Genomic DNA, 144,179 nt, shown 5'->3' on the forward strand with positions numbered 1-144,179 from the left:
TTTATCATTACTTCTTGTAAATGGTAACTGCTGTGAAGGTCACAAGTGGTTTAGTGCCTTTAAATTTCATCCAAATGTACTTTCCGGCTGAAAAATTCCATGATTCCAAGTGTGTATCAGTTTCATGTCAAGCAGGATCAGAGGTTTGGTCAATATTGTTTTTTCCACAGTGAAACCGTGTAAGGCAGGAGATCTTACTTAAGCTAACAAATGTGTATCCTTCAAATGGAAGAATAAATAAAAGTATAATTTGTGAATCTGTGAAGGGCTCTTTCCTGCTAGAAAATGTTAACCTTTTCTATTCCTTAACAAGAACTTGATCCATATGCATAGTTTTAAATCAAAATGTTGGAGAATTTTGATGTCTTGCAGTGATGTTCTACATATTTCTTTCCTATCTCCAAATTCACTCTTCCTTCTCTAAATGTTATTTTTTAAAAGAATTTATTTATTTATTTGACAGACAGAGATCACAAGTAGGCAGAGAGAGAGGAGGAAGCAGGATCCCCACAAAGCAGAGAGCCCGACGTGGGGCTCGATCCCAGGACCCTGAGATCATGACCTGAGCTGAAGGCAGAGGCTTTAACCCACTGAGCCACCCAGGCACCCCTCTCCAAGTGTTCTTGAGGCTCTATTTGCATGTATTCATCATCACTGAGATGTCAGTCTTCTTTTATGCTCTGCTCTGACTTCACCAGTATTTCTGTATTTCCTAAGTCATTATCTTCTACAAAGAAACCTCCACCAGACATGTCAATAATTGGAAGCATCTGACACCTATAGAAAATTTGCTGTTTACTTGATAAAAAGACCTACCCCAAAGTAAGGCCTGGCATCTTTGTATCTACTTATTTGCTGGGGGCAGGAGAGATCAAATTGTAATTCAGCTGTGGTAATGCCACATATTGTATCTCAGTTGCCATAATCAAATTGTTTCTAAATATTAACAAGAAACATTTTCGTACAAGTAGCTTTTGGAACACCCAAGTAATCCAAAGGGGAATGAATTTTCAAAAAATAGAGGGCACCGTGCTCACTTCGGCAGCATGTATACAAAAAAATAAAGGGCACAACACTGCACATTTTAGTCTTCAGGCTGAGCAGGGAAACACTCAGAAATTACCTCTTCCAATTCCACTATTAACGTGGATAGATGGAAAACTACCCGCTGTGGGTGAAACAGTCAGCCTCTGCAAATGGTCTCATTCTGAAACTACAGGTGTCACGGAAATCGTGTTTTCCTTCTACAGCTCATTGAAATGGAGATGGGATGGAATGGAGTAAAGGGATCTGCTTTCTAATGAGGCAAGATGAGATGTATTTGAATTGGGGCATGGATGGAAATGAAGGAAAATCCAATCAGTACCTCATTTTTACATCCTTAGAAAGCCTTTCAGCAGCTGGGCAGAGCAAAACTACACTCATGCTCAAAATGTCCCAAGTAGGATACAAAATTCATGAGCAAATTATTTTCAACTTTCATGGTATCACTCTATTGCTTCTATGATCAGTGTAGAGGGAAAAAATGACTAACCTCAGAGACACATTTTCATATTTTCCATCAACTTAGTTTCTTTGACACATACATAAGCAACCACTCCAATCATCATGGAGTCCATTTGCAATCTTCGCGACCCATAGGATTGATCTGATGGAAGCAAAAATATCAAAGCAAACACACACAACAAATGAAAACAGCTACAACAAAACCTTTCAAATATCTCAACTAGTGAAAAACACATATTCTAAACAATTGTGATACAGGATACTATAGAGCTAGACTATATTTCCATTTCTACCATGGGTGTTTATAAATTAACATACCATTGGGAGAGAAGTAAGTGAAATTTTACACAATGGATAATGGGAAACAAACTAATAAAATCAGCCAAATGTTCTGAGTTCTTAATTTACATAGAATTCCTCTTAATTTTTGTCTATTTAATCCTCTTATATTTCAAAATGAGAGCATTCTTAGGTTAGTGGTTCCCAGACTTAAATTTTTTTAGGACAGTAAAACTTGCAAAGCAATTGAGAGAGATAACTAATGTGGAGTTGCCAAACTATTCATTTTGCCAACAACAACAGTAACAAAAAGCTATCATTTCCAACATTTCAGAAAGGAAAGGATATTTCAACACCAAAAATGTAGGAAGTTCATAATTTCAGAACAAAAGAAAGCTTTTCCCAAGAAACACTATTTGTTAATCAGAGATAATTTTAAAGCAACAGTTAAAAAAATACATGGCACCATTTACAACACTGAATTTTATTTTATGATACAATGTATGTTATGTTTCCTTGTACAAGTTTTCTTTTAATCTGGTAACATTGTATATATGTGATACATTAGTATGTGATTGAACCCATGAGGATGGGCTGTAAAATGCAGCTTGATTTGCTGTTTCATTTTTATCACTGTCCCTATCAAAAAATTCTCCTTCACTTTGAAATGAACAAAAATGAGAATGATTTGCGATTGATTTGAAATAGTTTAGGCATACTGTGATACTAAGGAACAAGAGCCCCTAAATTCCCAAGCCTTTTCTTCTACTTTGCCCACAATGAGCAGGTAGGCAAGCTAGAGGGCCCATAGGAAGTAAGCTGTGGGCTTACTAATAGCCTATGGGCTAGGCCCATAGCCCCATGAGGGCTCCCCACTCATTGCTCCTCATTTTAGGACAGAACCATTATGCCCCTCCCTGCTTTATGGAGGGAAAATAGACATTTCTACAGTAGGGGTTCTAAGGTCAAGTAAAAGTTTTGTCCCTGACCAGTGTTGGGAAGTGCTGCTATGGGCCTGCTGTAGGCCATTTTGTCTTTGAATCTCCAAATGCCACCTGGTCCAAAACAGCCCATGGGGCAGTGTGGTTGTAGGTTGAATTCACATCCATCAGAAAGCACCTCTGCATGAATAAATTATACATAGTAGAAAAACCTCTGTCTCTAGTCAACATCTACTTGATTTCTTGATGTTTTCTGATGTTTTTTCTCATGCTGGGACTGGGGTTAGGGAGTTTCGGTAGGAAGGGTACACAGGCAAAGGGCTCTTCTCATCACATCCTTTCAAGGATACATACTATCATCACAACTCTATCACTGTTGATGTTAACCTTGATCATCAGGCTGAACTTACGTTTGTTAGATTTCTCCATTGTAAAGTTATTCTTTTTTCTTTTTTTCCCACACTGTGCTCTTTGGGAGGAAGGCACTCTCTGTAGCTGATGCTTAGGTGGAGAGAAATGCACCCAGACAGTGTAGTACCAAATATAAATGATTTGGAATTCTGCATGAAAGATTTGTCTTTTCACTTCCATTTATAAATATATTTATCCATTTATTTATATCAGTATGGTATCACTATTTTAACTGTTCTAATGAGTACATAGTGATAATCTTAATTTTCATTTCCCTTAATGGCTAATGATATTGATCATATTTTCAAGGGCTTATCTGTCTTCCATAAATTCTCTCTGGTGAGAAGTCTCTGCACATTTTTTGTCAGTTTTCAAGTTAGAACTTCTTTTGAAGTTAAATTTGAGAGTTCTTTATATATTCTAGATACTGATCCTTTGTCAGAAATGTGATTTGCCAATATTTCTCCCAGTCTTTTGCTTGTCTTTTCGTCAACAGTGTCTTTTGCAGAGTAAACCTTTTACGTTTTGATGAAGTCCCATTTTTCAGTTTTTTTTCTTTTATGGATCACATTTTTGGTGTCATATCTAAGAACTCTTCACCAAGACCTATGTCCTGAAGACTTTCTTCTAGATCATCTTCTGAAAGGTTTGTAGTTTTACATTTTACATTTAAATCTATGAGCCATTTTGAGTTTTTTTTTTTTTTTTTATTAAATGTGAGATTTAGGTAATGGTTTATTTTTTACCAACAAAATCCACTGAGCCAAGAGTATTATTAAGGAAGCAATATCAATGGGTATGGACTCTAAGCTAGATAACAAAGAAAATGAAGACGAGAGGAGGCTTACAGATCATTCTTTTTAAAAGGTAGTATAGATTCTTCTTCTTCTTCCTTTTTTTTTTAAAAGATTTTATTTATTTGACAGAGATCACAAGTAGGCAGAGCCTTTTTTTTTTTTTTCCAAGATTGCTTTATTTCAGTGAGAAAGAGAGGGAGTGTGTGCAGTGGGGAGGGGCAGAGGAAGTGGGAGAAACTCAAACATACTCGGCACTGAGCATGGAGTCGAACGAGGAGGTGGATCTCAAGACCCTGAAATCAGACCTGAGCTGAAACCAAGAGTCAGACGCTAAACCAACTACACCACCCAGGTGCCCCTTAAAAGGTAGATTCTAACCATAATGTAAACTAAGTGTAGCTACAGAGCAAGTCAGCTGATCACTAGGAAGAAGGTAGGGATTGGCGATTTCAGAAAGGAAGCAGTTACTGGTGATGTCAATAAAGGTCCAGGGTCCACCAAGAGGGTAGATAGCTGAGCTGGAGTGGGGGGGCGTGGCAGCGTTAAGGAAGTGGGAGGCCAGGGTCTAGAATGGGTCACCTGTGAAAGCCACAGCTGCAGAGTGATGGGGAGGGATAGTGTGGAGAGGAAATGCATAGGTCCAGGGCCCAAGTATTCCCTGAATGAGCAGGAGTAAAAACAGGTCAAGGAAATGACTGAGGCAAGGTGAAGGAAAGGGGCGAGAGAGAGAGCAGTTTCAGAACAGAGCGAGGAGATGAGGAGACCAGAGGTTGCTTTTTCTACTTCTCAATTGTAAGGTTCAAGGGGCATGGGAGGAAGAAAGAAAGGAAGGAAGAAAATTTTTTCCGACCCCTCAGGGACCTGTGGGGGAAGAAATGTCCTCAGGAGATTTCTGTTAAGGAAAACAGGTGAAGGGACTATTCGGAGAACTTATTCCATTAGCTGATCACCCAGTGAGGGGTGGAGGCGGGGGACAGCTTCCAGGTTCCACAAGTGCCGGTGGCGGGGAGAGGCTTTGGATCGATCGGACTGAAGAGCTGAGCCCAAGAGACAGACGGACCTGAATGTCATGAAATTCTGGAGGACACACCACTGTTGGACAAGGTCTGGAAGTCAAGGGAGGAAGCTCCGGGGGGTTCTCAGAGAAGAGGGTGAGCGAACGTTTGGGTCACTGAGAGAGACAACTCCGTGAAAGCACTTTGTTTATAAAATTGTATCTTAAAAAGCTGGAAATTACTAGCTACAGTGGCGAAAGGCACTGTACAAAGCAACTTAATATGTCTGATTCTCGTTGTCTAGAAATCACTTATTTATTATTGATTTGCATGCACGGTAGTGTTTTAGAATATTCATTGTCCTGCCCGTGATAATCCTTTAGTCACAGAAGATAAATATATGAACCCCCACACATACACGAACACAATTAAGTCCCCAACAGTAAATTTAGCAGTTATAAAATGATCTGCCAGACATTCCACAGACTGTGTTTTAAGGCCCTGGCTGGTTCACTCCATCTTCTCACTGGTTCCTGCCTCTTCCTCCTTTGTTCCGTTTCCATTTTTCATCATGTTTTGACAGGTGAGGTTGTTCATGCAAAGGGATCCAACAAAAACACGGGAATGCCACCTTTGCCTTCTTATCAGGACAGAGCAACCCTCCCTTTCCTCCTTGCAAACAAAGCAGGCTAAACACAAAGTCTGTCAGCACCCCTCACTCGAGTGGGATGACGGATGACAGGGGCAGAATTGTTTTGCTTGCAGGGAGGGAATGTGTGTTTGGTCAACAGGTCACCGGCCCTCTCGGCTTGGGATCAGCTCTCCGCCCAAATCCCCCTGTGTTTCGGTCTCAAAATGCTTCGGGCTTCAGCCAGCACAAACATGTCACAGCGAGAGGGACAGTGATGGTATCTCCATGTGCGATTGGTTTAAGCGCAGGCTTTGTTTGATCCTTATATACAGAAAACAACTTTATTATTACATTATAGCCAAAGGAATTTAGCCTTTAACCTGTAGTTTCCCTCTGCTCAGGAATATTAAACCTTCTCTTCTGATAAGAAGTGAGGTCTGATGGGATTTTCTTCCTTCTCTTCATTCCTGGGGGTGAGGGAAGAAACAACTCCTGTTTTAAATCAACTAAAAATAACAGAAAGAGGTCTTTGGCAACAGGGAGGAAAGAAAGAGACTCTCCTGGCATTGTAATGCAGACAAATACACAGCAGAAGTGACTGATAGCTGTAAGAGAAAGACGTTTATCTTGTAGCTGCTTCACCCTGAGGCCATATCAGGTGAACCCCTTTCCTTTTCAACCGTCCAGTGGATAAAAGAGCAGGGACTTGAGCCCCCCTCCATGGCCCAGCTCCACTGAGGGCTCCAGGGCTTGGGAGCTACAGGTCCACAGACCACTGAAAGGGACAGGACCTACTGGAGAACAAAGGGAGGGAGAAAAGAGAGAAAGTCGCCCCCCACTCCCATCCCCCACTGCTCACTGCGGAGGACGATTCTTCCGGATTGATTTTCACCAATGGAAAAAGCCCCAAAATGGTTTTGCACCATCTTCTGGACCCTATCTACATGTCTGCCTAATCATCAGATAGCAGGTTGGTTTTTTTTTTTCCCTCTCTTCAAGCAATGATCTCTGTATTAATTTTCTATGTTATGTATCAAATTACCACAAGCTTAAAACAACACATTATCTCACAGTTCCTGTGGGTTAGGGTCTTACAACATTGCTGTCTAGGTGTTGGCCAGAGCTGGGGTTTCATTGGAGGATTAAATGGGGAAAGATCTGTCTCCAAACTCCCTTGAGCTGTTGAATTGACTTCCTTGCCACTGTAGGAACCATAGCAACTTGCTCCTTCAAAGTCACCAACAGAGAGAGAGAGAAGGAGAGAGACTCTAGTGGGAGTCTACTGGCAAGATGGTGTCTTATATAATCTAACATCATCATGGGAGTGACACTCCATCATCTTGGCTATATTCCCTCAGTTAGTTCCAAGTCACAGGCCCTGCCTACATTCAAGAAATGGGTTTTTATGAGGGTGTGAACCCCAGGAGGATCATGGGGGCCACCTTAAAGCTTGTCTGCCTCAGTCCCCCAGCCTTAGAACTTTAAGGGTATGGCTAGGGAGTAATGAAAGCAACATTGGTAGGGGAACCATGGAATGAAGGAACTTTTTTTTTTTTTTTTTTAAGATTTTTATTTATTTATTTGACACACAGAGAGAGATCACAGGTAGGCAGAGAGAGAAGGGGAAGCAGGCTCCTTGCTGAGCAGAGAGCCCGATGTGGGGCTCCATCCCAGGACCCTGAGACCATGACCTGGCGGCAGAGGCTTTAACCCTCTGAGCCACCCAGGCGCCCCGAGGGAACATATTTTATGTGTACACATATACTCACCCATTCTCACCTAAAAAGCAAATGAACTTAGGCCATTTCTAGATGGTTGATGGGATGAGACTTTGCAGCCATACAGCCATGGATTTGAATCCTTGACCTATGGGGGAGTAGCCTCAGTCCCCATCTTTAAAAATGGGAATAACAGTACAAACCTTCAGGTTATTCTGAGACTTAGGTAAAGTAGATCAAACACTTGGACCAAGAGAAGTGCTCAGAGACTGTTCACTACCATATCCAGGTGAGAACCTTGGGGAACTTTAACAAGGTAGAGTTTGCACAACATGTTCCAAACACAGAGAACTTAATCCCTCATGGGGGGCAGGGGATGACCTTTTGAGGCCTGAAAGGGTTTGGTACCAGTTTGTCTCCATGCTTCCCATAAGGCTGTGGGTGTCCTCTAACCCCTGGGGAGACTGTGCCCGGTGTCTCTAGCCCCTCTCCTGCGATTTCATCAATGGACCCAGTAAACTTTTGCAAAACTGGATACAAGGTCCCTAGAGACGTCCAGACTTCACAACTGGAGTATCTCGGAGGGGGGTGGACACACTCCGGATGCCTCCATCTACACTGTACCCAGGCAGAAACTCTGGTCACAGTCAACTGTTCTATCACGAGCTTCCTATCCGCTTCCTGCTTAGTCCTTGCAACCGGGTTCACTAGATGGGTTCACTTACCTACGACCTCACGGAGCACTTACTCAACTCTTATCTTGTGCCAGGCACAAGGCTAGTTCTGGAGAGGGAAGACCAATGAATACTGAACCCTTGGTCTACTGGTCAATGCAGAGGCAGATGCAAGCCAAAAAACTAAAGCTGACTGTTAGCCTTTGGGCAGGAATGTACCTTTTCTCTCATACCGGTCCTTTGGTCTGTGAATATGAGCTGTTCAGACCAGCCCCTCCCTTCCCTGGTATTGTAGGTCCACCAAGACCTGCACTTTTGGAATACCCTCTCACGCCGCTTTTGACTTCCAACTTTCACTACAGTTTTATGTTTTACCTGATCAGCAATTTCCACACTAACTAGAATACCTTCTTTCTTTCTTCCTTCTTTTTTTTTTTTTTAAGTGGGCTTCACACCCAACATGGAGCCTAAAACACACCCTGAGACCAAGACCCGGCTGAGATCAAGAGTGGGATGCTTCACAGCCTGATCCACCCAGACTTCCCACTGGAGTCCCTTCTAGAACAGTTTCTTTCACAAACCATGTTATCCATGGAACATGTTTGGTGGATCATTCACTTTACCAGTCTTGGGCACTCCCTGGCTGAAAGATCCCCTTCTATTTCTCCCACATTTCTGATGACTTTCTGGCTAAGGACTATCACTTTCTCAGAACTCATAACTTTTCTTGGCTTATGGGCACCAGCTGATATCCTTATTTATTTACTTAAAAAAATTTATCAGAGAGAAAGAGAGCACAAGCGGAGGGAAACAGCTGTGGGAGAGGGAGAGGCAGGCTCCCTGCCGAGCAGAGAGCCCAGTGTAGGACTCTATCCCAGGACGCTGGGCAGGGAGCCTGCCTCTCCCTCAACAGCTACAAAGTCCAATGATTAGCCAGTCACCGATACTTCAAGGGTATTTGTCACAGCCCAGCTTGGCATACGAGCAAATAAAGGACAGCGGGGGGTATCTGTGCAAGAAACTAATGTGGGATAATCAAGAACAAAAGACAGGCAAGGGATATGGGGTGACCTAGCTAGGAAGGACTAGGGAGCAGAGACGGTCCTCAGATAAATCTCTGGATTGAGGAATAAATGCCTTTCTTTGAGCAAAACTTGTAATACTGGGTGTCTAGGTCCCCAACAATGACAGGGACTGATGGGTGGGAAGGGCACTAATCAAAGACATAGTGGACTTATGTTTACACTGGAAAGGATGCTGGCCCAGCAGAGGCCTTTGAAGACACTCTTGCTCACGCAGATCATAGTGCACTATGAGGGAATGTCTTCAAAGAAAAGGGGGGGCATTGAAATATACATGTCTAGCCAGTTATTTCACTAAGACACTTCAAAGAAGCATTTCCTTTGATCATTCTGACTTCTCGTTAATAATAAATGTGTATATATTACTCATAGAAATTACTCAGAGACATCAGGCTAATGGAGGCTTCAGTTTGACCCACCCCCGGGGGTTAGGGGGGAAGATGAAGTAGGAAATAGCACACTGGCTGTAAGGCTTCCGCAGGAAGTGACACATATCCCCCTTCTCGTACTTCAGTGGCCAGAGTGGGTCACACTGCCCACCTCGCTTCAAGGGGGAGGGGGAAGTACAACCTTGCCTGTGCTGGTAAGGGAGGGCGGGACACGGACAAGACCTGGTCAATAGCACTGATGACTCACACAAAGGCCAAGTGGAAAGTAGGTATTTTTAGGAGGTCAAATGAAGAAGTATGTTCAAGAGTGTATGGCCCCTGTGAATTTTGTTCCATTTCCATAATAGTTCCTCAGATGGAATATCCCCATAACAGTTCAACATGAACAACAGAATTATTTAGGGAAACAAGGTGTCCCGCGCTGACAAAATCATCAAGAAAAAGTAATATTCCCCACCTCTCCCCCCCAAAATGGGGAATTTATATAAGTGGGAGGAGAGAAATTTCTCCTGGGTAAGAGGTGGAGGAAACAATCCACCTGCCATTCTCGATCACTGGTAGGAATGCTAAGAAAAATCACTGTAGGACTCTGCAGTGTTAACAAGTTACCAAGGTTCAAATAACCATTGACCTTCTGTCCTTGAACTTGCCTATTGTCTTGCTCTTCTCTGAGCAATTTCAAAGTAAGCTTCCAAGCATTTTATTGTATATCATCATATCTGGAGCTTCAAACATCCTGACAAGGACCATTTTGTTTCATTCCCTTATTGCTTCATTCAACAAACTTTTGTTCTGAGGACCTCCTACATGCAGTATACTTCCCTAGACCCTAGGGATACAAAGATGAGATAGAGTGCTTACCCTCAAGGCACTCACTAATAAGTCTAAAGTGGGAGAAAGACCAGGGATTAGGAAATTATACAATATTGTGTAAGTGCACTTATAGGAACGTGCACCATGTATAATGGGAAAGCTGTTAGTATTGGGATTTATTGAGACCACTTCCTGCCTCGGAAGGGAGGAGATAACTGTGTGATCCCATCCAATATACAGGGCCACCTCTTAAGAGTTGTGCAAGGTGTTCATTGCAAAGTTCCAGGCTGCATGACCCCCTTGCAGGCTTCTTAGATCTATATGGATGCCAGTACATTTTCCCAAGCCAGAGATAGGTCTGTTTCCCTCCAAAGTCATCCTGTGGCCTAGCTACAGAACTGCCAGCATCTAACCAACATTTAATACTCTGTGGTATTTTCATTATATGCTTACTTTTATTTTTTAAATTATTTTATTATTATATTTTACTTAAGCTCTACACCCAGCATGGAACCTAATGTGGGCCTCTAACTCATGACCATGAGATCAAGACCTGAGCTGAGATCAAGACATGAGCCAAGGTCAAGAGTTGGACACTTAACTGATTGAACCCCCAGGCGCCCCTTCTTATTTTTGTTAATACTGATGTAATTAATGGTAATCCCTAACTCGTTAATTATTTTTCCCCCAGATCATCGATTATACAGCTAGTCTTACTAAGACTCTTCTAGCCATGTTGGAAGTCCTAGATTAATATAAGTAACTATCCTTGACCTCTAAAAATCTTTTACACTGACTGAAGGAAGACAAAAACACATAAATCAATTAAAGGTTAATCATCTCTAATCTGTGTAACACCGAGTCTAAAAACAACCTGAGCTGTGAAAACCAAGAGATCAGCCTTAGATGAGATTTCATTTTGAGCTGGTAGGATGTGAAATATTTGGGGAGACTCGGAGGAAGAGACTGATTGAGAATCATCAAGAATCATGTAATTCTATCAGCCTCTGTCCATTCCTTCCAGGGAAAACACCTCCAAGCTTTGTCCTTGCTGTAGAGATTAGCAGCTGCCCCTGTGTTATAACAAAGAGGGCAGCCCAGCTGAGAAAGTCCGTGAACTCTGCTCATCTCCCACTGTGCACCCCCTCCCCACGCACCTGCTGTAGCTTCTTTCAATGCATCTATGCACCTTGTGTCATTCCCCCCGGGCTCCTCTTAGAGCACATCCTACTACTTTTAAAAGGGTAAAAATTTTAAAGGGAAAACAGTACTACCAGACCCGTGGGGTCACTGTGAAGAATACATGAATTAAGTAAGGCACGTAAAGCCATTGGTGCAATCTTTGGCTGTTAGGAAGCACTCAGTAAAATAGTACATGATCACCAGGCAGGTTTTCCCTTTCCTTTTAGTAACGGGCTGCTTTTAAATAATTCTCACACAGTACTATGGGTGCAAAATCTTAGAGCTGTGTTTCTTCACTCCTTCTCATCCGCTCCACCCCCAACCCCAGCATTCTCTCTCTCTGTATACATTTTCATAGCATAAACTTACCATTTTAAGCATATAATTCAGTGACATGAAGTACATTTACATTTTAAAAGTACATGTACTTTTCTGCGCTATCATGCCATCCTCCAGTTCCAGAGCCTTTTTCATCCTCCCACACTGAAAGCCCAGACCAATCAGACATGACCTCCCCACTCCCTCTCCTCCTCCACCCCCACCCCTGGCAACCACTGTGTTACTTTCTGCCCCTATGAATGTGACTACTCTAAGTATCTCAGATGAGTGGAATCACACAATCTTTGTCCTTTTGTGAGTGGCTTATTTCCCTCAGCACAATGTCCTCAAGTCTCAGTCACATTGTTGCAGGAGTAGGGATTTCCTTCCTTTATAAGGCTGCATAGTATTCCATTCTATGTATATGGCTTATTTTGCTTATTTGTTCATCTGTCAGTATACACATCCACTGTTCCCATGTTTGGCTCCTGTGAACAGTTCTGCTGTGAACATGGGTGTGCAAATATCTCTTTGAGTTCCAGCTTGGAATTCTCATGGATGTGGACACAGATGTGGAATTGCTGGTGGTCTACTAATCTGGACAGTCCTCCATCTAATAAAGGAAAGCCTTACTCTCCCTCTGTCTCCTCTGTCAAGCTGGTGAGGCCGTGGCCAGTGAGAGCAGCACCCCAGCCACCTTCTGGCTCCAGGAGGACGTGGCAGGATTGCCTTGTTGTCTTTAAAAGTTGAAACGGCAGGGGTTAAAGAGCTCATCTTGCTCTAAAGCAGACCTCCTTGCATCCTAAACTCCGTTCATCATAGTGAAGGGCTTTCCTGCCTTATCTACACAGCATTTAAAGAGAAAACTTTATTTTCTCCCATCCGGCTGGTGACCAAGGATCAGAGAATAAAGAGGGGATTATAGGGTGAACAGTCTGCAATGATAACTTATTTTTCCTCCAGTTGTTTCCAACCCAGCACACTGTGTCATTAACTTTGACTGTGGTCATCACTTTGGCTTCGGGTTTAATTTATTTTGACTAGGAATATTGTCCTGGGAAACACTACAATTTCCTGAAGAGACTGCAAATCAGCAGTCTTGCTTAAAATCATACATGGCCATTATCTTTCCTCTGCTTGAAAGATGTACAAAGGCAGTATGTTATTGTGAGGCGGAAGGTTTTCTTTATTTAGTGTCTGCCTTTTGCCTAAGCTATAAGGTAAGGCAATTAGATACCCAACACTTATAACAGATATGTTTAACTTCCCTGATATGTCCTGCAGAGGTTAAGCGAACACAAAGATAATAGACTTTAACTGGTAGTTAGGCGGTTCAGACTTCAAACCTTTTAGACTGTGTAAATGATGACGGCGAGACAAGAGACAATGTGCTCACTTACTGCTCGAAACTACCTTGAGCCAGAATATTTAAGGTAGCATCATTCCCACCTGTGAGGTCCACAAGAAACATGTACGAAACAGCTTTTCATGCAAGACTTTTCGGTTTTTTGGTCAAGAAGAAGCTGATTCCATGCGACCCCCTCTAGGAGGCAGTGTTGTGTAGTGGAGAGGTGGTCTGAGTCCCCTTGCTTAGGTTTCTAGCAGCCTCTCTACCAGCTCTGTGACCTTAAATGCTTCACATCTCAGTTTCTTCACCTGAAAAGTATAGACACTACTAGCATCTACCGGGTATTTCTTGCCATTCCAGGGTAAGTGGCATCCAGAAAAGTTCACTTAAAATGAATGCACCAAAAAAAAATTTTTTTTAAATAATAAAATAAAGTAAAATGAATGCACCAAAATGTCATTGAGAAAAATTGGTGTTAAAACAAAAGAATTTTTCTAAAAAAAAAAAGGATGCCTGGGTGACTCAGTTGGTTAAGCAACTGCCTTCAACTCAGGTCATGATCCTGGAGTCCCAAGACCCAGTCCCGCATCCGGCTTCCTGTTCAGCAGGAAGTCTGCTTCTCCCTCTGACCTCTCCCCTCTCAAGCTCGCTCTCTGAAATAAATAAATAAAACCTTTTTTTTTTTTTTTTTTAATAGGTGTTTGGGAGCATTATCTTGGAAAATGAGCTAAAAGTTATAAAAATAAAACTAACATTTAATGTAATTTAAAGTTTTAACTGCACAGTTATTCTCAGGGGGGAAAACCCAGCACATAAATCACTTAGGAGGTTTTTGCTAAATTTTTCAAACGAAACTGTAGGTAGCACAATATCCTTCATTTCATATTTGTCCCCAAAGGAACATTATCCAGATATACACTTTGCAAAACCCCTCTGACTAGAATTGGTTTGCAGTGGCATCTCCCGCTCCCCCAGGAGGCACTTATCATTCCAGTCCCTGTTTTCTTCAGCCCTCAGCAGATCACCTCATCTGAATCTGCATTTGCCCACAACTTCAGGACTCATTCTAGTAACTTCTGTATCACTTTCCTCAACTTCATGAAATCTTAAACATTTGGCAGATTGTGCTTTGGCCTTTTGCAATGTGTCTGCTTTACACTTTCAATCTATAGTTTCACCATTAATATCTAACAAGTCACGAAGTTAAGAGCCACAGAGGGGACTGACCCACGGCCAGACAGATGCCAGGGTCAAACAGGAAGGGGTATTTGAATGGAGACTGATTTTAATAAAGGGCAGCTCATTATGACCATTTCTGTCTTCCTGATATCTTTTTTTTTTTTTTTAAGATTTTATTTATTTATTTGACACAGATTGAGAGAGAGAGCGAGCATGAGAGGGGAGAAGGTCAGAGGGAGACACAGACTCCCCTTGGAACTGGGAGACCAATGTGGGACTCGATCCCAGGACTCTGAGATCATGACCTGAACGGAAGGCAGTCGCTTAACCCACTGAACCACCCAGGCGCCCCTGACATCTTTTAACTACAGAGATTTGGAAGATGAATGCTAAGGGAGGAGAGACCCTTGGTTTCTCATTAAATTGCTAAACCCACGCCATGAACCTGGTGAATAGCATGTACTTTAGTTGCTAAGAAATTTCTTCAGTATTGGAACGCCTGGGTGGCTCAGTTGGTTAAGTGACTGCCTTTGGCTCAGGTCATCCCAAAGTCCTGGGATCGAGTCCCGCATCGTGTGTTCCTTGCTCAGCGGGGAGCCTGGCTTCTCCTTCTTCCTCCGCCTGCTTGTGCACAGACTGTCTCTCTCTCTCTCTCTGTCTCTGACAAATAAATACAATCTTTTTTTTTTTTTAAAAAAAGAGAAATTTTCTCAGTATTTACTTAAGAGGCTCTCCATGTTCACAAAGGTGTTAAAGCCATTTAAACACACATTAATAATTTAGACTAGGAATTTATTTTCCCTAAATCAATTTCCCCTTTCCATCAATAAGCACCACACTTAGAGAATAAAAGAATCCTTCACTTCCCACTTACCTCCATTCCTCACTCCCCTTTCTCCTTATTTGTTTTATCTTTTCTTAGTAACACTTATTCCCATCTGACATGCCATATATTTACATATCTGTTTTGTCTGTCTTCTGCCCCTAGAATCTGAACTCCAGAGGCCAAGAAGATGGTGTGTTCTTTGGTGAATCCCCAGCACTGGTACATAGTAGGTGTTCAGTAAGTATTTGTTGACTGAACGATGAATGGAAGATTCCTTTCATCCTCCTCAATTCCAGTGGCCAGGAGCCATCACAGCAATCCTACAGTAAGAGATCCTAGCACACAATGGCCTGAAAGAGCCCCTGGTGTGAATAAAAAAGGGACACTGTGCAAATCCTAGGAAGCAGAGACAGTATGGAGATCCCAAGAAGTACACAGTAGAATGAAAGATGGTGGATAGTTATGGAAACGCAGGCGCTCTTTGCCACTAGACAAAGACCAATCCTAATTCAATTCAGAGGGAACAGAAGTGAGTTCTCCTGACGGGCAAAACAGGGAACTTGGAATTCTCCCTCCTAAAAGGAAAAGATTTATTTTTGAGTCATGGTGTTGTGGAAAGAATTTTCCTTTGAGGGTTAGGAAACCCACGAGCTGGTCTCACTTTTAACACTAATTGGGTCTGTAACTCAGGAAAGTCACCTCAAACTTCCAGGACTTTACAACTTCATTGATTAACGTTGAAATAATAATAGTTTTCTACATTGGAGTAAATAAAATACTAAAATTAGGAGAGGATGGGAGGCTGTGGGTGTTGTAGGTGGAGGGGCATATGGGAATTCTCAATACTTTGCCCTCAGTTTTGCTGTGAATCTGAAACATCTCTAAACAATAATAGACACATTAAAACTTTATATCAAAAATTAGGCCTACATATTTCTTTTTACTTAAAAAAAAAACACTACCAGAACACTTAAAATTATATATATAATTACAGATATGGCTCATGAGCTATTTTGATTTGACAGTGCTGCTTTATAACCTGAGAGAAGCAAATGTTTCTCTGATCAAATGCTGCTTATTGCAACTCCCTGTCCCATGTCATGAGGCTCCTGATCCAAGTGGCCATATTGAGACTTCTCGTAGTATATGGTATATAAAAACCCATTTAATTGGTATTTCCTACATGTATTTGATCATGGAATCCATTTTCCACTGAGTGCCTATTAACACTTCTCAGTTCTGAGGAAGACATTTTGGAAAACAGTGCTCTGGACTTGCTGTAATTCTTTCTGACAATGTGTGAAATTATGGATCTATGTATTTATGAAATATTTTTATATAATAATTTGTGAAATTTGTGAATAATTTGTGAAATTTGTGGATCTATTTATGTGGAAGGAAGCAACAGCCAAGTTACCAAGATGCGTATTCAAACAGAGAGAGTTTTCAGGAGAGTTCACGTTCCTCACCAACTGTCCCTGGGAGGGAGGACGGCAGCTGGTTACATGCAGAAGGGGAAGAGAAAGGTCCTGGAGCCCGGAACTGGGTTGAAGGATTGAGGAGGAAGAAAGCTCAAGTTCAGAGGATCTTCTCAGAGAAGCCTTGGGTTAACTATATTCTAAAACCTCAGCTCTCTACTGCCCACTCAACTTGATGCCCTCAAGAAATCAGCACCACAGGTAACACCAAATCCCAAGGAGAGCATGTGCAGTGAGGGAGCCCTCAGAGGAGTCTAGAAATAGGATGTTCCAAGAGGAAACATTAGGAGTGGCTAGAGAGCAACAGAAGTTCCACAGTGGAGCAGACACATCCTGTGTCAGGGAGTCAAACCCAGACCAGGAAGGCTTAGGGGCCCCACACTTCCCACCCTCTCACTTCCAGGCCTCCAGGGAGCGGCTGAGGAGAAGCCCTCAAGGGCTTATCTAGGCAGATAAAGCAGCGAAGCCACAGCCTGTAGCCTCTGACAGATACTGCTGAGGAGGTGATAAGAAACCTATTTCTGGTGCCTGACATTTCGGCCTGGGTTCCTTGCAGTGTCCCAGGCTGGGCGCTCTATTGCCTAGGATTGCTGGGGTTCCATGGTGAGTAGAGGTTTTTCCTGGATGAACCTCAAAAATTTTCCCATTGCTTACCACGTTCTCCCTTGTCCTCTGTAACTGCCAAAATATGCCTTATTAAAATGTGCTGCTTTTTCTATGCTCCAAGCATTTATTCTGAAATAACAGTTTTTCCAGCTTTATTTAAATATAACTTATGTATAGTAAATTTCACCAATTTTAACTGTGAATGAATTTTAGTAAACATGCAGTCATCCAACCACCACAAGGATTGCACTTCGGAAGACTTCCATAACCCCCAGTTTTCTTCAGGTCTCTTTGCACTCAATTCCCTTCTTTACCCTCTGCCCCAGAAGACAACTGGTGTGCTTGTTGCCACTACAGTTTTGCCTTTTCTAGACTTTAATGTGGATGGAATCATATAGAACAGTGTATGTTATTTTATTTTTGGCTTTTGTCACTTAGAAGAATGCTTTTGAGATTCATCTGTGTTACTGTATCAGTTCTTGATTCCTTTCAGTTGTCACTATTCCATTGCATATCACCATTTTCTTTTTCTTTCTCTCTCTCTCTCTTTTTCTTTTTAAATGGTTATTTGGATTGTTTCCAGTTTGGGACTCTTATGAAGTAATAATACTATGAGCCTTCATGAATATGTTTTTATTTCTCTGAGGCAAATATCTAAGAGTGGAAGGGCAGGGGTCATATGATAAGTGAATTTTAACATTTTAAAGAAACTTCCTTCTGTGAAATGGTTTTGCCGCTTTTACATTCCCACCAGCTGTGTATGAGACTTCCAGTTGCTCCATATCCTCACCAACACTTGTTAATGTTACTTTTTTTAATCTTCGCTATTCTGGCATGGGCGTAGTGGTCTCTCATTGTGATTTTAAGCTGCATTGCTCTAATCACCAAAGCTGTTGAGACTCTCTTTGTGTGATTTCTTACCACCTGTATATTTTCCTTGTGCAGTGTCTATTCAAATATTTTTTTTTCTGTTTTTATCATTGGATTGTTTTATTATTATTGGGTTATAAGAGAACTTTATGTTATCTGGATACAGGTCCTTTTTCAAATACATCCCTTACAGATATTTCTATTAATGGCTTTCCTTTTCATTTCCTTATGTATTTCAGCAAGCTAATGTTTTTAGTCTTTTTCAAGTCCAATTTATAATTTTTCTTCATGGTTCAAGCTCTTTGTGTTCCATGTAAGAAATTTTATCTAATCCAAGATCACAAAAATTTTCTCCTATGCTTTCTTCTAGAAAGTTTACAGTGTTAGCTCTTAGATTTAGTTCCTTAATCTGTTTGTACCTAAATTCTGCATATGCTTTCTTAATCTAGAAATCCAGTTATTCCAGCATAATTTATTGAAAACCATCTCCATCTTCTTATCTTATCAACTTTATCAAAACTCAGTTGACCATGAAAGTGTGGGTCTAAATTTCTGAACTCTCAACTCTGTTACATTAATCAATGCCTATCCTTAAACCACCACTACACTATTGTGATTATTGTAGCTTTTACAGTAAGTCCTCAAACCAGATTGAATTAACTCCTCGAACTTCATTTTTTTTAAAATTGATTTGGCCATTCTACATCCTTTGTAGTGCTGCTTTTTTTTTTTTTTTTTTAAATCTCTACACTCCTCACAGGGCTAAGATCAAGAGTTGCATGCCCCACCAACAGAGCCGGCCAGCCTCCCTGGTAGTGTTACATTTTTAATAATATTATGTCTGGGACATAGAGCATGGATAATGCCATACAATTTTATAGACAAAGGAGCCACAGACATAAAAATGTGGGTGAACTGTCTGACTTGCCATGATGTGGTTGGATTCCTGTCTCTTTGTGGTCACATTCCAAAAGAGTAGGGACTGTATATGTTTTCTTCACCTCCAAATCCCCAGTAAAATGGTGCTCATGGTAGGTTCCAACAAATATCTGTTGAATAGAAAAAGGAATCGGGTCCCAGAGAAGTCAAGTGATTTGTTTCTGGTACCAAAGACAATAACAGAACTGCATGCAGAACTTCAGTTCCCAAACTGTCGACTTCATCTTTTATATTTAATATGTAAAAATATTAAATATTTTTCCATTGTACAATATGCATGTGGGAGACAGGGAAAGGAAGGAAAAAAGTGAATGAGAGGGGAGGTAGATAAGAGCATTATCGGAAGGATTTTTTAAAAAGTCCTTTGTTTTGATACCATCTCTGTCTGCACCCTGCAGCTCCCAGCCACGAAACATTTACAAATTTATTCTTTGTTTGAGACCCTTTTTAACATGCAGAGGAATGCCCAGATGCTTCATAGATCTAAAACCACAGCCTAAGCAGGACACAACATTTCCTTCCCGAGCATGGTGCTAAGAAAGCAGAAAACAGATACGCAAACCCAGAATGGATCCCTGAGGTCAGCAGCAGACAGACCCTGCTGGACCATCCTGGACCAACAGTCGTATTTGGAAAGATCTTAAGGGAGCAGCATTTGGCAGTTTCCAAACTCACCCCCTATCAACCAATTTAATTCAGAAAGGGCTTCCGTATTAAAAAAAAAAAATGCTTTAAACTATAATTTTTGTTTTTAAACCCGGGAAACTAGGTGTAAAGAAAAATAGTAACAACATGGTGTTAGTCTGAAAAGGAAAGGAGTGGAGATCAGGATAAGGAATGGACATCGACTGGAATGCCGAGGTAGTTCCAACTTCCCAACCTCTAATTCATGTGGCTTGTAATCTTCTTAAACAATGATTACAGATACTAAATGTACATTTGAAGAGGCTGGAGTTGTCATTAATTACTCTGCAATATCCCATGGACCAAATCCTCCCCTCAAGTAAATACATGTGGCTTCCACTGAAATTAGTGGGTGTCACTTAAAGGTAACTGAAAGAATTTGGTTCTGTGACCTCACCAGGCCCTGTGAAGACTAGGATTTACAAACGACGGTTAAAGAAGACGTCTACCAGAAGCAGTGAGCAATAGGGAAGAAATTAAACGTCTTTATTTCAACCCAATCAAAAAAAAGAAAACACACACACACACACAAACAATCTGTGTCTAGACTTTGTTCAGGGCAAGATACTAGGTACTTAGGTACTGCCGGGGGAGTCCAAGCTAAGTCATGGACAGATACCCTGCCTTGACCTCAGGCAGATCTGCAGGTGAAAGGCCTGACCAACATCTCTTGCACCTGGTTCATTTCCTCAGTTCTCAGCTTAAATGTCACTTTCTCCAGGTGAGATCAGGTCTCACTTGGAAGACGCATGTTTGTAATTACTTGTTTTATGCCTGTTTTCTTCTCCAGCTCCAAGAAGAGAACCATCATTTATCTTATCATGGAGGCTGTGGATATCTTGTAAATATCTTATCATGGAGGCTGTGGATATCTTGGTAAAAACAAAGGTTCTGAAGTCAGTAGCCTGTGTTCAAATCTCAGTTCTGATACTCACTCTTTGTGTGACTTTGGGCAGAAGAAGAATATTTTAGGTCTATAAAATATCAGAACTAGATATAAAAGGCATATGAGTGGTGATCTAGATTCTAGACAGAACTATTACTTTCTTTGGAGCATAATTTTGAAGATTCTTTTTTTTCTTTTTAAGATTATTTATTTTTTTTATTTGACAGAGAGATCACAAGTAGGCAGAGAGGCAGGCTGAGATAGAGGGGGAAGCAGGCTCTTTGCTCAGCAGAGAGCCCAGCATGGGGCTCAATCCCAGGACTTTGAGACCATGACCTGAACCGAAGGCACTGGCTTAACCCACTGAGCCACCCAGGCACCCCATGAAGATTCTTAATAGAAATTTGAAAGTTGAGAGGCAACTCAAATCTTTCTTTTTCCTCTTGAGAAACACCAGATTCAGAGGTGTATGGCTTGGTTCAGTCTGTTAAATGTCTGTCTTTGGCTCAGGTCATGATCCCAGGGTCCTGGGATCAAGACCCACTTCGGGCTCCCTGCTCAGAGGGGAGTCTGCTTCTCCCTCTCCCTCTGCCTGCTGGTCCCCCTGCTTGGGCTCTTTCTCTCTCTCTTTCTGTCAATAAATGAAATATGAAAGAGAGAAAGAAAGAAAGAAAGAGAGGGAGGGGAGGAGGAAAGAGTGAAAGAAAGAGAGGAAGGAAGGAAGGAAGGAAGGAAGAAATGAAGGAAGGAAGGAAAAGAAAAGAAAAGAAATGAAGAAAGGGAAATGCCAAGATCAAATATTATTCCTCATACCTCCACATCACTTAACATTTGTCCTCCAGGCAGTCAGCTTGGTAGCATGTTCCTACCTCAGGGTCTTTGCACTTTTGTTCCCTCCACCTAGAACACTCTTTCTCCAGAGAGCTGTACGGCTCACTCCTCTACTTCATCCAGCCCTCCTAAGTTATTACCTCCTCATAGGAGCTTCTCCAAGTACCCTAGCTAAAATAGCCTCTCTCCATCCCATCACTCTGTCCACCTTTTTCCAAAATACTCATCCCTACCTGGCATCTATGTCCCCTACTAGAATGTAAAGACTCTGAGGGCAGAGGTACTGCTTTGGTTACTGCTCTATCTCCAGCACGTAGAGCACTGTCTGGTACAAAGTAAGTGCTCAATGAAGGTCAGTATAGAATAAACAAATCGCACTCTTCTTTCTCACGGCGAGATACTTGACAGTGTTGTTCTCTGGCAGGGCACACTCCCGTTGGGGGTATACAGATCATGGCAAATCTTAAAATTAATTTTCTGACAAGTAAAATAAATGGTGCCATTTTGCTTTAGATGGGAATGGGGGCATGGAATTCAGAAGCATTTGACAAAGGTGTGAGTGAGGAAATCCACCACTTAAAGATCCCAATGCTCTTCTAAGAGAAAACATATCTGGATCTTACAAGAACACAGAGCAAATCAAATTTTAAATTTTAAAATTTTATTTTGTACAAAGAACCTTGATTTTTTCCTAGACTTCTACTCTTGTAGGTAATATCATGCCTTTCATTCTTTGCATCTCAACTTAGATAAAACTTCCCTCTTTAAAACTTCTCCATGGGGGCACCTGGGTGGCTCAGTGGATTAAGCTGCTGCCTTCAGCTCAGGTCATGATCTCAGTGTCCTGGGATCGAGCCCCACATTGGGCTCTTTGCTCGGCGGGGAGCCTGCTTCTCTCTCTCTCTCTGCCTGCCTCTCTGCCTACTTGTGATCTCTCTCTCTCTGTCAAATAAATAAATAAAATCTTTAAAAAAAAAAAAACAAAAAACTTCTCCATGGGGCACCTGGGTGGCTCAGAGGGTTGGGCCTCTGCCTTCGGCTCAGGTCATGATCTCAGGGTTCTGGGATTGCACCCCGCATCTGGCTCTCTGCTTGGCAGGGAGCCTGCTTCTCTCTCTCTCTCTCTGCCTACTTGTGATCTGTTAGGTAAATAAATGAAAATCTTTTAAAAAATTTTTTTAAATTAAAAATTAAAAAAAAAAAACTTCTCCATGACTGCCTCAGATTGTGCTTATGTGCCCCAAATATGTTCCCATGGAACCTCAAGCTTACCCTAGCAAGGCTCTTAACACCAAGTATTGTCATTGCCTGTTTAACCTTTATATCCCTCATCCCATCCCTCACTGCCCCCACCATTATTGCATCTTCACCTCCCACCCCTAGGTCACAAGCTTTAGGAGAGATAAGCACAATATACAGACCTTGATAAATAATAAAAATGGTGGTGTGATTTTTCAGGCACAACTTTATTCTGGGTGCCTGTGGTTTGGAAGTAGAAGTAATGAGTGACCAAGTCTAGGAGATCAGCATCATTTCCTTGCCTTCCTCTGTATTACACATTGGCCCACAGATAAAATTAGAAAAGGGGGTGCTATATCAGTGAGCACACATGCCACAACAAAATTTATAGTGTTGATAAGGAAGAAGAGAACATTCTGGAAGCCCTCAATAGCTCACAGTTCATACTCAGGGAGGAAGAATGTTTTCAACAATGGAAGAAGCCGTGAAGTCTCAGCGCCTAGGCTCTGCAGTCCTTGGGAATGGCCATTGCTCAGAGCATAGGCTATCCCTCGCTGAAGTTAGAAGCTCTGATGAGGGGGTTTCAGGTTGGATACTATTTCTAGCTGTGTAATTCTCTCCCCATCAAAGGCAGCAAGAGGAAGATGGCAAGCAAGCAAGAGGAGCATTATTACAGGAGTAACCTGAGTCCTCATCAACTTATACAGAAACAAATCATTTGTGTCCTTGGTACCTCCCAGTCTATTACGTCAATCATGGCAAGAGAAAGTCGGGTCTAGAGCCGTAGCTCCCCCAATATCTTGACTGGGGACGGTTTAGGCAGAGCAAGTTTCTGGGGCCCATATATTTCACTCAATTCCACTTTCTAATAAGAAAAACAAAAACAAAAACAAAAAATACTCCGTAATGACAAAGACTACAAAAGCAAAAATTCAAAAAAAAAAATTTAGTTAAATCAAGGATAACAGCACTTGAAAAGCCCTAGTGACTCAAGGCAGAATGTGTGGTGCACTAATGACAAAGACCCTTCATGAATACAATGGGTAGTCCAACCATCTGCCTGTGTGTATGCACCTGCAGGGAGAGTTTCCAACGTTGACAAGCATTGCATATGAGCGAGCTATCTTAGTGGAATAGTCCACAAACTCAACAAAAAATCTGAATACCTAATTTTAGAAACCTTTAATAAACTCATTTATTCACTAGTAAGTGAGCTGTAGTATATAATAGTGAACACCCATGGACTCTAGAATAGGAAGGTCTTCTATTGTCTTCCATTCAATGCCCAACAGATGGATCCTTTCAGACCTTATGTGGACCATGGGGTGTGCCTTGAGAAACATTGCAATAGGACAATTACCCAATCAATTATAAATTTTAGCTTCCAATATAGTTAACTGCTTGTGAGAAGGATAAAAAATATGAACAGGCCCCAGGGAGCTTATAAGCTAGTAGGCGCTCAATAAATATTTAGAGAAATCATGTATTAGAGATCAAAGGAAGGTAAATGACTATTATTGTTCGAAAGAATGAAAATGTTTCTGTTATGTGCAGTATTTCATGTGCAATACTGAGAATAAATGCAATCTTTTCAACACTCTGGTCTCAAGATTTATTTTACTGTATCTAAAACCCAGTGACCTATATCAGGAAGTCATCCATTAACACGTGCAAGACAAATGGCAATGGGAATAGCATCTTGGAGACCAGGTGTGAGTCTGCAGTGATAAAACAGACCCGAAGTCTGGGTTTCTAGTTAATTCAGCAACACATGTGGATAAGCATGAACCATAATTCTAGAATATGCTCAAGGCTCAGGAATATATGCATCAGTTAATATGTGGAAGTAGCTGTAAAACACTGAGGCTTGATCCAGCCCTTCACATCTTGTACACCTGCTCTGAAAATACCTGCAGTACAAGAAAATCAAATCCAGGGAATAATTCACAACATGAATTCTTTTGAGTGGGTGGGAGGTAATCAGCTGTAACACAGACTCCTTTCCAAAATGGCAAACTAAAGATTCTAAGCTAGCCACAGGCCGCTGCATAGCTGATGTAAATTGGCCGGTTGCCTGCAGTACTACCGAAATGTACAGTGGGCTGTAGGAAACTCTTTTCTTTGTCATCACCTTTCTTTTTCTTTTCTCCTTGCAGGCTGTAAACAGATGGCAAATCATGTGACAACATGGAGGCTGAGAAATAATGCAAGGCTACTTTTAGCATAACCTATCAGAGCATGCAAACTTTGCTTTTTTACCCAAAACTGCTCAACTTGTATCCTTGACCTTGATGCCTATGACCTCATCTATCCCCCCCCCCCCACCTCAGGGAACCTGAAGGTCAGAGGACCGCAAAATGAGAGTAGGAGCCAATGAATGGGTGTCTTAATCACGTTTTTAGACTTTCTGTACCTTGTGATGTTTTGACATTTGGGGGGACCTTAAGGACCTGGGGAGAGTGCCCCTGTCAGGGCTAGCTAATTCCTAAAGAGAATATCAGACTTCTGATCACAACTTTCCTGTACAAACCGGTCAATCCTGAATCCATATCCCCTAAGCATCTCCTTCGTCTAACTCTTATACTCCAAGCCAATATTCCTCTTCCCTAAATCATCTCATGGCCCGGTACCAGGAAACCAGAGACTTCCCTTATAATCCAAATGCCACGGGAATCATTCAAGCTAGTCAATCTTAGCTGTTGACTCTCCCTTAGCTTACCTTTTCTTCAGAAACTCCAACAAAGTCATTGGCCTTGGCTTTCCTCTTGCTCCTTTCTGCCTCCTGAACAAACCTGGTGGTCCTCTTGTGGCCCCATGTGATATGGCATGTCCCCTCTTAGGAAATGTGAGGATTAAATTCCTCTTTCAATGGTAATGGCTTCTCCATGTTGTCCCTCAGTCACCTCCACAAATTAGAATCCCATGGGTACAAATGAGACCATGGCCTTTTGTAGTCATTTTTAAGGACATGCTTGCTTGTTCTCAAATCTGGCTTAGAAATAATCTACTTTCATCAAGACATCACAAGGGACTATAACACAGAGCCCAGGAGGGGAGCCAGGCACTCTCATCTCTGCATGAGGAAGCACACTCTTATTGACTTTCTATCATGGCACCCAAGTCCAGAAAGTTTGTGTGACCTACTGGAAAAAGTAGGAATGCAGGTCTGTAGAGGAAGGGAAAAAGTAGAGCCCTGCTCTCCTGATTCTTCATATGAAACCACCAGAATAACATCACCAATGACAATGATAGCTGTGAACATTTATTCTCTGAGTACCTGGCTCTGTGCCCAGTGTTTTTCATGAACCATTTCACTGAACCCTCACAACAAGGGTATGAAGGTGAGTGCTATCATTATCCCATTTTAGAGATGAGAATATAGGGATGAAGATCACTGGTCCAAGGGCACGTATCTGGTAACTGGTGACCTGGGACCAGACAAACCAACTCTAAGCCATAGCCCAGGCTCTAAACCCTTACTCTATACTACATCTGTCAAGACTGAATGAGGTTCCATCTCCCCCATGACACCGAATTTAAGAGCACAATGAAACCTCAGTCTGAAAGCCTCAACCCCTGGTTGACTGGTGGATGGTGCCATATTGCCTTCCAAACAAAACATACTTTTGATAGATATTCACAAGCAGGGCAAGCTCCAGCAACATTGTGAAATAGGCAACCCTCTTGATTTGTGGTGATTGCTTTTCCTAGAATTCAGTGTTCTCACTGTCATTGCAGATAAACCAGATGACTCCACTCCCAACATTGTTTTCCGTGGTCTGTGCCTTGGGCTCCAAATTATTTCCTTGTATCTCTAAACCCATCAGAACTCCCATTCCCTCTTTTTTTTGAAATCCATCAAGGGCTCAAGGTTCAAATGGATTCTAATTCTAGCTGTACAGCTTTTAGCTGTGTGACCTCATCTCCACTTTCCTCATCTATAAACCTGCGATGGCAGCATGCAGCTTTTTTTATAAGGGTAAAAATGTTACATCATGTGTGCTGTGCCAAGATCAATTATTATCATATCATTGATGCTTGATAGTGGTAGTTCAGTCATGAGGAATAGTTCCCCAATTTTCATTGTATTATTTCAAGATAAAGTAATAACATTGGTTTCTTTCTTTCTTTCTTTTTTTTTTTTTTTTTAAGGATTTTACTTGTTTATTTGTCAGAGAGAGAATGGGAGAAAGCACAAGCAGGGAGAGTGGCAGGCAGAGGGAGAAGCAGGCTCCCACTGAGCAAGGAGTCCAACGTGGGACTTGATCCCAGGACCCTGGGATCATGACCCAAGGCAAAGGCAGACACTTGACCGACTGAGCCACTCAGGCATCCCATAACTTTGGTTTCTACAGCCATAAAAGCTCAGCCTCTTTATAGGGTAGACAAATTTCACAAAGATGGCTTAATAAGCCAGCCATGAAAGTAAGCACTGAATTAGCATATCTGTTTGAATTCAAAAGAAATACAGTAAGTTCTGAGGAAAGCAGACAGTAGAATAAATGAAAATTAAGCAGTGGATCTAAGAAGAGAATGAAGTCTATTTTATAATTTTGCCAAACATCCACAGCTCTAATGTTATAAAATTCTAGAAAGAATGTTTTTAAATACAGTCAGCAGAACAGATACAGGGGAAAAGCAGGAAAGCAAGCATCATAAGACAGAAGGCTTCATCTCTGCTCTACCACTTGTTGGATGTATCACTTGATCTCTATGGATGTCAATTTCCTTCTCCGTAAAATGAGAGTGTTGGATCAGATGGTCCTGGAGATTTCTTACAGTTGTACCATTCTATGAGGTGATGAATCTGACTCTACCATTGTCCCTCCCCTTGTTCTCTGGAGATACTGTTACCATAATAATTGCTGTTGCTCCCAAATAACATCACGTAGCAAAGTCCAGTCACGCACAGGAATTCCAGGCACTGTGACTGTGAATTCTAATCCCTCTTGGGTTACACCATCATTGAATGACCTTGGGCAGGGCACATAACTTCAACTAACTGCCTCAGATGCCTCACCAGACAAAAACCTCCAGGCATATACAGGATAAATTTCCTTGCACTCCACAAGTTGCCTTCCAAATGCCTTTACAATACTTACCTTGGGACTACCCATGACAAATCATGAAATTAGGCTGTTTCCCTGAATAATTTTCAATCGTGGTATATCCCTACTTCCAACACAGGAGCCTATTTCTCCCTATTCAAACCATAACTATCTTTCAAAGAAGGCTAAATTTAGATAAAAGCTTAAAAGACTGAAAAATTGGTCAATTTGTGACAAACTCAAGGCTAGGAATGAGAGCTAATATACATTGTACAAAATAACCACCATGATTTCAATAGGCAGAAATAGAGGAAAGCAAGGAGATTTAATGCCAACTTTCAGCAAACATTTTTGAGCAGATGTGTCTTATAATAGGATTGGTGCTATAACCCCTGCCCTAAATGTAATGGACAAAAAGTTTATATGTTTAAATAATAATAAAATAATGATAGCCATTTATTGTGCAAATACTGTTTTAGGGGTTATGCCAAGTCATTACACAGCAGGTCCATGAGAATGTTTTTAGCCATAAGTTAGAGTACCCAACTGAAATACCTTAAGCAGTAGGAGTTTCTGTCTTATAGTCATTGTTAGTGAAGCAGCTGGTTCCAGGGTTAGTTGACTAAATAGCACAATGTCATGGAAGATCCAGCCTCCAACTCTACCATTCTTGGAAGAGTGGGCAACATCTCTTCTTGTGGTTGCACAATGGCTGCAATGATTCCAGGGGCCCCACAGATATCTCAACATATAGAAAAGTGTACCTCCTACATCTTTCTATTATTTAGGAAAACCTACCCAGAAGGTCCGTACAATTTCCCTCACATCTTATTGTCTAGCATGAAATCACTTACCCATACCCGAATCAAAGGCAAGGGGAATGAGACTGCCAATACCATGTTAGACCAATCATGATTAACCCCTGGCTCACCATCTTTGAACCCATGGAATAGTGACCACCTTCCCAAACAAACATTTCCACAAGCAGAGAAGAGAAGGATGGGCTGGGAAATGGCACTTGTGTAGATAATCAACTGAGTTTGCTATGCATCCATTATCATTTTAATAAATCACCTTCTACTGAGTTATTATGCTTATTTTATAGATGAGTATTTTATAGACTGAGACTCAGAGAATTCAAGTAAACTCACCTTCTACTGAGTTATTATGCTTATTTTATAGATGAGTATTTTATAGACTGAGACTCAGAGAATTCAAGTAAAGTTCCCGTAGTCACATAGCTAGAAATTGGGAAATCCTGTGTTTTAAATCACCATACTGATGGTTCTGAAATTTCAATGTATGGGAAACATCAAGAGAGTTAGTGAAAATGAAGATTTCTGGACTCCACACCCAAAGATTCTGATCCAATAGTCAGAATCTTGTAGGAGCCTTCATTCTTCATTTTGAATAATCTCAGTTAATTTGATGCAGAGGATCTACGAGTCACATTTTGAGAAAGAGAGAGAGAGAGAATGCGATTAGCTATTAGTTAGGCAGAAATCTAATTTTTTAAAAAGGCCCTAATTTTCTGGAAGCCCCAGGCCCACCATCAAACAAAAGCTATTGTCTTCACAGATCAGGCTCTATATAATGCCTATGTCTGACTCACTAATTTAAAAAAGTTATAGATAAAACATGAGAGGAACAAGGTTCAAGAGGAACCTCTAAAATTAGGTATTCTAAGTAGCCATTGAAGAATCTGGGAAGGTTTAGAGTGGAGAATAGTTGATACTTTGGCTTAGAGGAAAGAGGGGACCATCATAAACCTCCAAGTACCAGCTAGGCTGTCACATGTAAAGAATGCTCAGAGGTAGAATCAATGATCAGAAATCATGAAAGAGGCTTATTTTATTTTATTACAAGAAAGAACAGTCTTTTTTAAAAAAAATTAATTTATTTTTTTAAATAAACATGTCATGCATTTTTATCCCCAGGGGTACAGGTCTGTGAATCACCAGGTTTACACATTTCACAGCACTCATCATAGCACATACGCTCCCCAATGTCCATATCCCCACCCCCATCTCCCGTCCCCCCTCCCTGCAGCAACCCTCAGTCTGTTTTTTGAGATTGAGTCTTTCATGGTTTGTCTCCCTCCCAAACCCACCTTCTTTCATTTTTTTTCTTTTCCTACCGCCCAACCCCCTCACATTGCATTTCCACTTCCTCATATCAGGGAGATCATATGATAGTTCTCTAAGAAAGAACAGTCCTAATAACATTGTACAACAATGCAAAGGACTTTGCCTCATTGAAGCAGAGGTTGGCTGATCCGTGTCTGACACGGATACTGTAGAAGAGAGTTCCCAACTGAAAGGAAGGCTAAGCAGATGATGTTTAAGATAGACTTGTCTTTCAATCTCATTCTCTACTAATTGACTTGGTTTGATTTTTACTATGGTCATTTTGGTTCATTTTGTTTTCTTTTTAATTTTTATTTATTTGAGAGAGAGAGAAAGCAGGAGAGGGGGGAGGGTCCGAGGGAGAAGTAGACTCCCCACTGAGCAGGAATTCCTATGTGGGGCTTGATCCTGGGACTCCAAGATCATGATCTAAGCCAAAGACAGACCCTTAGCCAACTGAGCCACCCAGGTGTCCACTATGGTCATTTCCACTGAACACTTTGGAGTGCAATTTAACCTCTATTTTACTTTTGTTAATATTAGTTTTATGAATATTATTAACAAAATTATTTTATTAACACAACATATTAATAGTAGTATATTAATTCATATATATTAATATAATTTCTATTTCAAATTAAATTTCTGTTTTAATTTCTAAATGTGTAATTCATTTAAAAATTTAATTGTTTAAGATTTAAAATTTTTAAATTTATACATGTCCTGTTTTCCTGAGTTGATGGAACATTTCTGGCCCTTCCTTGTGTCTTTGTGGCATCTAACTCATAACCAGGCTTATCATACGTACTTAACACAGAGTTGGCAAATAAAAAAGGATGGCCTAGAATGGCAGGTGAGAACATCCAGATATAACACTGCACAAGATGAGTAGTGAGTAACTTTTAATATTTCTGCCCTTCTTACTACCATTCTTCCCTCTTTGGGCACTGAGCATTGAGGTTATAGTTGCAACCTGTGTCCTCTTCTCTAACCCTCATTGACTGGGCCAGAAGTTAATACATGCTGATAATTTCTTAAAAGGTGGTTATACTTATAAAATGCAGCCTCAGAAGCATGTTCTACTGAAAAAGAATGAAGCCAGTGAGAGACAAAGAGTGAGCTCCTTGGCTTCCCAATTCTTAGATCCCAAGTTCTTCTTGACGGTCAAGTGTCCATGTGCCCTTGTCTCTGTGATTAACTTCTGTGTCCTTATAACTTTCCTCCTCCTTTTCCTTTTTTCCTCCCCTCCCTCTCTCTTTTCCCTCCTTTTTTCTTTTGAATTCTATGGCCTGACAACTCCAGGAAAGCTGAGAATTTAGAGAGCTCCGACAAAGAGAGAGCAGCTGCACGCAGCCAGTTTGCAGAGTTTGAGATCAGAACTACCTCAGGCATTTCCTTACCACTCCAGCCTTGAATCTGTGGGGACACCAAAGCTCCTATGAAGACCTCACTGCCAGACCACAAGCATCCTTAGAGTAAAAATTCCACCCCCCTACCCCAAACAGGAATGATGAGATAGGAAACAACCTCTAGTACAATGAGGCAAGACCACTCAAATGAGAGATGGGACTATTTGGGGGGTCTCAATAACCCCCTTGTGCCACAAAGAGTTTCTCCATGCAACATTTCAGGTCTTCCTATGCAATGCATCCGTAAGGCACAAACAGCTTTTAAAAATCACCTTTATCAGTGAGGACTCACATGAACTTCATACTTTAGTTTTGTGGCAAAATTGTTTCCCAATATGCATGTGTTTTCCTCACTCTGTACCCCATGGCAATCAGGCAGAATATGTTGATGTCATGTTGACATACTCACTAAAAAACAGTGCCTGAATGAATCCAGATGACACTCTTCCAGAACCCCCAGTTTCAGGGTAAATGGAAAAGCGGGACTGAGGGCAGTGTGAGATGGGCAGGGGCAGAGTAGGCAGGGAGATCATTGAGAATTTTGTTTTTCTATCCTTCAATGAAGATCTCTCTTTTGTTGGCCAAAGTTAGCCAGTCATGAACACATAGGCACTAAGGAAGACCTGCTGCTTTCTAGCTCTCCTATTCCTTGGCCTTGTTAAAGCCCAAGACACTTGGATCCCCCATGGATCCTTCTCATCCTACTGCTTATTGATTTTTCCCCCACAGGTGTACTCCCACCTGTGTTGAGTCTTCTCAGGTTCTCTTAGGAAAGGAATCACAGCTCAATGATTTTCACATTGTAGACTGAAATCTCCCTGTTGCCTATGTCCTAAGTAACAAAATTTTCAGCATGTCTTACAATGATTGTCCCTGTTCCTAGGAACTGATTCCTCGTTACTGCCTTGTGGATGCTGAACAGGTTGCAAGTGTGAGTAGGTGGTTTTACCATGCAACACTTCTCATCAGATGTGGCCCAAGAAGTTGAGTTGGCTTCCCCTGATCTACATTTTTAGTTAAGAGAATTCAGGTTTTATCACTGACCTGGTCTTAATAAAATATATTTTTTAAAGATTTTATTTATTTACTTGATAGACAGAGATCACAAGTAGGCAGAGAGGCAGGCAGAGAGAGAGGAGGAAGCAGGCTCCCCACTGAGCAGAGAGCCTGATGCAGGACTCAATCCCAGGACCCAGATATCATAACCTGACCTGAGGCAGAGGCTTAACCCACTGAGCCACCCAGATGCTCCAATAAAATATTTTTTAAACCCTAGAATCCTGTTAAGGTAGATGCATCACAGTGATGTTTGAAAATTTTTTTGAAAATTTTCTATTTCTATTATTCTTTCTACAGTTATCACCTGGCATTTTGTTTTCTTTCCCCCCATACCATCATTATTCTTTCAGATGCTCCAACTGACCCAACTTTGTCCAAAGAGAGCCAGTATAATCTGGTTTCCATATCATTTAATATTGTCCTATTGGTCTTTGAACATTTACTTTCTAGCACAAGTTAATCTAGGCTCACTTTGTACTTTCTTCTATCTCAGACCCTAGAATCAGTTATCTTTCCAAGGAGCACTGTTCTTGTCAATAAAGAATGGTATTTAGAAACCAAGATCTAGCTTCTAGGTGTGCTCATTGCTAATGGGATATAACTGTATATAGACCTTTCAGTACACAGAACTAAGGAATATATTTGTTCAGGAAATCATGAGTTCTTACCGATATCTTCAATTCAAATCCAACACCATGCAAATCTCCCTCTTTTTCTCCTATATTTTCATCTTCTCCTGCATTGAGAACCTTAGTTTGCAAAGAGTTTAAGATATTTTCTCATTTGCTATCATGCTTCAATACACTCAAAATAATTTTAGTATTACCAATTCCACCACAAACAAATCTAAGTAAAATGAAATATTTTTAGAAGTTCTTCCTGTTCAAAGAATATATTCCACAAAAGCATATTAACAATGTACCTGAATTAACTCCATTTTTTTTTTCTGTAGTTAAACTGGAGATACCATTTGATTATGAAGCTGAGTTCATTTGTTTCTGTTTATATTCAGTTTCAATGCTTTCCCTTTTTATTCTTTGGATTTTATTTTTTAAAATATGTATAGTTTTTACATGGTTCAAAAGTCAAAACTGTATAAAAAGATAAACTCAGGGAAATCTTATTCCCACTCCTATCCTTTCTACCCCAATTGCCTCCAACCCTCTTAGGTGGCTATTTTTATGAATTTATAGATTACCTTAATATTTTTATATGAATATATTTTTATATTTTATATGAATTTATAGATTACCTTAATATTTTTCTTTTTGCAAATCTCTCTTTTTTATTATTACTTTTTATTTTTATATTTAAGAAGGTTTCTATTTTTACTGTAGTAGTTACCTTTATAGTACAATTTTGTATTTTTTGAAGCTCATAACTCCCCCTTTTCCTTACATGGGCTTCTAAAATTGGTTTAGATCTTTAAGTAATATCTTTTGACTCCCACTTATTGCCTACATGCCAATCGATGGTTTTATGCTACTTCCTCTTCTTCCCTTCTCCTCTCCAATATTTTCAGTTGTGCTTTTTCTAATTTAGACAATGTATAATATTTATAGGCTATTCTTCCAAGTTTGTCCCTAACTTCGTTCCAGTCTTAGACCTCAAGTTAAATAGTTAGTGCTCATCAGCAGCACTTCTGTTGCTATTTCCTCAATCATCTCCTAGCGGGATACAGTTCATCATCTAGCAGACTACCCAGGATGAGATTATGATTACATATACTCTGATTTCTTACTTGTTTAAAACAATTTGCCTAGAATCTGGATATTTAATGGACAGTGGGGCTAGATAACACAGCCTTGTTTTTAAAAGTGGGAATGGAAACATTTCAAGTAATCAGCAACCAAAGGTAGATTAAATAAATAAATTATGCTCAGTTAAGTAACAGACAGTCTCATACATGCTACAACTGCTGGGGTAAAGTAGGAAATGATATGTAAACCTGGAACAGCCAAATCTGTTTTTAAAGTACAAGGGTGCTGCAAATGTGTGTATGTATGCTCAGCACAAAGCAGGTCAAAGATACATTTAAAAATTAGCAGGGATTTTTCTCTGATTGATAGAATTAATGATGATTTTTAGATTCTTATCTGTGCTTTTGTTTAAAAAAAATTTCCAATTGTACCACTTACGGGATTGGAAAGAATACAGCATTTTTTTCTAAAAGCAAGGCAAAGTTCTGAGATTTCCAAGGTTTATTTTTAATGTGTTGGTTTTAATCAATACCACAAGACACGGTGTACCAAAGAAAGAGCAGCATGAGCTAATTAACAAGCTCAGGACAGTCTAGATGGGTCTCGGTGCTCTGCCTGTGCTAGGTGCTCAATCAATGAATGCTGGTGATTAAGAAAACTCAAATCAGTCAGTACTGAGCAGAGCCATTTTGGGCACTAGTGTTCATGTGTCAGAGGCAAGCCCCTGCCTCCCAGGATTGAGGAGAGGATGAAAAGAAGTAGGAAAAATGTGAACACTCTCAGTCTGGTATCTGGCACACTGTTCTCCTATCACTTCATCTAGGAGGGAAATATAGATTATTAGCGCCTTGTTCTCAGTACCTAATGGGGATGTATTCAGATTTACTTACTCTGAATAATAGCACAACAAAATGGACAGATAGCCAGTATTAAAAAAAAAAAAAAAAAAAAGCCCAAAGCAGCAATAAGAGTGTTACAGAAAAATCAGGAAGCATTCATAAAGCAAAAAGCAAGACAGAAACTATTTAGAAATCATTAGAAATTGCAGTAGTCAGGGCTTCTAAGTCAGAGTGGAGGAAACCTGTGTCCCTAAATCATAACTGTATTGCTATAATGAAAGTAGTAAAAGTAGTAAAAGGAGGGTACACCTGCTTTAGGTAATCATTACAGGATAGTGAACTCATCACGGGTCTTCCAACAACTTCCCTCTGTGGAGCTGACCAAGAACAGCACCCCAGAGCAACTGAATTAGAATCTGAACATGACATACAAGGCCTAAAAGTTTTTTTAAAACATCTCATCAAGTGATTATGATGATTATTAGCTGGTTTTAGGAGTCACTGGTGTATAAACATGGGAAACCATCCATTCCATCTACCAGGACAGTCCCAAAGCAAATATTACAAAAGAGCCCCCTCTTGGTACAAAAATCTCTCAAGAGTGAACATTATGTGCTCTCCTACCTGGACCTTGGCCTCTTGAAGGCACTATTGGTGAAGGCAGATTCACTCCTGTGGTGATGGCCTTGATCTGTAAAACACTGGAAGCACACAAGAAAGTAAGACTTAAAGAAAAAAAAAAAAACACTTTTTGAACTTAAATTCACATTACAATGTTGACCAACAGCAGATTCTCTCTGAGAGTGGAAACTGATGAGTGGAGAAGACAAAGGCATACAGTTTAGTGGAGAAGGAGAATGGAAAATTTGAGCATCTCAACGATAATTCCTACTGCTACTTCATCATTTGGTCCAAGTCAACTGAGAAAGTCAGAAATAAATATGGATTTGACTTTATCTGATGGTTGTTTAAGAGCTTTTACTCATTTCTTCTTTACCTATGTTTGGTCCCCAGTTTCTGTAAGAGTCAAAATAATAAAATCACCTGACAGTGATGTAATATTGCATTTCAGCTTCTGAAAAAAACAATCAATACTTCCCACTGTGTTAATGTGTCATCCAGTTCTCGGGGGGTTGTTACCTTGTTCTGGTTTAATCCTGATTTGTTCCTTATAAATAAGGACATGCAAAGATAAAGGAAGAAACCTGAGTGTTCCTAAAAGCATCCACATTATAAAAATGTAAGAGAAAATATTGTAGGACACAATCCTCAGGACATTGAGCACACTCCGTGCTCTCCAGTATCCTCCAGTATCTTTGCCATCACTGCCCTGGGAGAGCCACCTCCCTTCAGCCCCAGGCAGCCCCCCTTGCCCATACACTGTGAGCAACCTCATCCTCCTGTCTTGGCTTCTGCTATTTCTAATGGGGACCTTTTCCACAGGAAGGATTTTCAGTTACTTGACTCCTCAATTAATATTCAAGTTACCCAAGTTACAAACTTAAAAAGCGGGGTTTTGTTGTTCTCAGTTCAAACAAACTACAACTCTATTTATAAAACTAGTAAAATAAGAAAATCACTTTCAAGCGTTTTTCTAAGTTTCCAGAAGCGCCAGTTGACAGATGAAATGGCTCAAATAATCAGTTTCATTTACACATTTAATAAAATAGTCTTAATTTTAAACTGCATTTATAAAAGTAATATAGTCAAATTTATTTTCACGTGCTTCCAATGTCTTACAGGACCAAGTGACAATCATAACAAACAAAAACTTCCCTAGCTACACTGTGATGAGTCCAATATAATGTATAGAGATTTTGACTCACTACATTTTACCTCTGAAACTAATGTTACATTTGAAACTATACTCAAATTAAAAAATTAAAAATAAAGAAAAAAAATCCCTAGCATTTAAACTCTCTTATTGCAACCGTAATCAAATAAATGTAAAAAAAAAAAAAATCCTAGAGTCCTCTTAAGCATTCCAGTTGTTTATAAATTTAATCAACATCTTGTATACCTTTCACCTTAAAATCTCAAGATCACAATGTTACTCATTTTATATTGAAATCACAAAGGCATTATTTTAGGGTCAGAATTTGCTACATTCTCTTGAAATAGCCAACATACTGGTCCTTTTTTTTAGAGAAGCTTAATTTGGGTAGATGGAATTCAGCAACCCCCTTGCCTAGGCTGCATTCAACTAATCTCTTTACTGCGTGATTGAACTCTGCATTCTTTTCATATTCTTTTTGTCCAGCTCTGTCCCCAAAAGCTCCCATCTGTCTAAAAACCATCAGCCTTTCTTTATTTAGTCCAAAATTTGACCAAATCATAGTTTCCCCTTAAGGTTGACATGCCAAGCCTAAAAATCCCTTTGAAAGGCACATATACTAACTTGGATGGAAATTACACCACTGCTTTCATCCTTTCCAACACACACACACACACACACACACACACACACGGTGGTTCAGATTTCTCAGGAAGAGGCACAGTGAGGTAAGAGGCTATTATGCAATGTGTTTCAATGTCTCCTAAAACCATTTTTTGTTGATATTTGTCTAGAATGCCCCGTGGAAAGAACACAGGCCTTTTTGTAAGCACTTTTTGAAAAGCTTGTCTCCAAGGCAGTTACAAACTCAAGACATTGCTAGGAGAAGGTCTATTGTATGCAGACGGTTAGAGCTGGAAGGGGTCTGATGGGTCACAGGGTCCAACCCCATGCTTTACGAAAAAAGAAAACTGAGCTCTGAAAAGAGGGGACAAAGGAGGGAGAAATGTCATTACTAAATATCTCCTATGTTCCAGGCACTGTGTGAGTTAACCTTCAATTAAGATGCTTTGAGTGGCCCTTAACAATCCTTTCCCACTCACTCCACCGCCCCCCCATACAAGCAGCACTGCCATTCTCCTCAAGTTCACCCATCTCCAGGCCATGCAACCTGAGCACACAGCTTGACCTTCCCTTCCATGCAGTCAGGGGAAGTAATCTGGCATCTGCAATTTTGAATTTCAAACCTAGCCTCACAGGCACCCAAATAACTTGTGATCAGAAGCCCAGTTTTGATGGACTGAGAGGTAGAAAAGAGATGAATAACTAGGGACTTTTGGAGAAGAAGGGAAGGAGTAAGACAGGACAGAGCTGTGGTAGGGGGCAGGGTCAAGGGGAGACTGGAAAATGGAGACAGCAGAGCACATTCCCAGGGAGACAGGAAGAGGGCGAGCACGTAGGGCGTACAGGAAATGATGGACAGAGCAGGAGCCCAGAGAAGGGGGATGTGGGCACAGGTTGAATTATTAATTGGAAGGCAGGAGGGATACTTCGTTCTCCGAAGCAGGAGGAAATGATGAGGGATGGCCATACTTACTGCTAAGGATGTTCATGTGAAATCAGTTCAGGCAATCGCCCTAGGGTATGGGTTAAGTGGGGATGAAGGCTGAGCGAGGCCAGGGGTACAGACTGGGGGGACATGGAAGAATCTAAGCTCTGGACATCTCCATGAACTAACAGATGGGAGTGAGTACATGAATGAATGAACTGGAAGGACACTGGAGTTTGAGATTTGGGGTTGGGCTGTTCTGAGTGATGACACAGCAGGGCAGGGCTATTGAAGGGCCAGCATGCCAAAGTGGAGGCCAACTAAATAAGTGGGCTTGAAGCCAAGGAGGAGGGAAGCAGTGGGTCAAAGGGGTCATCCTCCTGGACAATGGCATCCCCCAGGCTGACAGGGGGCAGAATTGGGGGGGGGGCAGAGAGAAACATCATGAGTCTGCTACCCAAATCTCATGTGACTGCAGACGCTGACGGGCAGGTCGACATGATAGGGGTGACATAGAGATAAGATGGTGGCCTCAAAGCCAAAGGGGATTTTATACGGGAGGGGTGGCATGGTAGCCAGGCAACAGCTTTGGAGAGCAACGGAGACACTGATTCCCAACTCCAGCTGGGGGTGCAGAACAGAGGGCAGGAGAGAGTGCCCACTGCCCTTGAGCAGGATAAAAGGGAAGCGGGGAGCTCAGGAGAGACTAAGTCTCAGCTGATGGCAGAAAACAAAAGCCTTTAGTGGAAATGTTAAGAATATAGGAATTCTGTTTTTCACGGAACAGCCTTTCAGAGGGCACAGTAGAAAGGTAAAGAGGGAGGCAGGGGAGAGAGAAAAAAAAGCATTCTGGCATGATCTAAATAACAGGATACAGACTAAGTAGGTCTGTGTCCAAGGCCACAGCCAGCCAAGGGTGACAGGAACAGGGGGCAGAGAGACTTCTGGCCTCAGCTTATTCGCCAGGTCACCTGAGGTGAGGGACTTGCTCTCTCTGTGCCTCAGTTTCATCCTTGTGAGGATAACGCTAGCACATACGTCAGAAAATTGATCGGTGTATAGTTACAGAAGAAGCACTAGCTTTCGAAGGGAAAAAGATTCCTACTCCACACTTTCCCTCAAGTGACAGACCTCTGGGTATACCAAACCCCAAATAACACATTTTAGTTTCCTACCACTTACAGGAAGCAAAAAACCCAGCATGCAAAAATAAAATAAAATGTCAGAGTCACTGATAAGATATAAGTTCTTGCAAACCTATCTGTAGTAATTAACCATTATCTGTCTTTTTTGTTGTTGTTGTTTATACAGATTAAAATTTTTTTTTAATTTTTAATTTTTTATAAACATATATTTTTATCCCCAGGGGTACAGGTCTGTGAATCACCAGGTTTACACACTTCACAGCACTCACCAAATCACATACCCTCCCCAATGTCCATAATCCCACCCCCTTCTCCCAAACCCCCTCCCCCCAGCAACCCTCAGTTTGTTTTGTGAGATTAAGAGTCACTTATGGTTTGTCTCCCTCCCAATTCCATCTTGTTTCATTTATTCTTCTCCTACCCACTTAAGCCCCCATGTTGCATCACCACTTCCTCATATCAGGGAGATCATATGATAGTTGTCTTTCTCTGCTTGACTTATTTCGCTAAGCATGATACGCTCTAGTTCCATCCATGTTGTCGCAAATGGTAAGATTTCATTTCTTTTGATGGCTGCATAGTATTCCATTGAGTATATACACCACATCTTTTTGATCCATTCATCTGTTGATGGACATCTAGGTTCTTTCCATGGTTTGGCTATTGTAGACATTGCTGCTATAAACATTTGGGTGCACGTGCCCCTTTAGATCACTACGTTTGTATCTTTAGGGTAAATACCCAGTAGTGCAATTGCTGGGTCATAGGGCAGTTCTATTTTCAACATTTTGAGGAACCTCCATGCTGTTTTCCAGAGTGGCTGCACCAGCTTGCATTCCCACCAACAGTGTAGGAGGGTTCCCCTTTCTCCGCATCCTCGCCAGCATCTGTCATTTCCTGACTTGTTGATTTTAGCCATTCTGACTGGGTGAGGTGGTATCTCATTGTGGTTTTGATTTGTATTTCCCTGATGCTGAGTGATATGGAGCACTTTTTCATGTGTCTGTTGGCCATCTGGATGTCTTCTTTGCAGAAATGTCTGTTCATGTCCTCTGCCCATTTCTTGATTGGATTATTTGTTCTTTGGGTGTTGAGTTTGCTACGTTCTTTATAGATTCTGGACACTAGTCCTTTATCTGATATGTCGTTTGCAAATATCTTCTCCCATTCTGTCAGTTGTCTTTTGGTTTTGTTAACTGTTTCTTTTGCTGTGCAAAAGCTTTTGATCTTGATGAAATCCCAATAGTTCATTTTTCCCCTTGCTTCCCTTGCCTTTGGCGTTGTTCCTAGGAAGATGTTGCTGCAGCAGAGGTCGAAGAGGTTGCTGCCCGTGTTCTCCTCAAGGATTTTGATGGATTCCTTTCTCACATTGAGGTCCTTCATCCATTTTGAGTCTATATTTGTGTGTGGTGTAAGGAAATGGTCCAATTTCATTTTTCTGCATGTGGCTGTCCAATTTTCCCAGCACCATTTATTGAAGAGGCTGTCTTTTTTCCATTGGACATTCTTTCCTGCTTTGTCGAAGATTAGTTGACTGTAGAGTTGAGGGTCTATTTCTGGGCTCTCTATTCTGTTCCATTGATCTATGGGTCTGTTTTTGTGCCAGTACCATGCTGTCTTGATGATGACAGCTTTGTAATAGAGCTTGAAGTCCAGAATTGTGATGCCACCAACGTTGGCTTTCTTTTTCAATATCCCTTTGGCTATTCGAGGTCTTTTCTGGTTCCATATAAATTTTAGAATTATTTGTTCCATTTCTTTGAAAAAGATGGATGGTACTTTGATAGGAATTGCATTAAATGTGTAGATTGCTTTAGGTAGCATAGACATTTTCACAATATTTATTCTTCCAATCCAGGAGCATGGAACATTTTTCCATTTCTTTGTGTCTTCTTCAATTTCTTTCATGAGTACTTTATAGTTTTCTGAGTATAGATTCTGTGCCTCTTTGGTTAGGTTTATTCCTAGGTATCTTATGGTTTTGGGTGCAATTGTAAATGGGATTGACTCCTTAATTTCTCTTTCTTCTGTCTTGCTGTTGGTGTAGAGAAATGCAACTGATTTCTGTGCATTGATTTTATATCCTGACACTTTTCTGAATTCCTGTATAAGTTCTAGAAGTTTTGGAGTGGAGTCTTTTGGGTTTTCCACATATAGTATCAGATCATCTGCGAAGAGTGATAATTTGACTTCTTCTTTGCTGATTTGGATGCCTTTAATTTCATTTTGTTGTCTGATTGCTGAGGCTAGGACCTCTAGTACTATGTTGAATAACAGTGGTGATAATGGACATCCCTGCCGTGTTCCTGACCTTAGCGGAAAAGCTTTCAGTTTTTCTCCATTGAGAATGATATTTCCGGTGGGTTTTTCATAGATGGCTTTGATGATATTGAGGTATGTGCCCTCTATCCCTACACTTTGAAGAGTTTTGATCAGGAAGGGATGCTGTACTTTGTCAAGTGCTTTTTCAGCATCTATTGAGAGTATCATATGGTTCTTGTTCTTTCTTTTATTGATGTGTTGTATCACATTGACTGATTTGCGGATGTTGAACCAACCTTGCAGCCCTGGAATAAATCCCACTTGGCCGTGGTGAATAATCCTTTTAATGTACTGTTGAATCCTATTGGCTAGTATTTTGTTGAGTATTTTTGCATCTGTGTTCATCAAGGATATTGGTCTATAGCTCTCTTTTTTTATGGGATCCTTGTCTGGTTTTGGGATCAAGGTGATGCTGGCCTCATAAAATGAGTTTGGAAGTTTTCCTTCCATTGCTATTTTCTGGAACAGTTTCAGGAGAATAGGAATTAATTCTTCTTTAAATGTTTGGTAGAATTCCCCTGGGAAGCCGTCTGGCCCTGGGCTTTTGTTTGTTTGGAGATTTTTAATGACTGTTTCAATCTCCTTACTGGTTATGGGTCTGTTCAGGCTTTCTACTTCTTCCTGGTTCAGTTGTGGTAGTTTATATGTTTCTAGGAATGCATCCATTTCTTCCAGATTGTCAAATTTGTTGGTGTAGAGTTGCTCATAGTATGTTCTTATAATAGTTTGTATTTCTTTGGTGTTAGTTGTGATCTCTCCTCTTTCATTCATGATTTTATTTATTTGGGTCCTTTCTCTTTTCTTTTTGATAAGTCGGGCCAGGGGTTTATCAATTTTATTAATTCTTTCAAAGCACCAGCTCCTAGTTTCGTTGATTTGCTCTATTGTCTTTTTGGTTTCTATTTCATTGATTTCTGCTCTGATCTTTATGATTTCTCTTCTCCTGCTGGGCTTAGGGTTTCTTTCTTGTTCTTTCTCCAGCTCCTTTAGGTGTAGGGTTAGGTTGTGTACCTGAGACCTTTCTTGTTTCTTGAGGAAGGCTTGTACCACTATATATTTTCCTCTCAGGACTGCCTTTGTTGTGTCCCACAGATTTTGAACCGTTGTATTTTCATTATCATTTGTTTCCATGATTTTTTTCAATTCTTCTTTAATTTCCAGGTTGACCCATTCATTCTTTAGAAGGATGCTGTTTAGTCTCCATGTATTTGGGTTCTTTCCAAACTTCCTCTTGTGGTTGAGTTCTAGCTTCAGAGCATTGTGGTCTGAAAATATGCAGGGAATGATCCCAATCTTTTGATACCAGTTGAGTCCTGATTTAGGACCGAGGATGTGATCTATTCTGGAGAATGTTCCATGTGCACTAGAGAAGAATGTGTGTTCTGTTGCTTTGGGATGAAATGTTCTGAATATATCTGTGATGTCCATCTGGTCCAGTGTGTCATTTAAGGCCTTTATTTCCTTGCTGATCTTTTGCTTGGATGATCTGTCCATTTCAGTAAGGGGAGTGTTAAAGTCCCCTACTATTATTGTATTATTGTTTATGTGTTTCTTTGATTTTGTTATTAATTGGTTTATATAGTTGGCTGCTCCCACGTTGGGGGCATAGATATTTAAAATTGTTAAATCTTCTTGTTGGACAGATCCTTTGAGTATGACATAGTGTCCTTCCTCATCTCTTATTATAGTCTTTGGCTTAAAATCTAATTGATCTGATATAAGGATTGCCACTCCTGCTTTCTTCTGATGTCCATTAGCATGGTAAATTCTTTTCCACCCCCTCACTTTAAATCTGGAGGTGTCTTCGGGCTTAAAATGAGTTTCTTGGAGGCAACATATAGATGGGTTTTGTTTTTTTATCCATTTTGATACCCTGTGTCTTTTGACAGGGGCATTTAGCCCATTAACAAACATTCAGGGTAACTATTGAGAGATATGAATTTAATTCCATTGTATTGCCTGTAAGTTGACTGTTACTCTGTATTGTCTCTGTTCCTTTCTTATCTACCACTTGTAGGCTCTCTCTTTGCTTAGAGGACTCCTTTCAATATTTCCTGTAGAGTGTTTGCAAATTCTTTCAGTTTTTGTTTGTACTGGAAGCTTTTAATCTCTCCTTCTATTTTCAATGATAGCCTAGCTGGATGTAGTATTCTTGGCTGTATGTTTTTCTCGTTTAGTGCTCTGAAAATATCATGCCAGCTCTTTCTGGCCTGCCAGGTCTCTGTGGATAAGTCAGCTGCCAATCTAATATTTTTACCATTGTATGTTACAGACTTCTTTTCCCGGGCTGCTTTCAAGATTTTCTCTTTGTCACTGAGACTTGTAAATTTTACTATTAGGTGACGGGGTGTGGGCCTATTCTTATTGATTTTGAGGGGCGTTCTCTGCACATCCTGAACTTTGATGCTCATTCCCTTTGCCATATTGGGGAAATTCTCCCCAATAATTCTCTCCAGTATACCTTCTGCTCCCCTCTCTCTTTCTTCTTCTTCTGGAATCCCAATTATTCTAATGTTGTTTCGTCTTATGGTGTCACTTATCTCTCGAATTCTCCCCTCGTGGTCCAGTAGCTGTTTTGTCCCCCTTTTGCTCAGCTTCTTTATTCTCTGTCATTTGGTCTTCTATATCACTAATTCTTTCTTCTGCCTCATTTACCCTAGCAGTGAGAGCCTCCATTTTTGATTGCACCTCATTAATAGCTTTTTTGATTTCAACTTAGTTCTTTTATTTATCCAGAAAGGACTTTTATATCTCTCGAGAGGGTTTCTCTAATATCTTCCATGCCTTTTTCAAGCCCGGCTAGAACCTTGAGAATTGTCATTCTGAACTCTAGATCTGACATATTACCAATGTCTGTATTGATTAGGTCCTTAGCCTTCGGTACTACCTCTTGTTCTTTTTTTGTGTTTAATTTTTCCGTCTTGTCATTTTGTCCAGATAAGAGTATATGAAGGAGCAAGGAAAATACTAAAAGGGTGGCAACAACCCCAGGAAAATATGCTTTAACCAAATTAGAAGAGGACCCAAATCGTGAGGGGGGGAGAAAGGAGATAAAAAGAGGTTCAAAAAGGAAGAAAGAAAGAAAAAAAAAGAAAGAAAAGAAAAAAGAAAAAAGAAGAAAAGAATTTTAAAAAAAGAAAACAAATAAGAAAAATATAAAATAGGAAAAATATATATTAGATAAACTAGTTAAAAATGTTAAAAAAAGAAAAAGGTAAAAGTTAAAAAAAATTTAACCAGAAGGCGAGAAAAAGAATCAAAAAATGAAAAAGAAAAAAATTAAATTAACTGCAAGACTAAAAAAAATCACAGGGAAAAAGCCATGAGTTCCGTGCTTTGCTTTCTCCTCCTCTGGAATTCTGCTGCTCTCCTTGGTATTGAAACCGCACTCCTTGGTAGGTGAATTTGGTCTCAGCTGGATTTCTTGTTGATCTTCTGGGGGAGGGGCCTGGTGTAGTGATTCTCAAGTGTCTTTGCCCCAGGCGGAATTGCACCGCCCTTATCAGGGGCCGGGGTGAGTAATCCGCTCGGGTTTGCTTTCAGGAGCTTTTGTTCCCTGAGCGCTTTCCGTAGAGTTCCGGAGGACGGGAATACAAATGGCGGCCTCCTGCTCTCCGGCCCCGAGGAGCCGAGAGCCCAGGGCCCCACTCCTCAGTGTGCCCTCAGAGAACAGCGCCCAGTTACTCCCGTCTGCCTGACCTCTGGCCGCGCTCCGCGCTCACCGAGCCTGCGACCGGTTCAAGGTAACACCGAGCTGTGAGCTTACTGTCGGCTCTGTCTCCGTAGCCAGCTTTCCCGTTCCAATACCCGCAAGGTCTGTGACACTCAGACACCCCCGATCCTTCTGTGACCCTGCGGGACCTGAGGCCACGCTGACCCCGCGTGGGCTTCGCCCCGGTTTAGCCTCTGGAGCGATGTCCCTCAGCAGAACAGACTTTTAAAAGTCCTGATTTTGTGCGCCATTGCTTCGCCGCTTGCCGGGAGCCAGCCCCTCCCCCCAGGGTCTATCTTCCCGTCGCTTTGGATTCACTTCTCCGCCGGTCCTACCTTTCAGAAAGTGGTTGTTTTTCTGTTTCCAGAATTGCTGTTCTTCTTCTTTTCGATCTGCTGATGGATTTTCAGGTGTTTGCAATCTTTAGATAAGCTATCTAGCTGATCTCTGGCTAGCTGAAGTAGTCTCAGCCTGCTACTTCTCCGCCATCTTGACCCAGATTCACCATTATCTGTCTTTTTGTAAAGATTTATTTATTTATTTGAGAGAGAGAGAGGAAGGAGGGCAGAGGGAGATAGAGAATCCCAAGCAGACTCCCTGCTGAGCACAGAACCCAATGCAGGTCTTGATCCCACAACGGGGAAATCACGGCCTGAGGTGAAATCAAGAGTTGGTAGCCAGCTGAGCTACCCAGGCGCCCCTCATCTGTCTCTCGAAAGGAAGAAGAGATGAAAAAGTTGCTTAAGGACACTAAGCATCTCAAGTCATAAATGTCTAAGATGGAGAGTCAATAGTCATCCAGTATATAACTCAACAACAACAACAAAATCAAGTGACCTCTGTTAAAAAGTGGGCCAGGGACTTGGATAGACATTTTTCCAAAGATGATATACAAACGACCAATAGGCTTCACATCAGTAATCATCAGAGAAATGCAACTCACAGCCACAAAGATACCACCTCACGCCCATCAAGATGGCTCCCACCAAAACAAAAACAGGAAGTAGTGTTAGTGTGTGTGCAGAGAAATTGGAAGGCGTAGGTGCTGGGAGTGTGAACCGGCACAGCCGCCATGTGGAAAGGTAGGATAATAACTCAAAAAATTAAGAACAGAACTACCAGGGGCGCCTGGGTGACTCAGTGGGTTAAGCCTCTGCCTTTGGCTCAGGTCATGATCTCAGGGTCCTGGGATGGAGCCCCACATTGGGCTCTCTGCACAGCAGGGAGCCTGCTTCCTTTTCTCTTTCTCTCTCTCTCTGCCTGCTGCTCTGCCTACTTGTGATCTCTGTCTGCCAAATAAATAAATAAAATCCTAAAAAAAAAAAAAAAAGACTAGGACTAACCAGCAATTCTACTTTAAGGTATCCATTCAAAAGAATTTAAAGCCAGGACTCAAACAGATATTTGTGTGCACCATGTCTAGAGCACGTTCCAACCACCGAGATGTGGAAACAGCCCCAGGGGTCTGCAGACCGGCAAACAGATAAAACGTGGCATATGCACACGAAGACATATTGTTCAGCCTTTAAAAGAAAGGGAATTCTGACACATGTTACATGGTAAATGAACCTCGAAGGCACTGTGTCAAGTGAAACAGCCAGTCACAAAAGCACAAATCCTTCTGTGAGGTATCTAAAGTGACCAAATTCACAGAAACAAAAGGCAGGATGGTGGTTACCAGAGGCTGGGAGGAAGCGGGGGGAAGGGGAGTTGTTGGTGATTTTTAAATTTATTTTTAATTTATTTTTATTTTTTTAAAGATTTTATTTATTAATCTGTCAGAGAGAGCACAAGCAGGGGAACAGCAGAGAGGGAAGCAGGCACCCTGCTGAGCAGGAAGCCGAAGACAGACACTTAACAGACTGAGCCCCCTGGGCATCCCAGGGAGTTGTTTAATGGGTATAGTTTCCATTTTGCAAGATGAAAAATCTGTTTCACCATGATGTAAATATACTTAACACTATGGAACTGCATGCTTAAAAATGGTTACAGTGGTAAATGCTATGTTGTTGTTGTTTTTAACCACAAGAAGAAAATGGCAGGGGAAAAAAGTCATCTAGTATCTCCCCTCTCCCCACTCCACTTTACTGATCAATAAAATGAAGCCCAGGGAAGGGAACCGAATCCATGATCACACGGGATCCATGGTCACATGCAGGGTCATGGAGGCAGAATAGGGACCAGAGCCCAGCACTCTGACCCCAGCTGCGAGGTTCCTGCTGTTCCACTGCTCTCCACGCGAGGTGCGAAGGTAGTGGAAAGAGGACATACTTGATATTTCAGTAGTGACATTCCACTGAACCTGAAAAGGATGCAGATTCTACTCTGTGCTTAGAAAGGCTCCTGTGCCGGTGCTCTTTCTCCGAATCTCATCACGATTATTCAAACCAGCAGGTCTGAGACGCCACACTGAAAATCTTAAGATATTCACAGCTTCTCTCACCAGTCTGCGGCAGACCCAAAAGCAGATGAGAGCAGCTTTTCTGTTCCTGGGCTGTCCCCCTATAATTTAGAAGTCCAGACAGTTACACTGGAAAACAGGAAGGAAAGCCCAGGGGCCCACTTAAAAACAAGCTCAGTGTGGGGTCTCCAAGGCCGTGGAGTGAAGCTACTCGTTAAAACGTGCTTTGAAATGGGTTCACTCACTCCCGTCTGGACTCAGGGAGGAAGTCTTTCTCCCATTTAGGAGCTTTCCTTTAGCTCTTTATTCCAAATTCCATAAAGGAGACAACAGGAAAAGCTGGCTCCAGCTCCAGAAACAGAGATGAAAACCAGACCTTTCTTTTTCTTTCTTTCTTTTAAGGGTGATGTCAATAGGTTGCCTTCTATTTAATTTCAGAAATTTCTATTGTTCCCATGGAAACAATGAGTCCAACTGAGAATCCCCGCATAGGGTGTGGCGTGGTGATTCCAGAACTCTCCACAGGTTTAAAAGTATCAGAGCTGAAGGCAAAGTCCTCCCTTCCTCCTGTGCTCTTCTGGTCTCCTTGACACAGAAACATCTCGTACATGCAACACCCCTCTGAGCTCTGAAGGTGTTAGAAAAATCCTTCTTGCATCAATATATCCCGCGATGAAGAACTAAATAAAACATTTTGGCAAGGGCATTTCTGAAGATCTTTCCACTCCAGAAATATTGTTTGTTTTGTTTTGTTTTCAGCAACCTACCGGAGGCTGAAGCAGGATGCCTATAAAAAGACTTCTGTGTTCCCCTAAGCCCTCTTAATGAATTGTCAGGAAGGATGGACTAAGATGGGGGTCAGAGAGTCTGAGCCCGTGCCAGATGCCGGGGCTGCCAGCTCGGATCTCTGCGCTGGTGGCAGCACTGACCGCCCCACTCCCTGCTCCCCGCATTGCTGTGGTCTCTGCCCATACTCCTTAAGGCAATTGGCTGCGCTCCTGACTTGTCTCGCCTGCGTCTGCTAGTTATCGAGCAAAGGCCGGAATGACTCCCATGTCTGGTTTCCCAGATGCTCACAAGCAGGGAGCCAAGGATCAGCTGAAACAGCAGGAGAACTGGGCTGAGAAGCACTGGTGACAAGACCCGGACACAGCTGAGCGGTAGTTCCTGCTGCCACAAGACACACCTGTCCTGTAACAGCCAATGAGCCATTCAGGAAGCCTCATGTGCCTCCCCCTGAGCACTGACCCCAGGGAAACAAGGACTTTCCAGAGATGGCATCAAGCCTGAAAGTGAGGAGAAGAGCCCCAGGGCCCTGGGGCCTCTGCAGCACCTCCCTGCTGTTGCAGAGACAGGAGAAGTCAGGAGGCAAGAAGGCTTTGCTGCCTCTACATGTCCCCTGCTCTTCCCCCTCCTTTCCTCCACTACATGTATTTTCCCCCAAATCCAAGGACGATCTTCACAGTCTGAAACTCCAGACGAGCTGGCTTCCTGGTCAGGCCTCCTCCCCAAAGTGAAGGCTGGCAGAATGTTTTCTCTAAGCTGAATGATGTCTTCTTATTCGTTCATGGCTAGCTTTTGCATACCAAAAGGACCCGCAGAGTGAGTGTGCACACAGTCCCTAGAAACAGAAAACACCTGTCTCTTACGTCCACCTATATCCCCAAATGCCCAGGGGCCGTTAGACTATGGAGACTCCTCTAGTGGTTCTCCCTTCAGGAGCTAATTCAAGAAAATTTAAAAGATAATTCCTTACCATCCTGTCCCAGGGAACCAGGATAGAATATCCAAAGAAGACTGTCAAAATTTGGACCCCACAGAGCAACTGGATCTGAGGCTTAAGGAGAATAGGGGCATTAGCAGAAGGAAAGGGCCAAGAGGAAGATTATTCCAAATCAGCACAGAAAAAGCCAAAACTATTGATTGGGGGAAGGGGAAAAGCAGAAAATGGATAGATGTTTAGATGGATACAGGGGGAAAATAATTTCCCAGGCACAAAGTATGTGTTTAAGGGCTAGAGAGAAAACACATACAACACTGAGTGAGGGTGTTGAATTTTTCTTACCGATTGCTCCTTCAGAAGGCAGGGAGAGGAATTGCATCCATGATTATGTCATCCTCTTAAAAAAGATGAGGTTGGAAAAAACCAGCTTGGTCATTGAATCAAGACATTTCTTCTCTATAAAGCTGGGTAATGGCTTGTGCAGGTAAGGAGAAGCTGCGTAGTGTTACAATCAGTACTGACTTGGATATCTTCTCCTCTGGGCAGTATTTATGAACAAAATTTAGGAGTCAGGGACATGGAGAAGGGAGGGAACTACTACTTACAGAACATCTGCTCTTCTCTAGGTTGTGGGTTGGGGGCTCTATATTCAGGACCTCTGAACTCCAGTGTCTTATAAGTAGCCATCTCCCCAACATCCCCGCTTAGATGGCTAAATCTCAGACTCATCCCAAACTAAGTTTCTGATCTTCCCCCAAACTCCTGTTCCACCCAAAGTTTTTCCCAGTTCCAGCTGATGGTAGCACCATTCTTCCAGATGCCAAGCCCAAAGCCTTGGAGTCATCCTCGACTCTTCTGTTGTTCTCTTACTCCATTCCCAACCCGTTAAGAAATTCTCTTGGCTCTACCTTCAAAATGTAATCGAGAATCTCTTTCCTTTTCCCCATCTCTACTGCCACCAGCCTGGTACAGGGCACCTTCATGTCTCACTCAGATTTGTGCAATGGTCTTCTGGCTTTTACCTCTGCCCCTTTACAATCTATTTTCATTATAAAAGGCAGACTTTTTTTTTTAAAAAAATGCAAATCAAATCATGTCACGCCACTGCTGAAAATCAGCCAAAAGCTTCCTACTCTCCTCTGAGTAGAGTAGAGCCAAGGTGAGGGCAAGTATACTGCTCCTACAATGGGCCTAGAATATGGGTGTGAAGTGTAATATTACAAGGAGAGAGGAATTGGGATCGAGAATTCAGTCTACCACCCAGGATTATATTAGGTGGAACATTACAATATTGCCATCTTTTAAGTACAAAAAGGTCAAATACTGGCCATCCCATATGGTTCAATATAATACCAGCAGCAGAACTCCAACAGCTACTAGGACTCCCTGGAAAGCAGCACAAACAGGTGATACACCACAACACACAGATTTGTGTGTGTTTCATCGGAAATGAAAACCATGGAGTGCCTGGATGGCTTGGTTGGTTAAGCGTCTGCCTTTGGCTCAGGTCATGATCCCGGGGTCCTGGGACTGAGCCCCACATCAGGCTATCCGCTCAGCAGGGAGCTTGCTTCTCCCCATTCTTCTGTGCTTTCTCTCTCTCTCTCTCTCTCTCTTAAACAAACAAACAAATAAAGGAAATGAAATGAAAACCAGTTGTGGTTGGCTCTGAAGTCACAGTTTGGTTCCCCTTAAGCAGAGTCATGCCCCATTGGAATCAACCCACTCAATAGAGTTTATGAATTATGTGAAATATAAACCTTCAAATCAGAGTCTCAGTAATATTTTTCCCCGGAGAGTCAGAGGTACGGTGCTCCCACAGGATGGCTATTTTAAGTAGAGTGTTAATTACATTCGAGACTTTGTTATAATTGTCCCTATGGAGAATCACACCAATAGCACATCCTAATCAAAATTTCCTAGTTTGTTATCCTCTCTTCCCCTTTTCACCCACTACACATATCTATCCATGAACTTGTTTTCTCTGCTTCTAAGCCTTTGTTCACCCCCATCTCCTTGGAATATGTGTCACCTAACTGACAAATCATCTTTCCCATCCTTACTCCTATCCCCATGCAGGCTGGCTTAGACATCCTGCTCTGCTTCCCCATAATACTCTGTACTTACAAACCTGTAATGCAGGACTTAACACACTGTTAAAAAATGTGTGAGCATACATCTCTTTCCCTCCCCAGCTTGTGAGCTCTTTGAGTGAAGGGACTATGTTTTATTTATCTTTGCATCTCTAATACCCAGCACCATGCTTGGCAAATAGTAGGGGCTAAAACATATTTAACAAGGGAAAGGGAGAGCATTAGAATAGGCTAAACATAAGTCCAACAACAAAGCCTGGTTTATGCAAAGACTCATGCAGTCTATAGCAGATGTGTGCCGCAGATAGGCAGCTCTCCTCCAGAAGGTAACTCAGGGATCCAGCCTTCCTCCAACTTGTGACACTGCCATCCCCAGCACGTGGTCTCTAAGGGCACTGAAGATAGAAAACAGGGCTTAGGGAAGGTGTAGTAGATACTCTCTGGGCCCAAAGAGATGCCAATATCTTCTGCCCTCATTCTGATTGACCAAAACTAGTCGCATGGCACACTTAGTCACAAGGAGGGGCTGGCCAGGCAAGAACTCACACAAGGGGAAGAGAGCAGAGCCTTTTTGGTGTTCAGCTAGCTGTCACTGCCACAGGGAGGAAGGGAGGGAGAGAGGGAGAAAAATTCAGTGCCTGAATACATAAGCACTACACTTTAAGTCCTATTAAGGATTCTATTCAAACTTCCTGCCAATTGGATCCTTAAGACCAGACATAGAAAGCAATTGAACAATAAGCTCAGATAGAACACACTAAAAATTAAAAATTAAACTAAGAAAAAACCCATGGCAGCTTCATACTTAAGCATAGTTAAGAGGACAGCAAGTTTCAGGAGGAAAGGACAAGGGTGTGTAGGTCTGTGTGAGCTCCGTGTCTCAGCTTGAGGGAGGGAAGGAGAAGAGCATGTTGGGAAGCTTACGGGGCCCATGGAGAAGCACTACCAAGGGACGGGCCCTCCTCTGAAAAAGATTTAGTTTTCAGTGTGGAAAGTAAACCAAGGAATTTGGAGGACATGAATAGGTAATGAGAGAATTATGTTCATCAAGATTTGGGAATAAATGAGGAGGAGGATACCGCTACCCATGGGTAAAGCAACCATTTACCCGGAGGCTGTAGGTAAGGGAAGGTCTGGTGTCAGAAGCCAGGAAGGGGGTGACAAGGAGGGGTAAGAACAGTTGTGGTGGAGAATGATAGCTGTTCACCAAATTCCATTTCCTCTTCTTCCTGGCATATGGCCTCCCTTGCAGTTTGGGATGACCATGGCATTGGAATACAAACAGAAATGACCTGTCGGAACTGCCCTAGAAAATCCTCCCATGTGTATTGCTCTATGCTTTTTTGTCTTCTTCCAGCTGGATGCCAATGGCAATGCTGTTTTGCTGAAGCCACAGATGTTTGTCGTCATCCTGGCCTACCCTCACTCACACAGTCTAGAGGTGGAACCTTTTTTCTCGAACACGGCTACGCTAGGATGGCCAGCAGACATGTTCCTTGCTATGTAGGAAAGCATATGCCATCTGCAGTAGGAGAGAATTAGACCAACACACAAGGAGTAGAGATAGACAGAAGGGAGAGAGAAAGTCCCAGCTGGTTGGAGTTTCTTTCCAGTTTTTGAAACAGTGATTCCTAAAGCTTTTCTTTAAGCTGCTCTAGTAACTTTACCAACTATAAAATTAACTTCCTTTTCCTTTCTGTTTTTATGTCCACATTCACAGAGAAAAGTCAAGAGAAGCCCACTCCCAATCCTGTGCCCTCCATCACCCACATGACACAATGGTGAAGGCCCCGTAGTTGAGCGTGGGGTACGCTATGTTCTGTCATCGCTCTTGAATTGAGTTTCCTCCACAGTCTATTGGCCTGCTTCAGAGCAGAACAGTGAGAATGTTCCAGTGTGCTCTCAGGAGAAACTGCCCCTCCACTCCACTTGGGTCAGACTGAGGAGGAAGGGACTGTCGGTAAATGTCACCAAGCGCACACTCCATGCATTAGTACTTTTTATTGGGATACTTCCACTGCGTCTTCTGTGCACATAACATCTCTACTGAGAAACACGTCAAGGCTGAAGGAGTCTCCTTATTTGCCACTCATTTCACACCAATTTAACTGAATACCAACTCTGGTACATGATGACATATGCCATCTCATCTAAGCTACTCTCCATCTCCTTCAGGTGTCATTAGTTTGTACTGTGGTAAAATACACATAATGTAAAGTTTCCTGTGTGAATGCTTTTTGAGTGTCCAATTCAGTGACTTTAGCATTTTCATATTGTTACCAAACCACCACTACCACTCATCACCATCATTCCAAGCTGAAACTCTTTACGCATTAAACATAACTCCTTGGAGCACTTAAGCAGCTCAGTCAGTTAAATGTCTGACTCTTGATTTTGGCTTAGGTCATGATCTCAGGGTGGTGCTAAGCCAGGAGTCTGCTTAAGATTCTCTCTCCCTCCCTCTGTTCTCCCTCCAAACCCCTGCTCATGCATATGCACGCTCACTCTCTCAAAACGAGACCAAAAAAAAAAAAAAAAAAAAAAAGCAAAAACGACCAAAAAATACCAAAAACCCCAAAGCCCAAAAGCAAAACCAAAATAAACAAATAAAAAAACCTAATAACTCCCATTTCTATTTCCCTGCCTGGGATGCTGGCAACCACCATCTTACTTCCTGTCTCTATGAATTTGTCTATTTCAGGTACCTCACGTAGTGGAATCGCACAGCACTTGTTCGGCTTCCCCCTTTTGACTACTGTAAGTAATGCTGCTATAAACATTGGTGTACAAGTACGTGTTTGAGTCCCTGCTTTCAATCCCTTGGAGTATATACCAAGAAATGGAATTGTTGGAATACATGGTAATTTAATTTTTAAATTTTTAAAGAAAATCACTGTCTTTCACGGCAGCTATACCATTTTATACTCCCACGAAAAACATACAAGTGTTCCAATTTCTCCCCATCCTCAGAAGATATTATTTTTTATCTCCACATTATAGTCAAGGAAACAGACCTGGCAAAGTGGTAACTTCCTCACAATTACACAGCTACTAAGTAGTAGATCCCACAAAGGAAGCTGAGATTCTTCAAGTCCATCATGCTTCCCTGGCCCCACAGCTGCCTGAGACACAGAACAGCAGAAATAGAAATCCACTGAGACCTAAAGCAAGCAGACCCATCTCCGGGAAAGGATTTGTTTCTGGGAGTTACTCCGTCAGCTGTTCTTTCAATAATGACACCTCCATGCACTGCTGCTCAGATTTCTTGGAATAGAAGTGTGTGTGCTTCATTGATAAAAGCCAATCCCATTCACTTAGCAAACTTCATTCCTTCACTCAGCTGCTATATGTTCCTTCATTCAACGAGTTTTTGTTGGGTCCGTATTTGATGCCAAGTATGTTTTAAGAGCTGTGAACAGCTGTGCTAAGGTTCTTGCTCTAATGGAACTCAAATTCTAGAAAAGGAGACAGGCAATGCACAGAAAAAGATATAATGTGGACCATTTCTAGGTTGTAAGTTTACTAAAGGACATCAGCAGGGTGTTGGAATAGAGTAGTCAGGGACGGGGGACGTAACTTTGGATAGCATGAGGCCTCTCTGGAAAAGATGACTTGTAACCTGAAGCCTAAAGTTGAGAAGGTACCAGCCATGTGAAATCTGGTGCAAAACAGGTGGGCATGTAGAGTAGCAAATGCAAAGGCCCTGAGGTTTAAAAAAAAAAATGGCATGTTCTAAGAAAATCGGGATGTTAGTCTGTTGGGACCAGGGATACAAGACGCTCATCTGCAAAGTGAGGATAATATGAGTATTTAGTTATGGGATTATTGTTACGATTAAATGACTGATACACATAAACATGAGCTATCATTATTATAAGACCCATCTGATCAGGTGCTGGTCTCCTACACTATAATAATGATAGCTCATGTTTAATGAGCACTTAACTATGTTTCAGATACTATTCAAGCAATTTATATATATTATTTCACTTAGCATAATACCCTCTAGTTCCATCTACATTGTTGCAAATGGCAAGATTTCAGGACTTTTTTTTCAAAGATTTTATTTATTTGACACAGAGAGATCATAAGTAGGCACAGAGAGAGAGAGAGAGAGAGAGGAGGAAGCAGGCTTCCTGCCAAGCAGAGAGCCCAATGCGGGACTCGATCCCAGAACTCTGAGATCATGACCTGAGCTGAAGGGAGAGGCTTAACCCACTGAGCCACCCAGGCACCCAGATTTCGGGATTTTTGATGGCTGCTTAGTATTCCATTACACACACACACACACACACACACACACCCCACATCTTCTTTATCCAATCATCTGTTGATGGACATCTAGGTTATTTCCATAGTTTGGCTATTGTGGACATTGCTGTTATAAACATTTGGGTGCACGTGCCCCTTCAGATCACTACATTTGTATCTTCAGGGTAAATACCCAGTAGTGTGATTGCTGGGTCATAGGGTAGCTCTGTTTTCAACTTTTTCAGGGACCGCCATGCTGTTTTCCAGAGTGGCTGCACCAGCTTGCATTCCCACCAACAGTATAGGAGGGTTACCCTTTTTCCACATCCTTGCCAACATCTGTCATTTCCTGACTTGTTAATTTTAGCCATGCTGACTGGTGTGAGGTGGTATCTCATTGTGGTTTTGATTTGTATTTCCCTGATGCTGAGTGATATGGAGCACTTTTTCATGTGTCTGTTGGCCATCTGGATGTCTTCTTCACAGAAATGTCTGTTCATGTCTTCTGCCCATTTCTTGATTGGATTATTTGTTCTTTGGGTGTTGAGTTTGATAAGTTCTTTATGGATTTTGGATACTAGCCCTTTTTCTGATATGTCATTTGCAAATATCTTCTCCCATTCTGTCAGTTGTCTTTTGGCTTTGTTGTCTGTTTCCTTTGTGGTACAAAAGCTTCTGATCTTGGTGAAGTCCCAGTAGTTCATTTTTGCTCTTGCTTCCCTTGCCTTTCGTGATGTTTCTAGGAAGAAGTTGCTGTGGCTGAGGTTGAAGAGGTTGCTGCCTGTGTTCTCCTCAAGGATTTTGATGGATTCCCGTCTCACATTGAAGTCTTTCATCCATTTTGAGTCTATTTTCATGTGTAGTGTAAGGAAATGGTCCAGTTTCATTTTTCTGCACGTGACTGTCCAATTTTCCCAACACCATTTTTTGAAGAGACTTTTTTCCGTTGGACATTCCTTCCTGCTTTGTCGAAGATTAGTTGACCACAGAGTTGAGGGTCCATTTCTGGGCTCTCTATTCTGTTCCATTGATCTATGTGTCTGTTTTTGTGCCAGTGCCATACTGTCTTGATGATTACAACTCTGTAATAGAGCTTGAAGTCTGGAATTGGGATGCCGCCAACTTTGGTTTTCTTTTTGAACATTCCTCTGGCTATTTGGGGTCTTTTCTGGTTCCATATAAATTTTAGGATTATTTGTTCCATTTATTTGAAAAAAAAAGTTGATGGTATTTTGTTAGGGATTGCATTAAATGTGTAAATTGCTTTAGGTAGCATAGACATTTTCACAATATTTGTTCTTCCAATCCATGAGCATGGAACATTTTTCCATTTCTTTGTGTCTTCCTCCATTTCTTTTATGAGTACTTTACAGTTTTCTGAGTAAAGATAGAATCTGAATCTTTTTTTTAAGATTTTATTTATTTACTTATTTGACAGAGAGATCACAAGTAGGCAGAGAGGTAGGCAGAGAGAGAGAGAAAGGGAAGCAGGCTCCCTGCTGAGCAGAGAGCCTGATGCGGAGCTCTATCCCAAGACCCCAAGATCAAGACCGAGGCCGAAGGCAAAGGCTTAACCCACTGAGCCACCCAGGAATATGAATCTTGAGAACAAAATTCAATTCCTCCATGGGCAGCCTCCTACCAAAGTTTTCCTCTATAATGCAGCTGTGGTGCTTCCTACTTCCCAAGCCCAGGACTCCAGCCTTCCATCAGTTCCTTGGGTCCAAAGCCTTCTAGTACATTCTCTCTAAGTTAGCCAGTGCTTGTTCTTATTTCTTGTAACCAAAGGAAGTACAGGGTAGAGATGGGGGGAGCAGGGTGCTCCTAACTCAGAGATCTATTTTGGACAGGTCAAGTTTGAGAGGTCTGTGAAATACATCAAGGAGGCTATTGTGTCATATATGCCCCTGGAGTTGAGGATGGAGGTCTGGGATGGGGAAAAACAAATTTGGGCATTATCAACATGTAGAAGGCATGGTGTTACCTAGCATAATGTCCCATGTCTTTTGCTGAAAGTGTCCTGGTTTTCTTTGGGGGAAATATTCCTTCTGGGCTAGTAATCTTGATGTGGCTAGTAATCAAAGAGGATGACCTCTTCTGGTCAAGTAGCAAACAGGGACCTCAGGACCAGACAGTCTGCGTATGTCATCTACATGGCCACAGCAATTCTCCCATCCAAGTACTAACCAGGCCCGACCCTGCTTAGCTTCTGAGATCAGACGAGATCGGGCATGTTCAGGGTGGTATGGCCATAGACAGCTACAGCAATTCTTAAGAGATGCTCAAATGAATTAGGACAATTCAGTAAGAATTAGCTAAAGAAGTTTTGATGGAACAATCAGGAGCAAAGAGTTTTTCTGGCACGATTGCTAAGCTGGTACAATGTAAGCTTAGGGCTACCTGGATTTTTTTTTTTTAAACACCACCTTTGGACCATAGTCTGATGAGAATGAGGTCAAGACAGCAGAAAACAGAGTCAGGTGATAAGGGAGAGAGGCAATATGTTGACACAGCACTAAGGCCCCTTCCTCTGTCACTCCTGAAACTAACTTCAGAACTATGTAATTTGATAAATTCTCATTTTGCTTCAGATAGTTCCGTTGAGTTTCTATTACTCCCAGACCAGTGATTTCTGACAACAAATGTCATTTAAAGCCCTGTACCTGGATGAGATTGCCCAGGAGGAGAGCACAGACAGCAAGGAGGACTAATCTTCAAGATTCTGTAATGCTAAAGATCAAACAGAAGGAGAAGCAGCATTTTGGTTAGATTATCTCTTGTCTTTGTTGACAAAAGGGACCAGAAAGGTAATGGAATTCATCGTATTGCACAAAGAAAATCTATTGGTAGAAATTGATTATTTTTTTTAACTGGCTGATCAGTACATAGGGGGCCTTATGGTTGAAAATTCCCAAATTACAAAATTCATTTATGATTTGATATTGCTACATCATTCCTGCATTCAAGGGACAGCATCTCTTTGCTGGAGAGCTCTGTTGCAGCTGAGTCATGCCATCCAAGATAACTATGGCTACCTGCCTTTTCCTGGCACCTGACTTGCTTAGATATGGAAATTCAGGGAGTTTGGCCAGGAAAAGATAGGCATATGTGGTCTTTTTGTAAATATAAATGAGTTTTCTGTGGTTTTACTGCTTGAGGACAGGGAGGATCTGGACTCAGGCTCTGTTGGCCCTTGACTTCACTTTGGCTGAGACAGATTAGTGTCTGCCAACCCAGCTCCCCTGTTCCTAATAGTAGCCAGACCAGCATCTCTGGCTCCAAAGGGGACTCTCCCGGGTTCTGCACCCAACTGATAATTTGAGGAAAGTGAACAGGGTTACAAGTGGTGGGATGATGCGTTCCCACCCAATGGGGAGCTGAGACAAGCACACGGAGGCTTTTAGAGTGGGACGCCAGTTTCAAGGAAGAGAGCAGAGAAATCACACACGTTCACCAATGGCAGGGACTGAAGAAACAGTCAACTAAGAGTCTGTCATTAGGAGGAAAAGTCTGCCCTTTCTAATGAGACATGGAGGATACAGGGAAGCTCATCCATTTGTAACACAGGAGAGATCATGTGAATTTCAAGTCATCTTACTCAGAGTGGGTAGACTCTGAGAAGCAGTCAGAGACCTCCAGCTGCCCCATGATTTAAATACCTATCATTGACTCTCAACTAAAGGACCCATTGATAAACAGCCCAGTGAAGGCTAAGTGTTCAGCCTCTGATGCCCACCTGCTTGCTCTCATTTGCTTCCTTAATGATTCAGTATCTCAGTTTCCTCACCTACAAAGTGAGGATGACAGCTTGAACCTGGAAAACATTAGGGTAAGTGAAAAAAAACCCAGACACAAAAGGATCAGTATTGTGTGCTTCCATTGAATATGAGGTAACTAGAATAAGCAAATCCACAGAGACAGAATGTAGAATGGGGCTTAGCAGTCTGGAGAGAGAGAATAGGGAGTTAGTGTTTAATGGGTGGAGTTTTTGTTTGGGATGATGAAAAAGTTCTGGAGATGGTTAGTGGTGATGGTTGCACACCATTGTGAATGTTCTTAATGTCACTGAATTGTACACTTAAAAATAGTTAAAATGAAGAAAGAAAGTGGTAATATGGGAGGTGGTAGATATGTTAGCTTAATGGTAGTGTATATCCACACAAGAGAATCAGTGCTGTACCGTGTCGGTATATGAAATTCAAAACAGTCAAGCATCATCAGTGAAATGTGGTCACTGCTGAGGGTGGTGGGGCCTGGAAAGGGACTTCTAGGGGGGCTGGTCATGTTCTGTCTCTTTATCTGGAGATTGGTGACTTGAATGAGGGTCACCTTCGAGAAAATGATTGAGCTGTCCCTCATGTCTGTGCTTTCCTGTACATATGCTAGACTTCCAATAAAAAGGACTCCCCCCCCAATAAAGGTGACAATAATATCCACCTCAGAAGTTATTTTGGGGGTGCCTGGGTGGCTCAGTAGGTTAGGCCGCTGCCTTCTGCTGAGGTCATGATCTCAGGGTCCTCAGATCGAGTCCCGCATCGGGCTTTCTGCTCAGCAGGGAGCCTGCTTCCTACTCTCTCTCTCTCTCTGCCTGCCTCTCTGCCTACTTGTGATCTCTCTCTGTCAAATTAAAAAAAAAAGAAAAAAAAGAAGTTATTTTGGTATTCAATAGGTGAAAGCAGATTATATACCCAGAACGGTGCTGGCATGTTGGGGGTCCATCTTTAGCGGCTGTATATAAAGTCAAAATGCTTCTATCTCCAGAAAGCTTTTTTGATGTCCCCTCCCCCGCCACATTTGAGATGCCAGTCATCCCTTCCTTGTCCACACCTCCTAGACTTCAAGATATTTTTGCATTTGCTCCTCCAGATCACACCTCACCCCTGCCCTCAACTCTGGGTCCTGACACCCAGCAATGCCCTCCCCCTTGCCCTCTGGCTTCCTTCCAGGCATGTTGGACCATAAGGGCAGGGAAGAACCAGCAGGAGATTGGAGGAAAGAGTGATGTTGTTGTATTTGTTCCCTTGGTGCCCTCCCTGTGGAGTCACTGTGGCCTGGCTGTGTCCCTTGACCAAAGGGCTCAATCTCAGGACCATGAGATCATGACTGGAGCTGAAATCAAGAGTCAGATACTTAACCGACTGAGCCACCCAGGTGCCCCATATTTAAAAAGATAGCATCTTTTTAAACATGAGCTATGGTTACATGATTGTTTATATTATTTTTGATCGTTATTTTAATTTTACACATAATAATGTTGATGGGGGCACCTGGGTGGCTCAGAGGGTTAGGCCTCTGCCTTCGGCTCAGGTCATGATCATAGGGTCCTGGGATCGAGCCCCTCATCAGGCTCTCTGCTCAGCAGGGAGCCTGCTTCCTCCTCTCTCTCTGCCTGTCTCTCTGCCTATTTGTGATCTCTGTCAAATAAATAAATAAAATCTTAAAAAAAAATAATGTTGATGATAAAACACGGTCAGGAATAAGCTTTACTGGCTATAATGGGTTGAACTGGGGTCCCCAAATGATACGTCCACTTAGAACCTCAGAATGTGAACTTATTTGGAAAATAGGCCTTTGCAGATATGACCAAGATAAGGTTCCCTAGATGAGCTCATTCTGGATTTGGGTGGGCCTTACATCTAATGACAAGTGTCCTTATAAGGGACAGAAAAGATGACACAGAGACCCAGAAAGAAAGCTGCATGAAAAAGAAAACAGAGACTGGGGTTATGAAGCCCCAGACAGGGACTGCCAAGGGTTAACGGAGGCAGCATGAGCTAGAAAACAGGCACAGAGCAGATTCTCCCTTAGAATCTCCAGGGGGATCCTGACCCTGCCGACACCTTGATTTTGGACTTGTGGCTTTCAGAACTATGAGAGAATACATGTCTGTTGCTTGAAGCCATCAACTTTGTGGTAGTTCGTTATGGCAACCCTTGGAAACTAACAGACCAGCAGAGTAATTTGCTAACAGTTTATAAGTCACACCGATTATAAGTCCAGCCCACTGGGCTCTTGTTGACTTACACCCTTCATTTAGAGAATGTTGGTAGGTTATCACAGCTATGGTTTATTTTGAAATGTGATGTTAAATGTCTATGGCTAATTAAATGCACAAGGTCACACAGCAACGACCTTTCACAGGGCGGTAGACTGGACCATTGCTTGATTTTTTTTGTCTTTTTTAATTTTAGAAAGTCAAATATGTTCGGAGATAAAACTGAAAACACTGGACTTTTATTTCAACTGAAAGCCAGGGTAGCAAGGGTTGGGGTCAAATAGCCCCGGATAGGAACCCTTTAACTAAGTGGATAAAGTAGGAAGAATTACTGAAACTCTCTAGGCTTCCCCTGTTCATTTGTAAAACAAGAATTACTGAACTCGCTGAAATGTTACCAGTTAATTGAATATAGGAGACATCGCCTTGACAAAATCTTACCATTTCAGGAAAGGGAGGTTAGAGGAGGCTATTTATAGGGCTTGGGGGTCTGGGTTCAAGGGACTTCAAGTGAGTCTTTTCAAAGAAGGACTTGCCCAGAATTGGGCTAAGATCCTGACATTATAAGTTAGGATTAGTGAATACAGTGAGGTGAAGATCTTAAAGCAAGTCTTGAAGGGTAACTGTGCTTTGAGGAGAAAAAGAAATTTGCTCAGAGTGAAGAGACTGTTATCTTGGGTAAGTTATCTGCAGGAATTTCCAGAAGCGAACAGAGAACTTATTTACTGGTTTATACTCTTACCTTTCCCAGGCAAAGTTATCATGGAACAAATAACTGAGTCATATTGACACAGGGGGTCTCAGTGCTAAGTCCCAATAGCTAGTACACGTCGATGACCATTGTCCCAGTTCTCAAGGCAATGACATCCACTTCTTGTGGCTGCGGTAAGGAGGAAATGAGATCATGGTCTACCAGACCCGCCACATCACAAGAACTAAATAAGCAATAACCTATTATCATTATTACTACTACTACTACTGCTGCTGCTGCTGCTGCCCACTTTTAATTACTTGGAAAGGGAAGACAAATGTAGCTGTAAAGGTGTGACCCCCTCAGGTTGTTCATTGCCTTTTATAAGAAGCAAAGCACATGGCTTTGAGTTTTCTTGTAATTCAGGAACTACCACGAAGCTGCTAAGTTTGTTGGTAGAATTTGCATTTATGGAAATAAGGGGACAAAAAGGAATAAAAAGTGAGGGTGCCATTTCTGCGTCGTCATCGTAGTTCTAGCGGGCTTTGTATTTGCACTCCCCCTAGGACCCTAGAGTAATCAGCTCCCCATGAGAGCTTCCCCTGGCTCAGGCTGAGGGCTGAACTTGATGGTCCTACACGGGAGTGCAATGCTTCATGGGATCTGGAGGTCTCTGCTCACTCACTGTGCATAATGTCAGTCGAAGAGTAAAATTTGTTTGCAAGGGGAACCTACACTTCTTCTGCTTCCAAACATACAAAGCCCAGAGGAATCCCTGAGTGTGTGTGCGGGCTACAGAATCCATAGTCGGCATCTGAGTCTCACCCTAAGGAGCAGAAGATCATGTGTCCAGACGCCTCTCTGACTCGGAAGACAGTGCTCACTTGTGCTCCCTCTGCTCCCCCCACTGAGCCCTGGATTAGTGTTCTAAAGACAGGAGGGACCACTCCGGTTCAGACTAGTAACAGAAATAGTGATGTGAATGAGCGAAAATGCAATGCATGGACTGTGTTTTTAAAAAATGAAATAGTGGGACACTTGGGTGGCTCAGTGGGTTAAGCCTCTGCCTTCGGCTCAGGTCATGATCCCAGGGTCCTGGGATTGAGCCCCACATTGGGCTCTCTGCTCAGCAGGGAGCCTGCTTCCTCGCTCTCTCTCTGCCTGCTTCTCTACCTATTGTGATCTCTGTCAAATAAATAAATAAAATCTTTAAAAAATGAAATGGCAGTGGCTGACTCTTGGTTTCGGCTCAGGGGGTGATCTCAGGGTCCTGCCGAGCATGAAGTGGGCTTGAGAGTCCTCCTCTTCTCCTTCCCCCTCTGCTCCTCCCCTGCTCACATGCACTCTCTCTCTCTCTATCGAATAAAAATGGTAATAATAAAAATGAAATGGCATGTAATTTCCAAACCTGCTGTGGATTTAGGAACCAAGTAGAGGATGTACTTAGCTAATGACTAGATAAAATGATCTATAATGAACATTTTTTTATAGGCTTAATTGGTCTGAACATTTGCCCTACACTGCTTTTGTATTATTAATTTACTCCATTTGTTAAAAGGGTTTCCTACGCTGGGACTTCCTTTCAGTTTTGAATTCCAAATATTGATATATTCTGGCTTAATAGCCGAGGGCCTGCGGGTCAGGGTCCAGGGACTTACTACTTAGATCTGCATCCCGGCCTGCCATTTTCTGGCTGTGTGTCCGTGACCTGATTACTTAACCTCTCTGTGCCTCAGTTTCTCTAGGAACAAAATAAAGTAATCCTCACCATTACCAGGGAGGGTATTTGGAAGGATTTAAATGAGCTGATTCACGTAAAAGGTTCAACGTGGAGTAAGCATGTCATACATTTTAGCTCTCATTTATCTTCCTTAAAATTGCCCATAGAAATTTTACCGCATGACATTCCTAGCAACACTGTCTTATTGCTGGTGCGCCTGGTTCTTGGTCACACCCCTCTGAAGAATGAAGAGGTAGACCAGACAAGAGTAGCAGGCAGCAGAGAAACACTCATTGAGAGATAGCAGTGACAGCACAAACCTTCCCCTTCCCTCAAAAGGGAGGTCCCAGAGGGTCGCCACCTGCCACCCGAGTTTCTCAGTCTAGGGTTTTTATGGGCTTGTTGTCAGGCTGTTTCAATCTGATGAACCCTCCCTGCACCTGCCATCCAACCAGGTTTTTGTCACCTATCTGTCACATGGGGGAAGGGTCAAATCCTTTTAAAGCTGGTTTCCTGGGGGTGGGGGTGGGGGGCCTGTGGCTGTTCCCACATGCCTGCTTTCCAACTATCCTTCATCATTATGGGGTCAATACCATGAGAAAAAAATTCTGCGATGCCTTTAGTTCAAACCCTTGACCCAGGGGCATTGAGTTAGGAAAAGGGCGTTGGGCAAGAAGCTAAGAGAGTTGGGTTTGAGGTCCAATGGGGCCATCAAACCTGCAATCCTGAATGCCTCCCTTCAACTTTCTGGGCGGACCTATTTCCTCAAAACATTTTGTCCCCTTCTTATTTATTTTAAATAAGAGGAGGGGAATGACTACACCCTCTCTCTTTGTTTTTGTTTCTGTTTTTATTTTTAAAGAGAGGAGGTGTGAGCCCAGGAGAGGAAGCGGGGGGGAGGGGCAGATGGAGAAAGCAGGGTCCACACCCAGCACAGAATGGGGGCTGGGGAGGCTGGCTCGAGGTCATGACCTGAGCCAAAATCAAGAGTTGGGCTTTTAACCCACTGAGCCACCCAAGCACCCCAGACTGCAGCCTCTTAAGACTACACAACGTGCTAGAAAGAACCCTGGAGCAAGACTCTTTGGAACTCTTTAAGCTCAATTCTAGTACTTGTTGGGTGTAGCTATTTACAGCACGTCACATGATCTCCTGGACCCTCAATTTCCACACCTGGAAAATGAACAGAGTAATATTGGAAATGCCCTGCCCCAGTTAGTGGTGAACATAAAATGAGGTAATGAAAAAAATACTTTATAAAGCATGAAATAGGTGTAAGATAATAATATCATTAACTAAATTCTATTTAGTCTAATTTTTATACTAAATCTCACTGTTTTCTGGGCCTCTGGTTGGCTTCATTGGTTAAGCAATCAACTCTTGATTTTAGTTGAGGTCATGACTGATCTCAGGATCATGATCTCAGGGTTTTTTTTTTTTTTTTTAATTTTATTTATTTATTTGACAGAGATCACAGTAGGCAAAGAGGCAGGCAGAGAGAGAGAGGGAAGCAGGCTCCCTACGAAGCAGAGAGCCCGATGCGGGACTCAATCTCAGGACCCTGAGATCATGACCTGAGCCGAAGGCAGCGGCTTAACCCACTGAGCCACCCAGGCGCCCGATCTCAGGGTTTTGAATCCAGCCCTGTACTGGGCTCTGTGCTCAGCTTGGAGTCTGCATGTTCCTCTCCCCCTGCACCTCCTCCCCTCTCTCGCAAATAAATAAAATAAATCAATCTGACTGTTTTCCTATAGTCTTTTACCAGTGTTTGTGCACCTGCGTGTAGGATTCTGTGAGTTAGAACCAGACTATAAAGATGTATATGTTGGCTTTCAAACCATCTACTAAAGACAACATCTTCCCTTAGTTAAGGCAACAGCTATAAATTTTCAATTCAAACATGACTCTATGAGTCAAGAAATTAAAAATTATCTATTTTCCCTTCTTTGCACAGATATCTCTGCAACCAAACTCTGAGAATAAATTTGCTGCCCATGTATGGGGGTTTCTTGATATTTTAAGAGGGTTGTTTCAAGTGAAGAGAATGAGCGGAGATTATCTTCATAAAGGAAGAGCACGTGTATCTAGCCCCTGAAAACACACACACACACACACACACACACACACACACACACATCAGCATGAATTCTGTGCTCCACCCAGGAAAGCACTTTCCTAATACCAGGTCCTTATTCACGTGGTCCCCTCCACCAGCAATTCCTTTTCCTCCCACTTCTGCCTGTCAGGTCATACCCAGAATTCAGGGCTTTGTTAAAAATCTCAGATTTTCAGTGAGATGTATTGAGTGTTCTTTGCCCTATCAATAATCTTTCAGAAAGCCCTTCCCTTTTTAAAGATGATAAAACTGACAGGGAGGGGGCACCTGGGTGGCTCAGTGGGTTAAAGACTCTGCCTTCAGCTCAGGTCATGGTTTCAGGGTCCTGGGATCGAGTCCCGCATTGGGCTCGCTGCTCAGCGGGGAGCCTGCTTCCCTCTATCTCTCTCTCTGCCTGCCTCTCCCTCTGCTTGTGATCTCTGTCTGTCAAATAAATAAATAAAATCTTAAAAAAAAAAAAAAAACTGACAGGGAGATTAACTGATTTGTTCAGGTCACCTTGGAGGAATTTGCAGAGAAGTTTAACTCAAATCTTTTCCCCCTATGCCCCAGGGGTATCTTCTCAAATCTTTGTGGTCTGAACCAATCTACATCCCCCTCACCAGTCCAGGTCTCTTAATGGATACTAGTATCACATGTTGCCTTGCCTTACAGAGTTCCTTGTGAATAGAGACCTCCTTCCCCAGAAAACAGTTCTCATAGAACCGGAACCATTCTATTCTCCAAATCCCTCAAACCTTTTAGCGTCCTGTATCCATCTAGCTCTAGGAAAGTTTGTATTTGTTGAATTGGAATGGGATATCCCAAGGGTATTTCCTACCACCTTTCCATGAATGAACTTGGTTTTGTATAATTCCACTTTGATTCTCCCCTAACGAAGATCTTCTGGAAGTATCAAAACCACCACAGGTGAGAGGCAGGACGTGGTCAAGACCCAAGGCCTGTGGTAGCCTGCTGCTGGCTCTGTAATCTCAAACATAAAGCTCTCCTTGGGAAGAACGGGGGTGTAATGGGCAATCCCTTCCAGGCAGCTTTCGAGAGTGAACTGTTCTTGACATTCCCTGAGTTAACTGTGGTCTGAAGGCCCCAGACCATTTGCAGCAAGATTTTAATGACTATCATTACTTCTGCCATTACCGCCACCCAATAAAAACCATCACTGACTTGACGGGATTATCCGCTGCTGAGCAGAGCCACCAACTCCAGCTTGTGACAGAGCATATGGTCTTTGCTGACAGTATTATTTATCAAAGGAGGATAAAAATCACCATAGTGCTGTGCTTTTCACAGGAGGTAATGGCTTGGGGCAAGACTCAGCTTCAACTCAGCCTGGGTTTTCAAAGACACAGCCCCCCTTTTCCCACAAAGCACTTCCCAAAAGTGAAAATGGAACACATGCTGAATGGGATTTTCAGAATGATGAAAACCCTATAATTAGGAAGCAGTAGTCAAAATTATATTACCCCATAAGAGCAAAGCTTCGTAACAAGTTAATGCAATTACTACTTCAGCTTTTCTAGAGATAGAAGCAAACAGGGCAATTAAATCCTCGGTCTTTATTTTTGCAGGGGCTTAATGAAAGGAAAATAAATGAGCTGCATCTCCTTCTTCCTACCTCTGTCTCTGCTTTGCCATCGGGGACAGGCTTCCCACCTCCTCTCTCCAATCTTGTCTGAAAAAGAAAACAGGCCACCAGCTGTGAGATGGATTAGGCCCCAAAACTTTGTACGTGGAATAGAAGCCCTCATTTTTGACAGAGACTGCCAAGAATTTTGCATCACTGCCAGCTTTCTATTCCCTCCATTAGCCGGCCTATCCTACTTAACAAAAGAGTCTCTGTGTGATTTGTCCGTGAATGTCCACACATCCTGTGTGCTTTGATTTTGTCCTGTCTCCATGCATAGTAGTAACCTACTTCACCATCTTTACCTGTAACACTTCCCCCACACAAACCCGATTCATTCCAGACAAACGATGGACCCACAATCCCCCAAACACAGATGTCACTTTTCGATGATGACCTTTATGCATACTATTCTCTCCGCTTTTGGAGCCATTTTGGAGAAGGTACCAAAGGAAGGTGATTTCTCCTAACTGTGTACATTGGAGGAGGACACTGTCCGATACAAGTGACTGGAGCTCAGTGCCACAAAGAGGACAGATGGGACGGTGGCTCACTTCTCTGATGCTAAGAAAAAAGCCCAGAAACTCACCTATCTACATGTAATTATAACATTTAGTATCCGGTAGTCCTGAGCCATAACGACCCGGTTGGACATGCATCATTGTAAACAAACAGCCAAATTTAGTAAATGGTGGGCCCAATTCTGAACACAGAATAGTGACTTCTGGGTGATCATTTTGACCCATCTAAGTCACACATTTCTGGTTCAACAGAGGTGTTCCATGAGAAGCCTGAAAACTGCCTAAATGGGACCCAGATCAACAAATAAGTTAATTTAAATAAATTAACCTGTTTTTTACTGAATATAAGGTACCCCTGATCATGAGACACACCATCATTTAATGTAAAAATAACACCAATTCAAGCATGCCACCATGTTTTCCTATGTTAAATTTATTTGTTACAAATAGGTATTTATTAAACAACACAGGACCACGATATGAACATCTTTGCCAAGTCCCCAAACATACCACAACCACCATCATGTCTGTCATTGACCCACAGTAATTTGATACCATCAATTGTCTGATGCATCCTGATTTCCAAGTTGCTGAATTGTAAGAAAATGGGATCTTCAGCATGGACGAAATAACCTGTATTTCAGCTGAGATTCTCATGCAATCCACAGCTTCTCCTCATTTGACATCAGCTCCAGCCCCAAGTGACATAGGGATCTTGTCTGTGCCCTTGGAGTCTTCTTATGCCTCTGTCTTCCCCTCCTTATATGCTCCGTGATGGTCCTCTTAGGGCTCTGCCTCATGCTGGCCTACTGCTTAACACTGGCCAGTTATTAAAAGTTTAAGCTTTTTTTTTCCCCCAGTTTTCCAAAACCCCTTAATGCTTGCCATTGTCACCTTATTCCTGCCATTATTGCTCTTTGCTCTTTATTTTTCTTAAGCTTTTTTTTTTTTTTTACATCAAGAATAAGTTCCTTTGATTAAAAACCTGTAACTGTCCTGTTCTCTCCTAAGAGGCTTTTAAGCGCATGCAAAGATTTGGGGCAGAAAAGAACAATGATCCAGGTGCTAGTTCAAAGACTGTCCCTCCTCCACTCTGAGGAACCACCTAAACACACCCTATCAGCCTACCTTTTTTCTTTAATTTCAATTTCTTTTTTTCTCTTACAGTTACACAGCAAGATCAAAGGAACCCTTGTCCCTGGGCTTTTGGCACAGAAAAGCCTTTAACTCCTTACTGGTCATCCCCCGTTATTCAACTGTCTCATGACACCCACCCCCCCCCAACCCCCCCAACCCCCCCAACCCCGGCCAGAGTGAGCAAGAGGGCTCCCGCACCTCACACCCTCCCACATGCAGACCCATCCCCCTAGGCTTACTGTTACTTTTTATAAAATTTACTTTGTTCCACCTTCAAAGAGGCTTTTAAAATTCATGTCAACCTGATTTCCCCTGTCTAGGAACGTTAGGGGACATGTGGGCATTCTGTGATGTGTCCTGGTTCTAAATGTCCCCAAGGGTGGTCCTGACCCACTAAGAGTCAACTTAAAATATTTACTTCCCTTGCTCCCAACCTGAGGTGATCTTGTCCTTCAGTGACTAGTGACAGTCCTGCTCTTCCTACCCGGTGTTTATATACAGTGCCGTGTAGGAAAATGTTTCACAGCCCGCTGTGGGTAGAGGGAGGACATTTTGACTTTGTCAGTTTGGGCGGTATAAACACTGCCATCACCGCTGATTTCAAGCCACCAATGTGATGTCACTAAACGCAGGAAACAGACATAACTTCACCAGTAGAGCTAATAGTAAAATGTAGGAAAATGATTAGGAAATGATGAGTTTTGACGATTAACTGTCTTTGTTTTTAATGTAGTTTCTTTTGTTCTAAATTATATAAATTTTGTTAAAGTTATGTAATTTAATTTTTAATAATGCCTGCGTTTAGTAGCCAGTTTATGAAACTCTGGAAAATTTAGCACTTGGCTCTTGCAAGCCAGAAGGAGCACCTCCAACAAATATATTTAATTATATATGTAATAAAGCATATGCTACCTTGTATTATTATTATTATTATGTTCATCTTTTATGTACCCAATTAGACTAAATTCTCTGCAATATAAGGCCATTTGTCTTAACTTTTTACTTACTATGCTGCTAAAAACAGAACGTAATTAAGCTCTAACTTTCATAATGATATTTATTCATTGAAAATGTTTTTGGGGTGCCTGGGTGGCTCAGTCGTTAAGCATCTGCCTTCAGCTCAGGTCATGATCCCAGGGTCTTGGGATCAAGGCCCACATCAGGCTCCCTGCTTGGTAGGGAGTCTGCTTCTCCCTCTCCCACTCCACCTGCTTTTGTTCCCTATCTGGCTGTGTCTCTGTCAAATAAATAAAATCTTAAAAAAAAAAAAAGAAAGAAAGAAAGAAAATGTTTTTGATGGGCTATTAAAATCCAATAATAACAAAATCTTGGCTGTGTCCCAAATCTGACTCTTCCTGCAATCACATTTTTTTTTAAGATTTTATTTATTTATTTATTTGACCCAGGGAGAGATCACAAGTAGGCAGAGAGGCAGGCAGAGAGAGAAAGGGAAGCAGGCTCCCTGCCAAGCAGAGAGCCTGACTCGGGGCTCAATCCCAGAGCTCAATCCCAGGATCCTGAGATCATGACCCGAGCTGAAGGCAGAGGCTTAATCCTCTGAGCCACCCAGGCACCCCTGCAATCACATCTTTAACCCAAAGAGCTTATGAGCTAAAAAAATATGCTATCAAAAAAACCATATTATTATCAGCATAACTAAATCATCTTTGCCACCAACTATAAGATCATTTACTATTAAGAGCAGGAGTGACCAGCTGTGTTATCAATGCTGTTGAGAACACTGGGAGAACAACTGTCAATCACCAAAAGCAAACCAGCTGCCTCCTATTATTGCTGAAGTTAGAGCTCTCTGGGAGAAAGTATTCTTGGGGTGGGTGTCCCCTGATAGGGTAACCAAACTGACAAACTTAATTAACCAAATCCCCAAAAGCGATCACCCCCTTTACAATTTACACTTTAAAAAAATTAGCATATGGTGTGCCTGGGTGGCTCCATTGGTTAAGTGTCTGCCTTCACTCAGGTCATGGTCCCCGGGGTCATGGGATCAAGCCCCACATCAGGTAGCCTCCACTGAGAAGGGATTCTCCTTCTCCATCTCCCTCTACTGCTCCCCCTGCTTATGTTCTCGCTCTCTCAAATAAATAAATAAATAAATAAAGATTTTAAGAAAAGAATTAGCATATAACCCCAAAAGCCAACTTACTATCAAAGAGATACTATTAGTATCCTCATTGGAGAAATAGCTTCTCAGCAACAATAATGTTGGTTTCAAATAAACAGGATCCTTCATTTCCCAGAAGCAAGAAATCAGGTTAGCCATGAGAATGGCATTTGTTGAGTATCAAACCAGAAGACAGGAAATATGAAGGTCTTGAAAGATGCATACTCCAGGATACAAACAAGTACATCATCTCTGTTCCACAGTGGAGTGTATATGTCTAAACCCAAGACTATTAATATTTACCGAAGTGTGTCTGTCATAGTTAAAAGTATTGGTAAAGTCTGTGAAAATTCTCTATGTATGTCACCAAAACCACGATTATCTCCCACCACAGGAGTTACAATTGAATGAATTTTAGCTTTATAGGCTATGGTTACACGGCAGACAGAGATGCCTGAGAATATGCCCTAGTCCAAGGTTGGCAAATACACAGGCGCATGCGCTCCCACCCACCCCTTCCCACACCACGGCAGACATCATTAATGGATCACTACACTCTTCACCACTCAGTGCAACCATTCTTCCCAACACGGCTCTACGGCAAGCACTCCAAACCCTGGCCCTGGGCTCTAAACGAAGAATTAGGCCTCTTGTAGGAAGGGTAAGGGCTCCATGCGACTAGTGCATTATTTCAGGCTCATTTTGATGGTGCTGCTATCAAAGAGTGAACCTTTTGAAAATCTTGTTGCCGGTTCGTTCCCGGCTGTAAACCCCAAGGTGTGAAGTCAAGAGCTTTACATTGGCCTTGGCTTTTCTCCCCTCCAGCATTGCCCTGGAGAGGTGTCCTATCAATTGTTCACCGTCCCTGTGGTCCGCAGAAGTACATTTTAGAAATCCCTTATGTAAGCTTTTCTGGCTTTTTGCCACTACCACTAGAGGGCGCCACGGAAAGGGAAAGGGGGTAAAACTAAAGCCATTTTCCTTTTCAGTGTCTTCCCATACTGACTCTCCGCTGAACTTTTACCGTCTCGATGAGGAACCCCTGACCTAGCCTGCTCCCCGCCTTGAGTGCCCCACACAGCCAGCCGCTTTCCACACAGAAACATCTCTTTTTACCTCCCTGTACCTGCCCCTCTCCTCCGATCCCAATCAACTGACATTCATCCCACTTTCCTGTTTTCCGTGTCTTCTTCCTCCCAATTGATTGTGAGACCCTGAGGGCGAGGCCTGGCTTTGTGTCCCCATGCCGTTGTGGTGCCTAGCACACAGCTGGTCCTGTGCAAGCCTTTGTGTGTCACCTTAGAGACCCAACGCGCTGAAAGTCACAGGCCTCTCATTCAGGGTGAGAGAAATGAAAACCATACCATCTCGCTAAGTTGCAGCACATTTCCCACAAGTACTTAGGCATGTGCTTGGGCCCTGCTCTCTCATTTTCTTACCATGAAACAATTCCCATACGGGCACTAGTCTTCGGCCCCTCTGCTGGGTAGACTTCAGCTTCTTGGCTCTGCGTCCTAAAGGTCTGATACAGAAAGAATCTGGATGTCATTCACCCAATGCTGTGGGAGTTTTCACTGACGGTCTCAGGGAAAAGCTGAGGGGGACAAGCTTCTAATCCAAATTACTCCCTTCTCCCCCTCTGAAATTCTTAGAGTCCCCCCCACCCCACCCCAGGTTGACTTTAATTACTTCGCCCAATAGCCTTTTGCAATTGGGCAAGCTCCTGGGAGCATTTTGTAAGGCCCTGCGAGCTTCCTGGTCAGCATTTTCAATCTCTAATTATAACTTTGCATGATGGCTTCACTTAATACTTGTCAGGTGGGGCTGGGAGTAATTGATGGTTTGAAACTCAATCTTCAGCAGCCACCACCAAGGTATTGAGGCTTAATTCCTCTTATGTTCTTAGAGAAGCTGCTGAAAGCGAAGAGGAAACGTATGCTATCCTCCATCCTAGGGAAGCACAGGGACTTTATTAGAGTGTAGTAAAATATTTATAGGAACTTTAGAGCTTGTGGGGCTCAAGGACTGAATTCACCTCACTTTTTCATTGGCACTCTTGCTTCCAGGGCAATCTGTCATGGGGTGGTCTGGGTATGTGACTTTGGATTTGTGACTATGTGATTTGGAAATCCTGATTTTAATGAACAAATGAGGAAAGGTGTGTGCTTTTTCTCTGGAAAGAATATTTTTCTCTCTCACTGCCTTCAAAAGAAGATAAAAATGTGCTAACATACAGAATAGAAGTAAAGGGACTATCCTGAAACAGAGACGGAAGGATTTTGACTAGAGAAAGGACCATCGGTGATGTTAGAGGATTTCTTTAATTCAAAGAATAGGCTTAACTTTTTGTTCAGAAGGGAACTTTGTGTCTCAGTCTTGAGTTGTGAGTTTCTGTTTTACCAAACTCGTATTCTTATTGCTGGCTTCGCGGTCTCCTCCTCACCTTCCCTTAATCCTCCATGTTGCTTTGTTGGTATTTATTGTCCTTCTGGCAAGCCATCTCATTCGTTTCCATACTGCCTCTTCCATCAAAGGTAAACTAAGGTAACTTCCTTAGCCCATTCCAGATGCTTCACCCATCCACCCACTCATTCATAAAACATGAGTCACCCGTTGGCTTGATGGCACAGGTACAAACACAGGGCAGTCCCTACTCTCAAGGGACTCTGTTTAGTGAGACGGTTTCGAACCATCTGGCAACATTACAGACTACATGAAATATTTAAGCTATGTTAAGATTCTCAGAGACTGTCACCATTTCTCCATGCCGGAGGGTTCTGAGGAGCTGACACATGTGTAACACTAACCTAGTGGACAAGATGTAACTATGATTCCTTGACCTGAATCTAGAAGTCCTTAGTGTGCCAAGTGCTGGGAAAGAGAGCTGAGGGAAGGCCAGGAGAAGTCTGGAACCTCAGCAAAGAACAGGCAATCAGTTCATAGAAAGAGAGTTCCATCTTCCTCTAGTTCAGCAGCTGTAGGTAAGATACCATATTCCCAAGAATTAGGCTTTTCCCACAGCAGAGCTGTAGCAACCTATTATCAGCTTACCTGGAATGATGCACATTCTCTCTCTTAACATTCTCCCTGGCCAAACTAGCCAGATCAGGGATAAACCTCGGGGCCCCCAGTGGGATTCTGATATCTAGCTGCAGCACTGGTACTCCAGCCCAATAAGAAACCACGGTTTTTATGAAGTCCATGATCCTTCATGCCAAAAAGCGCACTAAGACGTCAATCGAAGCGGAGGCTAACCTCCAAAGGAAAGAGTTTCAAAGAGCATTCCAGATTTCACCTCACCCTTCAGCCCATACTTGAATTCAGCATCTATGTACTGCTAATGGTTGTTAAATTAAAAGGCAGTCATTTAATAGAGCAGTTCCAATAACCAGAGTTAAGTTGCCTTCTGCCATATGGCTTTGGGCATGAAGTGATTAAACTAGAATGTCCAGAGCCTCTGCTGCTGGGCTGTTTAATGGCGCTATGCGTCATGAGCCCTGAGATGACAGGAAATCTGTTTTCACTTCACATTCCCAGGGGAAAGTGAGTCCTTTTGGCCTACAGGGGCTTACACCCTCCTCCAATCCCTAGGACTTGAACACTCAGGTTGACCCTGTGTATATCCTAATGACTGACACAGGACTGACCCTCAGGATAGAGACAGGAACCTCCACTACGCAGCCATTCCCTGAAGTACAATCCATAGTGACTAATAAAGCAAGCAGCGAGAGCGGAACACCCAGCACAAACCCTGGAGATAAGGACAATTAGGGGCCCATTCCATGGGTGGCAGCCCAGAGCAGGGTGAAGGCTGATCCCTTAGCTAATGGGAATGGTTACCAGACTTTGAGCACATCTCATGGTGCCGGGCACTCTGCTGAGTACTTTAGCCTGTATCACTTCATAATCTTCCCAACAACCCCTATCAAGGACATATTATTATCATCCCCGTTTTACTAGCAGCAAAGCAGCCTTAGAAGAGTTAAGTAAACTGACCAAGGTCACAGCTAATTAGTGGTGGAGCTAAACTTCAAACTCAAGCCTGCTTGACTGCAGAGCCCAACTTTTTTAACCACAATGTTGGTTGAACATTTCTGCCAGTTTCTTTCTTTCTTTCTTTCTTTCTTTCTTTCTTTCTTTCTTTCAAGATTTTATTTATTTATTTGTCGGGAGGAGGTGCGCAGAGAGAGCACAAGCAGGGAGAGCTGCAGGCAGAGGGAGAAGCAGGCTCCCCACTGAGCAAGAATCCTGATGCTGGGCTCAATCCCGGGACCCTGGGACCGAGACCTGAGCCAAAGGCAGACGTTTAACTGCCAGATGTCCCTGCCAGTTTCATAGTTAAGGGTAACTGGGGGGAAACATCACTATGGGTATTTTTTGGTTCCTTGCTTCCAAATATGATTAGTAAACTATGTGTGATCCTCACTTCAATGGGCAGACTTAGTCATTTTCAACATACCCTTTTGTTGGCTTCATCAACCCCGAAGTTCAGGAACCATTTTAAGTGCTACCTACAGATACCAGATCCAGCAAACCATACCTATTTCCAACAAGATTCTGGAACTCAGAAAGGGCCAAAAATGGGAAACTATCACCTGTTTAGTGTTCTGCCTCAATATGGCTTTTTCAATGTGATACTCTCAATGTGATACTTTCTCAATGTGATATTCATTATAGTAGTATACGTACTTTTAGCAATATAATACAGTTCCAGTCCCCAAGGATCTTCTACTCCTACTGGGGAGCCTGGAGACAGGTCAGTAATACTCAAGAACATAAACAGCTTAAGCCCTCAATGGCCCAGACAGTATGAAAGACATGCAGAGAATCAAAAGACCTCAAAAGAAAGTCCTTGTTTCTTTGGTGTATGAATGACCAAACTCACAAACTCATCCTGCCAGACTAATTTCAGAAAAGGAACTCTTGTTCATATACTTTACTTGGCATCAATAAATCACTTAAAGTCATAAACAATCTGAAACTTTGTGTGCCCCTTGTTGAAAGTCTTGTATAGCTTTAAGAAGGCTGTAGGCACTATACCAATCAATCTGTTTGGAAATTTCTAGCATAATTCTGAGAACTAGAAAATTCTTACAAAAGACAGAGGCACTATCTCACCCTTAGTAAATAAGTTCTCTTACCTGATAGGCCCTGCTTCATTAACTTTTAACTGGCGCTTTTAATATTCAGTTTGTACTTTTAAACTTTTAAAGCCTTTATCAGATGTTCTTTGAAACCAAATGCACACCACTAAAATACACATGTTTCCAACGTGATCAGATTTCTTTTAAACCTATTTGCAAAGACCTTGAGAGGACAAAGAATGTATTTAATGATAGGAACAAGCATGGCGCCAGTAATGAATGGTTTGGTTCTGCCAATAATACCCAAAACTAAAGCAATAATTTTTTAAAGCCTTGTTTTGCCTTAGCAATTTAAAAGAAAGTATTTTCACATGTATTATCTTATTTAGTCCCTATGACAACCATAGAGCCAAGCAGAGTGAGTTTTATTTTTTCCATTTTAAAATAAATATGGTTTGGAGCCTCCAAATAATGGAGCCAAGCTTACAAAACCAATGTATGGCAGAGCCGGCACCAGAATTCGGGCCTCTTGGCTCCCAGCCAATTGCCATTTCAATTCACGTCTTTATATCAAATAATATAATTTCTATTTCTGTGTGATCTCGTCAAGGACAGGTTGTAAGTCTTACTTGTCTTTACATCCCTGGTACCTGACTTGGGACAAGTAAGAGTTTATGGTGGACCAGAATTAAAGACACTTTGTGCTTGTGTCTGTGCTTCTCACAATCACTATTACTAGTTAGTTGGGTTGAGCTAAGACTAATAAGGCCATAGTTTTTGGTTCTAATTACCCATGGGACAATTAACTTTCTTGTATCCCATGGCCAAACAATGGTTCCTAAATACAACCAGTCATCTGACTAACCTATTCCAAGAGGGATCTGGCAAATTAGTGGACAGATTGGTCCAATTTATCTCCCTAAATCCATCCATCCATTCTGGAGAACAGGGACTGTCACACCAGCATCTAACTTCTCAGGAAACATGCTCATCAACAGTCTCTCCCAGGAGGATTCCTAGACGGCCTTCTAGACCAGTGGCCATGATCTGTTCCCAGTGACACCTCCCCTCAACCTGGCATAACTGATGAGAGCTGAATGGGTGCTTGTCCCAAAAGCAGTCAATGGGCGGCCAAAAACCTTTGAAATGTTCTGGCAAGAAGGCCTTGCCCCATTGGAAATGATGGGGGTTTACAGAGCAGATCAAATAGCCCTTCACTTTGAATTTAGGAATTCAAATTTGAATTTAGGAATTCAAAGTGAAGAAACAAGGAAAGAGTAACTTAGGAACAAGAAGAGAGAGACTCAGAAGTGGAGACACTGATGGTGAAGCACTGGAGTAGGGACCATGGGGAGACCTCCCACCTGGGCTCTGACCAGGGTTATAAAGCCAATGGCTGTCTTTCAAGCCATAGTTGGGTTTTCTTCCCTTCTGGGCCAGTAGATCCTTAACCTCTTGGGATCTTGATCCTTTTGATAATCTGATGAAAGATACAGGTCCTTTTCTCAGAAAAATTTATCTACAGGAATTTAGACCAATGATTGATTTAATTTCAAGGGATTTCTTGATCCCCTAAAGTTTAACCTCAGACCCATTGAAAATCTATGACACACAGGGCAAAGACTCTTGCTTAACCTGTTCATCTATCACATCTATCTCCAAAGTTCAGCATGAAGTATAGGTGAGTATACTGTTATACAGTGAGTATAACATACATCTTGGCTGAATGAGTGAATAAGTCAATGAATAAAAGAAGTACAGTTTGGCATCCATGCTCTGTTGCTAGTGCATTAGGAATATCCTTTTCCTATTTTATGAAATATTTTATTAACATAGCTGGGAAGCATGGCTGGAAGGAATACCTGTTACCTGTAGATACCTCAGTGGTGTTTAATATACCCATTAACACAGTTGATGGGCATACGATCACCTTCCACATCCAAAACTAGAAGGGCATTGCACCTACCAGTACACCGATGAGAACTAGGAAATGTCATAGCCCACAAGGGTAACCCTACTTTTCCAGTAGATAAAGATGTGAAAATTCACTCGGTTTTCTACTTGAGATATACATATGTAGATATAATGGTTTAGAATTTAAACTACTTTTTCTTAATATACAACTCTAAAAATAATACTGATTAACACTCTGATTTCTGACTTTCAGGAGGGAAAAAACTAGTTATTTCCAATAGTCTGGAATTCAATTTTAGGTTGAACATTAGCTTGCTTCTCGTTCAGACAGATGGAAACAGAGAGAGAGTAGCCTACTTTCTTTTGGATAGTCTGGCTGGCTTTATTTGGGATATTACCCATCTGAAGATTGACCAGGGTGTAAACTGAGGGCAAGACTATGCCACATAGCTTTGTATCTGCTCCTCTTCCCACCGCCAACCTAAGTGTACTACAAATAGAGGGATTTTAAATCAATTTATATAGTGGCCCATAAAGTGCGGAGAACAGATCTGCTTTTTGATTTGGGGAGGAAAACAAAAAGAAATGCAGTGAATGGCAATCATCTCAAAATTTTAAAAAAGTGTTGGCAGTTACCATTTTAAACTGATTACCTTTACGAGTAAAAATCTATCCTGTGGTTAATTTTTTTTTTTATATTTAATTTATTTATTTGACAGAGATCACAAGTAGGCAGAGAGGCAGGCAGAGAGAGGAGGAAGTAGGCTCCCCGCTGAGCAGAGAACCCGATGCGGGGCTCAAACCCAGGACCCTGGGATCATGACCTGAGCCGAAGGCAGAGTCTTTAACCCACTGAGCCACCCAGGTGCCCCTGTGGTTAATTATTTTTAAACTGCTTCATCCTTTATCATACAACTCTTGTGTAAAAAGCTTCACATCACTTTAAGTTATCACTAATTAAAATTGCAGGATGTGGCATACATCAAGTTTTCATATAAAGAGGTTTCCCCCCACCCCCCGACCTTTGGATCAAATACCGTAGCAGTGTAAGAAGAATACAGATCCATCCATTCACAATACCCTATGGGGATGCATTTGTCTCAACACTTCCTCAAGGACACCAGGGGCACAAAATATGGTACTGTGCTTCCTTCCATCCAAGCAGCACAAACAGTCTCTCATTAATATATTTAAAGGCCATTAACAGGAAATCTGTATTTGGTTTGTGGCAAAGCTACTAACCTCAAAGACCTAATTTCTGCTAGCTATTGAGTCACTTAGCTTCCTAGGCATAACATTTATTCTTTTAATGTGATCTTCAAAATATGATTGCTGTTTTTAACATGTGTGTGGGGTGAGAAGGAGTGATGAAGCCAATATTTCCTGAATATTCTTTATGTAACAGGGACTTTGCAAAAATGATGTCATCCTAAGGAATTCTTCTTACCCGGTTTACATACCAGAAAGTTGAGCTACAGAGAGGTTAAGGTGCTTGTCCAAGGTCATACAACCAGAAAACAATGGAGTCGGGATTCAAATCAGTACACTGTGCCTTCAAAGTTTAGGTCCTAGCCTCTTGCTGCCTCCCCAGCAGGGCCCCTGACAGGGAATGGTTGTCTGAATCACCTCCATTATTACAAATCATGCATTAAAGACCAGGTCTGTTTGACAAGGTTAAAAGATAAAGACTCCAATTCCCTACTCTCATAGTCTTGAGTGGAGTGTGACCCACATGTTGGTCTTAGGCCCCTCCCTTTCCTACTAGAGGGAGGACAAGAAGCATGCTGAGTCTCTTCAGCCTAAGGAAAAAAAAAAAAAAAAACCCAACTGGTCAGAGCAAAGAGCTGCTCTGACCCAGCAGTGGAAGGCCAAGTTAAAGAACAGAAAGGTATAACCTAAACCCAGATCTTGGCTCTCAGGGTAAAAGGCCTCCCCACAGGACTTCGGCCATGGCATGCTGCAACAGCACTGAGAGCTAGCTCCCAAGTTGAGACTCAGATTCCATTTCTGCCTCCAGTAAGATATTGTAGGGTGTCCTTGGGCCTGACCCTTGACTTCAGTGTTCTCATCTATGGAGTGAGGGATAGCGATGTCTGCCTAGCATCCATCTTCTAAGTTTGTTTTTGGAGCAGACACTAGCATAGAGGTTAGCTCTCCCCATACACACAGAGGACGTTGCACCAAAGACCAGACCATCAGGCTCTATCCTCTTGGCAATCTGTACATTCAGACCCCAAACCCTTGCAAACAATCCCACATTCTCCCATCAGCAACCTTTGGTAATCAGAAATATTATAGCATAACTGCTGTCCAGGATCAGAACTTAAGAAGTTGAAAGGTCCAGGAAGATGCGGTGTCTTGTCTCCACATCAAGTAAACAGCCTGGGGCACTGCTTTCTGACAGGTGGCGACACTCATGGGACACCAAGGAAGGAGCTATGTTTACAGGACACTTAATATCCTGAAAGGCATTGGATATATGGGTTGCCCATATCCCAGTAACCCAATCCCCTGGCCCTGGACCAGTGGTGAACTCAAGATGATCTCCACCATTTGCTTGGCTGTCACCATGTCTCCAACCTGTGAAATGGCTGATGGCTCTAGAGAATGACCCCAACCAATAAAAAAAAAAAAAAAAAAAATGTTACCCAGCCAGTAGAAAGAGAAAGGGGACCTTTGAGAAAATGTGTCTGATGTTCAAAGGAAAAGTAGGGCAGCCTTTTGAAATGATTTTCATAGTCTTTAAATGAGAGAAATAAATTTCCAGAACTAATAGTTACAGACAGCAGGACCGGCAGCCAGACTAAGCTCTGTATTTCCGTGATTCTAACACCTGTTGGGGAGCACCTGGTGGGCCCATACTACATGAGGCACTTAATATATATTGTCTAAACTAATCCTCATGACAATATATCATCCTCTGGCATGAACCAGCAACACAACCTTGAGCCAACATTGACATCTCTGGGTCTGGTCTTCTTCTAAGGCCAAGGAAAGAATTACCAACATGTATGCCAAAATCCCCAAGGCTTGGGCCAAGAAATGGAACAGAGAGGAAGACAGTGAGCCACGCTGAGGGCATAGATAGCTCTCATACAGAGGGGGAGGGGAGAAGCAGCGTAAAAAAATGGGAGACTATCTAGGGAGAAACAGAAAGGCAAATTCAATAAGCACTTTCAAAGTATGAGTCTCAAAACAAGAGTCTTTCTTCCTTGGAATATTACTGTTTTGTGCCAGCTTAGGAAGCCTGACTACCTCCCGTCTGCTTCAGAAAATAGACAGGATAACAGGAAACAGTTTCAGATTCCACAGTGATTATAGCTACTTAAGTTTGTCTTACCAAATACTGTCTCAAACAGATGGTATGTAACATTTGATTAAGGGCTTATCCTGCAAGCCCAACAGGGAACATTTCTTCCCCTCTTAATATAGAAAAGATTCAGAGAAGAAAGGAAATAAACTGACATCTTTGCTCATATTCTATGTATGTCAGTTTTGCTCGTGTGTGCGCCTTTCCTGAAATGAATCTATACTTATTATGCAAGTCAAGACCAAACTACATAATAGTGACACCAGAGAATCTTGGAGAAGAAGGATATGGAAGATCACCTCATCGAGCTCAGAGATGGAGACTGGGTAAAGTTAGCTGATGTTCCCAAGGTCATACTGTGGCAAACTTGGAACCAGGTCTTCTAACTCAGGGTCTGGCATTCACACCAGCCTTTATGTGTGCATAATGTTCAACGTGGGGAAAACACACAAATTTGTCAGCACCATTTTTACTAAATTAGCACCAATCTCCGAGGAGCAATTACCAGAACTTGAAGCTGATGGGTAATGCCATTCAAGTCCAGTTAATGAGCCAAAAGCTTGGTTCTTCAAAAACACTTAACATTAATCAGCATTTGGCTTTAGTTTGTGACAAATGTTTTCAAAACATCACAGACAATTACAATATTCTTAGCTTTGCCTAGTGTAAATACAAAATGAAAGAAAGTCAGAATTTCATAAATGACAGCCTCCAGAATGGAAATAATGAGTCCCACAGAGAAGGTACAATGTGTTCATCATTCTAGAGGCTAAATGTAACTTGGGAACTAACGAGGTCACTGAGAGATTACAAAGTGTGAGCCTTCTGCTTGGGGAGGATGAAAAGGCAAACAGGATCAGCCACATAAGGCAGTTAGAAAGGAGTTACCCCAGGCCTCATGCCCATGTCCCACTCCCAGGCTCACCCCCTAAGCCCGTGGTCACCAGCAGTGCCCCAGAGAGGAAGGTTTCCCAGCATCTAGTGGGGGGAGAAAGGAAACTGAACACACGGTGGCCTGGCGCTGGGAAAGCAGCAAAGGAGAGGAAGTGGGGGTGGGGAGTGTGGAGAGAGTAGGAGGGGGTTCCTGGGTGGCTCAGTGGGTTAAGCGTCTGCCTTCGGCTCAGGTCATGATCTCAGGGTCCTGGGATCGAGTCCCACATTGGGCTCTCTGCTCAGCAAGAGTTTGCTTCTCCCTCTCACTCTCATTCTGTGCCCTCCCTCCCTCCTTCCCTCCCACCTTCTCTCGCTCTCAAATAAATAAATAAATAAAATCTCTAAAAAAAAAAAAAAAAAAAAAAAAAAGTAGGAGGATAATGCCTTAGCTCCAAGCTCCAGGTTCCAAGAAGAGTTCTTATGCAATTTTGTCCTCTGGATTTCCTGCCCATCTATCTATCTACTCTCTATCATTACAAGCTAAAACCAAGTTGTGGTTAATGTTAGGTTTTCTAAAAGACAGAGGATTGCTTCATTCACTGGGCTTAGACAGCATTACTCACCAGCTAGTTTTATATTAATAAAAAGTATGTTAATCAATTAACCAGTCATTGTTGATCAGCCCATTAATAGTTAACATTTATTGAGAAGTCACTGTGCCAGAAACAACACTAAATGCTTTCCCCTGTATTTCCTCATTTATTAGCCACTATGACCCTGTAACATGATAATAATGATCAGAGTCACTTTCAGGAATTTATTCAATGCATACATTAAGCACCTGTGGATATGACACTCTGTTCTAGGCATTGGGGATATAGCAGTGGAGGAAACATGCGAAGTCCCTCCTCTCTCTTAGGTAACTTATATCAGTTAGCTATTGCTGCATAACAAATCTTCCTTAAACTTACTGGCTAAAACAATTAGCATTCATTATTGCTTATAAATGTATGGGCTCCCTGACCTTGGATGACTCACTCACACATCTGTAGCCATCTAGCAGACTGGTAGGTTGAGAAGAACCTGCCCTGGGAAGACTCTTCTCTAGTCCACGAGGTTACCATCCTCCAGCAGCTCTCCTGAGTGTATCCTTTTTTTTTTTTAAAGATTTTATTTATTTATTTGACACACAGAGAGAGATCACAAGTAGGCAGAGAGGCAGGCAGAGAGAGAGGGGGAAGCAGGCTGCCACTGAGCAGAGAGTCTGATGTGGTACCCAATCCCAGGACCCCGAGATCATGACCTGAGCTGAAGGCAGATGCTTTAACCCACTGAGCCACCCTGGTGCTCTCCTGAGTGTATTCTTTATGGCAAATGTGGGAGTCCTGAGAGAGTGAAATATGCCAATCTTCTTGACACCTAGACTAAGAATTAGCACAGTATCTTCTGCCACATTCTATTGGCCAAAGAATGCCATAAGTCCAGCCCAGATTCAAGGGTGGGGAAACAGAGTCCACTTCATGATGGGAAGAGTCACATTGGAAAACACATGGATACAGGGAGGTCATTAGTACCCCTCATCAGTGACATAGGTAATGATGGCTGACATTATGTTAAGGAATTCATGACAATAGTTCATTTGAGTCTCACAGGTACCCTGTGAGGCAAGTTCTACTATCAATCTTAGTTTTCTAGATAAGGAAATTGAGGCCTCAAGAGGTAAAGATTTGCCAAACATCTATAGATATACCATGATGTAGCCAAGATTCAAACCCAAGACTAGTTCCTGAGCACTGAACCACTGTGTGCTTCTCTCCACCTGGGCACTTCAAAAGAGAGAGAAGGTACAAAATATGACCAGTATCTGCAAGGCCCTTCCTGGCCTACTGGGGACACATCATATAAATCCCTGAAGAATCGGTAACCATACATGCCTCTAAGCTATACTTCCTTGATAGCTGCCAACAGGACTGAGGATAAAGGAAGCCAAGACAAGAGCCTGAAGCTTCCATGACTAGAGGGACACTAACAGAACTTTGAAGGTCATGGACAGTGAACAGCAAATGGCATCCCCCTCATTTCTATGTAAAGAGGTTTCTGCATCTTTCTTGCTTACGAATAAACTTCAATTTTCCCAGAAGGGCATTCAGTATTTCTAACACATGGATTTATACAGCTTAGCACTTCATTCAGTGGCAAGCAATAGAAAATCTGACTACCAGTAGTTTTTACTCAAATAGGGATTTTTTTTCCCCACACGCAAGGCATGCGAAGGAAAGCAGTCCGGGGCGTCCCTGGAACCAGGGGATGTTATCAAGGAACCGGGATCTTTCTCCTCTGCCATCCTCAAAACATATCCTCATTCTTGTGGGGGGGGGGTGGGGCCTAATGGTGCCAGGATGGCTGATATGCCCACAGGGAATTGTGTGCATGCCTAAGTAGGAAGAAGAAAAGACAGGAAGCCCAAGGAGAGCATGCAAGCACACCCAGCCCACTGTTTAAATGTTTTAATGTTTAAATGTTTTCCTTTGACATCCACCAGCTTACACTCTCTTTACTCTCTTTGGCTGGAAATTGGTAATGCATAGCTGCAAGGGAAGCTGGGAAAACTGGTGTTTCCGTTTTCTAATTCCACAGTATGTGAAAACAAGGCAAAACAGGGCTGGAATTGGCTTTTTGATGCCCTAGTGAACTGAAGCTGCCAACCCAAGAGCACTTCAGTCAGTTGCTCTCCTGGCTCCCTTTTCCCCTGATGCCCTTCTCCCTTCATGGACTATGGAAACTTTTCTGTGACTTTCCTGATGCCTAATGGCAGGCATGACTTCTATCAAGCCCCCTTAATCCTTTCTCTCTGCCCCTGCTGTTGTGGCATTTAGCACTTTCTGCCTTGAGTTGTTCCTCTAGTAGAATGCAAACTCATCCCATGAGCACCTCCTATAGCTCCTGGCACATGCAGACATTGTGATGGGAAGAGATCAGGCACCATGACACAGTACATGTGGACGACAAGAGAAAGAAGAGTGGCCCCAGTAATTTGAGGATTGTCAGGGGCAGAAGACTGGTAAAATGGTGGTTATCATCTGTGGTAACAGGACACTGCTGAGCTCTGTTTCAGACTTGTTGAGCATGAGTTGATCACCGAACGCACAAATAGGAATTTGAAACACATTTCTGGTCTTAGGAGAAAAGTTAGATCTGAGTTATAGGTTTGAAACTCACTGCCAAAAAGGAAGATTCAAAGTGGAAATCTACTGATGATTCTACCCACAGTCAGAGAAGACCCCGGGGAAAGAGGAAGGAACGAGCTCCAAAGACCAAGTAAATGTCAAAAGCAAAGCTGGAGAATGGCATAGGTTTGACATCACCAAGATTTTGCCAGGCAGGGAACACCAGCTCTGTGCTTGTCCAAGTGGTCAGTGTGTTCTCATGAAGAACAATGGAGGCCAGACTTGAGCAAGTATTTTCAGTCCAAACTATCATTGCAAGATAACTAAGGATGGAAGCAACAGACGTGCTCCTCTAAAGCAATAAACAAACAAGTGTCTGATTCCCTTACCTGGCAAATGGCAGAACCCCAGCTGAAATTGGCTTAAAACTGGCTTATGTAAAAGAGAACTTACTGGCCCATGAAAGAGCATGGATGGCTTCTGCTTCAGGCATTGCTGGATTCAAGGCCCAAGGAATGTCTTTAAGACCATCTCTCATCTCTCTTCCTTCCTAATTCTCTCTTAATGTTGGATTCATTCTCCCTTAATGCAGATGACTTTCCCCATACATCAAGGAAAACTGACGGAAAACTACTCTAGTGTACAACACCTTTTTTTTTTTTTTAAAGTAGACTCCACACCCAGCTCAGAGCCCAATGTGGGACTTGAACTCACAACCCTGAGATCCTGAAAGCAAGACATAAGCTGAAATCAAGAGTTAGACACTTAACCGACTGAGCCACCCAGGCATCCCAAGTCTACAACATCTTTGCAGCTTGTGATTTCAAGACAGAAGAGAGTTCTATAAGCTCCTCAATGTCAGATCACAAGGAGGAATCTGATGGGCCCTTCTAGGTTTCCTGCCTTTCCCCAAGTCAAGGGAATGAAGTGTGCTGACTGACTGAGCTGAGGTCACACACTCACTTCTCTGAAAGTTGCGGGTCTGAGGGCTCTCCATTAAAAAGTAGTTCTGTTGGCAGAACAGAAAAGTACTAAATGGGCAAAAACAACATAGTCTTCTAAGGCCTGTTACAAATAGGCTTTGACCATTTGGGCCTTGCTTCCTTGTTGGGATTCAGACACACAGAGCCTATTGATAATTCAACAGTGAAGACCTGCTTGACTCACTGCCCTGGCGTCCACTTGCCTGTTTAACTGGTAAACAGCCTCTTTACCTCCCTCCAGGCTTCCAGACAAACTCCAGGAAGAGGAACTAAACGGAGCCTCGGGCTTAGTCAGCCTCAGGCCAGCCAGTCTCAAGGCTTGCTATTGTCAGTAACTGAATTTAGCCCCAGCCTTATAATTACATCCCTTTGAGACTCTACTTGGCTCCTCCCCATGCCTTCCTGAGCTATATCTTGGATTCCTGCTCTACGTACCATTTCCTCTGGGCCTAGGATATTACTTTATTCTCTCCTGGTATAATCCCCTTACTAAGGAGCATGACTAGTCTCCACTCTTTCATTCAATAGCTACCTACCTGTACGAGAGCTGTCTGCAGCCGGATACCGAACTCTGCTAACTTGTCACGCCTTTTTCCTGTTGCCCACTGGCTGGACCACCCCTGTGCTATCTCTGGAGGCTGGTTCAGATTCTGAGTCCCACCCCAATTATGACAGCTACTAACATCCCTAAAGAAGTTCCTCAGTCCCTAAATATATGGAGCAATTGGGGCACATGGAACAGCATTCTTGGAAGCACCCAAACTGTGTTTATTGCCTTGTAAACATTTAAACTTCCCAGTGGAGCCATCAGAAGTGGAAAGAATGTCCTACTCCCCTACTTCATTATCGCACTCTGTCACAGGGCCCTTTAAAGATTTTGTTCTACTGGGTATCAATGGATTGAATCCTTCCTAAATCACACCCTGCCCTTCAGGCCTGAGCCCTTTTGCCATAGAGTTCAGACCCTGTTGTGGGACAGCTACCACCCAGTTCCTTCCATCTCTGTCACATCTCTTTCAAGGGCCTTACACACACACAAAAAATCTCTTCCCTTTTCCTTCAGGAAAAGAGCAAAGAACTCTTGCATATTGGTGCATAGAAACAGACTCAATCAGATCTGCTCCATTAATTTTCTAAACATGCCTGGACATGAACTCCAGCAGAAGAATAGGCCTGGGTTTAGGCTGAAATCTCTGCAAGGAGAAGAGAGGCATGTTAGGAGAAAACTGTTTCCCAATCTCAGTGTACACTATCAAAACATTCTGGGTATGTGCATTGGCTACCTGTCACACATCACTTAACAACCTCTCAGGCCTATCTCCCCCTGCAGGCCCTGCTATGGCACCAAGTTCCATATGGTCTTTGTCCATGGATGTAATCTGATTGTGTCCTCCCTGGGCCCCCCCACATGCCTTTTGCAGCCCCTCCCAGGTATTCTTTTATGCAAAGTGCATTATACTTAGGGAAACCCTCTTAACACTAACACATTCCAACCTAGAAGTCAGGATGCCACTGGGACCACGTTTGACCAATAGATAACCGAAGCAAATGAAGAGGTACTTTCCTCTTACGTCTTCCAGGCAGGCATTATTTTTAAAGATTTATTTATTTATTTTAGAGAGAGAGAGACAGAGACAGAGAGAGAGCACAAGTGGGAGGGGCAGAGGGAGAGGGAGGGAGAATCCCAAGCAGACTCCTGCTGAGGGCCAAGCCTGATGCCGGGCTTGAGCTGAAACCAACAGTCTGACGTTTAGCCAACAGGTGCCCCCAGGCAGGCATTTTTGAGACGCAATTCATAAGGCTCCTGAGATGATTCCAGGGATATAGAACTGAAGTTTTCTACAACAGTGGTCAAACCAATAACACATCCTTGTATTGGTTTTCCCTCCCTCCCTGTCACACGTCCCTTGTTCTCCACTTGTCTTTGGGATCACTTTTCAAATCAAATATCTCAGTTTCAGCTTTTGGGGAAGCTCAAGTTAAGAGATAAGGATGTCACGGCTTCTCGGGAACTGTCTAAAAGAACAAATAAACCTTTGGTACGAAAGATCTAGTTTCAAATTCTATCGAACTGTTAAGACCACAGACAAATTACTAAGCCACTCTGAGGCCCAATTTCCTCATCTTTAAAAAGGGATAACATGATGGACCCCACTGCATTTGTCTAAGTATTTAACTGGGTCATCTGTGTGAGGAGCCAAGCAAGGACAGCCACCACAGGGTTGGTTGCATCCCATCAATATTCATTCTCTTCTTCTCTTTAGTCTCACCTTTTGCTCCTCAGGGCGCTTTTTTTTTTTTTTTTTTTTTTTATCAGAGAGTTGAAGGGTAGAAATGAAAATCGACATAAGAAAGGGATAGCTGTGTGTACAACAGAAAATATTTCAAATGTATATACTTAACAGTACATGGATATAGAATTCCATTAAGCTGAACACTTAAAATTTGTGAACTTTACATAAGTTATATTGTAATAAAAAAAAAAAATTAAAGCACTAGAATATTTAGAGAAGGGATCCATCATTGTTCCAGATGTTTAAATATTTCTATTTAAAATAGAGACACAGGGGTGCCTGGGTGGCTCAGTGGGTTAAAGCCTCTGCCTTCAGCTTAGGTCATGATCCCAAGGGTCCTGGGATCGAGCCCCACATAGGGCTCTCTGCTCCGCAGGGAGCCTGTTCTGCCTGCCTCTCTGACTATAAATAAATAAAATCTTTTAATAAATAAATAAATAAAATAGAGACACTGTGAGATGGACAACTAGAGTCTTCTGTCACAGCAAGAGCTCTTTCCTTTAATAAGTTTTAAGTGAAAATGACTTTATTAACATATAAATATTTAAATCAAATATATGTATTATATATAGATATAAAATACATATTGTATATAATATATAATAGATATAGATAACAAATAGCCAATAAAACATTTTTTACTTAAAATGTGTTAAACAATTCTTTCTCTAATGGAAATATAAGTTTCAAATAACATGTTAACATACATTAATTATATTAATAATAATATGGAAAAATCAATAATAAATACTACAGAAAAATTATATATATATAAATAAACTGGTTACTATATGAGCTACCTTATTTTTAATAAAGGACTTTGAATCTGAACTAGTGAAAAGACACACAAATCACTGGGATTAAATCAAGAGGACAATGTAGCCCCCTCATGCCATTATTTAATTATACTCTGTCTCAGCCAGGAGTAGACACCTAAGGGAGCTCTCAGCATCTATACGGTGAAAATCGCATTCTTGGAACATGGTTCAAATACCAGTGAAATTATGCACAAGCATGGAAACAAGTCTCTAGATGCTGGAGAAACAGAGTCATGGTCTAACAAGCAGAGCAGGGCGGGCAACAACCATGGTAGGAGCTGTGGCCTAGACTACATCCCCCAGGGCTAGGTCAGCCAGGAGCCCCACAGGGGCCTCCCAGATCCCACAATGTGCCAACAGCCCTTGGGCTCCTGACCACACAGGGGGACCAACATGCCGGCAGTGTTAGCCCAAGACACACACCAGCAGTGGTGAGAGAACCACAGATGTGGGTGGGCAGTTCAGTCGGGTCAGACCCCCCCCTCCCTCCCCTATCCCTGCCCCACATGCTGGAGGAGCCTGAGCCCAGGAAAGCCTGGAGAGAGGAGAGAAGCGGTGAATGATAATAAAAGTCAAACTATCTGGACCCAGCTTTTTAAAAGCTCCGAATTTGGGGGTGCCTGGGTGACTCAGTGGGTTAAAGCCTCTGCCTTCAGCTCAGGTCATAATCCCAGAGTCCTGGGATAGAGCCCTGCATCCAGCTCCCCCTGCCCCCCCCCCCCGCCCCCTCCAACCCGCCTTTCTGGCCATGATGGACAAGGGACAAGACTCCTCTCCTCACTTTCTTGCTGATGGACTTGCTGAGAGGCCTAGAGGCGAACGTAGAAAGCGAATGGGAGTTTTTGTCTCCTCCCTTCGGTTAAATTCTAACTCACCTCGCCTCTCCCACTCGGCCGGTCTCGCTGTCTGCCCCAGGCAGTCTCCGCCAGCCAGGCCAGGCCTGATCTTGTTCTCTGAATGTTGGAAGCTGAGACGCCTAAAAGGAAATTCTGCTCTCGTTCCAAAGTCGCTTCATCTTCATGGGGAAAAATTTTTTTTCAGGGAAAGGTAAATGCAGCCAATCTGAGAAATCTTGGTTGATTATTTACTATTTACGACCTAACCTTCGAAAGACTCCACTGGAAAATGGAGGGCAAGTATTTATACAGTTCACAGCCCAGGGAAGTTCTTTTCCCCTGCGTGATCACCTGGACTAAGGCAGGTAGCTTAAGGTTCCATTCAAAGAGGCCAATTCTGCGACCCCCTCCATTTTCCAAAATGCCTCCCAGTGGCTCCCAAAGCTGAAGGCGGGCGGTTTTTACATGATTTCTGAATTACTGATGGAGCTTGGCAAACTAGCTTCCCCTATGCCCATGATGATCCCTGGCTAATCTGTCAGCACAAAAGGGAAGCTGTCAACAGAGGACTAATGAAGACTTACTACAAAAGAAAACTTTCTCGAAGTGAACTACCAAAATGGAATTATGACTTTTATATATATATATATATATTTTAAGATTTTATTTATTTATCAGAGAGAGAGAGAGAGTGAGAGTGAGCACAGGCAGACAGAATGGCAGGCAGAGGCAGAGGGAGAAGCAGGCTCCCTGATGAGCAAGGAGCCCAATGTGGGACTCGATCCCGGACGCTGGGATCATGACCTGAGCCGAAGGCCGCTGCTTAACCAACTGAGCCACCCAGGCGTATCATGACTTTTAATGTTTGGGAGGATGGTTCTCCAGTTTTGCAGCACCTTTTCCCAGGACTTGACTTTTCAGGCCCAGCCTCTGTGCAGATAAGAACTGCTCCATGTTAGAAATACTATTATTATTACTCATCTAAAGCAATTACTCAAAATACCTAAATGCTGTTTGAAAAAAGTCAGGCAATAACACACTGTAAAAACTCATGCTACAGACTGTTATTTCAAAGGGTAGAGGGAACATCATCCATCCCTCTTAGGGTCCTTAAAAGATATAGTAAGTAAAGGGTGCCTGGGAGACTCAGCAGGTTAAGCTCCTGCCTTTGGCTCCGGTCATAATCCTAGGGTCCTAGGAACCAGCCCCGCATTGGGCCCCCTGCTCAGCAGGGGACCTCTTTCTCTTTCTCCCTCTGCTGCTCCTTCTGCCTATTCTCTCTTTGTCAAAGAAATAAATAAAATCTTTTTTAAAAAAATACAGTAAGTAAAAGTAGAGTGGTTCATGTTACATTAAAGGCAAAACCTAAGGTGATACGGTAAACAGACTTCACTAAAGCACACTCTTTATTTTGACTGTGTCAGTTAGGAATAGCAATTGGATGCAAACAACAGGAACTAGGAGGGGCTAAAGCAAATCAGTGGTTTATTCTCACATATAAAGAAAGTCTGAAGGTATCGGAGTTTTAGAGACCCAAGTTCTATCTTTCTTTTTGCCATCCTTAACCTCATGATCCAACACAGCGGCTGAAATCTCAGCCATGCCATCCATGTCCCAGGAAAGAAGAGAACGGAGGAAAAAGACAAAAGGAGTATCCACCCACAGAGTTGCCAGATTTGGCCAATAAAATGGCTATACATTATGTGAATATACTTATATTAAAAATTATTCTTTGTCTATCTGGAATTCAAATTTAACCCGGGCATACTGCATTTTATTGGGCAACCCTGTCCATCTCCCAAGAGCTCCTTAGATCATTGGCCATCCCCGCCGCAAGGAAGGCTGGGAAGTGTAGTCTTTTAACCAGACATATTGCCACATTAGAGTCCGTTCATTAAGGAGAAATAGAAAATAAATATAATGTAGGGAGCTAACAGTCTTTGCAGGAGTGAAGGTGAGTCTGAGGAAAGGATATCCATGCTCCACACCCTCTGTGAAGCATTTCTTTTCTTTTTTTTTTTTTTAAAGATTTTATTTATTTATTTGACAGACAGAGATCACAAGTAGGCGGAGAGGCAGGCAGATAGAGAGGGGGAAGCAGGCTCCCCGCAGAGCCCAGAGCCCGATGTGGGGCTCGATCCCAGGACCCTGGGATCATGACCTGAGCCGAAGGCAGAGGCTTTAACCCACTGAGCCACCCAGGCGCCCCAAAGCATTTCTTGACTGCAACACGTCATGGTCACTCTGGCCTCTGAAAACATTCAGCTCTTCTGATCTCAGTTTTGGACACAAAGTATGATTTTTAATTTTACTTCTTAATTTTTTTTTTAGTAATCGCTACACCCAATGTGAGGCTTGAACTCACAACCCCAAGATCAAGCGTCCCACACTTTTCTGACTAAACCAGCCAGGTGCCCCACAAAGTGTGATTTTTAATAAACATATATAAGAATTGATATATTCAGGGAGCTGTTGTCTTCAAAGAAGTCTGACACTCACAATACTGCCACCCTTCAAAGTAGTTCAGCGATTTAGATCCTAATGAAGCCCAAGTCTTCCCTTATAAGGGATCCTGGAAGCTGCACTCAGACAGGACGAGGGATGCCTTTGAAATTTGTTGTCTCTGAGTGGAAATATTCACTAAATTCCATTCTACATCAAACTTAACACCATTCCTTCCCAGAACTTCCTCCCACTCTTGTAAGAACACAAGATTATCTTATAGAATGTCAACAGCTCTAGCCACTGGGGACAGGTCTAACAAAGCAGCTGGTTTAGGAAACTGGCTTTGGAGAGCTCAATGGCCTCTCATAACCCAATCAGCTGTGGCCTGATCAGTCTCATTAAAACAGGGTTTATACCGTGATGCCTCCTAAAATGAAGATAGGGAACAATGAAAGAAAACAACCCCGAATTAAAACTCTTTCCATGTTTCCCCTGAAAAATTCTTAATTTGGGGGTTCCTTTTGCCCGATGGTGACCGCTCACAGTTTATCTCCACTATAAACCATGCTTGCAAGCTTGTTCCCTGGCTCTGACCTGGACAAATTCAGGATGTTTACATTATAAAGATCAGTCTCTACTGGCAAATGATGCTTAAACACAGCCAGCCTCTCTGCAGGTTCCCTCCCAGGGTTCACTGTGTGGCCACTGTGTGGCCAAAAGTAAGGATAGAATAATTTTTCTAAGATTGACTCTTAATAACCATGTCCACGGTTCAGTGCCTTTCCTGGATGGTGTCTGGGTGCACGGCTCCACGCAGGTGCTGATAACAGTAAGCGCGTTCCCTGCTCCCCGGACACATTCCGCCTGTCGTGAGCGCGTTCCGCTCTGGGTTTTATCATATGCTCCTTCGTTATTTATACTGCTTTCAGTCAGCTACTTGATACTTCATAAAATTTGCCTCTAAGCTGTCCTGTAGGGCAAAACGACCTATCCAAGGGGAACGCCGTTCCAACTTTATAACCTCTGACGATTGCCCAATAGTCCTCTGTAAAGGTTGCAGGACTGGAGCGAGCGAAAGTCCAGGCCACTTGCTGGCATTTAACGGCAGCGGGTGCGTTAGTGTAAATAGAATTAGATCCCCTGCTTTGGGGGAGTCCTTTCCAGCCGATCTCTCCCAGGGGGCAGTGAGTGTAGACGGCATGAGCCATGTGGAAATTCGGCCTCTGCTCAAGGTCAGAACAAACAGGGCACGTCAGTGATGATTTTACCAATCTCTCGCTTATTTCCGAAAGCAAGAAGAGAATGTAATAGCGGCAAGAATGGATCTATGGGATGGAAATAATGAGCCCTTTATAACCCAAAATGACGCTGCCAGGAAAAACAAACAAACAAAAAAAAATAGGACATTTTATCAGAGGCCGCCGCTGCCCAAGGCTAGTGGGGCACAAGGTACTGAGTGTTCAGCTCCGTGGGCCAAGAGCTACAGTAAGTCCTGCCCCCTGCGCGGCTTCTCTCCTGTCAGCCGGATCAAGCAGCCTTAACCACCTGGTGGAGAAGAGCTTTAGTGTTTTCTAAGTATGTGCTGGGTGGATGCTTCACATTTTTGATAAAGATGTGGAGTCATGTTGCAACACTTAGGGAGGGCCTCTCTGCGTCAGCGTTGCGCAATTCGGGAGGCACCGGGCCCCGCGCATCAGCGGGGCGCTGCGAACACACGGCTTATGCAATGCACCATCGGGCCAGTCCAGGTTTCTCCTCCCAGCCTCCGGAGGAATTTTCAGGCTCCGAACTTGGTCGTGGTTTCCGCAGTTCTTTGCCCTAGTCCTTTGCGCGGAGTGGCTCAGTGGTCAGCAGCTGCCAGCGAGGTAGAGAAAACGGCCACCTCTGGCAGGGGCGCCAGGGAGGCTGGCTCTGGTCTCCAGAGGGCCCTGGCCTGCCGCACAACACCCTACAGGGAGGGCGGGTGAGGGCTTTTCATCTGAGGGAGTCTAGGCCAGAAGGTGGAACTAGGGCGTGACGACAAGGAAACGGAGTCTCCCCCCAAGTCAGGCGTCCTACTTATCGCGGGAGCACCGCTGAATGCTGTGCTCACAGCTCCTTTGTCTGGTGATGGGAAATTTGGCGCTGTGCTCTCCTCCTCCGCTCACCTGGAGCCCTTGGAAAGTAGGTCGGCTGCTTGTCTGATGCCCTGTCACCTGCAATCACTGTACTCGTGCCTGCCTCCCTGCTCGGCTTCTGTTTCCTTCCAGACATCCATTCACTCCACAAAGCCGGTGAGCACCTGCTATGTGCCAGGCGCAGTGCCAAGCGCTGGCCACCAGCAGGGCTTTCACAACACCTGGTGGCCCCCTGGGGCACGCTGGGCTCATCCTACTGGGGCCTCGTCTCCTGTGTGCCTCTTAGCCCTCCCCCGTCCGGGAATCATCCCTCCCCTCCACTCCCCTCCCATGCCTCCCCCATCTCCTCCCTTTGGGGAGCGAAACTATTTCTTGATCATTGTGATCATGGTAACCTGACAAATGATTCTCCCAAAGTGTCGTTTTTGGTAATCACTGATTCCTCTCAGGAGATTTTCCACAGTCAAAAGGGATAGTTTGAAGAAACCACACCTTCCATGAAACGAACAATGGGCCGGTGGAGGAATGTGGAACAAGGGAGCACCGGGGCAGAATACTGTATGAGCAGATTCTTTCCAAGTCAGCCAGGGTCGGGTTGCCTTGTTCACACCTTCCCTTATTACACAGGTGATCACTGAGCTGTGAGCCCAGTGTTCAAGGGAACAAATTCTGCAGCTGGAGTGCCTGGGTTCAAATTCTGGCTCTGCACATTCAAATCTTAGGAAAGTTATTTATTTGATCTTGTTCCTTAGTTTCCTCATGAAAAGAGATTAACATAAATTAGTATGTATGACAGTTTCATCATACTGGCATGCATAATAAACACACTATTAATACTAACTTTGACTTTTCTTGAGGCCAACTCTACCCTTTTCACCTTTTTAAAAAAAGATTTATTTATTGGGGGCACCTGGGTGGCTCAGTGGGTTAAACCCTCTGTGTTCGGCTCAGGTCATGATCCCAGAGTCCTGGGACCGAGCCCCACATTGGGCTCTCTGCTCAACAGGGAGCCTGCTTCCTCCTCTCTCTCTCTGCCTGCCTCTCTGCCTACTTATGATCTCTGTCAAACAGATAAATAAAATCTTAAAAAAAAAAAAAAAAAAGATTTATTTACTTGAGAAAGAAAGAGAGAGCAGGGGAAGAGCAGAGGGCAAGGGAGAGAGAGAATCCTGAGCAGACTCCCAGTTGAGGGTGGAGCCCAATGCTGGGCTCGATCCCACGACCCTGAGATCGTGACCTGAGCTGAAACCAAGAGTCGGATGCTTAACTGGCTGAGCCACCAGGTATCCCTCCTTTCTATTTATAGTCAGATTCTTATATGAGCTGGTGCACTTTAAAGAGACGACTGCTTTTTCTAGGCTCCAGTTTCCTCATCTGCAAAATAGGAAGTAGTGACTGAATGAGGATGTGGGGGCTGAGGACCAGTCAGGTGACCAGGTTCTGCCCTATGGGCTCCATTGCCTTCCTGACCTTGGACAACTCACTTAACCTCACTGCAACCCAGATATGGAACTTGCCTGCATTTTCCACACTCAGGTCTTTCAAAGAACACCAGTGGAATTATTACCACATGCCTGAACCACTTCTTTAGACATACTTATTTGATATTTTCCTTTAGATAATCTTTAAATCAATTCACTTTCATATGTAACTGTGCAGTAAGCGTTAATATCCTTATACACAAGGGTTTGCTATGCTAGTTATAGACTTTTCTAATGTGCATTAAAGTAATTACTTAATGAAGTTTCAAAATGTTCGTATACTATCCAAGCCATCGTGCAGGCTACCAATGATGTACACATACCATTTTAGGAAAATCTGGATTAAATATTCACTATGGATCCAGCCAGCTCTAAAAACCTGTTCCTGTTATATGATTTTCATGTGGTTATTTAACTTTGGACGTGTTTCTTTATATCATTTACCTCCTTGAAGGCACAGAGGAACACTATGGTTTATACCTCTTCAGGAACTAGCACGTAGAAGAATGCTTAGTAAATGTTTAATTTTAAATCATAAATGCATACGGAAGCATGCATACATATACACAATTACATGTCTTCTACGAACCAGCAACCCAATACCAAAAATGTTTATTTTTTTTTCCCCCACATTGTTATCATTATGTTCCTTGGGAGGTTGTTCACTAACTGAAGAAAACGTATGGAATTCCAGGCCGTGTGACGCTGGAGAAATGTTAGCTGCTTTGACTGTCTTCTCTCTTCCCATGTCCTTTGCTAGCAGGTAGCATTTGTCTGTGTGAAAAGTCTAAGGAGCATAGCCTTGGCTCTTGTTGGGCCAGAACAATTGCTGTCCTCACCATCAACCCTAAAAGAGTCCATTCCCAGGACTAGAAACAGCTGATCCAAGAAAGAAATTTCACTTCTAAATGCTAGTATTGAAGATGTCTCAAGGAATTGCCTGGAGATTTACTGAAAGTTCTTCAGAAAAACAAAAAAAAAAGGTTTTTTTTTTAAAGATTTTTATTTATTTATTTGACACAGAGAGAGAGAGCACAAGCAGGGGGAGAAGGAGGCAGAAGGAGAGGGAGAAGCAGGCTCCCCAAGGAGCAGGGAGCCCGATGCCAGGCTCCATCCCAGGACCCTGAGATCATGACCTGAGCTAAAGACAGACCCTTAAACAGGTGAGCCACGCACATGCGCCCCTACCCCCATATCATGGCACAATTCTGGGTTTGTAGCTGGAGCAATTTCTCTACCCATCAACATTTACTAAGCACCTTTTTGAGCCCCTATTGGGGTCAGAAGTCTGAATAAGACAATGAGATTGGGAAAAGAGCGTAGGCTCTGAGGGCCTTGAAGGCAAGGAAGCGGTCTTGTTCTTCCTCGCATCCCCTGGGGCCTTAGCGAACCACACACGTGTGCTAGCTACCCATTCAGTATTCACTCCATCAGTGAACAAACGAATGAATGAAGACAGCAGTCTAGGACTTAAGGAGCCCAACGCAACCTGTTGGAGAAGAGAGAAGATAAGACAGATGAAGTGTTAATTAACAATAAGCCTAACGTTACAAGAGATAACACAGGCTCTTAAAAGTTAAGTGAAGAAGTCCTGTCAGAAACCTCCCCCAAAGCACAGAGCGTTGATTCAGCAGCAGGTCTCACAGAAAAATGTGTGCTGGCCGTTCTTCTGTACTTAACCACTTTTCCGCCCAGGAGACCAGCTTCAGAGGGAAGTCGCTAGGTTGCTGTCACGTGACTGGTTTCTAAAGGCCACCGAGTTTATCAGCTCCTGGGAGTGAGGGGGGGGGCGGTTATTGGCTCCTGCAAAGAAACCCATGGGTGTTTATCTTCCCAAGCATTCTGCATTCATCCACAGGCAAAGAAACGGCAATGATGAGTCTGATGAGTCTTTGGGAGGTGTGGAAGCGGCATATAGGAGAAGTTAGGAGGCTTTCATTAATGTTTTGTTAGACCATATGTCAGGGTGACTCCTCGGGAGAAGCTCTGGGCTCCTTACACAGCTCTCTCTAGGATTCCCGACTGTCAGCATACACACAGCAGCCCAAACCAGAGCTCCTTATTATTCATTAGTTAACTGAAATACTTTTCCCCAATATACGCTTAAGGGAAAGATGCCTTCTTCTGTAGTGTTGGAAGCCATTTTTAGCCTGTGAATCAGGCTGTAGATTTTAATCTGTTTCAATGGGCACTGTTCTCACCAGCCATAAAGCCTTAATTAATAGGTTTTTCAAAAAGGTATTTCTATTCAAATTATTTTTTGAAAAATGATTTGTGTATATGGCCAATAAAAATTTCACAGTGCAAAACAGTTTGAAGGTAGAAAGTAAGTTTGCAATCACCTCTGAAGCCCAGTCTTTTTCATAGAGGCATCCACTATTAAATTTCTTGGATATCCTTCCAGAAATATTCTATGTACGTACAAGCCACATGCCTATATGCACACCCCCTTTGCTTGCACATCCCCCTCTGTTCCTTAGTGAAACTAAACAAGATATTGCAGAGTTTATTGTAAATCCAATAGTTAGATTTACCTATTTCATTGCACAGATATCCCAAAATTTACCCAGCCACCTACTTATAGGCAAATAAGTGGTTTCTGATAGTTTTGGTCCCACAAACATATTTTTGCACATATGTATGGACAGAACTATGAATCAGGGCCTTAAAGTAGAATTGCAAAGTCCAAGGATATGTAAACTTCAATTCTGCTAGACATTGTTAAATAGTGACACTTAACTTTGGCTGGGAACTGACAAAAGTAAGATATTTGTTCATGCCAGAAACAAGAGTAAAGAGAGTATTTAAACTTTAATGCCTCGGGGAAGCAGTGCATTTATTTATGAAACTCATTTACCAATGTCTTACCCACCTAAGCACGTACACGCCTGCACACATGCATACACATACAGATATTATTGTGAATCTATTCAAAATATACTGTGACAACAACTTTCTAAATGAGGAACTTACCAGAAGTTCCTTACCAGCAAACTGCGTGAGTGTTGCAATGGAGTTAGCTCACTAATACCGCACATTCTCCACTTAGCTTTTGCTGTATTTACTACCCTTTATGGCCCTGGTCATTTAGCAACACTCAATGCCTTATTTTTCTTTTGTTAACCAAACATCTGTTTATGACCTTGCTTCCTCCCTTCCTCCTCTGAAACACAGGCACATCACGTCTTCTCTCCATGGTTTCCTCGCAAAAGTAATCAGTCTTAAACTGTCAGGTGAGGCCAATTATAGATGCACCCATGAAAAGGACTCTATCACCATGGAACTTAGATTTATTTAATTCTCTGTTACCTGTGGGGTGAGTCGGTGAACAACAGTCCCGTATTCTGGTCAGCTGCCACTTCCTTCACTGGCTTCTTCTATTTAAAAGGTAAAGAGACCCAAAACATTCTCCTGTTTCTTTAGTGTTTACCCAACTCGCACTCTGTGCTACAATCCCCAGCTGGGGCTCCTTTCCTATTTACTCTTGTAACATGAGAAACCATGTGGAGGTTTTGTGTTTGTTTTGTAACAAGCTGTGACCATTGTCTTTTCTCTGTCCCTGACCACAGACACAGAAACTTCCTGGCTACTACTGAAAATCTACATGTGACTAGGTCAAAACCGAATGAAGTCATTTTGTTTCTACTGGTAACAACCCATTCGATACATGTTCTGCTTACATTTAGAATGGGTTGTAAATTTTAAAAAACGGCTTAAAAGCCTTACTTCAAATGGTTTTGGGCTCCATGGCTCCATGAAATGATTTCTCTAATATGAGTAACCAAACAGCTTCATTTTTACATTTAAGCTTGGACTCAGTCTCGAGGATTGTGGATGGGGGGTTGGGGGTAGATTTAAACCCTGCAAGGAAGCAATTTCAATATCCTCCCTTATGCCGTGAGCCTTTTAAGCTCCTTAGTCCAGATAGCCCTGCTCTCTCGGAAAGCAATGACAAAAACTGATCTTCTGTATGAAAATAAAAGTAAAAGTAAGAGACCCACAGCGCAATGTTGACACTTTGTTAGCAAAATTCCCGATCCATCCTATCTGGTCACCTGTCCACACAGGGGTTCTGAATCTGGTACCACTACTCTTCGTCCTGCCATAGGGTGTCACCAGAAAGTAGGACCCCAGGGACTTGGGAAAGGAGATCAAGACAAGGGGGCCACCACACTATTCCAGACCAGGCTACAGAAATCTTTAGGAAAACCCAAAACACAACAGCTGACCAAATGCTCTACACAATGGAGTGGTTTCAAAATCAGTAAAGACAATTGCCCCACTTTGCCCTTCACCAAAGACACACCTTTGGCAATGGACATCTTCATTGCATTCTATCATTTTTATTCAACAAGCACGTATTAGGCATGTTTTAGGTGCCAGGCTTTCTGCTAGGTGCTGTACAAAGACTAAAAAGTCAACTCTGCCCCATAATGGGCAGCCATTAAATATTATGGAATGAATGAGTGAATAAATGCAGGAATGAAGGATACAATTTCAATAAATCAGGTTACAGGAGGGGAATAAAAAAAACAGATAAACAAGTGGTATGTACAGAATACAGTGTTACAAGCAAGCCCGGGGAGTAGAGCAAGGCCTCAGCCTTGAGGTGACCAGTGAATGGATAATGGCCAGATACAGAGGGAAGAAGAGGTCTTTGAAGTCGGCAAGTGAGCAAGCATAGCGTACCCAAAGGCTTAAAGCAGAGATTAACAAACTACAACCCTCAGATCAGATCTAGCGCGCCACTTGTTTTTGTAAATAAAGCTTTATCTGAACACAGCCATGCCTGGTCACTTACCTTTTGTCTCTGGTTGTTCACATTACAACAGTGGCACTAAGTAGTTGCAACAGAGACCAAAATACCCAGAAAACCTAAGATATTTACTATACATCAGGGGCCTGTAGGAAAGCTGAGGTCAACTGTGGGAACTAAGCAATCCTAAAAGGGGGCTCAGTAAGAGATGGGACAGGAGGGACCAGACCCCGAAGGTTCTTCTATGCCATATTAAGAAGTTTGGTCTTGGTCTTCCAGAAATGGGTAACAAGAGCAGTTTTCCATTTAGAAATGTTTCTTAAGTGTCAGGATAGATCAGGGAGATGCAAGATGGCAGCTGAGACCAACTCTCCAAAACTTCCATCTCTTGACAAATTCCTTGATTCAACAAACATCAGGAAGTTTAATGTTTGCTGTGCATCTTGCTATAGGCTTGGGAAACAGAACGTGGCAGACAGAGTCACTCATTCAATGTTTATTGATGAAAGGAATTAAGGAAGGAATATAGACAATATTTTAATAGCATCATTATCTGAAGCTTTCCTGAATAGGTTGCTTCTGCTCTGAAACAACTAGCTAAGATTTCTACCCGTCTCCAGTTTCTATACCAGGAGAACCTGAGATCCAGGCTTGAGGAGGTTAAAAGTGAAACACAAACTAGAGAGAAATTCCTTCCTTCATCTCTGGTGCCAACATCATCAAATACCAGTCACTGGCCAAACCTGTGTTTATTCTGTGCCCCGTGGCCTAATGAGAGGGGGTGAGACAAGAAGCAGCTCAGCTAATAACTGTCATAAAAATAATATCTCTTGGTTCCATGTGGCATCTTTGGTTGGAAGATCTTGAATCATTTTTCTTCTCTCATGTAACTATTATTTCCATTTTATTTCCACTAAAGGAAAAGCCAAAGCATAGGGAGAGGTTGTGACTTGCTTAAGGTCACGGAGCAAACCAGAATAGCAGTTTTTAAGTGCTGGGAAGAGAGTTTCAGGGTATGTGAAATCCAGTTTCCTTCCCCATCTGGAATGGGCCAGGTTCGTGGCTCACCAAGAAACACAGCATTATCCAAGCTGGGTGTCTCTTAAAAAGGAGTCATGCTAAAGGAGAGTCAGGGAACAAGGGGCTGTGTCAGTGCATGTTTTCACTAGTCACTTTGTCCCTGCCCATTGAATTTCAACACCTGTGACTAAAGTCCATTACAGGTGAAGAAGAGCCTCTTCAAAGGTCCAGCCTGTGGAAATGGAAGGTCCTGGCTTGGGGGTGTCTGTCCTTTCTGATTATCCCCCAGCTGCCACTGCCCAAGAAATCCAAGACTTCCTTGTTCATGTATTCGCCGGAAGCCTATGCCAAGGGTAGCCACAGGCTGCTCTCCAATAACCCGGTAGTCACCTTCTGTCCCAACATAAATACTAATAAATGTTCCTTTCACTTTAAAAAGTGCCCCGGGGGGCGCCTGGGTGGCTCAGTGAGTTAAGCCGCTGCCTTCGGCTCAGGTCATGTTCTCAGGGTCCTGGGATCGAGCCCCGCATCGGGCTCTCTGCTCTGCGGGGAGCCTGCTTCCTCCTCTCTCTCTCTCTGCCTGCCTGTCTGCCTGCTTGTGATCTCTGTCTGTCAAATAAATAAAATCTTTTTAAAAATAAATAAATAAATAAAATAAAAAGTGCCCCGGTTTTGGACCATAAATTAATTGTGTGATCATTCCAGCTCTGAAAAATCAGGAGGCTTCTACACTCAGTCCAAAAGCCTTCAGACACTTCCTCTAATCAGGTTTAGTCTAACTCAGACACTTTTGTTTTTTTAGATCCAGGATTTTTTAAAAGCTTTAATTCCAGTATAACAAACACAGTGTTGTATTAGTTTCAGGTATATAACATAGTGATTCAGCAATTCTATACATTACTCAGGACTCATCATGATAAGTGTACTCTTAATGCCCTTCACCTGTTTTGCCCAATCCCCAAGCACCTCCCCTATAAGTTTGTTCTCTATAGTTGAGTCTGTTTTTTGGTTTGCTTCTTTTTTTCTTTGTTCGTTTCTTTTGTTTCTTAAACTCCACATATGAGTGACATCATATGGTATTTGTCTTTCTCCAACTGACTGATTTTCCTTAGCAGTTTATAACCTCTAGATCCATTCATGTTGTTGCAAATGGCAAGATTTCACTCCTTTTTATAGCTGAATAATATTCCACTCTGTGTGTGTGTGTGTGTGTGTGTGTGTGTGTGTGTGTGTGTATATACATATATATATATATATACCACATCTTCTTTATCCAGTCATCTATCATGGACATTTGGGTTGCCTCTATAACATGGCTATTGTAGATAATGCTGCAATTAACATAGTGGTGCATAGATCCCTTCAAATTAGTGTTTTTGTATTCTTTCGGTAAATACCTGGTAGTGGAATTTCCAGATCATATGATAATTCTATTTTAAGTTTTTTGAGGACCCTCCATACTATTTTCCACAGTGGCTACAATGGGATTGTATTCCCACCAACAATAGGCAAGGGCTGTGCTCGCTTCGGCAGCACACATGCTAAAAACAGCGGCAAGGGTTCCTGTTTCTCCATATCCTCACCAACACTTTCTTGTGTTTTTTTATTTTAGCCATTCTGACATGTGTGAGGAGATACCTCATGATGGTTTTGATTTGCATTTTCCTGCTGATGAGAGATGTCGAGCATCTTCTTTTGAGTCAGTTGCCATCTGCATATCTTCTTTGGAGAAATGTCTGTTCATGTCTTCTCATTTTTCGAATTGTGTTATTTGCTTTTTTAGCATTTAGTTGTATCTGTTCTTTATATATTTTGGATACTAAGCCTTTATCAGGTATATAATTTGCAAATATCTTCCCCCATTCCATAGGTCATCCTTTAGTTTTGTTGGTGAGTAATGAAGTTTTTATTTTGATCTAGTCCCAGTAGTTTATTTTTGCTTTTATTCTCCTTGTCTCAGGAGACATAATCTAGAAAAATGCTGTTATGGCTGATATCCCAGACATTACTGCTTGGGGTCTCTTCTAGGGTTATTATTGTTTCAGATCTCACATTGAGGTCTTTAATCCATTTTGAGTTTATTTTTGTGCATGGTGTAAGAAAATGGTCCAGTTTCTTCCTTCCTTTCTTTTATCTTTTCTTTCTTTCTTTTTTTTTTTTTTTTTTTTTGCATGTAGCTATCCAGTTTTCCCAACAACATTTGTTGAAGAGACATTTGTTAAAGAATATCCTCACTGGATATTCTTTCCTGTTTTGTCAAAGATTAACTGACCATATAATTGTTGGCTTATTTCTGGGCTCTCTATCCTGTTCTATTGATCTGTGTGCCAATATTTGTGCCAGTACCATATTGTTTGGATTACTTTTTTAAAAAGATTTTATTTTTTATTTGATAGAGAGAGAGATCACAAGTAGGCAGAGAGGCAGATAGAGAGAAAGGGGGAAGCAGGCTCCCTGCTGAACAAGGAGCCCAATGCGGGGCTTGACCCCAGGACCCTAAGATCATGACCTGAGCCGAAGGCAGAGGCTTAACCCACTGAGCCGCCCAGGCACCCCCTGTTTGGATTACTATAGCTATGTAGTATATATTTTTATTTAACTTCTATTTAAATTCCAGTTAGTTAACAGTGTAATAGTAGTTTCAGTTGTACAGTTTCATGATTCAACACTTAACATACAACACCCAGTGCTTATCACAAGTGCCCTTCTTAATCCCCGTCACCTCTTTCACCCATCCCTTTCCCCCTTCCTTCAGGTAAGCATCAGTTTGTTCTCTGTAGTTAAGAGTCTGTTTCTTGGTTTGTCTCTCTCTCTCTCTTTTTTCCCCTATGCGCGTTTGTTTTGTTTCTTAAATAACACAAATGTATGAAATTATATATTTGTCTTTTTCTGACTGATTGACTTATTTTGCTTAGCATAATACTCTCTAGGTCTACCCGTATCATTGCAAATGGCAAGATTTCATTCTATTTTTATGGCTAAGTAACACTCCATCGTATATGAACACCACATACTCTTCATACTCTTTACCCACGATCAATCAATGGATAGTTGAGCTGTTTCCACAATTTGGCTATTGTACATAATACGGCTATACACATTGGGGTGCTTGTATCCCTTCAAATTAGGATATCTTGAAATCTGGGATTGTGATACTTCCAATTTCGATCTTCTTTTTCAAGGTTGCTCTGGATATATGGGGGTCTTTTGTGGTTCCATACAAATTTTAGGATTAATGCATGTACTTCAGAAGATTGTTGTGAACATCAAATGAGCTTATTACATTGCCTGGCACATAGCAAATACATGCAAATGGTTGGTGATTATCACTATCATGACGTTACCATTATTGTCATGGGCCTTAGAGACGGGAGCAAGAACAGGCAGCATCAGCAATCTAGCTGACCTCCAGCAGCACTAATACAAAAAATACCTCTGATCTCTCAAGCACACAGACAAAAAAGTCGCTTGCAGGCGTGTGGACAAGAAATGTCTCTGTTAGCAGCCAATGAAGACAGTTCTTCAAAGCACTTGTCAGATCCCAGAAGCACAGAGAAATGAAATTCTACTTGAGAGCAAGCTCTTTCTGTCTTGGAAGGCTGGCCTGGGTTCCTTCCTGGATAAGGGACTCCATCCATAGTGTGTAATGTATCTCCTGGAATTGTGGGCTTCTCTGAATGACAAAGCACAACACTTCAGGAATGTCATTATTTCACAGGAACCCAGTTTCTGCTAAGAAATCAAAGCCATTCCTAAAATCAGCTGATCACAGGGGTACAAGTCCAGAAGCAGCTCTGGGAAATGTAACTTTCCATCGCCTAACTGAACGGCCTGCCAAGATCAGACCCAGATGGGACTTACCTGGAGTTCTTTTAAGCCACAGATCCATCCCACCGCAACCCAACTCTGCTCCGAGTCTGCAGATATAGAGTATAAGGCAGTGAAAAGGAAAACAAAACAATAGCCAGTGAGTCTTGGAGTCAAGCAGACCTAGGGTTCAAATCTCAGTGGGTCACCTAACAAGCCAGGTAACTGTGGGTGATTCTCCCTCTCTGAATGTTTATTTCACAGATTTCCAGGGAAATGAAGGAAAAGATGTGGGTGACAATGCCTGGCACAGAGTTGCCATTAATTTCCATGCCTTCCCTAACAGCAGGATGGCCCTGGCCGACTTGCTTTATCCATCCCTCAGGTTCAAGCAGTGGATCCAGCTCAGGTCACTGCCACCAAGTACAGCAGACTGCTTTCTGCCCTGTGCATCATCACCCATGTTTTCAGGCCACACTTGGGGAGCCAAAGCCTTCCCTGAAGCTGAGGTCATAAAGCAGAAAAAAACAAAGCTCTGCTTTCAGAGAGCAGGTTGGCCATGAGCAAAACCATCTCTTTGGGGCCAATCTGCCCCCTGGGTATGGAAGGCCTCACAGAGCCCTGCAGGAAAGAGCTGGCCCATTTGGCTTTCCCACCCACCAGTCCTATGTGACCCCTGGACGGAGCTAAGGAGCGGGAAGCTAGTTCACCGAGTCTCTTAATCCCCTGGACATAGCACTCTCGTGCCCCAGCCTCAGAGAGGATGAATATGACAGTCACAAGATTCACACTTCTAGCCATGAGGCATTCTCTTCTTGCTACATCACCTGGCAGGTGTCCTTGGCAGTGGGCTCCCAGCTCCAGTGGTGTGCACAGCGTTCTGCTCACCTCTGTACCACTAATATTTTCCCAGTTTTTCATTTAACCATTGGCTTATCCAGGGACACCTTTCAAACTGGATTCTGAAAATCGACTAGATTTTCTACTTATAGTTTGCATTTTGAGAATCTTTAACACCTCTAGTGCCTTCTATTGGCTTTATAATTTTACTTTCACACCAGATTTTACCTTTGTATATGCTTGAGATAGTGCACCAATCTATTTTTTTTTTTCATGTAATGAACTATTTCTCTATCACTGATCAGTGTTTTAGGCGGTCTGTCTTTTCCCTCCTGATTTATGTTGCCATGTTTATTCTGTAACAGGTTCCCATGTGGAAGTGAGTCTATTTCTGACTCCCTGTTCTTTTCCATGGATTTTTCTGGCTGCTCCTACACCAGTCCCACACTGGTTTTATCTGGGAGGGTGAATCCCTTCTTTTTGCTCTTCCTTTTCAGAATGGACTTAGGCATCACGAACTTTCATTCCTTTGTAAAAGTTTAGAATAAGTATGTGGAAGTCCTCAAAAAAAACCTGGCCATAATTCTGACATTGAATTTGTAGGTTAATCTTAAGGGAAACTGACATATTGACATATCAAAGATGTGGCATATCTTTCCATTTATCCTGCTCTTCTTTGAAAATGTGTAACTGAGTTTTCAACTTTCTTTCAACTTTCAACTTTCTCAACTCGTTGGGTTATTTCCTACAGACTTTATAGTTTAAGAATTGTTTTTTTTTCCTTTGGTGTGTTTTATTTTCTATTATATTTTCTGGATGGCCTTGCTAAGGTTGATAAAGACTAATAATTTTTTAAGACTGCTCAGGTATTCACCATCTGCTTGTCTTTTATTTTTGTTTGTTGATTAAATGTGTTTCTCCAATCTGCAGATCTCCTTTTCCTTTTTCCTTCTCTTTCTGTTTTGGCCGGAAACTCCAATGTATAAAACAATGAACAGCTAACTGTTGTTAAACGGTAGCAGTAAAAACAGAAAATGTCTAAATTTGCTTTTAAAATCTCACATGCACTTCTTTACAGGTTTCAACAGCATCCATGCCTGTTACACCCCAACGTGGTAGGAAGAACAAGTGTTGTCCCATTGTACAGATAAGACTCAGTACTTTTGGTTGGGTTTTGGGGGATCACCTAACTAGAAATAAACAGAATTCATCTTCAGGTCTCTGAAGCTTCAAGTTTTCTACTATGGCAGATGAACTTAACATCTAGTCAAAATATCTAAAACTACAGTGATTTAACCCAGTCATATACAAAGTGAAGTTTCTTAAAGATTTACTTATTTATTTGGGGCGGGAGAGGAGCAGAGGGAGAGGGAGAGAAATCTTTGAGAAGACTCCCTGCTGGGCATGGAGCCCGCCACAGAGCTCAATACCAAGACCCTGAGATCATGACCTGAGCTGAAACCAAGAGTTGGATGCTTAACCAACTAAGCCACCCATGCGCCCCGTACAAAGTGATTTTTTATATTTAAACCTCTTACCATATATCATTTTAAAAGAAAGCTGTATCAACTGATTATTAAAGGTTCTAAATTTCTTCAAGGCTTAAGAGCTATATGTCCCTATCAGTTGGGGCTGTAATTCTGTCAAGAATTTGAGTCTCTACAATGGCAAACCAGTTAGTTAAATTAGTCAATCTTTTATATTATTTACCTATAGGTTTACATTGGGCCTCATTCCAGAAATGTTTTTAGAGTGTCTTATAATCTGTATCATATATAAGCAGAAATGAAATCTTTCTTTCTTTTTTTTTTTAAGATTTTATTTATTTATTTGACAAATAGAGACCACAAGTAGGCAGAGAGGCAGTCAGTAAGAGAGGAGGGAGCAGGCTCCCTGCCAAGCAGAGAGCCCAATGCAGGGCTCGATCCCAGGACCCTGGGATCATGACCTGAGCCGTAGGCAGACCTACTGAGCCACCCAGGTACCCCAGAAATGAAATTTCTAACAAACAATTGGGGAATACAGACTCACAAGCAAAGCTGCTAAATTTGAGAAAAGAAGTGTTCATCACTAGAAACATGTCTCCTAACTCTACCAACTCTAATACTTTATTATTTCATAAAAATGAAGATCATATGTACCCTTTATACTCATTTTATCCCATCATCAGTATAAAAAAAGGAATTGGCCCTTACAATAGCAAAGCAGTCAGTTACTGTGGTCAGTTTAGGTAAATAAGTCAGTTTTGTGGAGCACAGCGGAATGGGAGAGAAGTATCCCTCAAGTTGATAATATTGCAATGCAGCTACAACTTTCACTTGGTTGGACTCATTTAAACACTGAAAAGCTGTCATAAAAATAATAAGGCTATTTCCATTTTTGGAAGGAAAAACTAAGTAAATCAGTTTCTTAGTTGGACGAAAATGACAGACCTGTGAACAGGACTCATAAATTAAGCCCGAGTCTGGTCTGCTACCTCTCTGTAATCAAGCCCCATGATTTGCCAGTGGAAATCAATGCCTCTTAAATGCATGGAATGACATCTCAGCAAACATACAAGCAGATGATCCCACAGCCCCTTTATAAAACTAACCATCAGGAAGTAACAAGGGACTGCATTTGTTCCTGACAATTAAGGGTATTTTTCTTCCCGTTCCTTGCATTTCTACTTAGGGAATGTGCGAGAGAATGTCGTTTCTCAGGGCTGCTGGTATGGAATGTGCACGTTATGCTGCCTTTTGAAGGGACGTCAGACTGAAAGCGCAAGAAAACATACATAAGGGTGAAGAGGGGCTCAAAGAAGCAGAATCAAGCTATGTAAGAAGAGGAAACCAGAAAACTGTAGTTGTCTTTCTTAAATACTGCTTTGCAGACCAAGCAGCGACATATAAAATGTGGCCCAGCAGAAGGCTTACCTAACTGGGAGCAGAATGAGGGGAAAGGAGCTGCTCCAGATCCCTTAGAACCACTGATTCTCCTTGAAACAGCACCTCATTTAGAGTGAAATTTACTGTGAGCTAGCTAACAAAAATTATGTGTTTATGGGAAATAAGCGTTGTTGGAAAAGATAATGGATTCTGTTTTCAACTGTCCAGATTATAAAATTGAGCTTTCAACAAAGAAGGGAAAATATTGGCTCCAGAATAGATCATCATCAAGGCACTGATTTCTGTTTTGTCTCTTCTCACCAGCAAGAGGGAAAATAAGATAACCTCTATAGAAACTAACACGGTTTTCCACGGCAGAAGATACCACTACAGCTAATAAGGCACTGGCAGTCTGTGTTGAGTGACTTCTCTGTTCAAAAAACGCCGTGCTCGTCACACCCATGAACTGTATGCGTGTCTGTCTGGCCCGCTCACGTCCCCACACCTGTTCATTCAGGCATTAGACCTAAGCACTTGTAAAGCAAGTGAATGTATCTGTACAGCGACGGGTAAAAATAACCCGGACTATTCCTGTAACATTATCAAAACGATCTGACCGAAGAGAAGATTGTGTTTCATGGGATAAAGTGGTTAAATTAGATGTTTCCTCACGTTTTATGACCGGTTTGTCTTATGCACTGTGTATAAAATAGCTGACCTCCATTCCAGGAGCATGAGTAGCAACCAAATTTAATGCCATGTGCTCAGAGGCTCAAACACTGGTTTTGTTGCCTCTGAGGCATAGCTACTGAGTGTGCTACTGTCATACAGAGACACGGTACTTGGGACATCACAGAGGAGGAACGTATAACTCAATCAACGCTACAGTAGTTCTGCAGGATAACCGTTGATATAGTTATCATTGGTCAACCCCTGGAAAATAAAGTTCAGGGAGAAGTTGGATAACTTGTTATCTTCTGGAATAAACTTAAATAAGTTTATATAATCTCTCTCTCTCCCAAAGCTTTTCTCTCTCTGTATATGTATGTATGTATATATATAATCTCTCTCTATATATAATATCTCTCTCCCTCTCTTCTCTCTATATATGTATGTAATGTATGTATATACATAATCTCTCTCTATATATATATATAATTTCTCTCCCTATATATAGGTAGTGTCATATATGTATATATACATATATATTGTATAATATATGTATAATCTCTATAATGAGAAGTTCCCAAGCATAGACAATGACAAGAGAAGAGCAACCAGTAGTATCATTCTCCAGTTCCCTCATTATACTTTTGCCATACTGGCAATGGGCTCCTGAAAAATCCAAGCATGGTTGATTGAATCACTGTTCACAATTTTTCATATCCTTCCTGTATTAAATTATTCCTGCACCTTCAGTGTCACGTGTCTGAGGTACTATCCACTGTGAGGTAAAATATTTACCCCATCCCATTTATTCTGGGCATGGCCATACGCTTTTCTTTAGCCAAAGGAATGTTCCTGAACATGAGAGGAGGTCTTAAATTTGCTTGTGTGTGCTCCTGACGTGGACTATGAAAAGAACATGTTCCAGGATGCTACTGGTCAAAAGAGAGGGAGCAACATGCAAGGGAGATCTGAGTCCTAGAGTCCAGCAAAACCCAGCGAAATTGCAGCTGGTCCACAGACCCATGTGAAAGAAAGAAATGCTTATTATTTCAAGCCAGAGTTGGGAATGATTGGTTATGCCAGATTGTTGCAGCAATATATCATCTCAGTGACTTAGCACATACTGTTCCCTCTACCAGAAATACTCTTCCATGCCCACTCTTCATCCAGTTAAGTCCTACTCATGCTTCATATCTTGTTGTAAATGTCTTCTATATGGGAACGATGTTGCAGACCAGAATAACTCCTCCTCTACATCCTGTATTTCTCCTTTTGTAAAATTCATTACATTTACAATTATTTGGTCCATGTCATCCAACCAGAACATAAGCTTCTTTGAGGGATGGGACCATAGTGTCTTGTTCATTGGTATAGCCCCAGCACACAGCACACAGTGGCTAGCAGAGTGGAGTCAATAAATAATCTGTTAAGTATTATTTTAAGGCATGTGGTTCTGCTACTTATGGTCGAGTAAGAAACTTAACTTTTTGGGTTTTAGTTTTCAGCAACTGTAAATTAGACATAGTAATACCTATGTCTTAAGGCAGTTATGATTAAACAAATTAACCAATCAACTTAACATTCCAAATATCTGACACATAGGCAAATAGAAGGCACTTGGTAACTTACGGTTTTTAATAAGATAAGAAAGATACAGACATCCCATCCCCTCTGTGTCTTAAAAAGTGATTTGTTTTAAAGTAATATTTTGGGGACACCTGGGTGGCTCAGCCAGTTAAGCGTCTGCCTTCTGTTCAGGTCATGATCCCAGGGTCTTGGTATTAAGTCCCATGTCATGTTCCCTGCTCAGAGAGAGTCTGCTTCTCCCTCTCCCTCTGCTTCTGTCACCCCCGGCTTGTGCTTTCTCTCTTGCTCACTCTCAAATAAACAAATAAGCTCTTAAAAAAGTAAAATAAAGTGATGTTTTGGCAGAAAAGGAAAAAATTACATAGTGTCACTATCAATAATTGCTTAATTTAGATATTTTTAAATACTATGCTTATTTACCATGATGTGAGTCCGTTTTTAAAACAACTGAAGGTAGGGCGCCTGGGTGGCTCAGTTGGTTGGACGACTGCATTCGGCTCGGGTCGTGATCCTGGAGTCCCAGGATCGAGTCCCACATTGGACTCCCAGCTCCATGGGAAGTCTGCTTCTCCCTCTGACCTTCTCCTCACTCATGTTCTCTCTCACTGTCTCTCTCTCAAATAAATAAGTAAAATCTTTAAAAAAAAATAAAATAAAATAAAATAAACAACTGAAGGTAGAATTTGGGAAAAAGAAACAGGTTTGCAATTGATACTTCATTTATTTTAAACATTGTCATTAAATGATGTCATACTTTTTTTCAAAGAATGAAATTTATCCTTCCTATTTTTGAAAAATTTTCATCTTTAAATCATTATTCAAAGTTGGCATTTGTTTTTCAAAATGTTATTCTTCATTCCCATAATTATATTTTGCTTCAGTGGGATTTTATTTAATTTAAATCAGGTTTTTCTTTTGCCAATAGCAACATACGTCCGTCATAGAAAATTAGAAAACGCAGATAAGGATAAAGAAGGGAAATTTATTTCTGTAATCCCACCCCCCCAGAGGTAGACATTGTATTTCATTCCAAATATTTTTATTCAGAAGAAAATAATGATGGGATTTTGTTGTACATTACTCATTTAAGGTTGCCTTCTCACTTATTTATCATAAGTATTTTTCTAGGCCAAAAATACTCACCTACAACATCTTTTTATCAATGACCTCCCATCATATAGAAATACCATCATTTACTTGAGCGATCCCCTATTTCTGGGAATATCCTTCCTTCCTCCCTACCTCCCTCCCTTCTTTTCTTTTCTTTTCTTTCTTTCTTTTTTTTGAAACTACTACCAGCAACGCTTCTGTGAATAAGTGAAGAGATACAGTGTCATTCAAAACCAATAGAAAATGACAGCCACTTACTGGTATCTTCCAGTTCAGGGTATAGATCATTATCCTGACCATGGCCTATTTTTTCCCCTTACGTTTCTTACTAAGAGTCTGGGGTCATCGGTGGGTAAAGGTGAGTAGGTAGGCAAGATGGGGATACGAAAGAGAAAGGACTTCTATTTCTGGTCTCAGTAAGGAAAGTGCAAACCAGAACCTATAAATTAACACATGATCAAAAACGCTATAACAAAACGAGGGCCCACATTTGGAAAGGGGAATATTTCTCTATTTGTAGTTAGAGCGTCCATATTTGTTTTGACAAACATGTTTTTCCCCCCCAATCTGGTTGGTTGGTTGGTTTGACAAGGACGAACAGTCTCTTTTTACAGGAGCTGAGGCACAGAAAGGCTGACTGGAGTGTCCAAGGTCCCACAAGTTAGTGGCATAGCCAGGGTCTGAACCCACGTGTCCTGGCCCACAGACAAGAGCTCTTTCAATGCTCTCATAGTTCTCTGGGACTGTGAATACTGGGAATTACTAAGAATAGAGAAGCGGACACAGTGTGGCAGGGAGCTGAGCAGAAATGTAATGCTTCTGAGAGATGGCATGGGGACATCTGTGAGCTATTTAGCATGGGTCAAACATCCTCAGTGAGATGATAAGAAACATCTCTGTTCACCTCTTTAGGGTGATCTGAACATGATTGTTTACTTAGAAATTTGTCCCTTAAAGAGCTTCAATGTTCTCAAAAGAAAGGGGCTGCTGAAAAGTGAAAATATTTTGCTTTTACTCACTGTATAAATGACGGAAAGGAGATTTGGCTCAGGTTAAGGAATTATTGGGAAACACCTAAATTACCTAATAATGTTAGGACTACACCGCTGAATTTTTTGAATGGAGGGATCATGAGTCTCCACTGCACCTAACACACAAAAATACAGTGAAAATCATATGCAACACAATCAGAATTGCTAATTAATGGCTAATCAGAAATGTTTGCGGGGGGAGGACATGTTTATGTTGTCAATGTTATAGTTTAACTCAAATAAGGGTAAATGTATTCACCCATCTGGTGAAAGATCTTAGCCCTTTCCCTCACTGTGAGTTCACTGGAAAGGCGCCAAAGCCACATTTTTTTTTTACCGCACCCTAAGATCTTGTTTTTCATTTCCAATTTTTCTTTCCTTGTAATGGATGAGAACTTAAAAACAGTTGTGAGCAAAATACTGTAGTTTTTTTTTTTTTCTCCATTTGTCATTGCGGAATCTTTTCAAAGCATCATTCCATTTAAATTACATTTCATTTTAATAATTCTCTCTCCATCTCTCTCTTGAGACTCCTGTTTCATTAGTTCACGTAATATTGAAGCAAATTGTACAGTCTGAATAACAAGTAGAACTGGCATAAATACGTTCAAGAACAAACAATTCTGAGTCTCAGAACACATGAAACTCAGCTCTTGGGGAAGAGAAGGGCCAGTGAGGGCAGACTTGGGTTTTGGTCTATCAGTCACATCTTCAACAAGAAAAACACTGGTTCCTCCTACTAGTCACTTAAGTGGAACTTGGCTAAAAGAGTACCCACAAGAGTTTTCACTAGTTAACTGTGAATATTAAGCAGTGTCTTCATAAACAATGCCCGTTGTCAGTCCCAGGAAAAAGTTTGAATTATATCTGTCACACTTATACTCAAAGTTTAAAAATCCCCTCCTCTCTACCCCAATAAATCCCAAGTGTGTCAATCTGCCTATTCAAGCAGTAAGCTGGGGTTCACACTATCCCTCTTCTAATTCCCTAGAAGACCCAATATCTCACCAGCACAGCCTCTTGAAATGCGAAGGAAGGACTGGATAAATAAATTGATCCTAACTTTTCTATCCTTCTGAGCACTTACAAACATTGAATCGTTTCTTATTTTTTCTTATTTTCTGTTCTCATGATTAGAAAGTACACTCGGTGAGAGATGGGACCTCATCTGTTTCATCCACCTTTGGATTCTGGGCACACCTAGCATATTACCTGGCACAGAGAAGCTACACATTAATGTTGTTAAATGAGTGACTGATTTCATCTGGCTGCCCGGAGTATACACAACATAAGTGTCTTCTACACTGATTTGATCTCACTTAATTACTAACATTTTTACTTTTTCAAATAAATTTCTCCTGGGTGGCTCAGTCAGTTAAGGGTCTGACTCTTGATTTTAGCTCAGGTCATGATCTCAGGGTCATGGGAATGAGCCCTCCATCAAGCTCTGCACTGGACATGGAGCCTGCTTAAGATTCTCTCTCTCCAGGGCACCTGGGTGGCTCAGTGGGTTAAAGCCTCTCCCCTCGGCTTGGGTCATGATCCCTGGATCCTGGGATAGAGCCCCGCATTGGGCTCTCTGCTCAGCAGGGAGCCTGCTTCCCTCTCTCTCTCTGCCTCTCTGCCTACTTATGATCTCTGTCTGTCAAATAAATAAATAAAATCTTAAAAAAAAAATATTCTCTCTCTCCCTCTGCCTCTGCCCCTCCCTCCTCCTCTCTAAAATAAATAAAATAAATTTCTTCATTGTTAAAACTTTTCCAATTACTTGGCAAAAATGCAGCCTGCAGAAGGCTTAGATTCTAATCTTATATATATCAGGTCAGAAAACTACTGTCGCTCCAGGAAATAAAAAGGGCATTGCAGAACAATTAGAGCTGAGTAAAGGTTATACTCATGGGGCATACCAAGCAGTTTCATATAGTCATTCAGACCCAGGCTTAATAAACAGTCTTATATATCCACAATGATAGCAACCAGTCACTCATAAGGTAACATTGTCCCTAAGCCCAGCACACTTCATGTCACCTCTGACCCCACCTACAATTCTAAGGCTATCATCAGAACTTCTATTTTGGGCTTGACAGAACTGCCCCCCCCCAAAAAAAAGAAGAAGAAATAAAGAAAAAAATGGATTTCTTATCCAAGCTTTAAAACTTTGTTTTGCTTTGTTTAAGTGACTATTTTGTTCAGGAACACTTACATTTGTAACTGAAAAGAGGAAGGCATGATGAAAGACATTTTTGTTAAAGTAGATTAATGAAAAAAAAATTATAGTTGGAAAGAACAACTCGTTTCGAGAGACAAAATGAAGCTACAGTTTCCTCCCATGAAAGAAAAATGAAAGGAAGGGAGAAAAAGAGAAAGAACGAAATTATTTTTGTTTTGTTACTTAAAAAGATAGAAAAGATTTCATACTGGACCCCACAAGGTAAACATGGGCCCCACGGAGTGAACATGGACCCTGACAGGGTAAATATGAACCCCCACAGAGTGAACATGGACCCCCTACAAGATGAACATGGACCTCCAGGGTGAACATGGATCCTATAGGGTGACCATAAACCCACAAGGTGAACATGGACCTCACAGGGTGAACATGGACCCCACAGAGTGAATATGGACCCCACAAGGTGAACGTGGACCCCCATGGGGTGAACATGGACCCCACAGGGTGAACGTGGACCCCACAGAGTGAACATGGACCCCCACAGGGTGAACATGACTTATGATCTCCCTTCAAGCATCCCAAATTCCACATTCCACAAATGTTCCACAAAAACTCCACAAAAAGCATTCCATTCCACCAAGCCTCCCAAGCTATAACAATAGAATTTGTTTCAAATCTTCACTCATCTGCACATTCAGCCATTAAAACCATGAAAGCTATCTTTAAAATGTCCTGCCAGTTCAGCCCTTCTCTAACCCCCTGATACTGGTTCAGGGTTTGGTCCCCATACAGCAATGGGCTGTTACAGCACCTGTGAACGGTACATCCCAGAGTGGTACCTGTACCAATCCATCTCTACGCTGTCACCAGACTTCCCTCTCACCCAAGTTCCCTGGAAGCCACTTAGGCTTCCAGATGGTTCAACTCATCTCTGAAGTCTACATCCCTTTTCCTCTTACAACCGCACTTGAACGCTTCAGGCACAATCAGGAGATAGTGGGCTGTAAGTATGAGTCTGAAGCTCAGCGAAGCAATCTGGAATGACCAAGATTTACAAATAGAGTACTTATTTATTCTTAGTTGCTCTAGAGCAAATCCTGTGGTGCACTATCCAGTTTCTCCCCCTCTCCCTGCCCCTTCAAAACCATGATGCCCATTCCTCCAGCTGCTGGGAGCCCTGGATCACAGCTGAATCCCTGTCCAAAGGAGCCGCCTCACCCAAAACTATGTCCCCCCCCAGCCAGCAGCCCATGTTCAATAACTGATTGAAGCAGGACACAAAAACCCAGACCCCTTGCTTGATGGGGAAATAACTCTGAAGGGTTGTCCCAGCTCCAGAGTTTCCCATGGAATAGGCTGAATCTTCTGTTGTGACTGTATCACGGTTCAACTTCTTTCTCTGCCCAAACCTGCTTCCATCACTTTCAGGGAGCACTTCCCAGTGAACCTCCTCCATGGAAATCTCAGGTTCAGGGTCCATTTCCAGGAAATACAATGAAAAGAGAGTTGATCTCTTGAAACTTAAAAAATAGATATTATTATGTCATAATTAGTGACTTTAATTTTAATTAATGTTCATACTTGACTGTTAACCATTTTTAAGGTTCTGTTTTTATTCAGAATGGTTCAAGTGAAAAGAAAGGACATCTATGCCTTCGGGGAAAAAAAAAAACTATTAAGGGGAGCCTGAGTGGTTCATTCAGTTAAGCATCTGCCTTCCACTCAGGTCGTGATCCCAGGGTCCTGGAATTGAGCCCCAAGTAAGGAGAATCCCTGCTCAGCGGAGAGCCTACTTCTCCCTCTCGTACTCCCCATGCTTGTGCACATGCACATACACACTCTCTTTCTCTCTGTCAAATAAATAAATAAAATCTTAAGAAAAGAAAATAAACCATTAATTCTAAGAACAATAACAAAACTATTAATCGTAATCCATTTCCACTATCAGGTATTGTCTAAAATGTTGGAGCCAGAACTCTCAAATTTGGCTTTCTCATTTCCCAGCTTTGTAACATGAGTAGGTTACATATCCCCTTTGTATCTCAGTTTCTTCATCTGTAAATTGGGGATAATAAGAACATTATGTTATTCAATGGGTTGTTGTGAAGATTAAATGAGTTATCATACCTAAAGTATTAAGAATGGTGCCTAGCCAAAAATGAGTGCTTATATTCATTGGGGCAACATTAACTGCTCTAACAAATAGAGCTAAAATAGCTTCAGCTCAATGGTTCAAACACAGTAGGTATTTCCTCCTCATTAGGCAACATTCCAAGGTGATCTTGGTCAATTGGGGCAACTTTTCTCTACGTGGCTTTACAAGGATCTACTTTAATGTATTCCTGTTATCTCCAGTATATAGCTTCTCCATTCCTATTAGCCAGAAAAACGAAAGAACAGAGAGGAGTGTGTATGGGAGATTTCTACGGGTCAGACTTGGAATTAGAACTCATTATTTCTGCTCATCTTCTATGGCTAGAACATATCACATGGTCACACCTAACTGCAAAGGAGTCTGGAAAACGTAGTCTAGGGAATGGATTTTAGTGACCGTGCAGAAAACCTTGCTAAAGTAATCACTACTATTGTTCTCATTATTACCAGCTTTCTGGCTTGGGCTCTCATCTTCATGCACCTGGCAAGTCACAATAGCTTCCTCACCAGTCTTCATGACTCCAGACTTCCTCCTACCCAAACCCTATCTCCACACCAAACACAGAGTTATTATCTAAAATCCAAATCCAATCATCTCACTCACCATCCCTCAACTGCCAATTTAATACCCTTCTGTGACTTCCCACTGCCTCAGGGTACAAAGTCCTTGCAGTTCCTCAAGGCTCCAGTCACCACACATCCCTTTGATCTCACCTCCAGACCCTCCTCATCTTGCAGCTGGCATGTGTGACTGGACACTGGAGACGCCAGTGAATAAGGTAGACAAGATCCTGCCCTAGAGATATTTTATTTTATTTTATTAGTTATTTATTTATTTGACAGAGAGAGAGAGAGAGCACAAGCAGGGGGAGCAGGAGAGGGAGAAGCAGGCTCTGCACTGAAATGGGAGCCCAGTGCAGGGCTCCTTCCCAGGACCCTGAGATTATGACTTGAGCTAAAGGTAGACGCTCAACGGGCTGACTGACTGAGCCACCCATGTGCCCCTAGACTCTACATTTTAGTGAGGTGACCAAAACCAGTAAACAAATGAATATACAATATTAAATAGTAAAAATTATGGGGAAGAAAAATAAAGGGTAAGGAAATTGAGAGTGGTGAGCTAAATAAATAGATAAATAAGTAACATCTTAAATTTTATAGACAAGTGAAAATCATCCACAAAGAAATATACTGTGGACTTGATCTTCACTATAGTTACACACACCCCTGTGACTGCATATTACAGAAGGGTTCTTATCATTGACCTATACTTGTGTTCCTTTGAACTTCTATTATGACCGCTATTCACGGAAACAATATAGAGCAATAAAGATTGCCTAATGTGCTATTTGTGTGGGATGTTGACACAATGATATAACTTATTTTTGCCCACTGGGGAGTTAGAGTACAAAGGGCTTGCTTTTTTCCCCTATAATCTTCTATGCAAAAAAACAATTCAACATAAAATATTCAATAAAATTAGATTTTACTCAAGTATGCAAAGTGTAATTTTTTTTAATTGCTGTATTTGTGATGTTCCTGTCATTTTACTGTACTTAGATCTTCAAATTCAGGAGATGCAAAGTTAAGGATTTTCTTGTAGATGCTATTCATTTAATCAGGGTAAGCTGCTTATGCCAGACTAAGAACTAAGAACATGGGCACATGACATGATGCGAGATCCACATAAAGTCATGAATTTCCTCTCAGAATCTTCTACTAAAAAACTGGACTTTTAATTCGTGATAGCAAAAGAAAGTTGCAAACAATCTAATTGTCAAATTGTTGGAGGAGCTTTAAATAAAAACTGGACTATTGTAGTGTCATCAAAACTCAAGTTCTTATAAAATACTTAAGAGCATGGAAAACTAGGTGTGATATAAAACCAAGTGAAGAGGGAGAATGTCAAAGAGTGTAAAAAATGTGGTTGCACGAGTCTGGTTTAGAAAACTCAAAATTACCTAAAAGAAGTCAGCTTTACAAAATTGTCAGAGGCCCAGAGCCTTCTACATTGCTACTCTTCTTTCCTTAACCAGTGACTTCCAAACCGTTGGCTCTAGGTGGTTGCTTGAACTCCATCTGTTATACCTACATCCCAGCCATCAAAAAAGGAAACAGGTTGGGGCATCTGGATGGCTCAGTGAGTTAAGCCTCTGCCTTCGGCTCTGGTCATGATCCCGGGGTCCTGGGATCAAGCCCCACATCGGGCTCTCTGCTCAGTGGGGAGCCTGCTTCCTCCTCTCTCTCTGCCTGCCTCTCTGCCTACTTGTGATCTCTGTCTGTCAAATAAATAAATAAAATCTTTAAAAAGAACAAAAAAGAGAAAACAGGAAAAAAAAAAAAAAAAGGCATACCTTGCATGGTAGACAGAATAATGGCCTGCTAAAGATGCCCATGTCCCAACCCCTGAAACTCATAAATGTTACCTGACCTGGAAAAAGGAACTTTGAAGATATAACTAAAGATCTTGAGATGGGGAGTTTACCCTAGATTATTTAGGTGGGCTCAGTGAAATCACAAGGGTCCTTATGGGGGCACTAAAGGGTGAGAGAGAAGGAGATGTGAGAGTGGAAACAGAGGTCAGAGTGATGTGAGAAAGGAGCCCTGAGCCAAGAAATGCATGTATCCCTTAGAAGCTGGAAAAGGCAAAGAAACAGTCCTTCCTAGAGCCTCCAGAAGGGACACAGCCCTGTCAACCCATTTTAGGCTTCTGACCTCTAGAACTGTAAGATAAGAAACTTGTGTTGCTTTAAGCTCCTAATTTTTTGGCAATTTGTTGCAACAGCAATAGGAAACTAATACACACTCTCTTAACTTCCCAAGGAAGAAGGTAAACATAGATAATAGGGCATAGTTCACATATTCTGCTACAATGCTTTCCTTTTAAGAGGATGTAAATATATATTCTAAAGGAAATAGGTTAATTGTGTTTTGCTAGAAGTCTTTGGTTGCAAAAATGGAGCCCCAATTCCAATTCAAAGTTACATAAGTTTAAGCAAGGGGAGAATAGGTTATTTATAATATATCTGAATCTCACCCCATTAAGGAAGAAGTAAAGGATAAACTGTATATCCATAGGGCCTGTAACCAAGGACTCCTCCAATATCAGCCCACCCCCTTCTCTCTCTCTCTCCCCCCGCTCTGCTTTTCTCTGTTTTAGTTCATTCCCTCCTACTGAAGATGGACCTTACTCATATGATGAGAATCAAAGCAGTGGTCACCACTGGGTCACTCGGTCCACCTTAAAGACCTTCACCTGATCGTTCATTCACTTGCCATGTGTTTATTGAGCACCTACCCTGTGCCAGACCAGTGAAGACAGGCAAGTCCCTGTCTCCATTCTGGCAGACAATACAGATAATAAACAAATACATCAAGAAGACCCTTAGACAGCAGAATCTTATTTGTCATTGTTCGTTAAGTATGATGATGGAAAAATGCAGAGAGATAAAATGCAGAGAGATAAAATGCTGAATACTGGGGAGACCACTTCATACTGGGTGGTCAGGAAAGGCTTCTCCAAGAAGCTGACATCTAAGACTCCAAAGAGAAATAAAACACATGTGAACACAATCCAGGAGACAGCAAAGAGCCCAAGATAACTTCTTGAGGTAACAGAAGGGAAGCCAGCATATCTGGTACCAAGTGAGCAGATGGGGATAGTAAAAGATGAGGCCAAAAGCTACATCCAACAGAGCTTCATTGATACCTCTTGGTTTTGCTAGGATCGTCCTCTTTACACCTGTTTCCCCACCTTACATATTAAAAGCCATCCCAAGTTGGAGGATACATTTTTCAGTCACCTTGCCTAGGCAGCTACAGGACTCAGGATTTTCTCCTAAGAGAAATGGAAAGGTATTGAAAAGTTTTAAGCGGGGCTATGCAAGTCTGATTTGTACTTAATATCACTGGAAACCAGAGAATGAGTTAATAAATGCAGTCAATTAAATATGTCTACATTGGGAGTGTTGATCTTTTAAAGATAGAAACCAATATTGAGATAAAATTAAAATAGGTACAATTTGTGACTTAGCATAAGGCACAGATATACCCTCCTCATCCTCATGAACACGCAGACCTTCATACCACCACTCTGTTTGTTATTCTTCCTCCTCTTAAACCCAGAAGCCCCTTCTGAAGCAGCACGTAGCTCCCGCTTTCTGGGTCTCGTAGCAACTTGGCAGCACCAAGCTGCTAGGCTGAAATCCCAGCTTCCAGGGATTCATGCAGTTTCAGCCACAAATATTTACCTTACCTGGCTCCTGGGGCTAATTAAAAGGGTAGGGCTCCATTCCACTTGGCTCTCCCCTAAACTGCTTTCAGAGCCAGAAGCAGCTGCCGGACAAGAGTGACAGCCTCATAATTCATCTCCACATCCACACAGTGACTCCTTCACCAATGTCCTTTTCGAATGAGGAAAAGGGTCCATAGCCATCCCCTGCCCTTGCCACTCTCCTACTGGATCGGAAACTGCATCTCTGTATAATGATTTCTCCTAGAAGCCGAAGTTATACTTAGCAGCACATCTATCATCCAGCTGCTTCTGGAAGGGAGAACCTCAGGGTCAAAAACTGAGAATTCATTATACTAGTTAGAACACCGCGTTTCAACACAACTGTTTATTCTTATTGTAAAAACGGCACATGTTTACTATGAAAGATTCGAGAAGGTGAGGGGTGCCTGGGTGGCTCAGTCGGTTAAGTGTCTAACTCGTCATCTCAGCTCAGGTCTTGATCTCAGGGTCATGACTTCAAGCTTGGCACTAGGCTCCATGCAGGGTATGAAGCCTACTTTAAAAAAAAAAAAAAAAAGATTCAAGAAGGTGAGAATCGAAAAGTCCGTTTTCCCCTCTCTGCTCCGTCAGCCCTTGTCACAGACCTCAATGAATGACTTTCTTCTTGGTAACTTCTGTTACCAGTTTGGGCTATTTTCTATGCATATACATGCAAATAGAGAAGTATTTATAGGCATTTAACTAGGTCACCCTAAAGGTTTTAAGTGATTTCATGATAACAAGCAAGTCCAGATTTGATAAACGGTGAAATGGAATCACATCACAGCTCCCTCACAGGAACTGAAGAGTCAGCTCTCCTTGCAAAGCAGAATAGCTCCGTTAATCCTGGTTACAATTCAGAACAGGGTCAAGATACCAAATGTGAATCACCAGGCCCAGGAAGAAAACAGAGAGGAAGTGAGATCACAGCTCTGAAGACAGACTCAGAGCTTGAGTTGGGGGTCAAAATAGATGGAGAAGCTGGAAATCTAGTCTGAGACCAGGGCTCAGAGGGCAGGGTCTGGTCCAGAGGGGAGGTAGCACCATGGGGTCCACTGTGGTCACTGGGGTGATGAGAGGTAGAGTCAGAGAAAGCAGAAAGGCAATATGGGGTTTCCTGAGAGGGAAAATGGACATATTGCTGGGAAAACAGAACACATCCACAAAGGAAGAGGAGCAGAGGAAGGCAACAGGCTGAAGGTATCTATCTGGGGACTTAGAAGGCTCAGGTAGATGAGTGAGAGAGAAGTAGAGAGAGAAAGAGAGATGGAATCTCCCTCTGAGGGGACTTTGAATAGAAATTCTGACGATATCATATACTGCCTTTCAGATGTCTCTCTTTTGTATTTTCTGTGGTGGTAAAATATACATAATACCATTTTAACCATTTTTTAGTGTGCAGTTCAGTGGCACTAAGTACACTCACTTTGTTGTACAACCATTACCGCCATCCACCTCCAGAATACTTTTCATCTTTCAAAAACTGAATCTCTGCCCCCATTAAACCCCACTCCCCCAGGCCCTGGCAATCACTATTCTACTGTCTGTCTCTATGAATTTGATGACTCTAGGTACCTCATATGGGTCAAGTCATCCAATATTTGGCCTTTTATGACTGGTTTACCTCACTTAGCATAATGTCTTCAAGTTTCAGCCATTTTTAAATTTATTTTTCTTAATTTTATTTATTTGTCAGAGGGGGGGAGAGAGAGAGAGAGAGAGAGAGAGAGAGAGAGAGAGAGAGCACAGGCAGGCAGAGTGGCAGGGAAAGGCAGAGGGAGAAGCAGACTCCCTGCAGAGCAAGGAGCCAGATGTGGGACTCGATTCCAGGATGCTGGGATCATGACCTGAGCTGAAGGTAGCCACCCAACTGACTGAGCTGCCTAGGCATCCCTTCAGCCATTAAAAAAAAAAAAAAAAAAAAAGATTTATTTATATTTTTAGAAAGAGAGAAGAGGAGCAGAGAGAGAGAGAATCTCCAGCAGACTCCTCACTGAGCACAGAGCCCAACACGTAGCTCCATCTCACAACCCTGAGATCATGACCTGAACCAAAACCATGAGGCAGATGCTCAACCAACTGAGCCAACCAGGCGCCCGAAGGCTCATTCCTGTTACAGAGTGTGTCAGAATTTCCTTCTTTTTAAAAGCTGAATAATACTCCATTATATGTAGCTATCACTTTCTTTATCTACTCATCCATTTACTCATGGACACTTGAGTTACTTCCACCATTTGGATACTATGAATAATGCTGCTACGAATATGGATAGACTTTCAAGTGTTCTTCTAAATACAATATTTCAAGCCATGAAAGATGAACAGAGGTTTTTCATTTGCTTGTTTGCTCTTTTTTGTGTGTTTTTCTTTACGCAGAGAATGGCATTCCTGGGGGAGGGAAAGCATGGATGAAAGTGTGGAAGGGGGAAAGACAGCCTGACCAACGAAGGAGAGGAGACTCCGTGGGGCAGCAGTATGAAAGGGGGATACAGTGAAAGGTGAGGTAAGAAACATGACTATGTCAGGTCATTGAAGCCTGAAAGGACAGAAAGTAATAGAATATATTCATCACCCAGTTGTGTCATATCTCAATATTTTGCCATATTTTCTTTTAAAACCCTAACAAACAATATTCTGGAGATGACTGATGCTTCCTGCACCAACTGTCATCCCATTCTTTAACTCTCCTTCACAATGGCACCCATTTTCCTGAATTCCAAGTTTCATTTTTTCCGTGTTTTATGATTTTACTACATATGTATGTCATGTGTTTTCATGCTTTTAAACTTTATTATTATATGAATGGCATCAAACTTTGTATACAGCCTTTCCTAACTTCTTTCTTCATCAACATCACATCATAGAGATTTATCTAGATTATTTTGTATTACTATTCCATTGTATGATATTCCACATTGTATTTTCCCAGCATTACAAGCAATGCTACAATGAACATTCTTGTATATTTTCCTTGTTTACACATGAGAGACTTTAGGCTACTAACCTAGATGTGGAATTGCTGGTTCTAGAGTAATGTGGACCTTCAACTTTATTTGTAAAGTCAAATTGCTTTCCAGCAAAGTGGTTGTATTGATTTATACTTCCACAAGCAGTGAACAGTTGTTTTCATTTTGCCCTGTAATGGCTAACAATAAATATTGTCAAATGTCCACATTTTTTTTAAAAAAGTTGGTAAGATAGAACACTAGTTAAGAGCCAGATTTTTTTTTAAGAGTTTATTTATTTATTTATTTATTTATTTATTTATTTTTAAAGATTTTATTTATTTATTTATTTATTTATTTTTTTTATTTGACAGACAAAGACCCCAAGTAGGCAGAGAAGCAGGCAGAGAGAGAGGAGGAAGCAGGCTCCCCACGGAGCAGAGAGCCCGATGTGGGACTCGATCCCAAGGACCCCGGGAGCCGAAAGCAGAGGATCCAACCCACTGAGCCACCCAGGCGCCCCTAGATTTTTTTTTAAAGACTTTATTTATATATTTGACAAACAGAGATCACAAGTAGGCAGAGAGGCGGAAGCAGGCTCCCTGCTGAGCGGAGAGCCCCATTCAGGGCTCGATCTCAGGATCCTGGGATCATGACCTGAGTTGAAGGCAGAGGCTTTAACCCACCGAGCCACCAGGCACCCCAAGAGACAAATTTTTTAGCAACACGGTTGGTGTCCAAATCCTGGCTTTATCATTTACTAGTTGTATGAGCTTGGGTCCTGCTTTCTCTTTCTGGAAGAGGAAAGAGCTAGTAGTACCAACTTCATGCATTTACTGCAAGGTTTAGGAGTGTTAACAGATGGAAAGCATCTGAAACAATATGTTAGTGCTCAATAAATATCATCCCTGTGTCAGAATTTTGAACTGGCCATTCAATTCTTGTTTTCTGTGAACTTATTATTCCTTTCTTCATCCTTCTCATAGTCTTAAAATCTCCTGAGTAATAATCATTTGTATTTATATGTTCCAAATATCTTCTTTTGGCCAGTGGCTTGTCATTTCAGTTTTTATGGCATACTTTGTCATGAAGATTTTTTGTTTTTGTTTTTGTTTTTCAATAATCCAAGTTTTATTAGAGGAAAACTTCTAATCCCCACTTCTAGTCCATGCAATACTTTAATTTTGGCCAAAAATGGGGTGAAGGTTGGGGAGGATATCAGTTAGTCTAAGACCAAGAGCCTAGCAATAAAATTGTCAAACCAATTGTCATGAAATTTTTAATCAGAATCTAGTCAACTGTATCCCTTCTATTTTTTTTTTTTGTTTAATTTTTTTCCTCACTTTTGTCATAAAAATGTTCTGAGATATTTTCTTTTCTTTAGATTTTTAAAGTTTTCTCCTCACATTTAGAATTTTAGGATTTAATGCACCTGGAATTTAATTTTGTGATTAGTGTTAAGAAAGGATTTTTTTTTACTCTATTTTTCCACATGAGAAAACAAATGTTTTGGTATCATTGATCTAATTTTCAGTGCCACTTCTTGTCTTTCTATATATGTTTAAGCTTGGTTTTAGCCTCTTTGTTTTACTCCATGATTCTATTATTGTTATAATAATAATTATTATTACTATTTATTTTACCTGCATCAAATACTATAACACATAATACTACAATAATAATATTGTAATTCTTTACAATAGCTTTAATATTAATCTTGCCATTGTCGCCTTGGTTGAGCTAATTCCTTTCCCTTTATGGTTCGAGGTTCAAGTTGGTGAAGAAGGGTTTGTGCGAGACCTTGGGACGTGGAAGTGAAGGGAGGCTGTTACGCGGTGAAGGTCTTCACAATTAGGTGGACTGACTGACATACAAACACGGAAGTAACAAACGGATTCCAACTTGCCCTTGTTCTCTTCTGCACTGCGTTCAGCTTTTCTTCCCAACTGCTGGTCCTGCAGCTCCAATTGCTGGTCCCGCAGCTCAAGGTCCTCTACCAGACACTTGGCTAAGATCCAAAGACAAGGGGCTGCACAGAAGTGATCATTTTGCACAGATCTCTCCCTGTGAAACCTGGTAGCTGGGTGAGCTTGACTTCTTAGATTTCCCTGTCATCTCTGTCTTGTCTACCCATACCTGTCCTCCTAGACAACTGCATAAAGATTCCTCTTTGATCCTCTAGCTTTTCCTTCCAGACCTTCATTCTCCCAGCTCCTCCCAGAGCTGTAAGGTCCACTTCCTAGAATAGGCCACTTATGTCATTACACTCACTGCAGCTTTGCTTTCTGGACTGAACCCTAACTGACACACTGTATATGCTAGAGTGAGCCTTTCCCTTTTGGTCTTCTTCAAACTTCTTTCTCCTTTGCTCTTCCATATAATTTTTTGAATCATCTTGTCAAATATACCAAAAAAAAAAAAAAAAATTGGGATTGTTTCAAATTTATTAATTTGGGAGAACTAGCATTTTTGGGCAATATTTAATGTTTACAAAATTATTTATTGATGTTGTATGGTAATACAAATTATTTTATACTAATCCTGTATCTAGTAACTAGCTACTATCTTATATTTGTTCTAATTGTTTGTATTTTCTCTTAGCTTCTATAAATGTGATACTATTCCTATGAGTCATGATACTTTTGCTTTTTTGTTGTTGTTGGTTTTTTTTTTTTTTTTTTTTTCTTTTCCAGTCCTCATGGCTTTTCTCTTTCTCTCTTATTGCCCTGACTGGGAACTTCAAATAATTATTGGATGGAAGTGGTGATAATTGGCATCTTTTCCTACTCTTGATTTTAAAGGGAATAATTGTAAAGTTTTACCAGTAAATATAATGTTTGCTATAAGTTTCTGATAGGTATATTTGTTCAACTAAGATAATCACCCCTGCAGGGGTGCTGGGGTGGCTCAGACGGTTAAGCAGTCATCTCTTGGTTTCAGCTCAGGTCATGATCTCAGGCTCCTGAGATTGAGCCCCATGTCAATCTTAGAGTCAGCGCGGAGTCTGGTTGGGATTCTCTCCCTTCCTTTGCCCCTGCCCCTGCTCACATGTACTCTCTCTTTCTCTCTCTCAAATGAATAAATAAAATCTTTAAAAAAGATAATTCCCCCTATAACACATAGAAAAAATATCCCCAAATATTCAATTAAAAAAAAATGGTCAAAGACTTGAACAGACATTTCTCCAAAGAAGAAATACAAGTGGCTAGCAGGTATATGAAAAGGTGCTCAAAATCACAAATTAGGGAAATGCAAATAAAAACCATAATGAGATATCATCTCACACCTGTTAGAATGACTACTGTCAAAAAAACAAAGGTAACAAGTGTTGGCAAGGATGTAGAAAAATTGGAACCATTACACACTGTTGGTAGAAATGTAAAATGATGCAACCACTATAGAAAACACTATGGAAGTTCCTTAAAAAATTAAAAATGGAACTACCATATGATCCAGCCACCTCACTCCTTGGTATATTCCCAGAAGAAACCAAATTGGGATCTCTAAGACTTATCTGTACCTTCATGTTCATTATAGCATTATTCACAATAGCCAATGTATGGAACTATCCAAATGTCCACTAACAGAAGGATAGATAAATAAAATGTGGTCTATACATACAGTGGAATATTATTCAGCCTTTAAAAAGAAGTAAATCTTAACCTGTGCAACAACATAAATGGACCTGGAAGTTATTATGCTAGGTGAATAAGTCAGTCACAGCCGAACAAATACTCCGATGATTCCACTTATATAAAAGTGTGGTTAGAAGGCTGGTTGCCAGGAGATAGGGAGAATGGGAAATTGGGAGATGTTCAATGAGCATAACATTAGAGTTAGACAAAAAGTGTAAGTTCTAGAGATCTTCTGAACAACATGGTATTTATAGTTAACAATATGGTTTGTGCGCTTAAAATTTTCTAAAAGGGAAGATCTCGTGTTGTGTTCTTATTCCTCCAAACCCCTCCCCCCAAAACTGAAAGGACTCAAAGAAACTTGGAGGTGATGAATATGTATATTACCATGATTTGGGGATGTCAGAAAAGAATTTTTATGTCCAAACTAATCAAACTATATACATTAAATATGTGCAGATTTTTAGTATATTGGTTATGTATACTTCAATAAAGTGCAAAAATAAATAATTTTTTTAAAATGTCAGGCTTAGGTAACAGTGAAAGGGTAGGAATGTGAAAAGTGAAAAGAGAATCTGGGAAGAGATTTCCATTCACAAATTATGCCTTAAAATGGACAATTTACATTTGTTAGATCAAATACTGCCCGATTTTCAGAATAATTTCAAGTTTTGTGAAAGAAGTGTGTACAAAATAAAGTTTCTTATTTGTATTTTTTAATACAAAAATTTTTTTAATATGAAAGAATATTACATTTCAACAAATGATTTTTCTTCCTCTATTAAGGTGTTTTTCTTCCTCTATTAAGGTGTGTTTTTCTCTTGTTCTTTCTCTTTCCAGTTTGCTAGTGTGGTAAGTTATATTGATAGATTTTTTTCCCCCCTAAGATTAAATCATCCTTGTGTTCCCAGGATAAACCCAGTAGTGTATTATTGTTTTTGTTAAGTCACTAACTTTGCTGAATTTTTTCAGAATTTATATCTTTGTATTTGGAAGTAAGTTAGACTTACAATTTTCCCTACTATCCTTGTCTTACTTTGGATTCAACTTTGTGCCAGTCTAATAAAGTGATTTTGTGGATTTTCTTTCTTTTCATACTCTATTCATTTCTCTGGAATAGTTTGTAGAATACTGGGACCATGTGTTCTTGTAAATTTGGTGAGATTTGCCTGTAAGAAACTAAATGTATCTTAATTCATAATGTGTGTAGATTTAATCACTGATTTAATGTCTTTCAAGGTCATAGGATTTAGGTCATTTATTTTCTCTTGAGTCAGTTTTAATAGAGTATAGTTTCCTAGAAAATGGACCATTTTGCTATTTCAAATTAATTGACATAAAGCTGTACATGACTGTCCCTTGTTACCTGTTTTAATTTCCAGTATATTTGTGGTTATGCTGCTTTTCAATTCCAATCAATATTCTTTTGGATATCTTTTTAATGTAATGCCATTATGATACTAGCCATAAGGAAGCCCAGTTTTTAATGGGCTATAATGGCCAATTCCTACAATAGCCCAGAGTCTGAAGTAGGAGTAGAAATAGAATGACCACTAGAACTATTTCCCTACAACTTCTATCTACTGTCCCTAATTCCTCCCTGTGAAATGCTTGGTTGTACATACGTAACCTCAAATGCTTGGTTGAACATATCCCTTAGAAGTTTGTACTCTTGCATAAATGCAAAATGGTGGTGGTCTATTTTCTCTAAGTGCTCAGTCCATTCAAAGAACAGAAGACAATAACTTATCTCTTCTGAAATGTATCTCCTGCAGCTTAAGTATCCTCAGTTTCTCTAACAGTTACTCAAAGACCCTGGATCACAAGCTCTTTGCCAGCCCTCCCCGTCTAGTGCTCCAACCCAGGGTACCAGCATCCTAAACTGATTCTTTTTCCAAAGGTGTGGTTTGTCAACCACAAATGAGTGTAGGATGAGTCCAGTATGACAGGACCCCTCCATTGTGCTCCCTAAAAGACACTGATCTTCTACTCACTCCATCACACGACTGACTCATGTTAATTTTGCAGTCAACCAAACATTTGGGATTATTCCACACATGCTGTTGATGAATCTTTATTCCCAAGTAATATAGGAGCAAAACTTTATTATGTAATTTCTTAGTCTACTAATTTACAAAGAGAATTTAAAGCATATCTGAGCTATAAGCAAATACCCTTGTCAGCAAGGATGGAGAAGCTAGCAGGCAGGCCTGTCCTCTGCAACACAGAGGAAGAGATTTCCCTTTCTAAAGGAAGGCATGCCAGCGGGGTCCTGCCACAGTACAATTGCCATGAGCAAGGAAGGAGAAAGAATTACCATTTATTGAGAACCTACTGGGGGCCAGATCTATGTTAGGTGTTCTACATACATTATCTGAACTTTAATCCTCATAACAACACTGAATCAGGGTGTAAAGATGTAAATAAATAAATGCCAAATAAAAATATCCCTATTTTATTTATGAGAAAACCAAGACTCAGAGCATGACCTGCATAAAAACGGAAAAGCAATGGAGCCTTGTTTGACTCTAAAATCTGTGTGATTTCTTCCACATGGCCAGCCAGGAGTGAATAAATGTGGGCCGAGGCATCGAGCAGCCAGCAGCAAGGGCACTTGTGTCATGCTTTATAGTTTAGTGAAGGACTTTCACCTACATTAACTCTTCTAATTCAACCCTCCTAACATCCTCATGTGGTAGGCAGAGCAGGTGATACAATCTCCATTTTACCAGTGAAGGTATCAGCACTCCGAGAATCAAGTGACCTACCCAAGGTCACCCAACTAGCCAGGGAGGTTGCAGGACAAACCTTAACCCCAGACTCCCCATCAGCAAGCGCCACGTGAGAACCACTCTTGGCTGCCGTGTAGGGTAAGGAGGACATCAGGGCCTGAGCAAGTGCTTATGACTGATGTGGATGTGGGAAAGGGAATAGCTCAAAACACAAACCTTCCCAAGAAAATGTAATGCTCTGTTATTAGTTTGTAATCATCTTAAGGCTTCCGAAGGCACAGGAGGAGGAGAGCCCTGATTAATGGGCAGAGCAACTCAGGACAAACAATAATGCTGTTTCTTCCACACAAGGCAAGGCTGCCTGTTACCACTGACAACACTGGTGACAGCACTAGATCGTTGTGCAGAAGGGCTGTAAACCTACTGACCAGTGGCCCTACCACCTTCATTTGATTTCTTCAGCAAAGCCAGAATCCTAACACAAAAACAAAAAACAAAACTCAAAATGAAATCAAATGTGTTCATTTCACAATCCATTGAAGACATGTATATGTAACATTGGTCAGCTGTGCACGGAACATCGGTTTAACCAGTTCCTTCAACCCCACTTAAGTCAAGCACCATCTTATTCAAGCCCTCAAAATAGAGGCTTTGTCTGTTAATGGCCATTCACCTGTGGGAACCGGTTTCCCCATGGTCCCAGCTGGAGACCACAGGGGAACTGGGAGGTTCTCTTTTTTCCTGTGCTACCACTTTCTGTCTATTGCCCTCTCTCAAGCCTGGCTGAGAAACTGTTCTCCTGGAGGACCCTAAATTACCCAGGGAATTCTACATGCCCTCCACACCCAAGCTGGCATCTTTACCCATCAACAAATGGTGGACACCTGAAAGTTCCTTAGAGTTTTGGTTCTTCAACCAAGACATTACAAAATCCGGGAGCAGAACCTGAGCTTTTCTAGTGCTTTCCAAACCTCACTGTAGTTCAAGTTCATCCAAGCACCTTAAAAGAACATACAGATGGGGGCACCTGGGTGGTTGAGTTGGTTAAACATCTGACTCTTGATTTCAGCTCACGGCATGATCTCAGGGTCTTGAGATGGAGCCCAATGTCAGGCTCTACACTAGGCAGGAAGCCTGTAAGATGTTCTCTCCCTCTGTTCTCTCCATCTTGCACTCATGTACTCTCGCTCAAAAAAAAAAAAGATAGATGGTTGGGTGGATGGATATCTTGACTGCTCTCAGAACAGATTCTGCTGCAGAGAAATGTGTTAAACCATATAATGAGGATGCCATCACAGCACGTCAGCAAGATGCAAACTATGGGAAAAAGAGATGGAGAGCTTGTAGATTCAGAGACTTGAGAGACCTGACAGCCAGTGTGACATTTGAACTCAGCCGATTCTGATTTCAAACAAACACAAGGTGAAAACAACACACAAAAACAAAAGAAAATCCGGGACATTTGGAAGACAACTGAAATTTTGAACACCATTTGGGTATGTGATGATATCAAGGAGTTTTTGCTCTTTTCTGTTTAGATGTAATAATGGTATTGAGGTTATTTTTTAAAAAGTTTACATGTGGCAGAGAAATGTACTGAAATATGTTGATAATATTTGAGAATAATGTGATGATAAAATGATATGATGCCTAGAATTTGCTTCAAAAATGAGTAAACAGAAACCTAGATGAAGCAAGACTGGCCATTAGTTGATAATTATTGCAGCTGGGTATTAGGTTCATGGGGGTAAGTGGGGTTCATTATGCTTTTTGGTCTACTTCAGTATATTTTTGAAAATTTCCATAATAAAATTTCAATTTCCCTAAATTTGTGAGCTGTTGTATTTCTCCACTCCACCCTTCAACCTTAACACACTCATAGGCACATTCATATACCGAGGCCACCTATTTCAATATTAATTCAATGTTTATTCCCCAGAGAAGAAAAGGGACGTGGGAGTAGAGCCTTCTTGTACTGCATACAAACACAACTCATTTCAGAGTTTCTCCTATGATTTGTACTAGCTCTAGACTGGGGCATGTAGAAGAGCTGTTCCTAACATCAAATTAGTCTAGTTACCTCTGAAAGACTAGTCCCTGTCCTTTCAAATTAGAACAGTTTATTTCTTTCTCCATACACTGCCATGCCTGCAGTTTATGAACTTCATGTGTTTGGGGGTGTAGGGGGGCCCACCATGTACAGTTGTGCAGGTTGTTTCAAACGCAAGGAGGCACCCTTCACATTGTCAACACTGTAGATGTGCATTTTTATGATGGCAGCTGTCTTGCAAGTTGTAATAAAATGTCTTGTTCTAACAAAATCCGTATTTCATCATTTTTCAATTGATGGCAGCAGGGGGACTCCTTTTCTAATTATGGACCCACCATATGGGGTAGCAGTGGACTCAATCTGCCTGACTATCTAAGTATGAATTCCTTTCCCCAAACCACTCATTGACTTTATAATCTTCATAAGTACTACTGAAGAGCCCTGAGCTTATGCTTCTTTCTTTAAAAAAAAAAATTTTTTTTTTAATTTATTTTTTAGATAGAGACACCGCGAGAGAAGGAACACAAGCAGTGGGAGTGGGAGAGGGAGAAGCAGGGTTCGCACTGAGCAGGGAACCCCATGCAGGTCTTGATCCCAGAACCCCAGGGATCATGACCTGAGCCCAAGGCAGATGCTTAATAACTGAGCCATCCAGGCACCCCAAGCCTCCATTTCTTTATCTATAAAATGGGATGGTAAAGTCCAGAGCATTGTTTAAAGCTTTAAATGCATATGAAACAGCGCCTGCCAAGTTGTAAGCCCACAATCAGTGTCAGAGATTAGCTATTACCTCTGTATCTACTCATACAGATCTAATTTTATGGGGGTGGGGGAATCTGAGTGTGTGTGTGTGTTGTGTCTTTCATAAATTCATCAAATAAGTTATTGGAATGGATTTCAAGAAGACTACATCCATTATTTTACTAACTCAGACTATTTTAAAAAGAGGACATTTTTTTTCCTAACCACCAAGTTTTGAAAGATGCCGTAAAGTTCATGGTCCAGGTAAGAAGCCAGGGTTTATAAGCCCTTCTGCACACAGGAGCTACATGTATACACCGATCAAGAGCTCTCTGAAGAGATATTCTGGGGTTTTTCCATCCTGCTAACTGCTTGGCCTGTAAGCCTATAATGGGAAAAGATCCAGTGGGAGTGGCCAGCCACAAAAGGGGTATTACCCCACAGGCAGAATAGAGTCAAAATGCTTCAAGAGGTTAAAAGTCTATTTTTAAAAGGAAAGAACAGAGTATGCCTTTAACTTGTGTTAAAAATAAACTCAGCTGCCTCCTGTACACTTCCCTCCCCCTCCCCCTTCTCCCATACCCTGCACTGCCCATAGGGAAGAAAGAGTACTAGTGTTTCATTTTGTTTCTCCTCATGAGTTTTTCTTTTCTTTTCTTTTTTTCATCTTTAGCCAAACATGAGCTACTTGGTTTTCAGTCCGCAGAACAAGTCGCATTCTCTGTCACAATTTCCTCAGGGACCCTCAGGAAGCAGGTTGGATTGTCATTTAGAACTACCACATCAGGGGCCTAGGAAAAAATCCACGCAGAGATAAACAAAATGGATCCCTGCCAGCTTTCCCCCATGCCTGGGAAGTGTCTGCAGGGGAGGTCATCCAGGCAAGAGGGCCTTTCAGGGAATGCTATTTCATGTTGAGGTTTAAGCACAGGATTTTCCTGGGGCACAGTTACCCTTAGAAACTCTGCTTTGCTGAGTTGCTTTCAATAAGTTTCAATAAACAACCACAAAAATCCTATAGATCAGATGTGCCAGTTTTTGTTCATGAAAGAGCTCATCTGTAGAGCAGAAAAGCTGCTCTCTGGAGGGAATAATCTTGATTTCTTTCTTTCTTTTTTTTTTTTTTAAAGATTTTATTTATTTATTTGACAGAGAGAGATCACAAGTAGGCAGAGAGGCAGGCAGAGAGAGAGAGGAGGAAGCAGGCTCCCTGCTGAGCAGAGAGCCCGATGTAGGATTCGATCTCAGGACCCTGAGATCATGACCTGAGCCGAAGGCAGCGGCTTAACCCACTGAGCCACCCAGGCGCCCATAATCTTGATTTCTTAATGAATGTAGATGGTAGAGGGATTTTGAGGCCCCAGTGGGAGGCAAAGATGTTGAAGAATAGAGAGAGACAGGACTGTCTGTACACAGGACTGATATTTCATTGGGGGACAGCGGGAGGATGAGAAATGAAGGGGTCACTGGGAACTTGTTTACTTAAAAAGATTTTTATTTTTTTAAAGAGACAGCCCTTAGTCAACATAAGATAAAGCAAAAAGCAACAGAATTTATTTTAAGAAATAAAGGTCTAGTCTCAGGTCAGTCTCTACTTTGAAACATGACCTCAATGAAGGCATTCACTTCCCTTACAGTTTCCTTTTTACAAAATGAAATCCTTACCTTCTTAGATCTATTCTTGAATAGGAATAGTGTTACATTATATACAATGGGCGAAAACAAAATATTGTATCAGAACATATAACAAGTTTAAAATCTCAATGCCCATACGGACTAATTTAAACATCATTCAAATTTAACAAAGGGATTTTGATGCATGTCTGGTAAGGTAGAAGGGAAATTCTATGAGTAAAGATTGAGGTCATGCCAATTGTTATCCATTTTTCACGAAAAGGAAACACTCTAGTGCATACCTGAGGGCACTAGCATCTAACCAAATATGCCTTGAAAACAGAGCACAGGCAGAGTGTCAGGTTCCTAGCGGGAATGATCAACCTCTGGAGCACATGAAGTTCTGCAAGGAGTCTTCTACTCCATATGCTCAACAGACAATACTGATATTCAAACTGGATAGTTGCAAAATATATGCACCTATTTTTCAAATGTATATGGATTGGTTGTGATTAATAAGATATAATTGTTAGATTATAAATTCATTAATTTTGGTTCTGTATTATATTTTAATAAAATAAAAACTCATCTTAAAACATTAGCAAAATCAAGTAAATTGTCAGCATATGTTTTTTCTTTTTTTTTCAGCCCTGACCATCATGGATTTATTGGTATTAATCCATACTGATTAATTTGTATTAAATTGTATTTATTTGTATTAATGTACTTACACAAATGATTTCCTTTCCTTGATCTCTACTGTACACTGTGTCTATATTTTACAAAAGCAAAAGCCAAAGTATAGTAAGGGTAATGGATAGGAATGTGTATAACAAGCCAATATTAAAACATCAGGACTGCCTCACATCTGATACTTTTCATTTCAGCAAACACAACTTCCTGATTACTCACTAATGTTTCTGATGACTCAATTACTGTTGAAATGTGTATCTGATTTTTTGGGTCATTCGTACATTTTTGTATTGAGACGTAATGGACATGTAGCATAATAGTTGTTTAAGGTGCACAACACAATGATTTGATATTTGTATATACTATGAAATAACCATCACAGTAAGTTTAGTTAGCGCCCATCACCTCGCATAGTTAGCAAAACTTTTCTTTTTTTAAGATCTTATTTATTTATTTTAGAGAGAGAGTGTGGGTAAGCAGGGGAAGAGGCAGAGGGAGCCGGAGAGGATCTCAAGTAGACTTCCTGTTGAGCATAACAGCCTAATAATGAAGGACTCAATTTCATGACTCTGAGATCATGACCTGAGCCAAAAATCAAGAGTCAACCACCGAAGCACCCCACAATGTTTTTTTCTTGTGATGGAAACTTTTATCTACTTTCTTATCAACTTTCAAATATACAGTCCAGTATTGTTAACTCTCAGTCCAGTATTGTTAACTCTCCTCACCATGCTGCACATGGAAGTTTGTACCTTTGACCCCCTTCATCTGTTTCACCCGCTTCCTAGCCCCTGCCCCTAGCCCCCATTCAAAATACATTTCTTGATCAACCAGTTCTGAAATTACAACTTCTCTCAGCTAGGAACTCTGGAACTTAATATTTAACTTTTTGCCTTAAAAGGGCCTCTGCTACGTTAGTTCATTAAGAAGGTAGTGGGACAATGATGCATGTCAGTAACTCAATGCACTGCTCTGAAAGTGAAGAATCAAGTCTACCACAGAAACACTGCGGTCTGTATCCATTTATTTGTGCTGTTCCAGGAAGGACTGAGGTTGGCTTACAAAGATGGATACAATTCAGCGAGATACAATCCATTAAAGATAAATGAGGGTAGGCAAGGAAAGAAAATAGAATAGAAAGTGCATGGCCATGGTGAGGTTAGGACATCAAAGGCATGCCTTGAAAATTCTACATGTTCCCAAGCACTGAGCGGTTTGCCTCTGCCCTTTGTACACAGCCAAAGGAAAAAGAAAACCATTATCGGGTACATAATTCATATTACTTGTTAAATAGATACAGATTGGCTTCTCACAAGAAGACCAACTCTTTCAGCTGGCAAGATGAGAGAAAATTCAGGAAGGGCAGCATCCCCAGAGCATACTGTTGCAAATAGATCAAAAACTGAGTTTTAGCCGATATCCTCATGCCAGAATTTGAGTCAGTAATTAATCCAGTACAGCCTTTCCAACATTTGGTGGAAATTATCTTTGCCTTCTTATGTGGGGAATCAGGCAGAGAAGAGTGATTTGCTTCTACTTCATACACCAAGTTAATTACACAGATAAAAATAGAAATAATGTGTCCTAGCAAGATGTAATGCTCAGTCCCATCTTACCTCCAGATGTGTTTCCAAATTATGATCTTTAAGTATCCTGGAGAACTCTGCAATGGTGACTTTTACCCCACTTTATTTTCTCTTACATTGTCCAGTTGCAATTTTCCCCATTCTGACTCTTAGCCTTGGTCACATGGAGCACTCAGTGAGGTAGAAAAATGGAGGGCCTCTAGGAAGGGAGAGTCTGAAGAAGACATTGTAGAACTAGATGAAATGGCAAAGCTGAGACTCCTGGGGACACACTGTGGAGACAGCCTAGAATCTGTCCCTGAAGTCCAGGTCATGAACTCAGGACCAGACACCTCACTGCTGACTGAGAAGCCTAGAAACGAGTCTGGGTACATTCCCTCTCCCTGGCCGCCAGCAGATCATCAATCCATTTAAACTCCTGAAGCAGACATTGTGCACTGAGTACCTTCCAGGCACCAGGCACGGGGCTCGTGCGAGGGAAAGAGAGGCAAAAGGTACAGACCTTGCCACCACATTCAGTTAAGCTGGAGAGTCATATGGTGGTTACACACACAGGCTCTGGATCCAGTTCCTGAGTCCTACCTCCATTTTTGCTATGTCACATGTCACCAAGGACAAGACAAACTCCTAGGGCTTCAGTTTTACCATCTGTAAAATGGAGATTAGCAATTACTTTATACAGATAAAGCTTAGAACAGTCCTGGGCCTGGCTTCCACCCCCCAGACCACTGCCTCCTCCTGAGATACTTATCTCTGTCATGGTGACCAAAATTGGCTCTGCATATGCTATTCCAGGCACTGTCCAAAGCATTTGACACATTTTAATTCATTTCATCTTTTTTATAGCCCTATACAGAAGATACTACTATTATCTCCATTTCATACCTCTGAGGCAGAGGGCTTCAGTGCCTTGCCTAAGGTTCTCAGAGAGGCAATATAAAATGGTCATTACAGGGGCACACTCTGGGGACAAACTACCTGGGCCCTCCCTAGAAGTTGTGTGACCGTGAGCTAATTACTTAAACTTTTCTGGGTCTGTCTCCTGCCTGGAGACAGGTTTCAATCCATTCCCCATCGTTCCCGTGACTTCTGAGAACTACATTTCAGTAGTCCTGAATGTCTCGTTAGCTGAGTGTCTCATTAGCTCAGCCAACAGGAAGCACTGGTAGAGAGAAAAGTCAGGGTGTTTCATTCCCTCTCTGTTTGGGACAGCAGCTGTAGCATGGCTGCATCTCCTCCTGGGTTCCAATTCCTTCTGTTCCTCTCTGGGTCCAATTCCTGTGGGGCAGCCCCAGAACCTCAGCTCTGGTGACATCACCTGCCCCTTGCACCCCACCCCCATCCCTTTAACTGGCAGCAGCAGCTTCCTACTGTTGCTCCTTTCCAGGCTGCCTTGCCCACCTATCTGCCTTTTGTGCTCTTGCAATACCCTTGTGGTAGAGCCCTGTATCAAGTTTCCTCTAGGGAGCTACTAGAGCAGCATCGGCTTTCCCGATGGACTATGACGGATACATTTTGTGGGGGGCTGTTGTGAAATTGCATGAGCGAATACGTTTCAAGGGCTTGGAACAGAACCAGACACACAGCAAGGGGTAGCTATTCTGGGACACACAGCCAAGGCACCAAATTCCCTTGCTTAGGATCTTAGGGAGGAGATCTAGAAGCCTTCAAGGATGAGATGAGTGGAAGTAAACCAGGTAAAGCAACAGGGAAAAGTGTTTCAGGCAAGGGGGTCAGAGAGCTGAGTGGCCAAGCGGTAAGAGATAGCAGGTGTCCTAAAAACCACGAAAGGAAAGAGGATCAGAAATACTGGAACACGTGGACAGCACAAGGTGAGGGGAGAGTCTGGGAAGAAGGATGGGAGAACAGAGCCAGACCATGTCTTTTAAATAATGTTAAGGGTGTTAAAGTTGTTTTTAGGGCGCCTGGGTGGCTCAGTGGGTTAAGCCGCTGCCTTCGGCTCAGGTCATGATCTCAGAGTCCTGGGATCGAGTCCCGCATTGGGCTCTCTGCTCAGCGGAGAGCCTGCTTCCCTCTCTCTCTCTCTGCCTGCCTCTCCATCTACTTGTGATTTCTCTCTGTCAAATAAATAAATAAAATCTTTAAAGAAAAAAAAAAGTTGTTTTTAAAAGGAGGCCATTAGACCGAAGTGGCTCTAAACGCCAGGGTGATTAACATAAGCAAACCCAAATCCAACCCTGTGAATGCCTCAAAGTTCAGAAATCGAAACCTAAAGACGACCAATCACAAACAGCCACCTAGGCCTAAAGATAGAGCCAGTCAAATAATTCCCTTTCTTTGCTTCTGCACCTGCTCATGTAAGTCCTTCTCCTGGCACCTGTGGGTGGAGTGCCGGGAACCGCTTCTAGTTTGGGATTCTGGTCCAATTTGAATGGACTTTTGCTCAAATAAACTTTAGAAACGTCTACTATGCCTTGGTTTATCTTTTAACAGGCTTTGACCTGAGGATAACAGGAAACCACTGGAGCATCTCAGTTAGCAGAGTGACACAACTGAATTTATGATCTAGAGAAATTTCTTTGGCTGTAATGTGGGAAGTATATGGGGTGGGAAGGAGGAAAGAGAGAAAGGCAGGAAGAGCTAATAGGAGGCCACTGCGTGTGTCCATTGAGGAAGCCATGGCTCGGACTAGGCGGTTGCGGTGAAGTTATTCAGGAGGTCAGAGGTATGGGACAGGCATGGGATTGGAAGTGGTAACCAAGGGAGAATGAGGCATCGAAAAGGGTGGCCGGGTTTCTGAGCTGGGGAAATGCACACAGCAAGCAGCACAGCATTGTCACGGCTTACACAACCCGCAGCCAAAGCCCGGCTCTACCCACAACTAGCTGTTGAACCTGGGGCCTGGTACCAGATCACTCTGGGTTTCAGACGTGCGGAGCGGGGAGGATAGCTGTACCTTCTGTCCTGCGCTCTTGCAAAGGTGAAATGAGGTAAAACATGTCAGATGCTTGGAACGGAGCCTGGAATATCACGAGCGCGCTGCATCTCGGTCACTGCTAGAGACGAGGCTCTCAGGGGAAGACATAATGTCAGGGGTGAGAGCATCCTGAATTTAGATCAATCATGCTGACTATGAGACACCTACGGAATCAGAGAAAGAGTTCCGGTCGAGAGATAAAGTGAGGATGGATAGGTTTATAGGGCGCACCCAGGGAAAGGTCAGTTTTTAAGTGACAGTTTCAGAAAGACAGACTGTGATAAATTGTGATTTGTAACAAGAAATATGTATTTGGTCCCATTCCTGATACAGACCTCCTAAAACCATCCAAATTTCCTGCGATGAGAGTGATCTAGGTGTCTTTGGTGATGTTAAGGGATGACATTTGGAAAGCACCTAAGGTTGGGGGCTGCTTGCCAGTGGAGCCAACAGTATGATTTGAGGTTTAGAACTTTCAGTCCTACCTCACCCCCAACCCCGACCTTTGGGGAGTGGGTGGGGCTGGAGGATGAATCAAGTGCCAATAGCCAATGATTCAATCAATCATGCCTGTGTAATGAAGCCTCCGTAAACACCCAGAAGGACAGTGTTTGAAGAGCTTGGAGATGGGTGTACAAGAGGCAGTGCTGAAAGAGGACATCAGCTACCTCCATTCGGACAGGAAGGAGTCTGTCCTTTCTAACAGATTAAGTTCTTTCCAGCTTATGTCTTAGCTCAGACAAAAGATCCTTTGGGCAAAGCCTCCTATGATGGGAACAGAAACTGCCCCCTCAGGCAGTAAGGACTTACCTGAGCCAGGAAGACCAGAGTAAGTGACCCCAAGACAATGATCGACCTGACCTTTATTGCCATCTGCATGTACTCACTGACCTTGGTCCCACATTTTCCTCATAGAAACCTAGGAATGTTCTCAGCCCTACAGAGAGACACTGGTTTGCTGTCTTCCCAGTGTTGGCCTCACTGAAATAAACCCCTTTCTCGTTTCACCCCTGCTCATCTCTCTACCTCTGGATTTTATCTGCTGCAGGTGGCTGAACCTCTTCTGCTGGGGACCCCCTGAGCCAGGCACTCTGGCACCTGTGTGCCCTGACCACAGTGCTGGGAGACAGGGCACCTGCGGAGGGCCCGGAAGCTCTGCAGTTCTTCCCACATAGCTTGCCCTTACAATCTCTTCCATCTGGCTCTTCCTGAGTTATAAACTCTTACAAGAAACTAAAAATCTAGTAAGTAAAATGTTTTTCTGAGTTCTGCGAGCCACTTGAGCAAATTAATCAAGTGCAAGGAGGGATCTGTTGGAACCTCCAATCTATAGGCAGCCGGTCAGAAGCACAGCTGACACCCTGGGCTCGTGCCTGGCACCGGGAGTTGGCAAGCAGGGGGCACTAGGACCAAACCCTTTCCTATCGGATCCCACACCATCTCCAGGTCCATACTGCCAGAATTGAGTTGAAGTGTAGGACACCTAGCTGGGGTCAGAGAGCCACAGAGGCGTGTGAGGGGAAGATCCCACACCCTGGAACTGGAGTCAAGAGTCACGGAGGCCAGGGAGGGATGCAGGGAAGAGTAGTCCGGCAGTGGCTGCAGTCCAGTTGTGAGAGGAAAACAAAGGCACCATAAAAATAGCAGGAGCTGGGACTGAGAGTTATTGGTGTGACCTGGGGTCTTCACTATCCTCTCCAGCCAGGGGTCATGTGACATGGTAGCGAGACGCTCATCCCTGCGGAGCTGTAACAGAGCAAACAGCAGACATCCATGTCTGATCTTCTAGGCTAACCTTGGTGGCTGGAAATGACACAGCCCAATTTTTCTGGCCATTCCACTGAACCCCTGATCTTTTTGTTCATGTGACAAACCAGACAGCCGATATTCCTACTGAGTACAAACAGCTGCTATGATTGAGAACAAGCATGATGTGGTTAT

At 42.1% G+C, this 144,179-nt stretch overlaps 1 long non-coding RNA gene across 1 annotated transcript; it reads right to left on the bottom strand.

Annotated features, from left to right (window-relative positions):
• Positions 1-689: 689 nt before the first annotated feature.
• On the bottom strand, positions 690-91,656 carry LOC131839262 (uncharacterized). The gene is made up of 4 exons (XR_009356890.1): positions 91,018-91,656; positions 67,911-67,967; positions 35,428-35,504; positions 690-6,027 (listed from the first exon to the last, which is right to left on the bottom strand). It is a non-coding gene; the product is annotated as an uncharacterized LOC131839262 (long non-coding RNA).
• Positions 91,657-144,179: the final 52,523 nt, after the last annotated feature.

This window comes from Mustela lutreola, chromosome 8 (genome assembly GCF_030435805.1).
Source record: "Mustela lutreola isolate mMusLut2 chromosome 8, mMusLut2.pri, whole genome shotgun sequence".
Lineage (NCBI taxonomy): Eukaryota > Metazoa > Chordata > Mammalia > Carnivora > Mustelidae > Mustela > Mustela lutreola.